A 129,548-nucleotide genomic window follows, 5' to 3' on the forward strand; every position below is an offset into this window, starting at 1 on the left:
CAGGTCATGATCCTGGAGTCACAGGATCGAGTCCCGCATCGGGCTCCCTGCTCAGCAGGGAGTCTGCTTCTCCCTCTGACCCTCCCCCCTCTCATGTGCTCTCTCTCTCATTCTCTCTCTGTCAAATAAATAAATAATAAAAAAAAAATCTTAAAAAAAAAAAAAAAAGAATAGTGAGGGCCTGGCATTTAATGAGGGTTTGGTAGCTGTCATTATTGGTATTGGTATTCTTAGAACTTTTAACAGTACAGCTCACAGCGCACCCCAGGTTAGCATTTGAACAACCCACAAATTTTTTAAAAAGATTTTTCTTTATTTGAGAGAGAATGAGAGCAAGAGAGATCACAGAAGAAGAGGGAGAAACAGACTCGCCACTGAGCAGGGAGCCCAATGTGGGGGCTCGATCCCAGGACCCTGAGATCATGACCTGAGCTGAAGGCAGACGCTTAACTGACTGAGCCACTCAGGCACCCTAAAACCATACTTTAAAGATTAAATTTGGGTGGCTCAGTTGGGTAAGCATCTGACTCTTGATTTTGGCTCCGGTCATGCTCTCAGGGTCATGAGATTGAGCCCTGTGTTGGGCTCCGTGCTGGGTGTGGATCTTGCTTGGGATTCTCTCCCTCTCCCTCTGCCCCTCCCCACCCATCACCACCCTCCCCCACTCATGTGCATATGCTCATGTGCGCTCTCTTTCTCTCAAAAATATAAAAACAAAAATAATTATAAAGATTAAATTTTTCAATGCTTGGAAAAGCTGAACACATAGTGGATACTTAATTATGGATTACTTCCTCTGGAGGGGAAGATGGTATCCTAGGAAAGGGCAGTCACAGAGGGCTTCCTGGAGAAGATAATTCACCCCTACAAGTAGTATGTTTGGATGGGAGAAAGGCTTCTGATTACACAGTCTAGGAACAGTCAAGATATTAGGTGGCCCTATTAGAAGAATGCTAAACTGCAAGGTAATTGATGGGAGTTCGTGGCTGGTTAGATATGGAGGAGAGGAAAGCTGGAAGGTGAGGCCTCGGTCTCCAGTTTGAGGGAGAGAGGGTCATTTTAAAAACAAGGTCAGGTATGGAAGCTGAGTTGGTGTAGCATGGTGGGGTAGAGGTTGTGGGGGAGGGGTCGTGAATCCAGTTTTAAAAACATTTCATTTTTAAGGTCACAAGGAGACATCCAAGGGAAACTAGACACTCTTGATTGGGACTTTGGGGAAAGGCTGGTGCTTCTGGAGTAAGAGGTTAGAAGTCAACAACAGCAAAAAATCGGAAAGTCAGATCAAGAGTCAAGAGTCAGATGCTTACCCAAGTGAGCCACCCAGGCGCCCCCCAAATTTAATCTTTAAAGTATGGTTTTAGGGTGCCTGGGTGGCTCAGTCAGTTAAGCGTCTGCCTTCAGCTCAGGTCATGATCTCAGGGTCCTGGGATCGAGCCCCCACATTGGGCTCCCTGCTCAGTGGCGAGTCTGTTTCTCCCTCTTCTTCTGTGATCTCTCTTGCTCTCATTCTCTCTCAAATAAAGAAAAATCTTTTTAAAAGATTTCACAATCGGGCAACAGATCGGAAACAATCATTGAGATTACGTCTTGAAGGACATTGTGTAAAGACAAAAGCAAAAGATTTGGAGGATGGAAGTGGGGTTCCAAACTAGCAGGCAATAAAGTAAGAGGGAGAAGAGAAGGAACACCAGAGGTAGGAAAAGAAATGGGTGAGCAGGCTGTTTATAGTTGTAGGAGTCTGAATAATGTCCACGTGCTAATCCCTGGGACCTGAGAACGTGTTACTTTATGAGGCAAAAGGGACCCTGCAGAGGTGAATAAATTAAAAATTTTTGAGATGGGGAGATTTTCCTGGATTATCTGGGTGGACCCAATGTAATCACAACAGTCTTTATAAGAGGGAGGCAGGAGGATGAGTCAGGGAAGGTGAATCGATGACAGCAGAGGCCAGAGTGATGGGCTGGGAGCCAAAGAATGTGGGCAGCCTCGAGAAGCTGCAAAAGGCAAGGAGCAGCTTTTCTCCTACAGCATCTAGAAGAAACACACGCTTCTTCCAGAACCATAAGAGGATAATTTGTGTTACTTTAAGGCACTGCTTACAGTAATTTGTTAGACCAGCAATAGGAAACGAATGCAAGAATAACAAATAGAAACAACCTAAATCTCTACCAATAATAGATGGGTTAAACAAGTCATGATACATTGGTACGGTGACTGTTATAATGGTAGTTAGCCATTAAAAATTAAGCTAGAAGATCATCTAATCACATAGAAAATGTTCCCAATAGATTGCCAAGTACAGACAGCAAGTTATAATATTATAGGTATTTATATTAAAAATTCATCAAGCTGTACACTTAAGATTCATGCATTTTATGCACTTGACTATAGGTATGACATACGTCAATAAAAGTTTTGCACGTTGAATATAGATAGATGTCCTGTTTTGTTCAAAGAAGGGAAACTTGTGTTATATCTGTATATTCCCTGAGTAGGAAAAAGATTGGGAATGTATAAACCAAATGTTAATAATCTGATCATGACCTGAACTGAAATCAAGAGTTGGATGCTTAACCGACTGAGCCACCCAGGCGCCCCAAGGGTAGGGAGAAAGTTTGAAGAAGTATGTGCAAGCCCACGGGAAAGGCCCCTGCGGCATCTGGGCCAACCAAGCTGCTATAAACAGTTTCTGAAAATAGGTGATTTTTTTTTTTAGAGAGAGAGAGCGAGAGCACAAGTTGGGGGAGGGGCAGAGGGAGAGAGAGAATCTCAAGCAGACTCTGCGCTGAGCACAGAGCCCAACTCGGGGCTCAATCTCAGGACTCTGAGATTGTGACCTGAGCTGAGATCAGGAGTCAGATGCTTAACTGACTGAGCCACCCAGATAAGCCTAGGTGATGATTTTTTTGTATTCTATGGCCCCTGCCCCAGAAGCAGAGAGGGACTAAGTACTGGGGACATGGGAGGAAGAAGGAGAAGGAGAAAGGCATGAATGTAGAGATAAAAGCTTTGTGAACCTTGAGTCAGGAGGGCCTCTGAGAGAATTGTGGAAAGTGCAGCAAATTCTTTAATCAGCCTTCCCCCGTCCCCTCCCATGTTTGTGGGCACACCAGGTACCCTCAGCCACTTTCTCCTTTCATTTCTTCAGTCCTCCTTTGTTCCCTTCCTTTGTTCTTTTTTTGATTACCAAAGTAACACATGGTCCTCACTGGGGAAATTTTAAAACGCATCAAAAGAAGCAAAAATCACCTGTAATCCCAAATTATATCCACAATGAAAATACTGGCATATTTTTCCATTCAATTGAGAACCAAAACATTACTATGTAACATTTTTTTTTTGTCACCACCTAAAAATGGGCTTCTAAGATTTTTAAATTGGTTCAACTCTTTATCGGATTGCATTAAAAAATAGTATAAACTAAGTGTATTTGAACTGGCTCTGAATGGGTTTTGACACGGGTAGTGTAATGCAGAAGTCAAGGAGGCCTTTTAACTCTGACTTAAGCTGTTAAAATGCCAAGAGAATAAGCGAAAAAAAATTGAAGATCACTGAAGTATGCCCACCAACCCCGGAGCTCACGGAGGCTTCTCTTCCTGGCCAGGTGCTACGGGGAATCCTGTATTCTGGGCCCAGACTCTTCTCATCTTTCTGTTCTTCTTTTCTTTTTTTGAGTACATCCTCAGTCTTGATGATCGGCTTTGTTGATGGGGGGAAAACCCAGCTCTTCTCTTCCTCTGTTGTCTCCTTTATTCTCACATGACTGCCACACACAGACTTCTGATTCCAGATGTGGGTCGTACCCCCCCAACCATGTGCGCCGTACTCCACCCCCACCCCCAGCAATGCTCTGACACCAGCTGGCTGTCCTACAATTTAACTCAATTCTGATACTGTCTACTTGCAGACGGCGTCAGATCCCACAGGGTAAGGGCTCAGTCCCATGACTGTCCCCACCCCACTTCAGATGTCAACTGCAAGTGGTGGGTCTCCAGGTCCTCCATAACTTCTGTTCTACTTGGCTACAAATCATAGGTACCCACAACCCCTCCTAGGGTTCAGTTACTTTGCTAGAGCAGCTCAAAGAACTCAGGGAAAGGCATACATTAGCCAGTTTCTCAAAGGATATGGCAAAGGATACAGATAAACAGCCAGATGAAGAAGTACACAGGGAGGGTCCTGAGTGCAGGAGCTTCTGTCCCCATGGTTCATGGATGTGTTTGCCGACCTGGAAGCTCCCCAAACCCCCTACTATTGGGACTTCTATAGAGGTTTCCTCATGTAGGCATATGAATTATTAGCTCCATATCCAGCGTCTCTCCCCTCTGGAGAAGGAGGGAGGAGGCCAGGGCTGAAAACTCTAAGCTTAAGATGGCTTGGTCTTTCTGATGACCAGCTTCCACCCATGAGCCCAGAGGTACCCCATTAGAACAAGAGATGCTCCTAGTGCTCCTATCACTTAGGAATTTACAAGGGTTTTAGGAGCTCTGCGCCAAGAACCAGGGGCAGAGACCAATATATATATATATATATATTTTTTTTTTCTATTATCCCACATTTGTGCATTTTGTATGCACACATCTATCTTTTCCCCCCAGGGTTTCTCACACTTGGCACTATTGATACTTTGAGGCGAAGACTTCTTTGTTGGGTAGGGGGAGCTGTCCTGTGCCTCGCAGGATTTTGTAGTAGCATCCCTGGCTTCTACCCACTAGATGCCAGGAGCACTCCCTTCTTGCGTCATGACAATCACAAATATCTCCAGACCTTGCTTGATGTCCGCTGATGGCAAAAATTGCCCCCCGACCCCCTGCAGTTCAGAACACTGCTAGAGCTCCCTGAGGTCAGAGTCCATGTCTTATAAATTCCTGTACTCCCTAAAATGCACAGCACATAGCATTTTTATTGTCCAGACAGTATCATTGCCTCATGAAAATGACAGCTAATATTTATAAAGCCCTTACTATTTTTCTTGTTCTAAGCTCTTCACCTACATTAACTAATCTAATCCTCATGACAACCCTATGAGATAAGTACTATTATTACAACCTTTCTACAGTCAAGAAACTAAGGCTCCAAGGGGCGTCTGGGTGGCTCAGTCAGTTAAGTGTTGGACTTTTGATTTCCGCTCAGATCATGATCTCAGAGTCCTGAGATTAAGCCCCGCATCAGGCTCCGCTCTGAGCATGGAGTCTGCTTAGGATTCTCTCTCTCCCTCTGCCCCTCCCCCTCCCCCCGACTTGTGTCTCTTTCTCTCCCTCTCTCTCTCTCTAAAATAAATAAAATCTTAAAAAAAAAAAAAAAAGAAAAAAGAAATTAAGGCTCTAAGAGGTCACCCAGGGATGTGACACCTGGAATTTGAACCCTAACCCAGGCAGTCCAGTGGGGATTCTAGGTTCTCAACCATTATTCTATCTAATGCTTTTAAATACACATAAAAATCAACTCATAAAAAAAAAAAAAAAAAACGCCGGACATTATCCATCTGCCTACAGAATTTGCATAGGCAAACACATGATAAAAATAACATTTCCTGTTCTGCCTTTTTCACAAAACATGATACAGCAAAGCATTTTGTCATGTTGCTAAAATCTTTTAAGTTGTTTGAAGGGCTGCATCCTAACCAGTCCCTTTTTGTGGGCATTTTGGTTGTTGTTAATATTTTATTTGAAACATTATAATCAATTTTTAAAGCATACTTTACATGCAATGAAGTGCACCCATTCTAAGGGTACAGTCTGATATGTTTTAACAAGTGGATAAACCCATGCTCCCACCAATACAATCATGATACAGAATATTTTTTTTTAAAGATTTTATTTATTTATTTGAGAGAGAGAGAATGAGATAAAGCATGAGAGGGGGGAGGGTCAGAGGGAGAAGCAGACTCCCCGCTGAGCAGGGAGCCCGATGCGGGGCTCTATCCCAGGACTCTGGGATCATGACCTGAGCTGAAAGCAGACGCCCAACGACTGAGTCACCCAGGCGCCCACATTTTTCTTTTCTTTTTAAAAAGATTTTTTTTTTAAAGATTTTATTTATTTATTTGAGACAGAGAGAATGAGAGAGAGAGAGCACATGAGAGGGGGGAGGGTCAGAGGGAGAAGAAGACTCCCTGCCGAGCAGGGAGCCCGATGCGGGACTCGATCCCGGGACTCCAGGATCATGACCTGAGCCGAAGGCAGTCGCTTAACCAACTGAGCCACCCAGGCGCCCTTAAAAAGATTTTAAGTAATCTCTACACCCAATGCGGGGCTTGACCCCAGGACCGTGGGATTGATCATGGAACACTACATCAAAAACTAATGATGTGGGGCGTCTGGGTGGCTCAGTCGGTTGACCGTCTGCCTTCGGCTCAGGTCGTGATCTCGGAGTCCTGGGATCAAGCCCCGCATCGGGCTCCCTGCTCGGCGGGAAGCCTGCTTCTCCCTCTCCGATTCCCCTTGCTTGTGTTCCCTCTCTCGCTATGTCTCTCTCTGTCAAATAAATAAAATCTTTAAAAAAACAGGGCGCCTGGGTGGCTCAGTTGGTTAAGCGACTGCCTTCGGCTCAGGTCATGATCCTGGAGTCCCTGGATCGAGTCCCGCATCGGGCTCCCTGCTCGGCAGGGAGTCTGCTTCTCCCTCTGACCCTCCCCCCTCTCATGTGCTCTCTCTCTCTCATTCTCTCTCAAATAAATAAATCTTTAAAAAAAAAAATCTTTAAAAAAACAAAACCAAAAACTAATGATGTAATGTATGGTGATTAACATAACAATAAAAGTTTTTTAAAAAAAAGAAGTCTTGCTGAGGACAAAGCGGAAGCTGGCACCCTACAACACCCACCCCACCCACCCCCCTGCATTTGGTATGTGTGACATTCCTCAGGCACTCCTGGCTGCCCTAAAGGAAAAACAAATGGTTAACTGATAGAGATCACAGTCTTGCAGGACAGGAGTCTGTCTCAGTTTACAAATGTCCTAGTGATTTACAAGGAAGAAGCTTTCTCATCAATAGCCTAACTTCCAAAAGCCCCATAACTCAGTTTCCTGAAGCCCTAACATCACCCTCCCCTCCATAAAATTGAGGGAGGCTGAGGCGGAAGGAAATGTAAATGAAATTGGATTTCTTTTGAACCTGAAGCCCATTGACAAGCACGTGTGATAGGAGGAATGTAACATTCCTCCAGGAAACTCCCAATTGTCTTCATGTTAGTGCCCCATTAGAGGGGGAAATAGCCTTGGCTTGACAATAACCAGGCCTCTAGTATTCTGAGAGTCTTTAGTATATGACAGTCCTTCTGGACACCCCCTTTTGTCCTCACCTCCCCAACTCCTGACTATATAATCACCACTCCCCAAGACCGCAGGGCAGCAGCTCTTTCTGCCCATGGGTTCTGTCCCCGTGCTTTAATAAACCACGGCTTTGCACCAAAGACGCCTCAAAAATTCTTTCTTGGTCGTCGGTCCAGACTCCACCCCTCCGAACCTCAGCTATATTCCAAAACTGCATCAGGATCACGACCTGAGCCGAAGGCAGACGCTTAAGTGACTGAGCCACCCAGGCGCCCCGATACAGAGCATTTTCATCACCTTTGTTCCTTCCTGTGCGGTGTGTCAAAGCCGGCTAATACCCGAGTATCTGCTTGGGAGAGCCACATTATGTACATCTCTTCTCAAAACTACAGGTTTAGGGCGCCTGGGTGGCTCAGTTGGTTAAGCAACTGCCTTTGGCTCAGGTCATGATCCTGGAGTCCCGGGATCGAGTCCCGCATCGGGCTCCCTGCTCGGCAGGGAGTCTGCTTTGCCCTCTGACCCTATCCCCTCTCGTGTGCTCTCTCTCATTCTCTCTCTCTCAAATAAATAAATAAAATCTTTAAAAAAAAAAAAAACAACTACAGGTTTAGTGACATCACATAAGTAGCCCAAAATTGGCGATGGTGGAAGTGCTTCCACCAAAGAAACCGGTAAAGTGCCACGAACCGGGTTTGCTTTTTTCTTTTTTTGAGAATCGGCTTGCCAGTGCCACCCCTCCCCTTGGTAGTCAACCTTCCATCCTGCAGCCACCGTCTTTCTGACATTTTTATCTTGTGGGTTTTTTTTAGAACGCTATATATACAGTCATGCAGCACGTACGCTCCTGTGGCTAGCTTCTTAGCTCAGCATATTTTTGAGAGTCATCCATGTTGTTGCGCGTATCAGTAGTTCGTTCCTTTTCATTGTATCCCATTCTATGGGTACACATCCCGGCAAGAGCCTGTATTGTGGTTAACCCAGGAAGGAACAGGTGAGGTAGGGTAAACAGGTTTAGGATTGGCTAGTTTAACAACTTCAGTGGACCAGGGGTCATAGGGACTGTCTCTAATCGTCTGCTACCTGGCTTTGGAGTGATGAGGGTAAAGGAATAGTGACCCTTGTGGGAGCAAGGTGAAGTAGGTATTCGAGGGAAGGGCTTTGGATTGTGGGTTTGTGGCTAAAAGGGGCACTGAAGGGAGAATAATTTACTATCTCTAAGAATTGGCTAGCCTGGGAGGGGCAGTCTCTCCAGAATCAGCGAGGTCCCAAGATGTCAAAGCATCAGGAAATACATAAAGTTGTTTTCTTTCTTTTAAAGATTTTATTTATTTGACAGAGAGAGAGACACAGCGAGAGAGGGAACACAAGCAGGGGGAGTGGGAGAGGGAGAAGCAGGCTTCCCGTGGAGCAGGGAGCCCGATGAGGGGCTGGATCCCAGGACCCTGGGATCATGACCGGAGCCGAAGGCAAACGCTTAACGACTGAGCCACCCAGGCGCCCCAGGAAATACATAAAGTTAAAAAAAAAACATGATTAATACACCTTCTTGAAAGGTTAATCTAGAAAAACTCTGAACTCTGGATGCTAAACATAGCTTAGACAAAGCCTTGTAGTGTACTGAAAAGCAAGGAATTAGGTAAAGACAACATAATACCAAACAGTGAGACCTCCTGGCCCCCTTTGCACCATGGCCCTAAGATTCTCCCAGATGAGCTAATAACCTACAACCAGTAGATTGGAGGATTTTTCTTTGGGAAAACTGACAAGCCCTGGAGAAAATACCCATGGATACTGTATTTATTTCCTACGGCTGCTGTAGCAAATTACAGCAAAACTTGGTGGCTTAAAAGAAATTTATTTTTTCACAGTTTTGGAGGTCAGAAGTTGGAAAGCAGGGACATCTGGATGGCTCAGTCAGTTAAGCATCTGCCTTCAGCTCAGGTCATGATCCCAGAGTCCTGGGATTGAGCCCCGCATCGGGCTCCCTGCTCTGCAGGAAGCCTGCTTCTCCCTCTCCCACTCCCCCTGCTTGTGTTCCCTCTCTCGCTGTGTCTCCCTCTATCAAATAAATAAATAAAATCTTTAAAAAAAATAAATATTCTCAGATAAGGAGATGTTGCATCCATGAAACAAGAACAGAAGGTTATTTAAAAAGAACATTAGAGGATTGCCTGCGTGGCTCAGTCATTAAGCGTCTGCCTTTGGCTCAAGTCATGATCCCAGGGTCCTGGGATCGAGCCCTGCATTGGGCTCCCTGCTCCGAGGGAAGCCTGCTTCTCCCTCTCCCACTCCCCCTGCTTGTGTTTCCTCTCTCGCTGTGTCTCTCTGTCAAATAAATAAAATCTTTAAAAAATAAAAATAAAAATAAATTTTTTTAAAAAGAACATTAGGGAGTAAAACATCTAAAGATATGAAAACCAGTAACTTCAATCAAAGTGTTGGAAGATAAAATTGAGGAAATAACCTAAAAAAAAAAAGTCAGAAAATAGGCATGAGGGGTGCCTGGGTGGCTCAGTCGGTTAAGCATCCCTCTCTTGATCTCAGCTCGGGTCTTGACCTCAGAGTCATGGGTTCAAGCCCCATGTTGGGCTCTATGCTGGGCTCGGAGCCTACTTAAAAGAAAAAAAGAAAAGAAAGAGAAAAGAAAATAGGCATGAGAGGATTTTTAAAAGCTAGAGGTAGCCCAGGAGGACTAATATGCAACTCAGAAGAGTTACGGAGAACAATGGAGGGAAAGCATGGAAGGAATAATTCAAGAAATCATTGCAGAACTGAATGGCCTAGATCTCCAGAATGAGAGGCCCACTGAGTGCCCAACATAATGGATGAAAAAGAAATCATGACATTTCAGATCAGTGAGTAAATAGAGGAAGGTTACCAAAACCTCCCAGAGATAAAAAGCAGGTCACGTTCAAAGGAACAACCATCAGAATGGCGCCATGCTTCTCCTCAGCATGCTGGAAGACAGTGGAAGAACACTTTCACATTATTTATGACCTGTAGTTTTACAAATTAGTCACATTCTGAATTCAGGAAAGTAAGCACATTTTCAGACATGTGAAATCTTAAAAACTTTACTTCTTACCCATGGATGCTTTCTCAGGAAACCTCTTGGAGGATGTGGTACACCAAAATGAGAGAAAAAAAACCCAAGAAACAGGAAGACATGTGATCCTGGAAACAGAATATTCAACATAGGTGAGACATGAAGAGAACCCCCAAGATGATGATGAAGGGACATCCCAGGGTGACAGATGGCTTGGCAGCAGCCCTAGTGAGTAATCAGTTAAGATTGGGACAGGAAGACAGAAGGACCTGGAAAGGATGTCTCCAAGAAATAAGATGAAATGAATAGAAGAGGGGCGCCTGGGTGGCTCAGTCATTAAGCGTCTGCCTTTGGCTCAGGTCATGATCTCAGGGTCCTGGTATCGAGCCCCGCATCAGGCTCCCTGCTCAACGGGAGGCCTGCTTCTCCCTCTCCCACTCCCCCTGCTTGTGTTCCTGCTCTCGTGCTCTCTCTCTCTCTGTCAAATAAATAAATAAAATCTTAAAAAAAAAAAGGGGGGGGCGCCTGGGTGGTTCAGTTGGTTGGGTGACTGCCTTCAGCTCAGGTCATGATCCTGGAGTCACAGGATCAAGTCCCGCATCGGGCTCCCTGCCCGGCAGGGAGTCTGCTTCTCCCTCTGACCCTCCCCCCTCTCATGCTCTCTCTCTCTCTCATTCTCTCTCAAATAAATAAATAAAATCTTTAAAAAAAAAAAAAGAAATGAATAGAAGAAAAATTTACTTTTAGTGATGGTGGAGGATGAATTCATTACAGCAATATGGAACACTGAGCAAATAAAAATGAATTTGTTTTTATTAATAATTAACTCCAACAAAGTTTTTAAAAAAAAAAAAAAGCCTGAAAAGGAAACAAAGCTTAATCACAGTAGACTAACGAGCTTGGCTGTGAATAATATTTGTGGTGACATAATTGTGTAAACAGAGTATATTGATCTCCACCAACCCCAGCATGCGTGGCTTTCGTCCTTGGGGACTTCCTGCCAGCCAGCAGGAACTCTCTCTGTCCCAGGTATCCCGGGGTTTCTTTTGGTTAAACAGGAATTGAGTTAGTTAAATCCAATTAGCAAATGAATACATTCACAAATTAAATTGTTGAATCAAAATGGCTATCAGAAAATTGGGTCTAGGGGCACCTGAGTGGCTCAGTCATTAAGCGTCTGCTTCCGGCTCAGGTCCTGGGATCCAGGCCCGCATCGGGCTCCCTGCTCCGCGGGAGGCCTGCTGAAAAGAAAATTGGGTCTAAGCAAAAGGCTGTGGACAAAAGTATACACACACATATTTTTTTTCTTTTTTAAAACTAAACACTTGGAAAAGATTGTCTGAAGCTTTATTTATTTATTTTTAAAGATTTTATTTATTTATTTGACAGAGAGAGAGAGATAGCGAGAGCAGGAACACAAGCAGGGGGAGTGGGAGAGCGAGAAGCAGGCTTCCCGCCGAGCAGGGAGCCCGATGTGGAGCTTGATCCCAGGACCCTGGGACCATGACCTGAGCCGAAGGCAGACGCTTAACGACTGAGCCACCCAGGCGCCCTGTCTGAAGCTTTAAATGTATGTTCTGCTAACTCATTTGAGAACTATTTTGGGGGTTTTCTTTAAAGTAAGCTCTATGCCCAGCATGGGGCTTGAACTCACCACCCCGAGACGGAGCATCTCCTGCTCTACCAGCAGAACCAGCCAGGTGCCCCCAACAACACATCACTGTTTATACCCAACGTTCATCCCATTATAGGGAAGCTAAATCATAGATACTTGCATTCAGCATATGTTAGACTGACCCTTAACACATTATATTGCAAATTTTTCTCTAGTTGCGTTTTTGTTTTTCCACTAGACTGTGAGCGACTTGAGGGCAGCCTCTTGTTCTTTCCTCTGCAAGGTTCTGGCACCTAATGCAGACCTTGGCTTGCTTGCTTGCTTGCTTGCTTGCTTGCTTGCTTGCTTTTCTTTTCTTTTTTTTCTTTTTTTCTTTCTTTCTTTTTTTTCTTTTCTTTTCTTTTCTTTTCTTTTCTTTCTTTCTTTTCTTTTCTTTTCTTTCTTTCTTTCTTTCTTTCTTTTCTTTTCTTTTCTTTCTTTCTTTCTTTTCTTTTCTTTTCTTTCTTTCTTTCTTTCTTTCTTTCTTTCTTTCTTTCTTTCTTTCTTTCTTTTCTTTCTTTTTTTTTTTAAACCTATCTAAGATTTATTGAGTCAAACTGAAAGCACAGTTTGAGGTGGTGACCATTTATATCCAGAACATTCTATTACTCGCATCAGCCTGCCCAGCACTGAGGTTGGTGTTTTTATTATCACCTCTTTCACCCTCCCGGTTTGCAAAAAAGGATCCGAGTTCCAGAGAGTGCCTTGCTCAAGGTCGTAGAAGTCAGCAGCCCTAGTGAGTAAGCCTCTAGTGGAACCTAGGTCTCCTGACACCCAGTGATGCACTTTAAATATTAATTAATTAATTAATTTAAATAGATTGATTTTTTTTATCGTTTTATGTAACTTAAAAAAAAAATGTAATTGGGCGCCTGGGTGGCTCAGATGGTTAAGTGACTGCCTTCGGCTCAGGTCATGATCCCAGCGTCCTGGGATCGAGCCCCGCATCGGGCTCCCTGCTCCGCGGGGAGCCTGCTTCTCCCTCTCCCACTCCCCCGGCCTGTGTTCCCTCTCTCGCTGTGTCGCTCTCTGTCAAATAAATAAAATCTTTAAAAAAAAAAAAAATTCACACTGGTGTGCGACAGCTCTTCAGAACTTTTTTCTTTTTCTTTTTTCCCCAGAACTTTTTAATCTTGCAAAACGGGAACTCTGTATCTGCTAAACAACAACCCCCCATATTCCCCTGGGCCCCCAGCCCCGGGCAACCACCGTTCCACTTTGTCTCTAGATTCCTGATGTGAATGGAATCATACAGTATACCTGCGGTTTGGTTTGCTTTTGTTTTTGTTTTGCGATTGGCTTATTTCACTTAGCATAATGTCCTCAAGGTTCATCTGTGTTGTAACCTGAGTCAGAATTTCCTTCATTTTTAAAGCTGAATAATATTCCATTGTGACGTAGACATCGCATTGTGTTTATCCATTCATCCCTCAATAGACACTTGGGTTGCTTTCCCCTTTTGGCCATAGTGAATAATGCTGCCATGAATGAACGTGGGTGTGCACCTATCTCTTTCAATTCTTTTGGGTATATACCCAAAAGTGGGATTCCAGTAACGGATTTTTAGTTATTTAATTAACTAATTAAGTAATTAAGTAACCCTTCCCAAGCTGAGTGATTTTTATTGGGGCAAGCGTGTATTCGCTGTGTATCTGATTTCCCTTGCCAGCGTGGCTGACTGCTGAGGTGTCCTCCCCTCTGTGCACATGGCCCGGGGCCCAGTGTGCCCCCCCGGGTGCGGCAAATCCCCTTCCCTCCGGGCGGGGGCGGGGCGGGGGGGGCGCACAGCCGCAGGGTTGGGGCACCGAGCGCCGTTTCCTCCAGAGGCCCTCCCAGCTTTCCCTCCGCAGCTTCTTCCACTGCCCTCTCTCGGCAGAATAGCCGGGACACCGCGCCTTCTCCGAGGGCTGCGGGTCGCCTAAGCACCGCTCAGCAACCTCGTAACACTCGCTCTCTCCGAGGAGGTCCCTCCTGGAGACTCGGGGAAGGTGTGTGGCTGAGGATGCCGACTGCGCCAGAATTCTTCCTCCGCCTCCTCAGCAGTTGGGTGGCCTTCACCGTATCCTTTTCATTCTTCTGTTCTTCACGCCGGGCTCTCCTCGAACAAGCCAAGTCCCGGTATTTGTCCCTGTGGACACAGTCCGACTCCAGGTGGCTCATACAGCGGCAGCACCTTCTGCTGGTGGGTCAGGTAGCGACCTGGGTGCAGAGGCCGTGACCGCCTGCCTCCTCCAGCGGCCGTGGGGGCTCCCAGTAATGCATTTTATTTTTAAAAAATTCTCCACCCGGGGCGCCTGGGTGGCTCAGTCGTTAAGCGTCTGCCTTCGGCTCAGGTCATGATCCCGGGGTCCTGGGATCGAGCCCCGCATCGGGCTCCCTGCTCGGCGGGAAGCCTGCTTCTCCCTCCCCCACTCCCTCTGCTTGTGTTCCCTCTGTCGTTGTGTCTCTCTCTGTCAAATAAATAAATAAAATCTTAAAAAAAAAAAATTCTCCACCCAAAAATGATTTGAGGACACTGCCCTACTACCTTCATAAGTATTACCAAAAAAAAAAAAAAAAAAAAAAGTTCTGAATCTTAAATGAATGAAGGAAGGAAGGAAGGAAGGAATGAATGGAGGAGCCAGAATGGAAAAGGGGAGCCAATAGATTAACCTAAGTCTTTGATGGAATAAATTAAAGCTTTTATCCTTACCCTCCGGAAGTAGCTGCAACTAACTAACCTAAGATCCATCAGAGATGGACTGGAGTGGCCAAAGGTTGTTTCATATGTAAAGAGTAAACTCTTTACATATGATAGGGTCACAAAGGAGGGATATGATACTCATAATACTTGGTCCATATGGGAGCGGGTGCACAAATTCAGATATTCTGGGCCTGTCACTCCCTCTTCATGAAGGATGGAGGCAGACTGGGGACTGTGGTAGAATAGGCTGGTCATAAGTCAGTATTCAGCCCCTGACAATTTGCCAGATCTTCTGATTATTCAAGATAAGATGGAGGGGCGACTGGGTGGAAATCTGGATTTTTATGTAAAATGTTGTGATATTTATTTATTTTTAAAGATTTTATTTATTTGAGAGAGAGAGAGCGAGAGCATGCGGGGTGGGGGGGTAGCAAAGAGAGAGGGACAAACAGACTCCCCGCCGAGCAGGGAGCCCGATGCGGGGCTCGATCCCAGGACCCTGAGATCATGATCTGAGCCGAAGGGAGACGCCCAACCAACTGAGCCACCCAGGCGCCCCAAATGTTGTGATTTTTAAAAACTGGCATTTACATTTTCAGAAATATTTAAAAAGCATTATGTCAGTCAAAGGGAAGAAACAAGTTTGCAACCTCTGGTGTGTAATACTGTGGAGCATTTATGGTAGTCAGTTACCTCCAGGGAAGAATTGTGTCTGGTTTGTTCAACCAGACGTGGGAAGCAGGTTGTGGTAATGGGGCCTCAGTCACCTGCGGAAGCTCTGTCCTTCTGCACTGGGGTAATAGTTAATATGTTGCCCTTCTGTACCTCGATAATAGTTAATACATTTCAGGCAGAGAGGAAATGGCCCCAAATGAACCATTAAGTCCTCCATGGTAGTATATCAGTGCTGGTCACATTGGAGAGGCGAACCCCAGGTTTTGCATCCGTCCCGAGGTTTTGTTGTACCTACTTCACAGAAGCATGGTAGGAATAAAATGTCACAGATTTGGAAAGGTGTTGAAATTTTCCTAAAATGTAATGCAGGTGCTAAGTGGGATGATTATTTTGCCATGAACAGCTCAGAGGAGTGTCATGTTTTTGAACGAGGGCAGTTTCTACAAAAGCTGACTTAAGGAGGTGCTGGGCACAGGATCTGACTGGAAGAAATCAAGAGGAAAGGGTGTCCGAGTGGTTCTGCTCTGGTAGGTTTGAGGAGGCAGCACGCTGATCTTTTCCGGAAGTGGTGTCGGGGAGTTGGGATGGAGTTGGGAAACACACATGGCCATAAATGGTGTGATCCTGCTCCAAACAACTGAGCTCATCCCTGGGCTTCAGGAACCCCATGCTGGAAATTTCGACTGAAATGAACTTCTGACCTTTCCATCAGTTCCCTTGAGTAAGTCAGGGTTTTATGGACTATTTCCTATTCCCACTTAGAAGGGGATTTGAACTATTACTTCTATTACTTAAGAAGGCAGCACAGCATAGTATTACCACTAATGATATTGTATCAGTAGTTTTCCTAAAGCGCTAAAGACCTTTCACTTGTATTCTTCTAATTTTGTTCCCTGGGGACTCTAGGAGTATTATTATTCTCATTGCACAGATGCAGAAACTCATGGTTTCCCGTTGTCCTTTACCTAAAGTATAGAATCTTTTTTCTTTCTTTTTTTTTTTTTAAAGATTTTATTTATTTATTTGACAGAGAGAGACACAGCGAGAGGGAACCCAAGTAGAGGGAGTAGGAGAGGGAGAAGCAGGCTTCCTGCGAGCAGGGAGCCCGATGAGGGGCTCGATCCCAGGACCCTGGGACCATGACCTGAGCCGAAGGTGGACGCTTAACGACTGAGCCACCCAGGCGCCTTCTTTCTTTCTTTCTTTCTTTTTTTTTTTAAAGTAATCTGTATGCCCAACTTGGGGCTCAAACTCACGACTCCGAGATCAAGAGCTGCACATTCTACCAACGGAGCCAGCCAGGTGCCCCAGTGTGGAATCTTTAATGTGGCCTGAGTCCCTCCCTAGTCTGGCCGTGGCCTGCCTCTCCAGATTTCTCTTCCACCACTTTTCCAAGAGTTCTCTTTGTTCCCTCTCTTCTGGATTTCCTCTGGTTCCTTAAATAGGTCAGGTTCTTTTCGGCCACAGGCCCATCGTACATGCTATTTCTTCTGCCTACAACACTTTTCTCTTTCCTCTTCGCCTGGCTAGCAACTACTCATCTTCCAGGCCTCTGTTTAACATCATTTCTTCATGGGAGCCTTTCCTGAACATCCAGGTGACATCGGATTCCCCAGTAATGGCCTCTTATACCACCCTGCCCTTCCTATTCCAAAGACTCATCACACTTAGAAGTACTCATTCACTATTTCTCCTTCTTTCTTTTTTTAAAGATTTTATTTATTTGACACAGAGAGACACAGTGAGAGAGGGAACACAAGCAGGGGGAGTGGGAGAGGGAGAAGCAGGTCTCCCACCGAGCAGGGAGCCTGATATGGGGCTCGATCCCAGGACCCCGGGATCGTGACCTGAGCCGAAGCAGATGCTTAACGACTGAGCCACCCAGGCGCCCCATCTTTTTTTTTTTTTCTAAGATTGTATTTATTCATTTGACAGAGCGAGAGGGCACAAGCAGGGGGAGCGACAGAGGGAGAGGGAGAAGCAGACTCCCTGCTGAGCAGGTGGGGCTCCCGCCGGCAGGTGAGCCGGGCCCTTGGGACGAACCTGTGGCCTCGTCTCAACAACTGCAGCGAGCTGAAGTCCCTGCCGGCTGCAGTCTGTGAGAAAGGGCACTTTTTTCTTCTTTTCCTCCCCGCCCCCCAAGCCAGCTGCGTGTCCTCACCAAAGTCTTTGTGACATCCATCACCGCAGCACTTCCGAAGTCCAGTTCATGGCGATATAACCACCACAATCTGTAACTAAACACGCAGGCGGCGGTGGAGAGGGTTGCAAATGTTAGTTCCAAATACAGGGCCCTTCGCATCTCCGGTGAGGAAAGAGCACTGAGTGAATTCATTACGTGAACCACTTGAACTAATGGAGCGCGGAGCTTAAAGCCGCATTCCTCCAATGTGCGCGCCCCACAGAACGGGCGTCTCACGGCAGGCGGTCAGGCTGGAAAACACGCGTGAATCCGCGCATCTGACCAAGGAGGAAAGGCTTCTCAAGGTGTGCGTTTGCCAACTGTTTATTTGTTCTCAAGTCAACTCCTCAGGACTGAGAGCATGACATCAGGGGTCACAGGTCAGAGCCTAGCACACTTAGCTTCCTGAGGCAAAGACTGAAAATGCGTGGCCTCTGCTACAAAGAGGAGCAAGCAAAAGGGGCATAACCCATCTTCATTACTAAAAAGAATTAAATGCATAAACTAGAGTGTGAAAACATAGCTGGAGGAATATTTCCCAAACTCATCTGTAATCAGGATTGTCTTTGGGAGGCAGGTTTATAAGAAGAGATAGTCACTTGTTTTTTCCCTTCAAAATTTAAAAAATGAGTATGTATTACATTTGTATTTTTTTTAAAGATTTTATTTATTTATTTGACACAGAGAGAGAGAGAGAGAGCACAAGCAGGAGGCAGAGGGAGAAGCAGACTCTCTGCTGAGTAGAGAGCCAGATGCGGGGCTCGATCCCAGGACCCTGGGATCATGACCTGAGCCGAAGGTAGACGCTTAACCGACTGACCCACCCAGGTGCCCCATGTATTTTTTAATTTTTTAATTTTTTTTTAAGACTTGATACTTTTTTTTTTTTTTAAAGATTTTATTTATTTGACAGAGAGAGACACAGCGAAAGGGAACACAAGCAGAGAGAGTGGGAGAGGGAGAAGCAGGCCTTCCGCCGAGCAGGGAGCCCAATGCAGGGTTCGATCCCAGGACCCTGGGATCATGACCTGAGCCGAAGGCAGACGCTTAACACTGAGTCACCCAGGCGCCCCTAATTCTTAATATTTTTAAAAGATTTTTATGTATTCATTTGAGAGCGAGAGGAAGGGAATGAGTGGGGGGAGGGGCAGAGGGAGAGGGAGGAGCAGGCTCCCCGCTGAGCAGGTAGGCCCAACACAGGGCTCAATCCCAGGACCCTGGAATCATGACCTGAGCCGAAGGCAGACTCTTGACCAGCTGAGCCACCCAGGCTCCCCTGTATTACATTTGTAAACAGAAATAAAATTTTAAGTCGATAGGGGTTAGTGATACAATGTTCTTAGACGAAGAGCAATGTTACAATGAGGCTGGTAAAGAAGAACGTACATTATGTAACTATTTTCTACCATAAACAAAAAATACACTTGCATACACTTGATGTAGAACCGGGTGGTCCAACAGAACTTTCTTCAGTGATGGAATATGATGTGTATCTGGTATTGTCCAATATAGTGGCCACTAACTGTATGTGGCTAATGGAACACTTGAAATGTGGAACTTAGTTTTTAATTTATTTGAATTTAAACTTAAATAGCTACATATGGTTAGAGGCTACTGTACTTGGACACGCAGCTCTAGAACCTTCCATCTTCTGGGAAGAGTGTCAGCAGGGGCAGGGAGAGCAGACCAGATTTGGTAGCCATGTTGTCTTATGTAAGTCATGTACTGTTTTGTTGTCTATACAGGGATCATCCGTATATTCTATTACTGTTCGGGGAATGAAGTGAGAAACCCTGAATGGCCAAAGCAATCTTGAGAAAGAAGAAAGCTGGAGGCATCATACTCCCTGATTTCAAACTATATTACAAAGCTATGATAATTAAAACAATATGGTATTGGCATAAAAACAGACACACAGATCAATGAAACAAGATAGAGAGCCCAGAAAAAAACACATTTATATATGGTCAACTAATTTATGACACAGGAGTTAAGAATATACAACAGGGAAAGGACAGTCTGTTCAAAAAACCGTGTTGGGAAAATGGTAAGCCACATGCAAAAGAATGAAACCTGACCACTATCTTTCACCATATACCAAGATTAACTCAAGGTGGATTAAAGACTTGAATATAACACCTGAAACCATAAAACTCCTAGAAGAAAACATAGTTGGCATAGGTCCTGGCAATGTTCTTTTAACCTGACACCAAAAGCAAAAGCAATAAAAGCAAAAATAAATAAGTGAGACTACATCATATTAAAAAGCTTCTATACAGCAAAGGAAACCAACAAAACAAAAAGGCAAACTTTACTGAATGGGAGAAAATATTTGCAAATCATGTATTTATAAGGGGCTAATATCCAAAATATATAAAGAACTCATACAACTCAATAGCAAAAAACACTTCACAAATAATCCAATTAAAAATTGACATAAGATCTGAATAGACATTTTTTCAAAGATATGCAGATGACCAACAGGCGCATGAAATGATGTTCAGCATCATTAATCATCAGTGAAATACATATCAAAACCACAATTAGCTTTCATTTTATACCTGTCAGGATGGCTAGTATCAAAAAGACAAGAAACAAGTGTTAGTGAGGATGTGGAGAAAATTGAACCCTTGTGCTCTACTGGTGGGAATGTAAATTGGCGCAGCCCCTATGGAAAACAGTATGGAGGTTCTTTAAAAAATTAGAAATAAAACTACCTTACGATCTAGCAATTCCCCTTCTGGGTATTTATCTGAAGAAAATGAAAATACTGGGGCGCCTGGGTGGCTCAGTTGGCTAAGCAACTGCCTTCGGCTCAGGTCATGATCCTGGAGTCCCGGGATCGAGTCCCACATCGGGCTCCCTGCTCAGCGGGGGGTCTGCTTCTCCCTCTGCCCTTGCTGTGTTCCCTCTCCCGCGTTCTCTCTCTCTGTGAAATAAGTAAATAAAATCTTTAAAAAATAATAAGATTTTGGGCCCCTGGGTGGCTCAGTTGGTTAAGCGACTGCCTTCGGCTCAGGTCATGATCCTGGAGTCCCGGGATCGAGTCCCCGCATCGGACTCCCTGCTCAGCGGGGAGTCTGCTTCTCCCTCTGATCCTCCCCCTCTCATGCTCTCTGTCTCTCATTCTCTCTGTCTCAAATAAATAAATAAAATCTTTAAAAAAAAAAATGAAAATGAAAATACTAACTCAAAAAGATATATGCACCCCATCCATGTTCACTGCAGCATTATTTACAATAACCAAGATATGGAAACAACCTGTGTCCATCAATGGATGGATGAATAAGGAAATTGTAGCATGCACACACACACACACAGACACAGACACACACACACAGACACACACACTAGAATCTTACTCAGCCATAAAAAAGAATGAAATCTTGCCATTTGCCAACATGGATGGACCTTAAGGGCCTTATGCTAAGTGAAATAAGCCAGACTGAGAAAGACAAATACCGAGTGATTTCTCTTAAATGTGAAATCTTAAAAAAAATAAAAACAAAAAAACCAAGCTCATTGATACAGAGAACAGATTGGTGGTTGCCAGAAGCCCCAAAGGGTGGTGGTGAAGGGGGTAGGAAAAAAGAAAAAGAACAAAGTAAGAGAAGGTACTTCTTTATACTCTTAAAGGCCACAGCATTAACTTCATCCTACCATACCCCTTTATATTCCCCTGACTTTCAAGTGCTCTATTCCTAGAGGACGGAACTGACCTATTAAGAAAGCAATAGTTGGGGCACTTGGGTGGCTCAGTCGGTTAAGCATCCAACTTTTTGTTTTGACTCAGGACCTCATCTCAGGGTCCTGAAATTCAAGGTGCAGCAGGCTCTGCCCTCAGCATGGAGTCTGCTTGAGAAACTCTCTCCTCCCTCTGCCCCTCCCACTCATGCTTTCTCTGTCTCTAAAATAAGTCTTACGGGGTGCCTGGTTGGCTCAGTTGGTTAAGCATCTGCCTTCGGCTCAGGTCATGATCCCAGGGTCCTGGGATCGTGCCCCAGGGAGCTTTTCCTTCTCCCTCTCTCTCAAATCAGTAAATGAAATCTTAAAAAAAAAAAAAAATCTTAAGAAAGCAACAATCATCTCATCCATCCTCATTCATGTCAACTATTTTAAATGTTTTGTACTTTTTCTGATAAACCTTCTTCATTATCTTGCATTCTGTGTTCTTGAGACTTCTGTTGAATCATTAGCCATTCAACATTAGTTTTCTTAACTTCCTTAGAAGTCTAAATAGTAGAGAGAACACTAAGAAGAGAATATCCATAAGATTAGCATATATAATACAAAGTAGATAATCAGCCCCCTAATAGAGTGGGCTGAAATTGCAGTATAATGTAATATACCTGCACAATTTGTCAAATAGGTGACAAAGGTTAAATTTGGTTGGGAGTGGAGGGGGAGGCAGGTGTCTCAGAGGACCAGACTGGTATGGTCAGTCAAACTATGACAAGATTTAATTCTTTTTTTTTTTTTAAGATTTTATTTATTGGGGCGCCTGGGTGGCTCAGTCGTTAAGCGTCTGCCTTCGGTTCAGGTCATGATCCCAGGGTCCTGGGATCAAGCCCCGCATCGGGCTCCCTGCTCAGCGGGAAGCCTGCTTCTCCCTCCTCCACTCCCCCTGCTTGTGTTCCCTCTCTCGCTGTGTCTCTCTCTGTCAAATAAATAAATAAATTAAAAAAAAAAGATTTTATTTATTTATTTGAGAGAGAGAGAGAATGAGAGACAGCACGAGAGGGGAGAGGGTCAGAGGGAGAAGCAGACTCCCTGCCGAGCAGGGAGCCCGATGCGGGACTCAATCCTGGGACTCCAGGATCATGACCTGAGCCGAAGGCAGTCGCTCAACCAACTGAGCCACCCAGGTGCCCGACAAAATTTAATTCTTTTTCTTCCCAGTAGTCATCTTAATTGGTGGGCAGCATGTCTGCTGTCCGCGGCTGGCAACTTCCCTGAGAAAGCGTAGATTAATAGTAAGCTATGTTTCTCCTCTGCTGCTAATTCTAGCCCAGTATTGGAACCAGAAGTTCAATGGTGAAAGCTACAGCCGCCGGACGCCAGCAACAGAACTGCAGGGGCAACCAGACCTTTATACAAGTGGCACTAACCACCGCACCCGCTCTCCTTCCTTTGGCCCTGCCACCGATCACGTTTTCCATCGCATGTGCTGACGGAACCGCCAATGCTCTGATGTGGTTTCTGAGGGAAAGCAGCTGTTTGGCCTGATGTTTATTAACACCGGGGTCTCCTATCACTTACACTTGTGTTTGAAACCAAACACCTTGGCCAGTCTGTGTCGACCGGGGGCGGTACAAGAAGGCACGGTCCATCTTGGATGAGTTTTTGTACTACCACAAAAGAGAAGACAGTCTTATAAAAAAATTGAACAACAATGCTGAGACCCTAAAACCAATGTGTAGTAAGAGGAGAGTCATTTCTCACCAAGTAATTGATTATTCAATCAAAACTGAGGCTGTCTGTAAATATAGATTCAATGCTATAAATAGATGATCAGAAGCTTTTTTTTTTTTCCTGCCCTGGTAAGAAAAAGAATCACTAACCCTACAGATGTGGCTCCGAGTCTTTCTGATAACATTCTAGGACCTGTTTGGGTAATAGAACTGAAAGAACTCTTTTAAAGCTACAGAACTCCTCTCATACCCTCTAAATTGCACACTACGGAGATACATTCTTTACAAATAATTTCAAGGGGTTCCTTGCATCCTGAAACCCATCCTTAGAAACTGGAAGTTTAAGAATTCACCCACCACCATGTAGTATTCCAAAAAGCTTTATTGTTTCCCATTAATAAAAAATAATATAAAATTCTCTATAGGAAGTATTAACCCATTCATCCCGTTTTTTTTAGAAAATAATTTTTTTTTTTTTTAAAGCAAGCTCTGAGGAGCTTGAACTCAAGACCCTGAGATCAAGAGTCACATGCTCTACTGACTGAACCAGCCAGGTGCCCCACATTTCTCTTCTTTTCCAACTTTCTGATCTCTACTAAAAGCTTTAACCAAGAAGTCTTAGGGTTAAAGGAAAATCATTCAATATATTTAAAACTGTTGCCTAGATCCAGTCTGACTGCATGATCTTCTAATTGTGGAGACATGACAATTAGCAAGACCACAGGATTTAGAGACCAGTGAGCTTGGGCTGACCATTGGTTCTAAGTTATTCATTGTATAACTACTTTACCTAATTTTTTTGAGCCTGCTTTCTCACCTGTAAAATGAATATATTACCTGATAGAGAGCTACTTGGAAGACAAACAATAAAGTAAAACATCTGACACCGAAAAGGCTGAATTAAGACCTTTAGAGACCCAAATCATCAGGACTCCAGTGCCAGAATCAGTCAGGATATTAGTAGAAAACAGAGAACACACTTGAACTGGGTAACTTGAAGAAGGTTTAATAAGGGGACTATTTACAAAGACATGGGCAAAGTTCAGGGGAACCAACAAGGAATAATGGAGTAATCCAGAGCTAGTAGGGGAACAGTTCTATTCCTAGGTTTGAAAGGGCAAAGTGAAGGAGCTAGAAGCTCGAGAGGGCTGCTTAATTAGGAGTCATGGTCTTTGGTAGAGCAACACAGACGATCCCTGTGACCTGGGGATGAGGAAGCCTGGGGAATAAATACCCTGACCATCCTTTCCTCATGCCTTTTGATCTTGAAGATATTACTAATTGGATCAACACAGCCTGAAGTCAGAGGGCAAAGGAGCCTGTTAATGCAGTCCATACGGGCCAGCCCCTCCGGGGGCACAGAACAGGATGGAGAGCAGCTCTGAAGGGGACACAGATTTCCTGCACCACTTCTGCCCCAGCAAAATTCAAACTACTAAACTATTAAACACAAAACTTGCATGTATGCTGAAACTGAAGTACCTTCTTTCTATAACTTTTAATTATAAACTTCTGGTTTTTTTAATTTTAAGTAGGCTACACACCCAACATGGGGCTTGAACTCACAACCCAGAGATCAAGTCACACAATCTACTGACTGAGCCAGCCAGGGGCCCCCTGAGCTCTTATTATTAAAAGAGGATTTCTTTTCTCAGACTTTCTAGTGTCCCTGCTTTGCTGATGCCTTAAGCACATGCCTAGATGGCCTCTAGCTCAGCCATGAGTGTGGCCCCTGGACAGGAAAGCCTCGATAAACGGGAACTGGTAAGTCTCAAGTTAACTCCCGAATGCTAACTCTAAGGATCTCTAAGAGATCTGAGCATCCAGAACGAATTTAGAAAGAATCTTAGGATTTTTCTGTTCAGGTATTACTCATTAAGGAATTCAGAAATTGGATTTTCTTAGACTCAAAAAATCCTCTGGTCGTAAAACTTCTTACAATCCTAGTGAATGATAGGAAAGTTTATAGTTTCTTATGAAAGAGAATAAAAGAAATCAGGACATCAATTTCACATTGACATTTTTATTAACGCCAACTGTTTTTTAATTATTATTTTTTTAAAACAATAGCACAAAAATGTTTCAAGGAAGCAGTCTCACAATCTGATGACCTTCTGAAATAGAGTTAAGCCACACCAAATATGAAATTCCTGTTAATAACACAAAACAAATATTTTTAAAAAGGAAAAATAAGAAAGGAAAAAAAAGGAAAAAAGGTAGGGGCAGAGGAAAGCAATGAGGTGTAGTTAAAATTCACTGGGTCAGGTAGGTGAGGCTTGTTAGTAGGATACACTGTTAAAGCAAAGAGTGGCACACACAGGCTTATGGTCTTTGCTGTTCTGTCCAGTCACCGCTAATACTCGGCCCCTGCAGCGGTGGCCACTGACTTCTTCTACGTCCACGGTGAACCGGGAGAAGCCAGTGTTGATACTGCCATGGAGAGGTTTAACTGTTGGCCTGTCGGACACCTACGACCATTTTGTTTGTTTTTTAGCAGAGGAACTCCTTCAGGACGGCCTGGCTGAAAACCCTTTCATTTCTATGTCTCACCTATATGCATCTCAGGGCTCTTAAAAGTTATCTTAAAAAAGAAAGAAAAAATAATGTATATCAGTTTCTCTTATTTAATGTGGCTATAAAAGATGTTTCCTTATTATTTCTTGATCTCTAAGAAGGACACCGGGGGTGGAGGTTGGGGGTGAACTAAGAGGAAGAATAAACCCAGACCAGGAGAGGTTTGGTTTTTGTTTTTTTTTTTTTTTTTTTTTCCCTTTTGGCCGGGTGGTCACACAGAAGGGAAGGCATGGAGGAAAATTATAATCCTTGGTTCAGATTGAGTTATGCGGAAAATATATCTTCCCGATCAGTCCCCATGCCAAAAAAACAAAAACAAAAACAAAAAAAACAAAAACAAAAAACCCAAAAAACCCCAAAAACCAAAAACCCAACAAACCCAACAAAACCAAAAAACACTTGGAATTATGCACAGACTCTATGTTATACCAGCTATCAGCCTTTCACGTTTAACCATTCCCAGCAATGGACACTACCCTTGGCTTGTAGGCTGCTTGCAGAACCTACTTCACAAAAAATGTTCTTCACCCAGAAGCCTCTAGTTTCCTTTTGGTAGGTTATAAAAACAGAACATCTGTCATTAACAGGAGAGTGTTAAATACTTTTAACCACTGACAAGGCTTCAGGAAGTTTCACAGTTTCGTTATGCTCTATTTTATTACTATCATATTTACATTTTTACTTTTTATTTTTTATTTTTATTTTTATTTTTTTGCTGAATTGCTGATTTTCCTTTTTCAATAGAATTTAATTCTGGAGTGTGAGCAGGAACCAGTTAACTACATTCATTGTCCAACCCCACTGGTTTGAAAGAAGACTCCAAATTCTTGGCATGTGAATCAGCTGTTCGGTAGCCCCACCTTATCCCCCCAGCAGCCAAGCAGCAGGACCGCAGCAGGGGTGTGCTCAGGGCTCACGCTGTAGGTGGTGAGGCTTTTCGCTGAAGGAGGTACTGGTGAATGCTCTCAGCATCTCGCTTTAGCCAAGCAGCATTCAGCAGGATATTTTCACAACACTGCTGGATGGTGCGCTCAGCTGAAGGAGCCGGATGACTCTCGAAGAAAGCCTGGTATAAAACAACCCAGAATGTAGGATCATTACTAGCAATAGTAAGAAGGTACTAGTACCACAGGTCATGAAAAAATACCCACTGTTCTGTGAAGGATTCAAAAGCTTCAATCATGAAAATTTTACCATTGCCACTCCCAGGCTAAAAGAAAACAAGCAGCTTCTCGGACTTGCATATAGGAATTCTTCTCCAAATATATGTTTAAAATTGAATCGAAAGTTAATAAAGAGATAGAACCTATGGCCTTTCTTTCAGATTCATCATCTAGTGGTTAGTGTAGGCTTCAGAATTAGGCTTGGGACTGAAATCTGGGCTTGGTCATGTATTAGCCTATGACTTTTAGTTAAATTAACTCTTCTGTTTTCTCATTCATGAGAAAATATTTACTCCAGAAGATTAAAGAGAAACCCATATAAACTGTTAACATAATAGTTGGCAGGCAGAGTCCTTAAGGACTCAAAACACATTCTGGCTGCTTCTAATAGCGATTAAATTGTGAAGGATGACAAAACCACAAAGCTTCGATTACTGCTCCACAGACTCACATTTTTCATACAAGACTATTTCTGAGTTTATTATAATTTATCACAAAGCTTACTGATTAAAGATGCAATAAACTATTTTCTAATGAAGTATGCCAAGTTTCATAGAAAACAAAGCAACTCTTGAGGCGCCTGGGTGGCTCAGTTAAGTGTCCGACTCTTGATTTCAGCTCAGGTCACGATTTCAGGGTCCTGGGACCAAGGCCCGAGTCAGGCTCCAGGCTCCAGGCTCAGTGGGGAGTCTGCTTGAGATTCTCTCTCTCTCCCTCTGCCCCTCCCCCCACTCTCTCTCTCTCTCTTAAATACCAACCAGCAAAAGGATGGGGGTCTTTGAACTAGTCATCACAGGCGTAAAAGAGAGAATGACTAATTCATCAGATTAAGTCTAGAACTTTTAGAAATCAATAACTTTATTTTGTTTACACAGATGACAATGGCCCTCGCTCCAAGGCTCCTTAGGGCCTGAGTAAGATACAGGACTTCCCCTCACTCCATCTCAACAAATAGCACTACCATTTACATATAAGAAACCTGGGAATCCTCCTCGACTCTTCCTTCTTCCACTGCCAGGTATGTTCACAACACAGAGAAGCCACTCAGTAAATATTTGTTGAACTAAAGATTAACAAAATCAAGCCCCCTGAATTTCATTACTCCCTCTCCCCCAAGCTACTTTATCATTCTTGCTTGGAGAGTTAGCATCCCAACATCTTCTCTTCCCTATTCCACACTATTCTCCACATTGCAGCCAGACTGAAATTTTTATCACAAAAATCACATCAACTCACTGTTTATAAGCAATTCAAGGGCTTTCCACTCTTAGGAAAATGTTCATATGGCCTACAAGGCCCTCCACGGTCTGGCCTCTACCTATCTTAACCAGCCTCAGCTCAGCCACTCACTGCTCTTCCCCTCCAAACCCAGTATATGTACTTCTTCTTCAGAATACTTATATCCTTTACAATAAAGGAACTGTTTGCACAATATACTCTGTAAACTAAATGAAGGCAGAGATCAAGTCTTTCACTGTTTTCTCAAGATCTCAATTCTTAAAATCCTATTCCTAAAATGGTATGCAGAGTGAATGAAACAACACTACAGCTTTCAGAACTTCCAAATTTACGCCTCATAACCCCATTGCCTTCAAGAAGATGAAGGTGAAAATGACATTTCAAAAGTACTTCACAATTAAATGCAATGGAAGGCTTAAAGTTAAGATTTTCTTTTTTTTAAAATATTCTCCAGAATCAAATATCTCTTTATTTATTTTATTTATTTTTAAGATTTTATTTATTTATTTGACAGAGAGAGACACAGTGAGAGAGGGAACACAAGCAGGGGGAGTGGGAGAGGGAGAAGCAGGCTTCCCGCCGAGCAGGGAGCCCGATGCGGGGCTCGATCCCAGGACCCTGAGATCACGACCTGAGCCGAAGGCAGACGCCCAACTACTGAGCCACCCAGGCGCCCCTGAAGTTAAGATCTTCCTAATCAGTGTAGATTTGTTCCTCAAATGCTGAACTTTACACTTAACTATTATCCTTTGTAAAGGCTAAGAGGAGAGCCCCTACATAGCCATCTTGTCTCCCTGTGCATATGGCAGATCTAGGAAGGTTATTAGAAAGGAAAAAATTATCAAGGACCTACTACTCCATTCCGTCCCACTATGTTAGTTACTCTAAATAACAATCTTATTATCATCCCATTTTATGGATGACGAGACAGAGAGAGCTCATAGGGGTTAAAAACTTGCTTGAAGTCACATAGCTAAATAGGGCAGGGCACGGATTTCTACTCAGATTGACTGACTCCAAGTTCCAGGTTCTTTCAGCCATATTTCAATGCCCTCAAAGATGATTCCAACCCCAAATTCTTCAAGCATTAAAGACACAACCCAAGTTGTCTTTTTCCAAGCAAAAACATGGATAAATACAGCATGACCCCAACACTGTATGATTACAATTTGGCTCATTAGTGTTTTTACTTACTACCTTGAAAAGTAAAAAGTAAATAGCACTTTGCTTACCTTAACCTCTCCAGCCATTTTATCAATTGCAAATCCCTCAACTGATAGCTGAAAAAAAAAATAATGGTTTAAACAGTAAATGCAACTAAAGGAGGCTAGGAACAAAATTCCATTTTTCCTAAAAACGAATCATTCCATTCTCTCCCAACTTCAGAATATTCTAGAGGGTGCAGGATGGGTGATGGACAAGCCCTTTAATAAAGCTAATAACTATTTAAAGAAACTCTTCCTCCCTCCCTCCCTCTCTCTGTCTTTAGAAACTCTGAGAGAGCAAAGACCATAGTCTATAGGCCTAGTGAACCATGGATGTCTCTAAATAACATCCATGATAAATGAGGTACTCAAAATAAAAATCTTCACATACCTTTATTAGTCTGGATATTAAGAATCCTCCCTGGTATCGATTATAAAGTTCTTCCCAGTTGTCTTTTATAAACTTCCAAGCAGCCTTCCTTCCATGCTTGCTGCCTCCAGCCACTCCACCAATTACTGATACAGTGTCCTGTGGACGTACCTCTTCCTAAAAATAGAAAGAGAACTAAAAATCTACTCTATTCAAAACATCTTCTGGGGCAGGAATGGCAAATGCTTTTGAGGTACCCAAGTAATCACACTGAAGACCCTCATCCCTTGTTTTAGGAATAACTGGCACCAGAAGCTTCCAGCAAAGAGGAGACTATTTAACCTAAAGATGAGCCAAATTGAGAATGAAGCATTGAGACAGGTACAAACAGGCTACTCAACAGATACTTGCTTGGGTTCCTACAGGGTAAAGAAAGGAAGAGACAGAAGATAGGTACAGGGATAAATAGGCTTTCCAGTTTATTTCTGCTTCCAACTATTCTGATTCTCACCATTAGAAGGAGATATATAGGTCAGTAGCAAAAGTCCACTCCATTTTCCCCAGACTAAGAGGAAGACTTAGTTTAGGGTTAAAGCAGATCAAGAGGACACTGAATCAAAGACACTTGCCCCAGATCAGTGGGTTACAATTCCCTCTATAAGCAGTTTTTGTTGTAACTTACTGAAAGTGCAAACGTGAGGACTTTTTGAATCAATTCAGGTGAAAGAGTAGCCCCAAGGACCCTTTCAATTCGGTTTTTCTCTTCCTGCATATCTGCTTGTTTGTGAAGCTACAGTGAAAAAGTAAAGATAGAGATTAGTTAACTCTCCTAGAAGTTATGCATATGCTTGTGTGAGCTTCTCCCCCAAACTTTTGTTCTATATTCTTGTTGGCTGAGATTGCAGGCTATGAAATTAACAAAAGAGAATACTTTTCAAGATGTTCAGGCACTACATTTATCATATGCCATTACAGTAAGTCATTAAATGTAAGTGTGTACTACGTGAATGGCTTTCATCAGTTCTGAGCAGTTTAACATCAAGATCTGACGGGTATGATGTCTAACTAATGTTCTATGTTAGATGAACAAACTAATCATCACGAATACCATTGAAGGTCATCAATTTAATTTCTTTTTTTTTTTTTTAATATTTTATTTATTTATTTGAAGAGAGAAAGAAGTGCAAGCACAAGCAGGGGGAGTGGCAGGACAGAGGGAGAGGAAGAAGCAGGCTCCCTGCTGACCAGGGATCACGATGCGGGACTCGATCCCCAGGACCCCGGGATCATGACCTGAGCCGAAGGCAGACGCTTAACCGACTGAGACACCCAGGCGCCCCAATCAATTTAATTTCTAATAGTAAAAAATAAATGTTAATATTAATTCATGAGTCTCTGATCAGTGGGATTCTGTACCATCACATTTTTCAACTGCAAAATCAGCACATGCCGAACGCAGCAAATTAGGAAAATAGAGAAGCATAAAGAAAAAATTAGGGGCGCCTGGGTGGCTCAGATGGTTAAGCGTCTGCCTTTTCAGCTCAGGTTATGATCCCAGGGTCCTGGGATTGAGCCCCGCATCAGGCTCCCTGCTCCGCGGGAAGCCTGCTTCTCCCTTTCCCACTCCCCTTGCCTGTGTTCCCTCTCTCACTGTGTCTCTCTCTGTCAAAAAATAAATAAAATCTTAAAAAAAAAAAAAAAGAAAAGAAAAAATTAAATTATTGGGGCGCCTGAGTGGCTTAGCCGGTTGAACGTCTGCCTTCAGCTCAGGTCATAATCTCAGGGTCCTGGGATCAAGCCCCGCGTCAGGCTGCCTGCTCTGTGGGAAGTCTGCTTCTCTCTTTCCCTCTGCCCCTCACCCCCACTCATGTTCTCTCTCTCAAATAAATGAATAAAATCTTTAGGGGAAAAAAAGAGAAAGAAAAAATTAAATTATTATGATATGTACACATTACCAAATTGGAAATAAGATCATCTTATACCTGCTATTTTGTGACCTTTAAAAAATTTTTAAATTACAGGTAAGTTTCATTTTCTTTATACTTTTATAGTCTCTAAATCTTCCATAGTAAATATACCAAGTCTTTTTTTAATCATCAGAAGCAAAACATTATTATACATGTAAAAAATTAGAATTACAAGGGCATATGAGATGCCTCTCCAAGACAACTTAATCTATAGACTGTTGATCTTCTCTCCCACTGAAGATTCTATACTGACCAGTGTCTGTAGACCCCATCACAGGTCCCAGTTTCCTCTTCCTCTCCTTTGGACTCTTTTGAGCAGCAGTGTGGTGAAATAAATAGGAAGTCAGGAAGACCTGGGTTCTAGTCTCAGTTTTGCCTCTAACTAGGTGTGTGATCTTGACTAAGTCCTTAACCTCTCTGGATCTCAGTTTCCCCATGTGGAACATGAGCGGGGTGGACAGATAATTTCTACGGTCCTTTTCAGCACCAATACTCAAGGCCTGACTGAACACTGGCTTTCAGGAAGCATTGTTTTCCCCAGGGAGAACCTGTTACACTAGACCACTAGATGGCACCATAACACCACATTCCAAATACACTTTGAAAAAAAAGATATATATGTATTTTTTTATCCTGTCTCATTATTCCTCAATTACCAACAGAAAACAATCCTCCTCATCTCCCATCAACTGGTTTCTTGAAGAAACCCAATTTGGCCTTCATTAGAGCTCTTCCTATAGTAAAGCAGAATTAAGTCAGCTCCCTTGCGTTAAAAGATGCAAACACTTATTAAATATACATACCAGTACTAGTGTAAGTTCTTTGAAGTATGACAGGACATGAAAATGTCTAAGTTATCTGTCACGAGAATTCTAGAACCCCTATTTTGTTCCATACTTTTATGGAAAAGACAAAATCCACAAATACCTGATTTCATCTGCAAAGAAATACATGATTTATAGTGCACAGATTCACAGAATACTAAGAATGAGAAGGGACCTCAATGTCATTTAATTGAAAGGTAAACCCAAAGTATAATTTTTATATTATTAGAAGGAAACTCTTGTACAAGATCAGTAGTTAAAGCGGCACATTTTGAGTTTCTTCAAGTTTGTATTTTTCAAACTATTCTAATCATTTAAACAGGATTTGTTTAAAACTAAATACTAGAAATTAGATTTGCAATTCTGATCCACTTGAGATCAGGAAAGTGTTCTTAATCCATTAAAGATGGAAGTAATAAAGTACATCCCATTCCTGTTTTGTTTGTTCCCCCCTAAGTGCAGGTCTTTAAATGAATGGGCTTTACAGATTTGATTTAGGCACATTTTGCGCATTTTATTTGATGGTAATAGATTCAGCTCCCTCCATCTGCAATGCAACCAGAATAGTCAAGTTATTTCTTAGATTGATAACTACATGGACAGGGACTGGAGACAGCGCTTGTCCCACAGTATTAGTATTAGAGTTTAATTACATGCCAACTACCCTGGGAAAACTATGGAGGCAATGCAGGCAGGTCACGTAATTTCCTGTCCATTCATAAAAGGCACTGGCATAGCTCAAACCCTTGAGACACCTGATCATCTATCCCCACCCAGGCGCCCCCATCTATCCTCTTTCTAAGCACAGACACAAACGTTTTCTTTAAAATGGGAAGTACCCTAGTAAGTCTACACTGAAGGGAAGAATTTTAAGAACTTGACATGCTAATCAAAATGAACATTTCAATTTTTAGATTTAAGATGCATAAACTTACGAATAAAAAAAAGAAGTGAAGAAATTAGATGACTTTTGGCATCGTATTGGTAGTATACATGAAGAAGACATTATATATTTCTCCCATAGTTTCTTTTCTTTTTGAGAGAGAGAAAGAGAGAATGGGGGGGGGGGGGTGGCGCTAAGGGAGAGAGAATCCTAAGCAGACTCCCTGCCGAGTGCAGAGCCCAACATGGAGCTCCATCTAATGACCCTGAGATCATGACCTGAGCTGAAATCAAGTCAGACGCTTAACTGACTGAGCCACCCAGGCGCCCCTCCCATAGTTTCTTAGTATTTGCCTGTCTGCGATATGCGTATCTGCATGTATTTCTTTTGCCCAGACTTTTAACCACCTAAAGTTCATAATCTCTGTGTCAATTCAACAGCTGAAAATGGGAGCCCTTTCCAAATTTACTCACTTTTAGCATAATGTCTAAGGTAGTGCCATCACCATGCTTCAAAACAGTCAGATAGACCTACAAGAGAATACAGGACCAAAAAAGAAGGCATATGAGTAAATCTATCTTGTTCCAAATAGTCCAATGTTAAGAAAAGACATAAAGCGAGTCAAAACACTTATGAACAGCTGTGTGTGGATGTTACATTACAAATTGTGGCAAAGAGCTTAGAGCCCACACTGAACACCAGTAAGGTAGATAGCATGTAGTAACAGCAGCTCACACCAGCTCTCTCAGGGAAAGGTGCACTGATGATCACCTTTCAGCACCAGAGTGTGGTCTGAGAAACTTTAAACAAAGGAGAAGTTGGCTACAAACCACCTAAATGGCACGTATTAAATCAGAGTCAGACATGATTTGTGGGTCAGTACTTAGGTCATTTTTGGTTACCATTAAATATATTCCATACTACACACATGATGCAGTCGCTTAGAAATCAAGGTTATTTATCATGAAAACCTACAGGACTCCTTAGATCAGCGGAGAGAATCTGCTTCCCTTCTACATGGTCCTTAAACCGACGACGGGCTTCTTCTAACGTTGCCTTATGTCCTGCTTTTCCTAGTTTGCCCAGAACCAAGCCCCTCAGGAGTGCATCTAGATGACCTGATTAAGAAATAAAAGAGACACGAAACTGCTTAAAAATCCTGTTTTCACAAATATGCCACCTGGCTATCTTATAAATTGTGTCATACTATGTCTACCATCTTGAACAAACACAATCAATTACCTTAGTACTTGAGAGAACACCTGATTTACATTATTCAAATCGTAAGAGTGAAATGAAGTGCTAAACAGACTAGATAGACAAATAAATTCGTGACTTGGTCTATAAATGCCATTGATCTGAATTTATTAAATGTTCACTCCATCTAGGTAATTACACTGCTAAGGATTATATGTGAAAGGAACAGGCTTAGATCTTGCAGTTTTGACCCAAGATCCAGGGAAAGGTCACATACAGAACCAGTACGCTGTGTATAATAAATTGAAATCTTAGATTTAAAAATCAACCTTTGCTGGATCTATTTACTCCAAAGATGTGTAAATGCGCAATAAGCACATCAACATTGGTCATTAGGGAAATGCAAATCAAAACCACAATGAGATGCCACTTTACACCCACTAGGACGACTGAAAAAGATAATAACAAGCATGGAGAAATTAGAACCCTCATACATTGCTGGTGGGAGTGTAAAATGTTGTGGCCACTTTGAAAAAACAACCTGGCAATTCCTAAAGAGGTTAAACACAGTTACCATATGATCCAGCAATTCTACTCTTAGGTATATACCCAAGGGAAATGAAAGCATTCTGTCCACACAAAAACTTGTACACACATGTTCATAGCAGTATTCACAACTGTCAAGTAGAAACTATCCAAACATCCATCAAGTGATGAATATACAAAATGTGGTATGCCCATACGATAGAGTATTACTCAGCTGTAAAAGGAATGCAGTATTGATATACAATGCAAAATGGATGTACCTTGGAAACATTCTGCTAAGTGAAAAATGCGAGACATGAAAGGCTACATGGGGCATGAGCCCACGGATATGAAATGCCCAGAGTAGGCAAATCCATAGAGACAGAAAGCAGATTAGTGGTTGCCAGCGATGGGGGTTGCCAGGGAATGGGGAGTGACTGCCAATGGGTATGCAGTTTCTTCTGAGGCTAAAGAAATTGTTCTGGGATTAGATAGTGGTGATAGTTGTGCAACCTTGTGAACAAACTAAAAAAGACTGAGTTGTATACTTTAAAAAGGTCCATTTTATGATATACTGATTATATCTCAAAAAAAAAAAAAAAAAAGTTAACACCAGCAACGATGGACTGCAATACCAAAATGGACAGATAAGTCATGGTATATTCATACAATGAATACCACTAAGCAATAAAAAGGAACGAACACACTGGATGTATCTTAAGCATTATACTGAGCGAGAGAAGCCAGATATAAGAAGAGAATATATATTAGGATTCCATTTACATAAAGTTCTAGAAGACGTAATATTAATCTAGGCTGAAAGAAGGCAGAACAGTGTTTGCCTGCATGGGACGGGTAGGGGGCACCTGAGTGGCAGGGACTGACCGGGACGGGGCCCCAAGGCAACCTCCTTAGGTGTATGCATTTGTCAATAGTCACTGAACTGGAACATTTAAATTTATGTGCACCTTGCTACATTTAAATCATAACTCGGTAAAAAGTAAGTTTAAGAAAACCACAGGAGATCAACAGATAACACAAGAGGACATTAGTGAAGAACCAATTTATAATTCTGGCTCTGGTACTGACTTGCTATGTGATGCAAGACAATGTTTTGTTATTTTGCTGTTTGACTCTTCCATCTATAAAACTAGAAAGCTAAAGACATTCTCCCTATTTCACAAAGCTGTGTTTGAGCCCAAAAAGTTTTACATATTTTCACCATGAAAAAGAAGGACAACATCCACTAATTTGCCTGTATCTGTCTTCATATACCCTCTCCTGTCTTGTTTCTGGGATCTGTGCTCCTGTCTAAAGCCAACTCCTCCCCTGGACCCCGACTCCTCTCCATCACTGGGCCATTGCTCAGCTACTACTCCCCTCTCTTTCACATCATGAATTTTTCTATTACTCATTCATCATTGTCATCAGCACAAAAACATGTTATAAAATCTCCCACTTGATTAAAAAAATGCCTCTACTCCAGTCTACCCCCCTTTCAGCAAAACTCCTTTAAAAAGTTGTCTAAGTGTGCTGTCTCCTTTTCCCCTACTCCTAGTCCGGAGAACCCAAAACTGGTCTCCAACACTCCACAAAATATGCCAATGTAATCCTCAATTCTCCTTTATCTTGCTTGACTCAGAGCTGCATTTGTCATGTGGATAACTCTCCTTCCCGGACATCTCCTCCCTCCTGACTCTCCCACCTCACTGGTCAGTCAGTCTCCCCAGCTGATTGCTCCTCTTCCACCCAATCTCCAAATCCTAGCCTTGCCTAGGACTTAGTCCTCAGACCTTTCTTCTCTGCACCTACATCAGGCCCTGCGTGATCTCATCCAGTCTCATGGCTATAAATACCACCTACACACTAAATGGATTTATTCCGCCTAGACCTCTAGGCATGATACTCTCCACCAGGATGTCTAAAAGGACCTCCCATTTCCCAAGTCCAAAACCCAACTCCTGATTGCCTCTGCGCCCAGCCTGCTTCTAAGGCAGCATTCCCCACTCCTGTAGATGGCAACTTCACTCCTTCAGGCCTGAATGTGGGGGCTCCTTTTACTCCACTGCAGCCAGTCCACCACCAAATAGGTTCAGTTCTACCTTCAAAACACCCACAGAATTTACCACCTACAAGTGTGAGCTGTAGCCAGTGCCTCAACTGGACTACTGAAACAGCTTTGTAACTTGTCTCCCTGCTCCTTTCTCTCGCCTCCCGACTCCAGTCTGGTTTTCACACAGCTGAATACATCCAGTCATGGTCTTCTGCTTCAACTCTCAAATTCGTTTCTCATACCACTAACAGTGAAAGTCCAAAATGTACTAGCTCCTGCCGCAGGCCTTCTGCACTGGTTGCTCCCTCTCTGGACCATTTCCCTCTAGACAGCCTCCCAGCTCTCTGCTCATGCTCACGTATCATCTCATCCCGAGGGACGGCTGCTCTGGCCACTCTCTATGAGCTACCAGCTTCCTCCTCTTTGTCTACCTCACCTAACTGTATTTTTCTTCATGATGCCCACTGCCACCTAAAATATCACACATTTAATGGTTTGCTGTGTCTCCCACTAGAATGCAAGTCACAAAGGTCAATGCTTTCTTCACTACTGTGAAAGCTCCCAGAATAAAACCTGGTATTTACTAGGTACATAAATATTTGTTGAATCAATGAAGGGAAAACACAGAACTCTAGGTAATTGTTACCGTTCTTATTGCAGAAGACCCCATCCCAGATCAAGACTGCTCGGGAGGAAATACCATCTTTAGTTATTTGCAGATGGTAGAAAATAATTATATATAAAGACTTAAGATCACCATCCCCAACATTTACAGGACAGCAAAAGAGTAAATATATGATTACAGAAATAATCAGAGGAGAGAACACATGGAGAAAGTAAATAACTTCCTTAATTCAGGTACTATCTCTCAGTATCTTTACAAGTTGTACATATAAGGTGCCTGGTGTTTAGGGTAATAATAAATAAAATAATCCAAAATTCCCTTCAGCTATTCCTCTTTTTTTTTAAGATTTTATTTATTTATTTGACAGAGAGAGACACAGCGAGAGAGGGAACACAAGCAGGGGGAGTGGGAGAGGGAGAAGCAGGCTTCCCGCGGAGCGAGGAGCCCGATGCGGGGCTCGATCCCAGGACCCTGGGATCATGACCTGAGCCGAAGGCAGACGCTTAACGACTGAGCCACCCAGGCGCCCCCCCCCCTTTAGCTATTCTTGATTATAGATGGGCCTTTGGAACTCTGTAAAAGATTTCTATTTCCACCATTTGCTTTGTTTACAAATCATATTTAGCAGTGAATACACATAACCACCACTGTTTTTATGTTGTGACCCATGTAATTTCACCAGTAAACTTAAAAGACCTAACATTTAATTTCTGGTGAGCTGAATACATAGCAACATCCAGCAGATACAAAGATGCTACTGATACTGTTAACCACAGCTGAGTAAAAAAGGATCAATTTCTCATCAGTTCCTTCCCCATTCAGTACATCCATTACCTTCTCCAGGTTTGGGGTCCCAGCCCAGTCTCTCCCCTATAGGTGAAAAGACATCTTTCACAAACTCCTGGATTTCCTCATAGAAGTCTGTGTGGGACAAGAGAGTTGAGAGAATCCCCAGGTTACAGCTCAGGTCGCTCCATACAGTATAATTGGGCTCATTCACAAAAGCCTCCATGACTTTTAGAACCTCTACAGTGCTAATGATTCCAGCTCGAGCCTGGGATAGGAAAAAACATAAATTAATCTAGTCTTCAAACAAAAACTAAAACAAAAAAACATAAGCATGCATTTTCAGCATTATCTACTGCTAGTTAGTCATGTCTCTGGTTTAAAGGAACTGAGACTATATAAATTCAGGAGATTATTAGAATAAAAATCTATCATGACAACATTCCTTATTAACTTTTTTGCTATTTATAAAAGAGCCAAGTAAAAAAGCAGTGTTTGGTGACAGAAGGTGGCTACACTTGTGGTGAGCACAGCATGATGTAGAGACGTGTGGAATCACTATGTTGTACACCTGAAACTAATGTAAAATCGTGTCAACTACAATGGAAAAGCAAGCAAGAAAGAAAAAGGCAAGAAAGAAAATAACTTCCTATTTCTACCCAGTGTCTGGGGCCGTGGCTTTGTTTTTATTTTAAAAATTCCCACACTTTCAGAAAAGATGCAAAAATAGTGAGGGCTTTGGTTTTTGACAGAGGCTGTTTCAAACCCGGACCTGCAAACGGTGTCAACTTCAGCCTGTCCTTCACTCATTTCTAAAAGAAGGCAAGCTGGAAGGCACTAGAAATTCAGAGTCCTTTCAGAATTAACTAACAGAGCTAGGAAAAAGAACTTCTGTTACAGCAGCCCACTGCACAACACACCACTCTCCTGGGACAGGTCTCTCTCAGCAATGAGATCAGCAGATGTGAGGTTTTGTGCATCAATGCTAATCTGTGTTTATACAAAGGAGGAATCCAAAACCAGTTACTGCAGAGGGGAGGGAAAATTCCAAGTCCAATTTAAAGGAACACCAGGAGGAATCTGATAATTTTATCACAGACATCTGGAAATTATCTAACCTATGTTGGAGTCATAAAGATAATACTACTAATTGCTGATTTAAATCCTTTCTGGAACAAAGCCAAATATAACATAATTCTAAAGCTAATGGGCTATTATTATTTGAGTACCAATGGAATGTTAAAAAATTCTAGATGTTTCCAGCAAAGTATAATCACTATTTTAGAAAAAGATAAATCACTCTGAATTATTTAAAAAAAAAATTTTTTTTAAAGATTTTTAAAAATTTATTTATTTGACAGAGAGATAGCACAAGTAGGCAGAGCGGCAGGCAGAGGGAAAGGGAGAAGCAGGCTCTCTGCTGAACAGGGAGTCCGATGCGGGGCTCGATCCCAGGACCCTGGGATTATGACCTGAGCCGAAGGCAGCCGTTTAACTGACTGAGCCACCCAGGTGCCCCTGAATTAATTATTTAAAAAAACACATCAGTAGGGAAATTTCTTCAAGGCTCATACCTATCCTATTTCTACTGAAAAGAATTTCTACCTTACAAAGGGCAGTTTTAGTTGCAAAACCTGGCTTAGGAGTAGTGGGATGGGATTTGTTTCTGATAAATTAAAAAGGTTCGATCTTGTCCTGTTAATTAATAATTATTCATTTGCTCTAGTCCCAAAAGGTGTTCAACCTTCAGGAAGAACCATATTCTTCTAATTATGTTTCAGACGGACACTCCAGGAAAAACAAAATCCTTTAATCAACAAAATCCATCATACTACTTGAGAGAGGCTCACCAAGGAGAAGAGGTCATTCTGTAATCCAAGTCGATCCACAGGGGGCAGAGAGAGGTCACGAATGCCTGGTAATAAACTTTCCAGCATGGCTGAGCTGTACTGTGTCCGATAAAATCCAACTGTTCCCAGGTTTAACTGAAAAGACACCCAAAGGGCATTATTAATTAAACAGCTGCCTTTGTTTTTTTAAAGCATCTTGAGCAGGTGTGAAAGTTGTTCTGGTTTTCGTTTATCTGAGCGAAAACAACAAAGCTCACATATACAGGCAGGGATGAAAATGAAACAATACACAAAGACAGAAATCGGTTGTCGGGGTGCCTGGGTGGCTCAGTCGGTTAACTGTCTGATTCCTGATTTCAGCTCAGGTTATGATCTCAGGGTTGGGACATTGAGCCCCACGTCAGGCTCCAAACTGAGCTTGATGGTAGGGAGGGAGAGAGTCACAGGGGCCAGTTTCTATCTACTCTCAGTGGACAGTTTTAAGTTTACAGAAAATACTTAGTATATGTAAGAGCGCATGGACAGTGGAATCTCTGAGGGAGATAAGCCTTGACACTCATCTATTCAGCCAGAGTCTCAACAGAACAATGCTCAGATCCTAGATTTTAAAGAATTATGTGGACTTAAAAGGTAATTTCATGTGATTTGTGGAGTGAGGTAATCACAGACTGTCATCATTCTCTACAGGCTATTTACCAACAGGCAAAAAAAATTTTTTTTTAAAAGATTTTATTTATTTATTTATTTGACAGAGAGAGAGATAGGCAGAGCAGCAGGCAGAGGGAGAGGGAGAAGCAGACTCCCCGCCGAGCAGCGAGCCTGAGGCGGGGCTCGAGACCAGGACCCTGGGATCCCGACCTGAGCCAAAGGCAGACACCCAACCAACCGAGCCACCCAGGCATCCCAAAAATATTTTTGATAATACTTATATATCAAATGCTTTAAAGGTAAAATAATAGCATAAGATATAAATATTTTACTATTTATATATAAGTATTTTTTTTTAAAAGATTTTATTTATTTATTTATTTGAGAGAGAGAGAGAGAGCACATGAGACGGGGGGGTCAGAGGGAGAAGCAGACTCCCTGCCGAGCAGGGAGCCCGATGCGGGACTCGATCCCGGGACTCCAGGATCATGACCTGAGCCGAAGGCAGTCGCTTAACCAACTGAGCCACCCAGGCACCCTATATATAAGTATTTTTTAAAATCACCTCACAATAATACAACTGCTGTTTTATTGGTCCCTTTAACTTTTACTGCAGTAATAATACCTTTATTTACTCAATTACAATCATTGCGTACATGTTTTTCTCATTTATAAGAAAAATTTCATATGGCTACATAATCTTCCCGATTAATTTCAAATGGTAATATAGTATTCCACTAAGTATATTTTAAAAATATGTATTAAAACAAAGGGAGAAATTTTTTTTTTTTTTTTTCCAGAAAAGCACAGAAGTCTGAGACAATGTATAATTCCTATTAGGAACCTATAGCTGGGAGAAAAGTGTAGTAGATACTTTCATTATGAATGGTACAGAATACAGGATAATGAAAAATCATCTTGACCAACTGTTATTTTTTGTGAAATGGTTTTCCAACACCAAGTTATAGGAATTTCACATTTCAGTGACACAGACTTATTATTATATGTCTGAGCTCACTTGATTATAGCTGTATATTTACAATGACAACACATCATCCAAGTTAACATCTCATTACAATGACAATGCAGTTTGAAGTTTCAAGACTACAAATCTAAAGTTAATGTGACTTTATACATAGTCTACTATTTTTTCCCCTTTGATCCTATCCTTTAAATATCTGCTTATCTACCACTTCCTTAATTGACATAAGGGAAGATATCTAGACCATATTAATTGAAAAACTGGCCCTCAATTTCACACAGGAAAGTTTAGTAATGCTTTTGTCTTTGCAAGTCCTAGTCTAAACTAAGGCAGAATTTAGAGCCAGCCATAAAGTGCATAAAGGGAGTGAGAGAAATCAATTAATTTCGGTCAGGTAAAAATGGCCAGGCCATTTCTAGACTTACCTTTACCCACTGGTCTGGTTTGACATTTTTCAAAACCACATTCATCTCTGGCTTGTCCATCAGAATTTTCAGTTTGGCATGGTTGGGATCTTCGCTAGTAGAGATTGTGATAGGAACCATCCACTGGGGACAGTCTTCTCCTTAAGCAAGAGAAGAAAGAATAGGAAACTTGAAAAATAATTTGTCACTGGAAGAAATAGAGGGTAAGGCGGAGAGAGAGGACAGGTGTCCTACACATGAGCTTGAGTCTAACTGTTAAGCCAACAGCTCATTTTCAATGGTACATAAATTCTTCCATAACCTGAATAATACTAGTACAAAGGAAGAGAGGATTTTTTTAACAAAATCACAATGGCTTAAAAAAGGAGAACAGTTTATTCAGTTGTAGTATCACAAATACAGTGATTTTAATTTGTCGTTTTCCCTTTACAGAGCCATAGAGACAGTAATGATTTTACTGTTAAAAGAAATTTCAAGTAGGTGAAAGCTCTCATATAGCATTTAAAAACATTCTAAGGTGCAGTCCTCAACAGGTATATATACTACTGCAACAATGAAGGGTTGATTTTTATTTCTGTGATAGACATGATACTCCCTGGAGCTGATGGATTCCATCACTAAAAAGTTATAGCTAAAAGTCCAAACTTTTGTAAGGCAGATAACATACTGTCTTTAGGTATCAGCAGAACAGACTTTGAATTAAGATACCAAACAGAAGAGAGTCACTGCCCAATGCATTAATCTAACTATTAATAAGTTATATAGCTTTATGCTATTAGCCTAAAGCACAAATCAGAATTTTCTCCTAATGCTGGGATAGTTCAGGTTTTAATACTGCCTATACTGGTCACGGAGTATTTGAAAAAACTGCAAAACCTGTCAGTCCTACCATGCAGACTGGTATGAGGCAGGAAACAGAAACTGTAATACTTTGGGATTTATTTTGGATAATAAACCTGTCATCTGACTTGTCAGCCATAGTTATCTAAAGAGTAATTCTAAATGCTAAGGAAGGTTAAGGATGGAAAGCTGCACCTCCTCACCCTAGTAGGGTGTACCATATTTTGGAGGGCGGAGCATGAAAAGGTATTGGTGATTCTGATATACACCTTCCCTGGGTGGCACAGTCGGTTAAGCGTCTGCCTTCCGCTCAGGTCATGATCCCAGGGTCCTGGGATCAAGCCCCGCATTGGGCTCCCTGTTCAGCAGGGAGCCTGCTTCTCCCTCTCCCTGCCTGCCTGTCTGCCTATTCATGAATGGTACAGAGTACAGGATAATCTTTACCAACTGTTATTTTTTGTGAAATGGTTTTCCAACACCAGTTATAGGAATTTCACATTTCAGTGACACACTTCTTATTATATGTCTGATCTCACTTGATTATAGCTGTATATTTATTTACAATGACAACACATCATCCAAGTTAACATCTCATTACAATGACAGTGCAGTTTAAAGTTGCAATTAATAAGAATCTCTCTCTCTGTCAAATAAATAAATAAAATCTTAAAAAAAAAATAAAGGAAGTGAGAAAGGTGCAGAGAAACACTTTTAATTTCCTGAGCAAAAGAATCAATGACCTGTAGAAATATTTGAAAAACCAGAGTTGAGTGGTGGTTAAAGGTATAAACTCATGTAATCCAACTATTTTGTTTGATTTCCTACTCTTTAACTCATTAGATAGGTGACCTTGGGCAACTTAACTAACCCAGCTATGCCTCAGCTCCCTCATTTGTAAAAAGGAAATACTATCTACCAAATGGGGCTGCTGAGACTATAAAATAAGGATCAGTTATACTGATTAGCATGGTAACTGGTACATAATAATGCTAAATAATTACTGGGCTTTATTTATTTACTTGTTTACTTACTTAGTATGCCCAATAATTAAAAAAAAAAAAAAATTAGCTACCCACACAAATGTGCACCAAGGCTTCTTTGAGGGATGAAGGCTAAAGCATTACTTCTTGGGTGTTCCTATCCTAATTCATTTCTTATAGCTTCCAATAACGACATGGAATTTCAAAAATCAAAGAATATCAAAACACTACAAATACCTCATGAATCTCCTTTTTTAATTTCCTAGATTTGTATTTTATTACCATTTCCTTGTTTTTATTTAATTCTATTAAAAGTATTACAATTACAAATAATTATTTCCTATTAATTGGAACACTTGACTCATATGGTATCCAAATTCATTTATCAGCTCCCACTTATAGCCACTTGCTTACCAACATATGGTCCACTGGCACAGAACTTCCTCTGGGACAACCTCAATAATCTGTCATCTTCTACCTAAAGAAGGAAAACAAAAGCTAAAATGGTAGTATTCACACTTTTTTTTTTTTTTTGGAGGGGGCAACACTTCTGTGACAAAGTAGAAGGTGAAACTAGTATGGCCAAGTGACCAAGTGACTCGTGAGAACCCGAAGTGCAACAGTGATGAAGATGATGATAGACAGAATGGGAGAAAAGGCATTGCTTCTCATTTAGGCCTCAAAATAACAATACTTTAAATAAAAGGCCATGTTCTATGTAATGAAGGGATATACATGCAGACAAGAACTTTAAAGTGTTACCATTTTCTCAAGGATACATAACGATAAATAATACTACAGCAAGCTGTTTTTATCTTTATAGAGGGAGGTTATATCTCCAGACTCTTCCACTTCTAGAAAGTGGCAACCTCAGATTAGCATGTTAGGAATTCAAATTTTTAGAATGACCAATAAACATGAAAAAGACCAATACACATGACAGAGGCACACACCTTGCTTCAAAGGCTGAGCTTTGCAATGAAACACAAAAAAAGTGGTGGGGGGAAAACTGCAAAACACTAAAAAGCCAGAAGCAACAAAGGCAAGTACATATTTAAAAAAAATACTTCAACAGTATGCGTTCATTTGTTTTACTTATCATTTGTTAATATGTCCTGGAACATTTTAAATAACGTTAAGATATAACAGATTTAGCATCACCCACATCAAATGTAAAATTAGGCCATGACCTTTATGGATAAACTGACTACACAAGACAGAATTGAAAAGCTGAAAGATCTGAGTAAAGCAGCAATGACCACTTTGATGCCACAAAGAACTTGCTAATGAACTTAAACACTGCATCCATCACTGATTAGTTATTTGTCAGAGATGTCGTCGAGAAAGTTGAAAGGTGACTTTTAAATTGATTCAGAAATAAAGCAAAAATGTTTACATTTAGGGAATATAAAGTGAGAAATAAATCATAATCAAGATATTATATGTTGGAGTGCTCTCCTTTTTTTAAAGGAATTAAGAGTCATAGATAGGCTTTTTATTTTTATTATAGTGTGAAATGGAGGATGAGTTTGGCTATGTGTGGACAAAAAACAACAAAACAAAGAAAGTAAGACTTTGAAAGTAGCTTGATGGAAAAGTTAATTTAGTCTCAGTAACACAGAGGAAGTCAGGTATTAGTATTCTGATACCTTAAAAATGTGTTCTGCTTGAAGAAAAAAATATGGCCTAATAGTCTGTTTTACATGTAATCACTAAAGTGTTGACAGTTTTTGAAGGAATGAAATCCCCAGGGGTGAAAAGAACAATCATCTTTGTAGCATGTCATTATTCTTAAAAACAGATAAAATGAAAACTCCTTGTTAGTCAATATAGAACGTCAATGTCAAGTTTGATCAGGCATCTCCTATTAACAGACCAGTTCAAAGTGGAGGAAGAAGAGTAGAAAGAAACAAAATGGTCATAATGGCCTAATAGAAGGTCACTAAGCTTCTAGATATCTTTTCCCACCAATAAGAAATGATTGATTGCATTCCCTAAACTACCTTTTCAAATGCTCAATCTAACTGAGAGGTCTTCAAATGTGTATACTTTATTATAAAATACAATCATGTTTAAGGGTAAGATGTGGCTCCAGAAGGTTAACCTGCAAGCACTGTAACAAATCAGTAAACTGGGGTGCATTTTGAGAGTACAAGGGCTAGGTTAAGTGTCACCTAGAATTCTTACCGTACAAAAACCCAAATTTACTAACTTAACTTAGAATGCCATATTGAGAAAATCTTTGCAAAACATACTTAGTTTTATGGACAGTGCAGAACCACAAGAGTGAACATACACCAAAAAAGAGCTATGAATCTTCCTCCCTAAAAATGAACAGTAATTAATTCTCTGTGCAGGTCAAAAAACCATGGCAAAGAAATAAAAGAACAATTCCATAATTTCATATAATTAAACTAAGTTAAGATAAACTTCTGGTATGCGTTGAAGGCTGATGTGTAACTCTCAGTGCTCTTGGGGGGACAACTCATTTTGAAGCATGCCTCTCTGAACGCAGCTAACAGTTCAACTAATAATAGTGCAATTCTAATCAAAATCACACTGCCACCCAACCAACATTAAAACTAATTTAAGGGACACCTGGCTGTCTCAGCTGGTAGAGCACACGACTCTCAGTCTCAGGGTTGTGGGTTCGAGACCCAAGTTGAGCACAGAGATTACTTAAAAATAAAATCTTTAAAAAAACCCCTAGTTTTAAAGAATACTGTAAATTGGTGTAGAATTTTAACAACTGCTATTTCTGCATCTATTGAAGTGATTATGTGGTTCTTCACCTGTATTCTGTTAATGTAGTGATTATGAATCAATATACTGTTGTTTGTTTGTTTGTTAAGATTTTATTTATTTGACAGAGAGACAGCCAGCCAGAGAGGAAACACAAACAGGGGGAGCGGGGGAGGGAGGAGCAGGCTTCCCAAAGAGCAGGGAGCCCGATGTGGGACTCGATCCCAGGACCCTGGGATCATGACCTGAGCCGAAGGCAGCCACCTCACCAACTGAGCCACCCAGGTGCCCCTGTTTTTTTAACTGTTAAACCAACTTTGCATTCCTGGAATAAACCCCACTTGTTCATTTTAGATTTATATCAAGGGGTGACTGGCTGGCTCAGTCAGAAGAGCAAGCAACTCTTGATCTCAGGGTCGTGAGTTCAAGCCCCACATGGGGTATGGAGATTACTTAAATAAGTAAATAAATAAATAAATAAACTTAAAAAAAAAAAGGAACATATCAAGTTTACAGTTTTCCTTGGGGACAGTAAAAGTAGACAACATTTTGTTTTCTGCTGTAAGTACGTATGATTTTAATGATGTGGGGGACAAACTATTCAGTATAGAGATAATAAATCACTGAGAAAACAATGCAAAGGCTGGCTTAAATGTTACCTAGAATACTTAAAGTACAGAAAAGCAAATTTGATAACACTGACTGAATTTCATTTAATACAGTAGCAGATGAACTGGAGGACTTTTTATAAGGTTACCTGTTCTGCTTCCACATAAATGAGGGGGAATCCCATTTGTTTGGTCCAGGTATTCATCACCGCTGCTATAGGTTTACCACTGGCATTTTCTAAACTTTCCCAGAGATCCTCTAGAAGATAAACACAAACAATGAAAATCTAAAATGTTGACATTTTTGTTTTCCTAAACAAACCAGAAATTTTACATAACTCCTGACACTACATTGCTAACCAATTTTTTGGTTCTTTCAGGTTCAGGAGACAAACAGGGGGTCAAATTAATGTCCCCTCGCCTCCCCATCAAATAAATTCTATTACAAAAACTGGTCTTTTAGTCTAAGATGTCCTTAATTGTTCCAATTTACTAAAAAAATCACAAATTATAGGGGTGCCTGGCTGGCTCAGTCGGTGGAGCATGCGACTCTTGATCTCGGAGTTGTGAGTTCGAGCCCCACGTTGGGCCTAGAGTTTACTTAAAAAGAAAATCACAAATTATAATAACCAAAAGATAAACAGGTGAGTTCAAACAAGAAGAAATAGAAACAAATAGAAACATATTCAAGATCACCCCTAAATAATCATCCACAAACTTATAACCATTATACCCATTTGATTAACAGAGGTTAAAAAATATTCAATGCTCTGAGGTTGAAGTAAAACTCACAGGGTCAAATAGCACTGGTGGTCAAGTAAACAAAAGAGCAATACAATGTGATACACACTAGAATTGGGACATGAACAGAGGAAAAGCCCTTCAAGAAAAATCCAAGAAAAGGGCGCCTGGGTGGCTCAGTTGGTTAAGCGACTGCCTTTGGCTCAGGTCATGATCCCGGGGTCCTGGGATCGAGTCCCACATCGGGCTCCCTGCTCGGCAGGGAGTCTGCTTCTCCCTCTGACCCTATCCCTTCTCATGCTGCTTCTCTCTCAAATAAATAAATAAAATATTAAAAAAAAAAAAAAGAAAAATCCAAGAAAAATAAAGGCTTCACAAGAGTTGGCTTTTGGTCTCCATCTTGAAGAGGAGTTGTTCATTAGGCTGACAAAGGGAAAAGGGCAATCCAGGTAGACAGAATAAATGGTCTATGTACAAAGAAGAAAGTGTAAGAAAAGACAGAAAATATCAGTAACAGCAAATTTTCAATAAGCTGAAGACAGAGGCCCAGGTGTGCGAGCACTGAGGCTGAGCTGCTAAGACTGTGGGGCTCTACTGTGGAGGGGAGTGAAGTATCTTGAGTGTTTTTAATTAGTAGGTGATGCAATCAGAGATTTGCTTTAGAAAGATAACCCTGGCAAGCCTCAGAGTGAGAGAGAAAACCAAAGAGAGTACTAAGCTGGTAGGCAACTGCAGAATTCAGGAGAGAGATCATAAAGGCACGAATTAAGGAAAGGGGAGTGAGGAGAGACAGAGGATCAAAACCATGGATGGTGACTGCACTGTGTCTGAACTACCAATTGTCTTTCATAACATAAGCAAACCAAGAAAAGGTCCATGGTAGGCCTCGCTGTGCAAAAGGTGGCCTATAAACCAGCCACTGGCTTCACCGGGAGCTTGTTAGGCAGATCCTCAGGTCTTAACCCAGACCTACTTAATTAGAAACATTTCCATAGACCCTGGGTCACTGTGTGTACATTATAGTTTAAGAACTATAAGGTTCTGGGGCACCTGGGCGGCTTAGTCGTTAAGTGTCTGCCTTGAGCTCGGGTCATGATCCCAGGGTTCTGGGATTGAGCCCCACATCGGGCTCCCTACTTGGCGGGAAGCCTGCTTCTCCCTCTCCCACTCCCCCTGCTTGTGTTCCCTCTCCCGCTGTGTCTGTCTCTGTCAAATAAATGAATAAAATCTTTAAAAAAAAGAAAAAAGAACTATAAGGTTCTTTCCTCATGTATTATATGTATGATGCTAAAGACTCAGAAAACTTACAGGAGCACATTCTCTGTAGTTCTGCTTTAAGGAACAGAATGCCTCTCTCTTTTATAAACTGAGGTGGAAATTTACAGCAGGGGGTGGGGGTAGGGTAGGAGGGGAGAGTGTCAGGGTTACATCATGTCCTGAACAGAGAGGCAGATATACTCTGTATTTTTAATTCACAGGTCACAAACCTCAGGAACAGCCCATGCCAGGCCTCTCTGAACTTTTGTCATTCTATTAGATACTAGTGACATTACATAAATCTTGCCTTTTTTTTTTAAGATTTTATTTATTTATTTATTTGACAGAGAGAGAGAGAGACAGTGAGAGAGGGAACACAAGCAGGGGGAGTGGGAGAGAGAGAAGCAGACTTCTTGCTGAGCAGGGAGCCCTATGTGGGGCTCGATCCCAGGACCCCAGGACCATGACCTGAGCCAAAGGTAGATGCCCAACCAACTGAGCTACCCAGGTGCCCCCACAAATCTTGCTTTTAAACTATTTTTGTTCACTGAAGAACTCAAAACTCCAACTCTGGCTCTTTTTCATCTTCAATCAACTCCTACCTTTATTCTTTCTTTTGACTCCCATACACAATAAATCATAGACCACTATACACTCTTAAACCACGAAAACTCTTAAACCTTCACTGAAACTCACTGCAGTAGTTCCACAAGTTCAGTAAAAGATGGTTAATTTGTAGCAATTTTAATGGCCATTGGTCAATTTAGGCCAATAAAACCAATGAGTCACCAAAAAGAGCAAGTTCTGGTAAGGTAAACCAAACTCTTCAGACTCTCTGAGGTGGCAGGACACTGAGCTACAGAGAGCAGAGTTCTGGAGGGGGACAAGAAGGATAACGGGTTCTGATTCATGTTGATCTATGACTTAACACATGGCACCAAACAGGTCAACTTTATTTCCTATCTATCACACGGAAGGTTAAGCATTTGGAAAAAAGTAAATGTCCCGCTCTGGATAGAGTGCCAACACCTTCTCTTCACTGCTATCTCAAGCTATTAAAGATTACCTGTGGCAGCATTCTTTTGTTGGAACTTGGTTAAATACATGTTCATTCCTTTCTTAAAGTCCTGAGAAAACACAATTTTTAAAATCCAGGAGATTAAGACCTTGGAATTTATAGTGTATTTGCATATTAGTACTCAAAAGCTAATTTACTCAAATTAGCTGAGTGTTGGACTTACTGAAAAACATCTATCCCTCTAATGTCTACTGTCTTTTATTTAAGAATGCATACTCTTTGCCTTCTGCATTTGCTTTTAAGTTTTATACCAGCCTCCCACACATCCCCCAAACACATTTACACATCATTCATCTAAGAGACCACAAGAGTCAATATAAAAAGAAAAGAAGATAAGCCGGATCAGGGTAATATCCTCCTAGAGTCTAGAAAAATTACTTAGGAACTTAATCTAGATAAAAGTAGACACTTTTTTTCCATGCAAAACACTATGATTTCATCATAAAAGGATGGAAGATTTTTTTTTTTAATTGCTTTTTTACCTTATCCCCAATGTAGTCATGGAGCATTCGGATGACAGATGCACCTTTGCTATATGATATAGCGTCAAATATCTCATCAACTTCAGCAGGATGGCCCACACTGACCTGGCAGACAGTGTGATTCAGGGTTATGACAGGAAGCAGACACCCTGTAATACTAAATTACATAAAAAGCTTTCTAGAAAAACCCTCCTAACTCATAAGATACTTTTCTGCCTTTAGTTCACTCATAAATGCATATTAATGATCCTTAAAAAGACTGTAGTAACTAACACTAATAAAGCGGAGTATATAACATGATCCCCACCATCTCTGTGGGTCTTGGCTCGGCTTTGCTGGGAGGCAAATCACCATGGATCATTTTATTGGGGAATTGGGAGACGGAGGAAGGGAGAGATGAGAAACATTGGATTTCTTGCAACTAACTGTAACAGCTTATAATTACATAGGACTTTGGATAAATATGTCAAGGTAGACTATAAGTTCTTTGGAGGCAAAATCTGTTCATATAAACTAGTCAAAATAAGGATAGGCTAAGTCAAGAGAAATAAAATTTTATATATATTTTAGACAATGACAACAATAAAAGAATACGTTCAGAATTTTCTTTGCAACAACGGAATCATAATGTTCCCTTGTGCATACTGCCCAACAGGCATGGTTCTCCCATACTGTTCAATAAAAATGTATTTAGTGAATGCTTATGGGTATATATAGCACTTGCCTCTACAAAGATAAAATTCTTATACTGTCTACCTTAAAAAGAAACATAATTAGTACTTACTCTTGTGAGATTTTCAAGACTGAAAATATGAGCTATAAAAACAAGTGAATTGCCCATGCAATTTTCTTTTCTTTTCAGGCTCCTAAGTATCTCTATAACAAATTACTTATTTCATTAGAAATGAGAGCAAAGGCCAATAGTTGAAAAGTATGGCTCACTTCAATAGGATGGCTGTTATCTAAAGCATCAAGTTCCTGGGCACGAGTGTAATCAGCAGATACAAACTGAGTCCAGATATCATACTCTGGGAAGCAGTGGTCTACACACAAATATTCAATCCATGATGCAAAGCCTTCATTTAACCAAAGATGAGTCCACCACTCCTAAAAACAAAAGAAAGAAATGTGTAAAGAAAACAAAGTATTTATCATTCCACTAATTTGAAAAACTCACATGTCCCTTCCATTATACTCTACAACTTACAACTTATTAAGCCAAAATTCAGTAAAAAACATTCAGTAAATAACTCACGTCTCTAAACAAAAAAGATGCTTAAAAGAGATGCTAAAAGAAGGCCAACTGGTGATTTTGGCATTAGGCCTGAGGGACATTTCAAAACATAGCTAAGTAACTTTTTATTACCAAAGCTAGATAAAAATGGAAGGAAAAAGGGAGGGAGGGAGGGGAGAAAGCCCTCATATGGAAAAGGGGAAGAGGGCAGATAAATGTAGGCAAGAGCCTATATTGTCAGGTAAAATTTAGTTTAATAAATCAGAAAGCTACCAGGACCAAATAAGGAAAACTGGGAAGGATTTCCATAATGACTGACTGACGAGTTAAACTTTCTAGATAAACAGAAAAGCAGTACCGCTCATATAAAATTAGGTAAAATTAACAGAAGTATCATGGCAGTAAGTAGTTCAGTAATGAACGGTGTTTAAGTATTTATGGAATATAAAATTCTCACCTGCTAATAAGAATTAACAGTAGAATGGACAAAGAATACAAATGAGTCACAGATAAAACCAACTTTTAAAAAAAGTCAACTTTTTAGAAAGAGATTTTAATCTAAGTTTCATTAAAGTTGATTAAATCTCTTACAAAAAGAAAGCAATATAAGAATCCAAGATAAATGCTAAAGGACTAATGCAATGGTGAAAAGCAAAAAGGCATTTATTTAAAATTCTGAAAAGATAAAATATTTTCAATATTAAGTGATGAAAGGCTATCTAAGTGCTTTGTGCACTTAACTAGTAGCTTCCACAAAGATAAGCTGGTACAGAGCTAGTTATTCACCAACCTATCATGAGCCCTTAAATTTCAGTTAAAGAAACAATTGACATCTAATAACTAGAACAGTTGCTCAAATCCAGTAAAAAGTTGCTTAAAAGCTATATGAGAATGTGCACATTACCCCTACTAAAATTTATTGCTGGTAGTTTAAAAATAAAATCATAAAAAATGAAGACTGCTCAAAGCTAACAAATATTGTTTGGTAGCAACAAACTTGCTACATTAGGAGAAGAAAATATTTCTGTACATATTTGAATACAGGTACCAGCATACTTAATTCCACATGAAATTATATTTCAAAACTTTTTCTCACCCCTAAGTAAAATTTTAAACACCCAAAGCAAAAGGAAATGGTTTAATTTCAAGGGCTGGCTTTCTTTAAAAGCTGTCTCAGACACGTAATAGTTGCTAAATGTCTTACTTTCTTGCTTATTCCTATGCCATATGGACTCAACTAACATCCAAGTCAGGTTCTGCTCTTTGGCAGCCTAAAATGCTATCAGGGAATTTGGCTGGCTCCAGAATCTCCAGTTCTTTCTTTGCAGAGGTACTTCTAGTTCATTCATTAAACTCTGTGCTCCCAAACTTGAACACAGCTAGCCGACATAGATAGTACTTATTTGGAGTAAGAGGGAAAGGTCAAGACTTAAGAACAGAGATCATTCACTGCAAACGCTGCAAAATTTACTGCAAACATAATAAATAATAATTTCAATGGGACAGCTGGAAATTTTAATATACTTTACAGTTACTCCCTAGTTTCATTTCTATCCAATTTCAACTTAACATTTTAGGCAATGAGAAAACTGACTCCTAAAAACATTTCAACCTAACTGATCATGTTGTTATTTATCAGGTTACTTTTCAGCTACTAAACTACATAATAAATATGCTCAAGAAACTATAGTTAGCCTGTAATCTCTGTACCTAAGAGGAATCTCTTTCTCTCACTCAAATTAGTATTATGACTTTGCCATTTGCAGGCAAATTCTACAACAGTTTAGGAAGTATTTTGTGTTGAATAAAGACTATCCACATACTCTTGATTGACACAGAGATTCTGATAAACACTGTTCAAAGTGGATGTTCTAAAATAAAGATTTTCGATCATTCATTTATTTTTTAGTACTATGTTCCAGTCAAACCTGAAATACTATGTAGCCAAAATAATATGCAGTAGGATGAAGATAAATATATTTGAGCACTTAAAAATATTAAATACCATAGTAACAAGATTTCCAAACCATTGATGGGCGAGTTCATGTCCCACAACCAGAGCAACCCACTGGCGTGATGAAGAACAGGAATTTTTTGGATCAATAAGCAATGCAGTCTCCCTGTGTTAAAAAAAAAATTTTTTTTAAACAATGTAAGTATTGCAATAAAAGGCATGCACAAATGGGGGAGGGAGATTCAAATGGTAAATAAGACGGTCAAGTTAGGCTTTAGAGATGTCAAGAAAACATTTCCCCAGAGGTACAGAACAGAAAAAGTTCTGGGAAGATTAAAGACTATTCCAACAGAATTCATACAACAGCAGATCAAAGGTGTGACACAAGTTTAAACATCAGTTTGTAACAGGACAGATGCCTTAAGTTTTAAAAAACTTTGTCTAAGGGATTAGGGATTATTGTGCTAGACAGAGAGAGTAAACAGTCCTCCCATTAAAAGAAGGGGAGTGGCAAGTGGGGGGAACATGCATTCCACAGTCCCAAAAAGAACACTGAGCAGGCTGTCCAAAACTTAACTCATCAAAGAAGGCGGGGCAAAAACCTGTTTACAGACCCTGCTTTAAAAACTATACAACCCACATGTCTGTATTGTGGTGACAGATATGTAAAAACTTGGCTAGAAAACATTAAAGCAGAGACAGTTCTTCAAGCTGGAAAAATAACTATGAAACTCCTGGGAGGAAGAGAAGGCACCAAAATGAGAAAGTCAGCCAAAAATAGATCTAAAAATGTTACTAATGCCAGATGCTCACTTTAAAATCTTACAATCTCAGATAGTAGCACCAGAGGGTGTTCATCTGCATTCTTAAAATGTGCGCAGAAGTTGGGGAGGTAGGAAAATTTACAGCAGATCATAAAGCAGAAGCTACTCAACTGGTGATTAGGAGTGAAGCTCTTATGAAATCAGTGATTGAAAAGATAAGGCAGGGTAATGCATCATTAACATACCTATAAGTAACAAGGCCCCAGTTCTCCATGGCACCTTCATAAAATAAACATAAACATTTATTGATATATGTACATACTTCTTCCTCAAAATCACAAAATTTAAAAAAGTTATTACAATTCAGCAATAAAATGAAATTTACTTTACCAGCTGCAAAGTCTGCAATAGCAATGAGATCAATTTTAGGTAGAGGATAAGGAACATTGAAGTAGTCCTTATAAAAAGGCAGGGTTTTAGCAGCAACCTACAAAAGTATAAACAAAAGAACCATCTGATAAATATTTTATTGTAATTCATATAGAAATCCACAAAGGAATCCTGTTGCAAGCCAAAGCTTCTCAAGTTACTAGAAACCAACCCCGGGGAACCCTACCTCCAAAAGTCTTTGGCTTTTGTTAATGTTGGCCAAACTTTAATCCATCTATAATATATTGGTATGAAAAATATACTACATCTTTTCCCACCCATTCTGTGGATAAATAAATTCCACTCTAATATTCTCTTAATCATTGTCTTGTAAAATGCTAAGGTAACACCAAGGTTGGTAGTTTCAAAATTCTATTAAAAATAAAACCAAAGTACACAAATTTCAGACTAAATTATAAATAATTGTACTAATAATTGATCAGAAATGTAAATTCCCCAACCTGGAGTTATGGACTGTTGGAACAATCCTCTTCAAGTACATTTACCTCTAACGCAAATTTTCCTTGCTCTGCTTTGCCAACAGGGGTGTAAACACGGACACACACACCATCTTTTGACCTTGTTTCTACAAAGTCATATTCACCCACAACAAATGCCACCAGATATGTAGACATGACAGGTGTGCGGGCAAACTTCACTTCCACTACATTTTCATCATCAGGGTATGGTTTCCGATCAATTACATTCTTAAAAAAAGAGAGAGAAAAAAATTTAAACAGATTTACATTAAATACCTTAAAGCAAATACTAGCCAAAAACTCTGCTGCTTCTCCTTCCCCCTTCCAGCACTGCTTACTTATCTATCCCAATTCATCCACCGCTTTTATGCTGTCAAAATCTTTCCTATTAAGAAGGAAACACTAAGAAGTTGGGGGCTAAAGTGTTAAAACTCCCAAGGATCTATGAGAGAAAAGAAGCAACTTTTCTTGAATACCTATTATATGCCAGGCACTGGGATGTTTTAAGTAAGACCTCAATACTTTTCAAGTGAAATAAAGATAAAAGGCAATAATTATTAATGAAGGGTAATTGTGAAATCTGCATTTCAAAGGGTACAGATATCTAAATTTAGAGCATTCTCTATACCAAGGCTGGCTCTAAGCAAATTTGTGGAGGAATTTCCACTTGACCTACAGAGTTCCTAATTTCTCTTTGTTGTCCACCCCCCCCCCCTTCTTCCTATTCAGGAGCTCTACTTTCACAAGATCTATTCTTTCTTCCAAGGAAGACTTATTCAAGAACAGACCTGATAAATTCATTCATACTAAACTGTAAAATAATATTTCGGTTTAATATATTAGCCTCCTTTTTAGGAATATTTGAGAAGAGAATGGCATTCTATGGAATTCTCTGCACCATAAGGAGGCAAAAGCCAGGTATTTTCAGGTACAGTAGGCTTTTCCAAATTCCCCAGATTCATATTACAGGCTATCGGGTACTTCTGTCTTAAATAGTATATTTCAAGTGGTAAATGCTTACTCTATTTATGAAAGAGATAATGACATCAGTGAAGAGAGCATATTCTAAGAAACCCAAATACACTTCATTACATGCCTATATCTTTTGGCATTTAATAAGAAAGTCAGATTTTTTTTCAGGCAGTATTTATTAAACTTATCACTTTTTCAGTTTTCCAAATTAAAGTTTATAAGAAATTTCTTCCATGAGGAAGGAAACTCCAAATAAGGAAATTTAAAAAAAGAGGGCTTACTGGAAATAAAGAAAATGAACATCTGTGCTCCTGTTATGTATCAAGCACCGTGCTAAGTGGTTTCATGCTACTGCATCTAACCAGAAAACTAAGTATTATAAACGCTTATTCAAATTTTAAATATAACTTACAAACACATACATACCATGTTTGATAAAGCTACTCTGTCTTTAGGAACAACCAATGAGATATCAAAAGTTGCTTTGATGGCAGGCTCATCCCAGCAAGGAAAAGCCCTCCGGGCATCAGTAGCCTTAAAAAAAGAATATGAAATATAAATATTACTGAATTAACCTAACCGACTATTTCATGAAGTAACCGTCATCATCTTCTTTCTATCATCCATTCCTTCACTTGTTTAAATATTTACTTTCTACTCCATGCCAGGCAACACACTAGGGAATGACTACAGAGAAAACATGGGGCTTATTATCCCTGCCACATCAACAACGCAAAAACAAACAAAAACAAGCAATCATCCAGGAATTAGGTCTGCTACAGATCTTAACAATATACAGTATTAGAATAATTTAGAATGATACATATTTTTAAAAATATTTTTATTTATTAGAGAAAGAGCGAGAGAGAGAGAGAGAGCATGAGCAGGAGGAGCAGAGGGAGAGGTAAAAGCAGTCTCTCCACTGGGCAGGGAGCCGGATGCGAGGTTCAATACCAGGACCCTGGGATCATGATCTGAGCTGAAGGCAGACGCTTAATCGACTGGGTCACCCAGGCGTCGCAGGTCATCCATTTAATGGCATTTCCATTTACTACACATAAAACTGTCACCACTTGACTTACTTAACAAGACCTCATTTTTTTCTTCAAAAATAAAGAGTAAACTTGTTTGTTTTTTAAGAAAGAGCAAACTTGTTAAAGCAAAATAAAGTTTAGCGGTTCAGTAGAATACCAGTTATAAAAGAAACTTTAATAAAACAGAATGAAGTAAAAAAAATAGAACCAATTACAAGATTCTGTATCATGAAAAGAAGGAATAAATTATAGAGAGGTAGAGGAAGCACATACTTCTGGAAAAGTTTCTCCAAGGAAAATGTCAGATGGCTAATTGCACTCTCAAAGAAGTTAAATAAATGATGAATTCATTCAAAGAATAAATAAGACATCTGAAAAGTAAGCAGAGTACAAGGAAAGAAAAGATAGCACAGAAAAATTGAAATTAGGAGCAGCAGCGGTAGAGAAATGAATTTATACTAGAAGAAATTAAATGAGTAACATGGATAATAAGGTTTAAAGTTTCTTTTTTTTTTTTTAAAGATTTTATTTATTTATTTGACAGAGAGAGACAGCGAGAGAGGGAACACAAGCAGGGGGTGTGGGAGAGGGAGAAGCAGGCTTCCCGCTGAGCAGAGAGCCCGATGTGGGGCTCGATCCCAGGACCCTGGGATCATGACCTGAGCCGAAGGCAGACGCTTAATGACTGAGCCACCCAGGCGCCCCAGGTTTAAAAGTTTCTTTAAAAAAGTTTCTAAAATATCAAAAGGACAGAGTGATGAAAGCCATCAAAACTTCATCTGAGGGATAGAGGTTAGACATAAACTTATTATGAGAGAGCAGAGCACAAACCACAGTGAAAATGTAGTATGTAATAGGAGAAAACTTGGCTACACTGAAGATCTGAATCTGAACATCAATAGGGTTCACCAATTACTATGTAAAAGTTAATAAAAAGTGAACACCTGGTAAAAATTTTTAATTTTTAAGTACAAAGAAATAATTTAACAAGCAATCAAGAAGAAAACAAAGCAAAACAAAACAATATGTTACTCTACAAGGGAAAAAACGATACTCCAGTCTGATTCTTCCCCTTGACAAAATGAGATATGAAAGACTGTGGAACAACATTTATATACCTTTGAAAGAGAAAAATTGTAAGCCAACTGTATATATCACTCTTATAGTTGAAAAGTTGGGTTTGTTATTCATTGTAGCAAGGGAAAACTCATAGTAAGGGGAACCTTGGGGTGTGTAAGAAAGAAGCTATTATATGTATATTCCGGATTTGGCAGGGTGAATTGGGGTAAGGATTTAGATTCACTCTCAATTGAGTGGGGTCAAAAAGTGGAGGCGATTCTGTGGGTGTGCATCTCAACAAATCTTACCTGTAGAGAGGGCAGCCTAGAGCAAGACTAAAACCGTAATTGATAAAGATGTCGCTCATTTTAACTAAGAGAGGGAGTTGTTCCTTATTTCATGGGTAGCACAGTGACCTTGCTTTTGTCTGTCCTTAGATGAAATTATGAAGCACCCTTGTTTTTTTTTCACTTTATCATGGTCTCAGAGGAACCTTGTCTGAGGTTGGTGCTCTATGATGCTGTTTACGTCAAAAAGAACAGCATGGACTAGCTGGGAGTGCTGGTGCAACTTCTGAATGTCAGGGGCTGCTCTTCTTCTTTCTCTTTTTCTTTTTTCCCCAACAAATCTATTATACACCCAGTAAAACTGGTCATGTATTAAGGCAAATGAAAGGCTTTCAGTTGTGCAAAGACTCTGGAAGTATACTACCCACATACCCTCCCTTAAAAAAATTTTATTTGGGGGCGACTGGGTGGCTCAGTCGTTAAGCGGCTGTCTTTGGCTCAGGTCGTGATCCCAGGCTCCTGGGATGGAGCCCTACATGGGGCTCCTTGCTCAGTGGGAAGCCTGCTTCTCCCTCTCTCACTCCCCCTGCTTGTGTTCCCTGTCTCGCTGTCTCTGTCAAAATAAATAAATAAAATCTTAAAAAAAATTTTTTTTTTATTTGGAGACATACTCCAGGCAACCATTCCAGGATGCAGAAGTGCACAAAGGGCTAAAGATAAGCATTGAAATAATGGAAACACAGAATTAAGCCTAAATAGCTATGGCAAATTTTTTTAAAGATTTTATTCATTTGTTTGAGAGAGAGAGAGAGAAAGCGAGGGGAGGAGCAGAGGGAGAGGAACAAGCAGACTCCATGCTCAGCATGGAGCCTGATGCAGGGCTCGATCCCACGACCCCGAGATTATGACCTGAGCCGAAATCAAGAGTCGGATGTCAAACTGACTGAGCCACCCAAGCGCCCCAATCCAAAACTTTAGGTATGCAAAACAAACAATACAGAGATACAGGCAGAAACATAAAAATAGATAGGATCAATTGTTTCATTATCCATACTGAAATGTACAGGAATAAATTTAATTAGATTTAATACTTAAAAGTACCACTAGCAAATTCAAAACAAGCTATGTAACTTGCATATACTTGATAAATAAAAATCAAAGTGCAGATAATATAGTAAGATAAACATATAGCAAGGACATGTCAAAGAATAAAAGGAATGCTATACAACAACATTACTATTAATTTGGTAGGAAAAGCCACAGGTGTCAAATACTAAGAGTATAATTTTAATTAAGAAAGGTACACAGTGAGGCACTTGCTTGGGTTCTCTCTCTCGCTGTGTCTCTCTCTGTCAAATAAATAAAAATCTTTAAAATTAAAAAAACAAGAAGAAAGGTACATAGTATAAAAGCAATTCAGGTATTGAAATTTTGTTACATATATGCATGTATACAGATGTATATGTATATACACATACATGCATATATTATTTTGTTACATATACACATACACATTTATATAAACATATGTAACAGAATTTCAATACCTGAATTGCTTTTATACTATGTACCTTTTTTTTTTTTTTTAAAGATTTTATTTATTTATTCATGAGAGACAGAGAGAGAGAGAGGCAGAGGGAAAAGCAGGCTCCCAAGGAGCAGGGAGCCCGATGTGGGACTCGATCCCAGGACCCTGGGATCATGACCTGAGCCGAAGGCAGACGCTTAACCATCTGAGCCACCCAGGTGCCCTATACTATGTACCTTTTTAAATTAAAATTGTCTTCTTAGTATTTGATTCCTGTGGCTTTTCCTATGAAATAGTAATGCTGGTGTGTGTGTTGTGTGTGTGTATCCATTTTCCAGCCCACATCTCTAATTCTCTCCCTCTATAATGGAGATAACTGGCTTAATATAAAATAAAGATTCCAAAATCATGAACATAATTATGGCCAAAGGGACCCAGCCTGAAATAATCATGCAAATAATGGAACACAACTTTGTCAGAATATCTACTTAAGATAACAACATTTTAGAGAAGAACACCATACCTCAAACTGTGTGACAGCAGCATAGCGCACCTCTCCAGAAGGGGTAGTATATTTACTTCTGTAGAAACCTTTCATTTTGTCATTTAGCTCTCCAACAAAATCTATTTTTAAGGTTCCTGTACCTGTGATTGAAGATGAATGAAAACCACTTTAATATAGACATTAAGTACAAGTTATCAAAAATATATCCTTAAGATGCTGAGTTGACTATTTACAATGTTCAGATCATTCTTTCCTTTCTCAAACACTTCTCCTGGCAATGGGGAGAATACAGTATTTACTAAAATAAATGGCAAACTAATCCTAAAGTAAACCTTAACATCATGTTTAGGGTGACTGTTTAGAAAGTTTTTTTAACTTTATTAACTTAATCTCTAATCACCAATACGTAAAGATAAAAACAGGAAAGGAAATGAACATTTATTACTAAATGTATGACATGCTACTGTGCATGGTGCTTTAAAAATATTTAGAAACTTGGGGGCGCCTGGGTGGCTCAGTCGTTAAGCATCTGCCTTGGGCTCAGGTCATGATCCTGGAGTCCTGGGACCGAGCCCCACATCGGGCTCCCTGCTCAGCGGGAAGCCTGCTTCTCCCTCTCCCACTCCCCCTGCTGTGTTCCCTCTCTAGCTGTGTCTCTGTCAAATAAATAAATAAAATTAAAAAAAAAAATTTAGAAACTTGGAAGTAGATATAGTCTCCATTTTTTCAGATGAGAAAACTGAGGCTGAAAAGTTAAATAATTTGCTTGAGGTCACACGATTAGTAAGTAGCAAGAATGAGATAAAAAATTTAGGCCTGTTTAATCCAAAATTCATCTTCTCTGCCAATGATGCCATATAAATTGGTCCATTTAGAGGACTTCATGCCAATTACTCCATCTTTAAGACAAAACCCTGTCTGTTCAATCCAAATGGAACACTGATTCTATACTTTTGAAAGGAACTATATAGGCAAGATCAATGATTTGGCTGGCAAAAGGGCATTAAAAACTCTTACAGTCACCTCAATCATTTGAAATGATAATATTAAAGAAATACATTTACTCAATAATTACTAAATGCAAATAAAAACGCAACATGAATATATATTCTATTGTTGTATGGGGGCAAAACCAAATTAGACAAAATGGGTACCTTCTTTCATAACAAAGATTATAATTAATACCTATTAGTCATCTACTAAATTCAGATGCATGACAAAACAATAATCCCATTCTACATTTTACAAATTAAATCCCCCCAAAAAACCAACCAGAAAAATGCTGACTTCTAATTGATCCTTTTAAAGTGCCTATTTATAACAAGATCTAGAACATGGGGATCTAACAAATCAAAGACATGGTATGACTATAAAATAATTAGGCAACCATTCTAAAACTTTTATATCCTGATGTTTTAAACTGTCATTTTGGAATGCCACAGAGCAATGACACTGACATTGTTCAGATGTTAACTCTCCCTCTTTTTTGACATATCCTTTTGGATGCTCTCAGTCAGATCTTCACCTTCCAAAATGGAACTGACTTTTTTGAAAAGGTCCAAAAGTCATTTAGAGTCCAAATCTACAGAAAAAGTGAATGACAAACTGCATACTGTTTCTAGACAAAACGCTGCTGTCTATTAAGTATGTCAATTATGTAATAATACTCATTTTCATATGTGCTTCAAACTCATTCTGAAAGTAATTTCAAGAGAAAATTTCAGACCTCTGCAGCGAAGTCATCATCATTAAAAAAAGTGCCACTTTTTTTTTTTTTAATGTGCCCAATGTAGGGCCTGAACTCACAACCCCGAGATCAAGAGTCCCATGCTCTACTGACTGAGCCAGCCAGACACCCGAAAGTGCCATATTCTTAATGTAATCATGCTGGGGGCAGGGGGGGGATTGAAGCTCATCTGAATAAGTGTTTGTGAATCTTATTTTTTTAAAAATCAGACATTCTGTCTGAAGGGGACAATGAATGCTTTCTTAAAGAGAATGATAGATTACTGGAACAGTAAATAAGAATACAATAAAAGAATGTGAAAGAATTCTAAATGACTGATACTAAAGAATTTAACTATAATATACAATTTCTCCCTATTTTCTTTAGGAATTCACTAATCTTTAAAAAAGCAGATATATTCACATTAATAAAGTTTACAAGGACTTATCTAGTAGATTGCAAAACCCCACGACCTTTAAAAAGAAGTGTTTGATGGAATTTTATGTTGTAATTCCTTTTTTTTTTTTTAAAGATTTTATTTATTTATTTGACAGAGAGAGACACAGCAAGAGCAGGAACACAAGCAGGGGGAGTGGGAGAGGGAGAAGCAGGTCTCCCGCAGAGCAGGGAGCCCGATGTGGGACTCGATCCCAGGATCCTGGGATCATGACCTGAGCCGAAGGCAGACTCTTTTTTTTCTTTTTTAAAGATTTTATTTATTTATTTGACAGAGAGATAGACAGAAGAGCACAAGCAGAGGGAGTGGCAGAGGGAGAGGGAGAAGCAGGCTCTGCACTGAGCAGGGAACCCGATGTGGGACTCGATCCCAGGACCCTGAGATCATGACCTGAGCCGAAGGCAGACGCTTAACCATCTGAGCCACCCAGGCGCCCCTGAAGGCAGACTCTTAACGACTGAGCCACCCAGGCGCCCCCTGTTGTAATTCCATAAATGGAATTGGCCAGTCTGTTTTCACTAGTCAACTAACATGTTAAGATTTCTTTTATATAACTCATATTCCATGGGAAATCTACTTCTGCCTTTTCCTATTTGGAATAAAATGATTTAAAACTCATAACTAAATAAGAAAGGCTGCTTACACTTTTACTCGGTTTTAAATCTCCAAGGCCATCAAACCATAATAAGATACTGATAGTGGCCACTTTCAAAAAAGTGGCATACTAAACAAAATACAAAGTATTGGAAAAGGTTATTACCTGAAATTCAAACAAAACACAAGTTAAAGTTTTTTACAAATCACTAATAAATTTAACTAGTGTTATTATTTACAGTACTAATTACAAAATATTTACTATTAATATAGTAGAATTATAGGGCAAAAACAGGAGGAAAAAAACTTAATAAATGTCAACTTATCAAATTTACATCATACTAAAGAACTGATTGCCAGATTGTCTAATTTTATACCTGTTTGCCCACATAATTTACATTGCTTCCTCACATTAGACACCTTATCCACTGTATGCAATATTTATCTGCTTGGGATGATAAACCTTTTAAAACATACAATAAGCCCATTTATAAATTAAACAACTGGAAAACTGCAACTTCCACCAAAAACCTTATTTCTTGGGGCGCCTGGGTGGCTCAGTCGGTTAAGCGTCTGCCTTCGGCTTACGTCATGATCCCAGGGTCCTGGGATCGAGCCCCGCATCGGGTTGAGCAGGGAGCCTGCTTCTCCTCCCTCTGCCTGCCTGTCTACTTGTGATCTGTCAAATAAATAAATAAAATCTTTAAAACAAACTAACAAAAAACACCTTATTTCTTTAAAGCTTAGGAGAGTATAATTGCTGTAAAACCTGAAGTAGATCTTGAAATAATTCAATAAAAATTTAATGAGCCTACTAAATGCCAAAAAATTAAAGACAGATTAATTTGTATAAAAAGGGAGTAAAGGTCTCTGCCTTTGTGTCACCATTTCCTGTGACCCTGTTTTTCACTCTTAGAAATGTCAATATCACCTAGTGTTTCTCTAAATAAACACCACTCTGCAAGATCCTTAACAAATGATTCTGAAGTTGTTGTCAGCTTACAATGATCATGGTAATTTAACCATTACTCTAGAATGTGCCAACTTCGGAAAAGAAAATGTGTTGCTTAGCTATGAAATAGTTGGCATGACTGTTAAGTCTGGTGAGGCTAAACACAAAGGTTACTAATGTCCTTTCAATATATGCTCCCTATTCCCTTACCAGAAGATAGAATGCTTGTACAGCCTACTAAAACTTGAAAAAATAAGGATGTCATTTTTAAAGCGAAGAATGACTGGGTTATTGTGTTCCAGAGAATCTTGGGAAAATGTGAAAGCCAATGATTTTCAGACATATTTACAGATGCTCAATAACCAATATTAGTCTCATCTCAAATAGGATAATTTCTTTTTTAAAAAAAGATTTTATTTATTTATTTGAGAGAGATCAAGTGAGTGGGTGAGCACAAGAAAAGGGAGGAGCAGAGGGAGAGGGACAAGACGACTCCATACTGAGCATGGAGCCCAACTGAGGGCTCCATTTCACGACCCCAAAATCATGACCTGAGCAGAAATCAAAAGCCCAACAGACTGCGCCACCCAGGTGCCCCTCAAATAATTTCTAATTCTAATATTTATATCAGTTACTTATTTATACTGTTGTATTAACTAAAAATCTCCCAAACTCTGTCAAATTATAGTATACGAAAGGTCATAACCTTCTCTGATCTTAGAAATGACTTCACAATTTACCATGTCTGCTGTAAATAGTTCTCATCAAGAATGACAAAGCTCTTATATACTGATAACTGACCCATTTTTTTAAAAGATTTATTTATTTATTTTAGAGAGATTGAGAGAGAGTGGAGGGAGGGACACAGGGAGAGAATCCCAAGCAGACTCCCCACTGAGCAGAGCCCAAGGTGGGGCTCCATCCCACCACCCTGAGATCACAACCTGAGCCAAAACCAAGAGTCAGAAGCTCAACCAACTGAGCCACTCAGGTGCCCCTGACCTCTTTTATTTACACACACACACAAACACGTAAGGGAAAAGAAGGGTGCAGAATATGATATAGCATGTTAGTTTCTGTGTTCTTAAACAGTATATGCAGAAATGCTTACAAACCACTGAATAGTTTTAAAAGGATACATAGGAAACTGGTTGCTTCTGAGAAGAGCTGAGAGAAGAAGAAAGGGCTAGGATGGCAAACACATTTCTACTATATATCATTTGAATTTTAAACAATGTATTATATTTTTATAATATTTAATTAAAAAATAAAAAGCATAATATGGTGGTTAGAAGTATAGACTTTTGGATTAAACTGCATGGTTAGGCTCTGCCACCTAACACCAATTAACCTTGGGCAAGTTATTTAATTAAACCATCTTTGTGCCTTAGTTTATCTATAAAGTGCAGATAACAGAAACTATCTCAAAAGGGATTAAATAAATTAGTATTTATGATGCACATAAAACAGTACCTGGCACAGATGAAGCATTCAATAGAATATGCGTGTATTATACCTGTATGTACACATATAACACACATGCTCCTTCTAGGAGTTTCTGCCTATTCTTACCTGCTCAATTCTAGCAAATACATTCTAGCTTCTTTTGATAATCTAGTATCTTGAAATTTTTGACTTAATAATGTCATATTTCCTAATGCTGAACAATTGAATCTACTATCTTTACACACACACACACACACACACACACACGTGCGTGCCAGATTTATTTATCTTCTGGAATGATTTTAAAAGCTTGTTTTAAAATATCTTTGCTCCCAGGACGCTTGGGTGACTCAGTCGGTTAAGTGTCTGCTTTCAGCTCAGGTCATGATCCCAGGTCCTGGGATGGGAGTCCGGCATTGGGCTCCTTGCTCAGCGGGGAGCCTGCTTCTCCCCCTGCTCGTGTTCTCTCTCTGACAAATAAATAAATAAAATCTTAAAATATTTTTGCTCCTCTCCATTTTTTAATTTCTGCTCTTAAATCTTTCTCTCTTCTGCTTTTTTTTTTCTTATTTATTTATTTATTTATTTTTAGAGATTTTATTTATTTATTTGACAGAGACAGAGACAGTGAGAGCAGGAACACAAGCAGGGGGAGTGGGAGAGGGAGAAGCAGGCTTCCTGCTGAGCCGGAAGCCCGATGCGGGACTCGATCCCAGGACCCTGGGATCATGACCTGAGCCGAAGGCAGTCGCTTAACCAACTGAGCCACCCAGGCGCCCTCTCTTCTGCTTTTTTAAAGTTACCCATTCTTATCTAACTTTGATCTTGATACTTAGCGATTAATTTTCAGTTTTAACTAAATATGCTGAGTAATGTTTTACTTGCATCCTACATATTATGTAGTAACTTCATTATTCAGTTCTAAATATTTTCTAATTTCCATAACAAATCTTCTTTGATATTAATTTTCAGAGGTACAATTTTTCCAAATATATGAGAAGGGATTTTTTTCTCTTTTGCAACTGATTTTAATCTTCTCACAGTGTGATCATAGAATGTAGTCTGTAATGATACAGATTTTAAATTTTTTTTTTAAGATTTTATTTATTTATTTGATAGAGAGAGACAGCAAGAGAGGGAACACAAGCAGGGGGAGTGGGAGAGGGAGAAGCAGGCTTCCCGCGGAGCAGGGAGCCCGATGCGGAGCTCAGCTTGATCCCAGGATCCCGGGATCATGACCTGAGCCGAAGATAAGGTTATGAGCCGAAGGCAGACGCTTAACCACAGAGCCACCCAGGCGCCCCACAGATTTTAAATTTTTTAAAAATTTTATCTCATTGGGGCAACTGGGTGGCTCCGTGGTTAAGCGTCTGCCTTCAGCTCAGATCATGATCCCGGGGTCCTGGGATCGAGCCCCGCGTCGGGCTCCCTGCTCCACCGGAAGCCTGCTTCTCCCTCCTCCGCTCCCCCTGCTTGTGTTCCTCTCTCTCTGTGTCTCTCTCTGTCAAATAAATAAATAAAATCTTAAAAAAAATTTTTATCTTATTTCTATCAAAGTAATAGTTCCTACTTTACAACTCATAAAGTAGTATAGGCTTATATATAAGCTGCAAGTCCCTGCCCAATGCTATCTTACTCCCTACACTGCCCCCAGTAGCAACTCTGTGATTTCTAAATACCTTGCTTCCTTAGCTATTTCTTCATTTTTCAATTTTATACATTATTTTCTTCTTACTACAGAAAGTGAAGTTTTAGCCAAACTACATCTCCCACTCCTACATCTTTTACAAAGAATTAAGTTTTCTCTGACCTTGCAAATCTGAAAATATCCTTATTTTACCCTCTTTAAATTCACAATTTGGCTAAGCATAGAATTAATTCTAGGCTGAAAATCAGATACACTCAGAATTTTGAGGAATGGCTTCATTAGAGTCTAGTTTCCATTGTTCCTGATGGTTAGTCTACTGCTATTCCTTTTTTAAAATTCATTCAAGCATTGTTGAGAGACAGTGTTACATTAGTTTCAGGTGTACAACATAGTCATTTGACAACTCTATACTCTTTGCTATGCTCACCATTAAGTGTAGCTACCACCTGTCACCATACAACACTATTACAATACCACTATGTTCCTTATGCTGTACCTCCAATCCCCGATTTACTCGTTCTGGAACTGGAAGCCTGTAACTCCCACTCACTTTCACCCAATTTTGCCCATCCCCCATCCCCCAGTCTACTACTACTATTTTGATCCCTGAATTTTGAAGGTAATCTGCTAGTCTTCCCTCCTTCCTCCCAACCCCCTGCCCTTGGGAAGAAACTCTTTGAGAGCCTCACTTTATTCATTCATTCGAGACCAAGTGTCAACAGGGGTGGGGCAGAGGGAGAAGGAGAGAGAGAATCCCAAGCGGACTCTACACTGAGTGTGGAGCCCGATGACAGGCTCGATCCCACGACCCTGAGATCATGTCCTGAAATGAAATTAAGAGTCAGATGCTTAACTGACTGAGCCACCCAGCCTTTCAAGAGCCTCACTTTTATCCCCCAAAGTTCTAAAATTTGCTTTGGTATGGGATTTTTTACATTTATTGAGTTAGCCCCTGTTAGTGGTGTACCTTTTCTTTCTTTTTTTTTTAGTGGTGTACCTTTTCAAATTGAAGGTTCCAATCACCTCCATTCAAAGAAATGTTCTTCTTTTGTATCTTTAATAATTTTCTCTTCTCATTTTCTCTGTCCTCTCTTTTACTAGATGAATGTTGGTTCTGCTAGATTGTTACTCAAATTTTCATGCCATGTGTAAGATTTCTCTATTTCATCTTCCAAAAGTCCTATTAGGTTTTTTACTTCTATTGTATTATAATTTCCAAAAGTTTTCTTGCTCTAATTCTTTCTGTTTGATAATGTTCTGTCCTGTTCTTGTTTTTAAGAGAGAGCGAGCATACAAGCGGTAGGGAGAGGGGCATAGGGCGAGGAAGAATCTTAAGTGTGGAGGCCAAGCTGGGCTCCATCTCATGATCCTGAGATCATGACCTGAGCAGAAATCAAGAGTCGGACACTTAACCAACTAAGCCACCTAGGCTCCCCTGTCCTGTTCTTGTTTAATGAATGTGATATTAACAGTATTTCTAAGGGTATTAATCTGTTTTGTGGGGTTTTTTTTTTTGAGACTTTCTTTTCATTTGTCTTTGCTTTTAACAAGTTCCTATATTTCTATTACTGTTTGGCTTTTTACTCTTTCATAGTAGAAGTTTAATCAAATCTCTGGTAATTGTTGCCCCAGTGACTTTGGGCTTGACCATGCTATTTGCTTTGGCCAATGAAATGTGAATGGACATCAAGTATACTACCATCCATGCAGAAACCTGAAATGTGTATTTGTAGTTTGTCTCTGTCCCCATCCCTGAGCTTCTGCCCTCTGCCATGGGAGAGAACAGCATGCTGCTGACAGTAGCTGCCCACTACAGGTCCTGGAATGAGAAGAGCTGTGAGCTGAGCAGAGCTCTTAAGCAAAGGTGGAGATATGGCTGCAGGAGTCCTCAGGGCCAGGTGTGAGCAGGAAATATTTGTTGTAAGCCACTGAGATTTGTGACCCCACTTGTGGATTAAAATGTATGCATATACTTATATATACACAAAATATTTCTGGAAGGATTCATAAGACAATGGAAGTGGAAGGGGTCAGAAAAACAGAAATCTCAATTTTTATGTTATATTCTTTGGTATCTTTTAATACATGTTCATGGCAAAACATTTATTTTTATAATAATTTCATATAAGACATTCTAGTTAGAAAAAGGCAAAATGAAAGAGCACTGAAATAAAAAATAAAACTCCAATTTAGAATTTTTCTAAAAATACTATTATATTAAGGCAATATACTATCAGTATAGAAATTATGGAAACTAAAAAAAGGTACAAATAAGAATAATCAATTATGTAAAAAACCAGACATATCATTTTATTTGTATCATTTTAGAGATATGATTCATCATCCTGTCTATGTAATTTTGTATTCTGCTTTTCAATTTTACATTATAATAAGCACTTCAGAGTGTTAAGAATTCATAAAGCTCACCTTTAATTGTTATATATATTCCACCATAGTGATGTCATAATTACTCCCCTAGCGTTGGACAAATACATTCATTCTAATTTTTTATTACCTTAAGTAATGTCTCAATAGACATTTCTAGGCATAAAATATTCCCTGCATTTATGATTTTTCTTTAGGATATATTCCTCTTACCAGAATTGCTGGGTCAAAGACATGAACATGTTTAGGCCTTTGATACATATTGCCGGACTGCCTTCCAAATACACCACATGCATTTACCATCCTACCAGTAATATCAAGGCAGTCGCTGAGAATTTTTTTAACTTTACCTCACAGAACAGGCAAAAACTGGTATATCAGTAATTGCTGTTTTCATATTTCTCATGGCTAGGAAGCCAAAAATCTTTTCACATGTTTTAGTCATTTGCATTTTCTTTCATACAAATTACCTGTTACTTTTTTTAACTTTTTATTTTAATTCCAGTTAGTTAACAGTGTTATATTAGTTTCAGGTGTACAATATATCGATTCGACACTTTCATACATCACCTGGTGCTCATCATGACAAGTGCCCTCCACTTGTTGCTTTTCAACTGATCATTAATCAAAGTCTTAGTGCTTTACCAATTGATTTGTATACAATTTCTTACACTACATTAAGCTCAGAAAGTCTTTTTTCTTTGTGCTTTTATACCTAATAATAGAATCTGGATTATTATCATCTTTTTTTTTTAAGATTTTTTATTTGACAGAGAGACAGCCAGAGAGGGAACACAAGCAGGGGGAGCAGGAGAGGGAGAAGTAGGCTTCCCGTGGAGCAGGGAGCCCAATGCAGGGCTCGATCCCAGGACTCTGGGATCATGACCTGAGCCAAAGGCAGACACTTAACGACTGAGCCACCCAGGCGCCCCATTATTATTATTTTTTAAGTAGGTGCCACACCCAGCATGGAGCCCAGGCCCGGGCTTGAAAACCCACAACCCTGAGATTAAGACCTGAGCTGAGATCAAGAGTGGACACTTAACCATTACTGAGCCAACTTAGGCACCCCTACCTAGTAATAGTATTATATCAACAAATCTTTCCTTCCATGCCCACACTATACTTTTTATACATCAAAATCAACTGTGGGACATTCATCTCAGAGATGTGGACTCAATTACTGGAAGATGGAGCTGGGTAACTGTATTTTTAAAAAGCTGAGACTGAAAAGGTGAAAAACAATGCATTATGTTCTAGGGTAGAATGATCATTAGTTTTGGTCTTCTTTTGTCCTGGTGGCCCAAAAGCTGCAATGAACCTCTTTCAAAAGTTCTGTCTTAATATTTAATCTGCTTAAAATTAGAAAAAAAAAATGGCATACAACAAATTTCTTTGGAAGAAATAAGATGTCACTATTCATCATGGGATTTTACAAAAGCCATGACTCTTACCTGTTTGGAGAGTACTAGGAAAAGACAAGGTGACTTTTTCATCTTCATTCTGATAGTTAAATCCTGTAGCATGTATTTCTGGAATGGAAATTAAAAACATTATTTCACAAATCTGACTGGACTAAGACAAAATCCAGACTGCAGCAATTAACATTTTTAAGAGCAAAATCTCTACTAAAACTAAATATTCTTTTTTTCCCTTAAGATTTTATTTATTTGACAGAGAGAGAGGGAGAGAACCCAAGCAGAAGGAGCAGCAGAGGGACAGAGAGAAGAGGCTCTCCACTGAGCAGGGAGCCTGATGCAGGGCTCGATCCCAGGACCCTGGGATCATGACCTGAGCCGAAGGCAGACGTTTAACGACTTAGCCACCCAGGTGCTGCCCCTCTTTTTTTAAGTAAGCTCCAAGCCCAACTTGGGGCTTGAACTCAAGACCCTGAGATCAAGAGTCACACACTCTATCAACTAAGCCAGCTAGGTGCCCCTAAAACTAAATATTCTTAATAAATTTTCTATTAACAAAAGTGTCATTTCAGACTAATCTATTTTAGTTCACATCCCAAATTAAATATGCTCCTGAAACACAATTATATAGCTCATATTAATTCACAAAACTTTTTTTCCCCCACAAAACTTTTTTAAAAAAAGATTTTATTTATTTATCTTACAGAGACACAGCGAGAGAAGGAACACAAAGCAGGGGGAGTGGGAGAGGGAGAAGCAGACTTCCTGCAGAGCAGGGAGCCCAATGTGGGGCTCGATTCCAGGACCCTGAGATCATGACCTGAGCCAAAGGCAGACACTTAAACAACGGAGCCACCCAGGCACCCCCTGAATTGTACACTTTAAATGAATGAATTGTATGGTATATGAATTGTATCTCAATGAAACTGTTATTAAGAGAGAAAGGTAGCTTTATTAGTCATGGACTTAAATTTGATATAGGTAACGGTGATTCAGATTTAACAACATTCTATGAGCCAGGCAAGATGCCCACAATTCATTTCTTTTTATGAATCACCCTAAGATCGAATTTTCAATGTTTCTAATATCATTATGGTTCAAACATCTTTATAAAGCTAGATCTTTACAGAACCAATAAGAAGCTATAATTTCAGATTTTAAAAGAACTTTAATCAACTATTCCTCATTTTACAGATGAAGAAAATGAGATATATAATGATTTGCCTAAGTTCACATAGCTGGACTAGAATTCAGTTCCCTTCCTATTCCAAAATTCTTTCTACTATCATAAACTAATTCCTATAAATTTGAAAAGAAACTTACAACTTGGCATATATACAATACGATGAAATCACTACTGAAACAATGACTTTTGCTGGTAATAACTCAAGATTTGCTCAAACTTGATTCCCACATATAGAATCATACTTAAGCCTACAGGGAAGCCAAGAATCACCTTAATGCTTAAGAATGTACTTTTCTGACAAAAATATAAAACAGCATTATGGTCTATGATCAAAGACCATCTCCATAAAGGATTATTAAAACTTGTTTTTATAAATGCACAAAAAAGCTTCAAATTGGTAATGAAGATAAAAAACAAAAGAATAGCAGGGTTTTTAAAACATTTTTTTTTTTTGGGGTGCCTGGGTGGCTCAGTTGGTTAAGCGACTGCCTTCGGCTCAGGTCATGATCCTGGAGTCCCGGGATCGAGTCCCACATCAGGCTCCCTGCTGAGCAGGGAGTCTGCTTCTCCCTCTGACCCTCCTCCCTCTCATGTTCTCTGTCTCTCATTCTCTCTCTCACAAATAAATAAAAATCTTAAAAAAAAAAAAAATTAAAAATTTTTTTTTTTTAAGATTTTTATTTATTTGAGAGAGAGTACAGAGGGAGAGTGAGGGGGAGAAGCAGACTCCCTGCCGAGCAGAGAGCCCAATGCGGGACTCAATCCCAGGACCCCAAGATCGTGACCTGAGCCAAAGGCAGATGCTTAACCAACTGAGCCATCCAGGTGCCCCTATTTTTATTTTATTGTTATTATTTTTTTAAGTAGGCTACATGCCCAATGTAGGGCTTGAACTCACGACCCTGAGATCAAGAGTCACATGTGGTGTGCCTGGGTGGCTCAGTCTGTTAAGCGTCTGACTCTTGATTTTGGCTCAGTCCATGATGTTGGGGTTGTGAGATCGAGCCCCGCCTCAAGCCCTGCATCAGGCTCCATGTTCAGCACAGACTCTACCTGGGATTCTCTCTCTCCCTCTCCCCCTGCTCACGCACACATGCATACTCTCTAAATAAATAAATAAAAATCTAAAAAAAAAAAAAAAAAGCTCCCCCGAGTGAGCCAGGTGCTCCAAGAACAGCAGTTTTTAAATTGAAACAATCAAGTATTGTACTGCTAGATTCCATTCTAGCACATGCTTCCAAATATGCATATCAACTCTATTACATGTATACGAAAAAACAGTAAAATTTCCTCTAAAATTCTTTCTTAGAAAAGAGGGTAGTAATCATACATTTGAATTTTTTTTTTTTTTAATTTATTTATTTGAGAGAGAGCGAGCATGTGTGCGCACCTGAGCAGGGAGAGGGACAGAGGTGGAGGAAGAGGATCAAGCAGATTCTGTGCTGAGCACAGAGCCCAACTTGGGGCTTGATCCCATGACCAGGAGATCATGACCTGAGCCAAAACCAAGAGTCAAACACTTAATTGACTGAGCCACTCAGGTGCCCCATAATCATATATTTGAATTTCTTAAAAAGTCTCTTGTATTATGGGACACTCTTCCAATTACTTTATATTGAACATACTACTTGACAAACATACATTAGACTTTAAAATAACGTTGGTCAATTGTAGCTTTGGATATTCTGTAAATGGCACCACTATTTATCCAGTGGCTCAAACCAGAAATACAGAATCATCCAAACTGCTTCCCTCCATGACTGCCTCTCACAACACATTCCAAATAAGCAAATTCAGTAGCCTGTATCTTTAACTCCAGATTTTTCAATGCCCCCATCACTACAACCCCAGTCCAATGTACAATTATTTCTCTCCTAGACCACCACAGTAGCCTCTTAACTAGTCTGTTTCCACTCTTGCTGCTTTATAATGTATTCTTCACAGCAGCCAGGGTAGTCAGTGAGATCAAAGCCTTTAATGGAGTCTCAAAATGTTCAGAATGAAATTCTGCTTGAGGTTGCTAAATATTTCTTAGAGAAGACCAAACAAGCACTAACCATAAAAGAAAAAAAGTTGATAGATCAGATTTAATATTTAAAACTTGTGATTATCAAAAGACATTGTGAAGAAAATGAATAGGCAAACCACAGACTAAGAGAAACTATTTTACAGAGAATATACCTAAAAACTATTAAAATATGGGCAGAATACTCAATGTCACAAAGGAAAATACATCAATGGCCAAAAACCAAACAAAAAATGCCCAACATCATTTGTCATCAGGGAAATGCAAATTAAAACCACAATGACATACTGCCACATACCCACAAGGATGGATAAATCTAAAAGGACTAAAAACAAAAATGTTATCGAGGATAATAGAATACCTACAACTCATTTTGCTGCCAGTGCCTTTGTTGTTCCTCAAACTCTGCAGGCATTCTCCAACTTCAGGGTTTCTACAGCTGCTTAGAAGTTTCTTTCCTCAAATACCTACATATTTTATGTCAATCACTTATTTAGAGATCTGTTTCATCACCTTAAAGAACAATCCTACCTCCACATCCTCTGTGATTTTTGAGCACCTGCCACAACTTTACATAGTTGCTATTGTCTGTCTTTCCAAATCAAATATATGTATCTGGAATGTTGATTCTTGGTTTTATCCTCTACCTCCAATGCTAGAATGGTTTCTGGCACATAATATGTTCGGTCAAATATTAGCAGAATAAAGGAATCACTTCAAAAAGCAATACACTAAGTGTGTCATAGAGAGCATCAATACTGCCCATATTAGATGTATTAACAAAATACCACCTTTACTAATGTTATATAAATAAGGACTTATGGCTAGGGATAAAATTTCCAGCTACAACAGAGTACATAGAGTCAAAAATGGATCTATCTCAAATACTTTAGAAGATACTATTTGGTGTTGGAACTATTAGATTGTTCAAAGAGTGGAAAGCCGTTTATATAGTAAAGATATGTATGAAAAGTCTAAATAAATATGCTTCACTGAAGTAGAAAAGAAAAAGCTATACTTCCAAATTAATGTTTATATTAGTCTAATACTAACATATCAATGTTTTATATAACATTATTTAAAATGCATATATGTAAATTAAGCATTATAAGTAGACACTTTACTATATCACTAAGAAATGATAAAATTAAACTTGACCAAACCCCCCCTTTTTTTTTAAGATTTTATTTATTTATTTGACAGAGAGAGAGCACAAGTAGGCAGAGCAGCAGGCAGAGGGAGAGGGAGAAGCAGGCTCTCCGCTGAGCAGAGAGCCGGACATGGGGCTCAATCCCAGGACCCAGGATCACGAGCTGAGCCGAAGGCAGCCGCCTAACCGACTAAGCCACCCAGGCACCCCCAAAAAACCCCCTTTAAAAAAAAAATAATGTCTACATGCAATGTGGTGCTCAAACCCACAACCCCAAGATCAAGAATCACATGCTTTACCAACTGAGCCAGCCAGGCAGCTTGACCAAGAAACTTTTAAAAATATTTTTTTATTTTTGGGGTGCCTGGGTGGCTGTCAGGGTCCTAGAATGGAGCCCTGTGTTGGGCTTTGCACTCAGCTGGGAGTCTGCTTGAGGATTCTCTCTCCCTCTCCCCTGCCTCCCCCTCTGTAAAATAAATACATTTTTAAAAAATATTTTTATTTTTTAAAAATTTATTTAAAAAAAATATTTAAAAATATTGGTGTGCCTGCATGACTCAGTCAGTTAAGCGTCTACCTTCAGCTCAGGTCATGGGATCCCAGGGTCCTGGGACCGAGCCCGCATTGGGCTCCCTGCTCAGCAGGAAACCTGCTTCTCCCTCTCCCACTCCCCCTGCTTGTGTTCCCTCTCTCACCATGTCTCTCTCTGTCAAATAAATAAAATCTTTAAAATAAATAAATAAATAAATAAATAAATAAATAAATAAATAAATAAATAAATAAATATATTTGAGGGAGGAGGACCTGGGTGGCTCAGTTGGTTAAGCGTCTGCCCTCAGCTCAGGTCATAATCCCGAAGTCCCAGGATGGAGCCCTGCATCAGGATCCCTGCTCAGTGGGGAGTCTGTTTCTCCCTCTGCCCCTCCCCCCACACATGCTCTCTCTTTCTCTCTCTCTCTCTCTCAAATAAATAAATAAAATCTTCAAAATACATATATTTAGGGGCGCCTGGGGGGCTCAGTTGGTTAAGCGACTGCCTTCGGCTCAGGTCATGATCCTGGAGTCCTGGGATCGAGTCCCGCATCGGGCTCCCTGCTCAGCAGGGAGTCTGCTTCTCCCTCTGACCCTCCTCCCTCTCATGCTCTCTGTCTCTCATTCTCTCTCTCTCAAATAAATAAATAAAAAATCTTAAAAAAAAAAAATACATATATTTAGGGAATGCCTGGGTAGCTCAGTTGGTTAAGCATCTGCCTTGGGCTCAGGTCATGATCCCAGGGTCCTGGGATCAAGTCCCACATAGGGCTTCTTGCTCAGCGAGGAGCCTGCTTCTCCCTCTGACTGCCGCTCCCCCTGCTTGTGCTCTCTCTCTCTCTCTGACAAATAAGTAAATAAAATCTTTTTAAAAAAATACTTTTTAAATGAGATAATAGGAGAGAATATATGGTTATTCAACAATCTGAGTCTCTGTTTTCACAGCTATAAAATTAAAATCATTACCTACTTCTTAAGTCATTTGAGGATTATACAACATTCTCTACGTAAAATGCTTAGCACAGTGTCTGGTCATGACTATTATAAAATAATACTCTTTTCTAGATAATGTATCTAACACAATTCTTTATTAATTCAACTGCAACTAATTCATTATAGATGTATAAATAAGGACTCTTGCTGAAATTATTTATGGAGTGCTACATTTCAGAAAAAATTCTTTTAAATATAATTCGCATTTTCAAATCTATGGATATAAATACACATATCTGGGTATAAGCATGAGTGTGTATGTTAGTAGGACACCAAACAGAAGCAAAATTTGAAAGTAACCAAAGTATGTATAAATTTGTGACAAGATGTGGCCTGCCAGGTTTCGCTTGTGGACCAGAGCACTCTAGAAGCCTCACCCAGAGAAACGGGCAGGCTTCAGTGAGCTTGTGCCAGGGATGCTTCTGGACAGGCCGGGTGGGGGAAAAAAAAAAAATTTGTGACAAGAAAAATCTTACACTCAAAACTACAGCAGATTCACTTTGATAATAAAAGTTTACTCATGACAATACAGACCTACAAATTTCATAACAAGATAGACCTATAAATTGAGTTTTAAATGTCTTGTTTTTAAAAAGTAATTAAGATATAATTTTGACTATAAGTAAATAAAACTATGTCCTATGTATACAGCATGCTATCATTTGTGAGCACACACACTATACATATGTACATGCATAAATATATACATGTCTGTGAATGCATATAACATCTGAGGAAGGATACATATGAAACTGGTAACTTTATCTCCTTTACGGAGGGGAGAAAGGAGGCTTATTTTGTACTGTATACCACTGATACCCTTTGAATTTGACCTTGCATATATATTAACTATGAAAACTTTTTAAATGTTAAAAAATCTTTTTAAAGATACTTCTTTTGAGATCCTGGCCAAATTGTTATAGTAAGCCTATTTATCAAGTAAATCGAATGAATATGTATTCCAATTCTGGGTTTTCCGAGTGTGGTTTATTGACAAGGAGGCACTCTTGCCTATGTCTCTAGGATTTGGACTAGCCATAATTAAAAAACATACTCTTCCTTAGAGAACACTGAGGGTGAGGTGGCTCATCTTATTTGTAAAATTGGCCAGTCTTTCCAGAAAGGTAATAGTCCTTGATGTGCAAAATGTTCTAACTATAACAAAAAGAAGGCAAGCACTCTTAATCATTGGACCATTTAGGCCCCGTCCAAATTTCAGAACCGCTCTCACATGCATTCTTCCAGACTATAGTTTGTTTTCTGTTCAACATTTGTGCAAGCATGCTATGTGGTCCAGTAGATTTCTTTTAAATTACCCTACTCCTTTCCACAAACAATGTCTGGGTCCTCAGGCAACAAATGCTTCAGCTTCCCTGGCCCCTTCAGGCATCTGCCTTACTTACTCACTGTCATTATGCCCATCTCTGCTGACCTTTGGTAGTTTGTCACTTTATATGTTAATTGTGGTTCTTCTCTTCTGCCAAAACAGGCCTCAAGAGGGATATAATACCTTTTTTTGTTGTTACAGCACAACTTGTATATTTCAAATGGAAAAAAAATTTGTATCATTTACAGTACTTTAACATAAATTGCCTTTGAATGGGAGCTTTCTTTCCAGTACTCTGAGGTCTACAAAATGTATCTAGAAAATTTACTACTGTGGAAAATGAAGTCTGCTTAAATCAAATTTTAAGGCTATGGTTCTTCTTTTTGATTAACTGCTATAACTGTCCTTCCAGCAGCTGAGGCAGTTTCTGGTTTTCTTTAGACGTGAGGTGCCGAAACTCTTGCAAGACAACTTTGATGCTATATGAACTCTGCCATTTTCCTAGTACTGATACAGCTCTTCCGTCCACCTCTCCATTAGAACTCTTAACTCCATTCATATTAATTTTTGTTACAAATCTTACAAATGGGGGTGCTTCTGGGTATTTGGATCCACATTTTATTTTAAGGCTGTATATTCAGTTTTCATAACTTGTTTGAGCCCATGGTGGCTGTCAACTTATGTAGCTAATACCTTTTCTTTAATAAGCACATACCTCTATAAAGTGCTTCTGTTATGAAAGCCAATCTGTATTATCAATGAATGACACAATTGGTAATTATAAGGTAACTCCTGCTTTCCTTAATAAAATCTAGCTCAGATTTTCCTAAATATATTTGTATATGCTAACAATCCTAACATCTCAATTTAATTTTTATTCAATTAGTACTATGCTACATACAGCAATAATTATAAAAAATAAAGAATAAATAAAACGTTATTTCCTTCCTGTGAACCACAAGTCTCCTGGTAGGTCTCACTGATTCTCTGATTAATCTCCTACATTCACAATGTGAGCATAAAACATTATTTACATACTGAAGAATCTCATATTTTTCTTCATTTTAAATAATATTAATAGTCATAAAAATCAAATCTATTTTAACTCAACACCCAAAAAACAATCTAATTCAATGGGCAGGAGACATGAATAGACATTTCTCCAAAGAAGACATACAGATGGCCAACAGACACATGAAAAGATGCTTAATATCACTCATCAGCAGGGAAATACAAATCAAAAGTACAATGAGACATCACCCAAAACCAGTCAGAATGGCTAAAATCAAAAACACAAGAAACAAGCGTTGATGAGGATGTAGAGAAAAAGGAACCCTCGTGTACTGTTGGTGGGAATGCAAAGTGGTACAGCCACTGCTGAAGACAGTATGGAGGTTCCTCAACAAGTTAAAAATAGAATTACCATATGATCTAGTAATTGCACTACTGAGTATTTATCCCCAAAATACAAAAACACAAATTTAAAGGGATACACCCCCCCCATATTTATTGCAGCATTATTACAGTAGCCAAATTATGGAAGTAGCTCAAGTATTCATCAATAGATGAATGAATAAAGAAGACATTATTCAGCCATAAAAAAAGAATGAAATCTTGCCATTTGCAACAACACAGATGGTGCTAAAGGGTATAATGTTAAGTGAAGAAACAAAACAAATGAGCAGAGGAAAAAAAAGAGAAAGAGAAAAACCAAGAAACTGACTCTTAACTACAGAGAACAAAGTGATGGCTACCAGAAGGGAAGTGGGTGGGGGGCTGGGTGAAATAGGTGATGGGGATTAAAGAATACACTTTATCATGATGAAATCTTGCTATCTGCAACGATGTAGGTGGAGCTACAGTATTATGCTAAGTGACATAAGTCAATCAGAGAAAGACAATACTCCTATGTGGAATTTAAAAAAGAAAACAGGGGCGCCTGGGTGGCTCAGTCGGTTAAGCGACTGCCTTCGGCTCAGGTCATGATCCTGGAGTCCCGGGATCGAGTCTCCCTCTGACCCTCCCCCTCTCGTGCTCTCTCTAATTCTCTCTCTCAAATAAATAAAATCATTTAAAAAAAAGACTATGAGAAAGCATATAAAATATAGATTTAAAGACAAATAACAGCAATTACATTAAATGTAACTGGATTAGATGCTTTATTTAGAAGACAAAGATTTTCAGACAAACTAAAAGTAAAAAGAGTACAATGAGCTGTTTATATGAGATACACCTAAAACATAATAATTCAGAGAAATTAAAGGTAAAGAATTTGAAAATACATGACATGCAAACATTAACCAATAATTCATAAAACAAGCAGGAAAAAATCAGTAAAAATGAAGATTTAAACAGAATTAACAAACTTGATTTAGTAAGACATATATAAAACATTACATCCAACAATTGTAAAAGCACACTCTTTTCAAGCACACAAACATTTTAAAAATGACCAAATCTTGGGCCATAAAGCAAAAGCAAGTCTTAAATTCCAAATGACTGAAATCATATACAGGTATAACTCATTTTATTGTGCTTCACAGATAATGTTTTTTCTTTATAAATTGAAGGTTTGTGGCAACCCTGTGTCAAACAAGTCTATTGGTGCTATTTTTCCAAGGCATTTGCTCAATTTATGTTTCTGTGTCACATTTTGATAGTTCCCAAAATAGTTTGAACTTTTTCATTATTATTATATTTGTTACAGTGATCTCTGATGTTACCATGGTAATTGTTTTGGGGTACCATGAACTATGCCCATATAAGACCACAAACTTAATAAAAGTTGTGTATATTCTGAATGCAGATGTGATGGAAAAAGCAAAAGAACTAGAAGTGGATCCTGAAGATATGACTGAACTACTATAATCTCATGATGAAATGTGAACAGTTGAGGAGCTGCTTCTTACGGGTAAGCAAAGAAAGTGGTTTCTTGAGATGGAATCTTACTCCTGGTGAAGATACTTTGAAGACTGTTGAAATAACAACAGAGATTTAGAATATTACATAAACTTCACTAATAAAGCAACAAAAGGATTTGAGAGGACTGACTCCAACTATGAAAGAAGTTCTACTGTGGGTAAAATGCTATCAAACAGTATCACAAGCTACAAAGAAAGTATTCATAAAAGGAAGAGTCAATCAATGCAAAAAACTTCACTGTTCTCTTATTTTAAGAAAATATAACAGCTGGGGTGCCTGGGTGGCTCAGTCGGTTAAGGGTCCGACTCTTATTTTGGCTCAGGTCATGATTTCAGGGTTGTAAGATTAGGCCCCACATCAGGCTTCGTGCTCAGTCTGCCTGAGATTCTCTCTCCCCTTCTCCCTATGCCCTACCCCCCTGCTCACGTTTGCTCTCTCTCCAAATAAAATAAATAAAATCTTTAAACTAGAATAGCTCCAGGTACATCTAAATATTCCCTGGATCAAAAATCAGAAAATACTTTGAACTGAATGATAAAGATATTATATATCAAAAAATGTGGAAGCAGATCAGTGGTTGCCTGGAAACGGGGGAGAACAGGAAGAGTGGATCCCAAAGGGGCACGAGGAAACACTGTGGGAATGATGGATATGTTCGTTATCTTGGTCGTATTTACAGATCAAAAAGTATCAAATCATACATTTTAATATATGCAGTTTATTACATGTCAAATATTATATAAACCCTCATAAAGCTATATAAAAAAAGAAAAGAAAAAAAAGAAGAGGTGGTAGAGGAGCTGTAGCACCAGCAGTCACAGTTGCTGCCTGGAGTTTTTTTCCCCAAAACAAACCAGAAAAAGTGTGGGATGAGCTAAAAGTGGTTTATTTTTTGGAGGAAAATTTATAGGTTTAAATGAATATACTAGGGGCGCCTGGGTGGCTCAGTTGGTTAAGCGTCTGCCTTCGGCTCAGGTCATGATCCTGGAGTCCCAGGATCGAGCCCCGCATCGGGCTCCCTGCTCAGTGGGGAGTCTGCTTCTCCCTCTCCCTCTGCTGCTCCCCCTTCTCATGTTCTCTCGCTCTCTCTCGTGCTCTCTCAAATAAATATTAAAAAAATTTTTTTAAATGAATATACTATAAAGGAATTAATAAGCCAATTATTCACCTCAAAAAGTTAAAAAATAACTACAAAACAAACTCAAAGAAAATAGAAGGAAATAGTAAAGAGCAGAAGTTAAGGAAACAGAAAATAAACATTCAACTGACGACTTAAAATCAAAAGTAGGTTCTTTGAAAAGACCAATAAAATTGACAAAGATTTGGGGATTGGGGGGGAAAAAGAGAAGGCACAAATAAATAAAATACAGTTGACCCTGAACAACACAGGTTTGAACTGTGCAGGTTGATTTCTACATGGATTTTTTTTTTTATATAAAGTACTCTAAATGTATTTTCTCTTTCTTATGGTTTTCTTTTTTAAATTTATTTTTAATTTATTTTTTTAAAAAGATTTTATTTATTTATTTGACAGAGAGACACAGCGAGAGAGGGAACACAAGCAGGGGGAGTGGGAGAGGCAGAGGGAGAAGCAGGCTTCCTGCGGAGCAAAGCCCAACGTGGGGCTTGATCCCACCTGGGATCATGACCTGAGCCGAAGGCAGACACTTAACCGTATGAGCCACCCAGGCGCCCCTCTTTTTTTAATGTATTTTTAACTTTTTCAATTTTATTTTAATTCCAGTATAGTTAACACAGAGTTCTATTAGTTTTAGGTGTACAATACAGTGATTCAACAATTCCATACATTTCTCAGTGCTCATCAAGATAAGTGTACTCTTGATCCCCTTTATCTATTTCACCCATCCCCCTACCCACCTCCCCTCTGGTAACCATCTGTTTGTTCTCTATAGTTAAGAGTCTGTTTCTTGGGCGCCTGGGTGGCTCAGTCGTTAAGCGTCTGCCTTCAGCTTGGGTCATGATCCCAGGGTCCTGGGATCGAGTCCCACATCGGGCTCCCTGCTCGGTGAGAAGCCTGCTTCTCCCTCTCCCACTCCCCCTGCTTGTGTTCCTGCTCTCGCTATCTCTCTCTCTGTCAAATAAATAAATAAAATCTTAAAAAAAAAAAAAATTAAAAAAAAAAAGAGTCTGTTTCTTGGTTGTCTTTTTTTCCCCTTTTTTTGTTCATTTCGTTTCTTTAGTTCTCCGTAAGAGTACAATCATGTTATTTGTCTTTCTCTGACTGACTTATTTTGCTTAGCATTATACTCTCTAGCTCCATCCATGTTGCAAATGGCAAGAATTCGTTCTTTTTTTATGGCTGAATAATTTTCCATTGTAGATATATACCAACACCTTCCTTATCTACTCATCTATCGATGGACACTTTTGCTGCTTCCACAATTTGGCTGTTGTAAATAATGCTGCAATAAACATAGGGGTGCATATATCCTTTTGAATTAGTGTTTTCATATTCTTTCGGTAAATACCCAGTAGTGGAATTACTGGATCACATGGTAATTCAATTTTTAATGTTTAAAAAAGATTTATTTATTTATTTTAGAGAGAGTACACAAAGGGGAAGGGCAGAGGGGGAGGGAGAGGAAGATAATTTCAAGCAGGCTCCCTGCTGAGCGCTCATGAGCTGAGCCAAAATCAAGAGTCCGATGCTGAACCAACTGAGCCACCCAGGTGCCCCTTTATTATTATTATTTTTTTAGATTTATTTCTATTTTTAATTTTTTAAAAAGATTTTATTTATTTATTTGACGGAGAGAGACACAGCGAGAGAGGGAACACAAGCAGGGGGAGTGGGAGAAGGAGAAGCAGGCTTCCCATTAAGCAGGGAGCTCAATGCGGGGCTCGATCCCAGGACCCCGGGATCATGACCTGAGCAGAAGGCAGACGCTTAACGACTGAGCCACCCAGGCGCCCCTCTACTTTTAACTTTTTGAGGAACCTCCATACTGTTTTTCACAGTGGCTGCACCACACTGCATTCCCATATTATGGTTTTCTTAACATTTTCTTTTCTCTAGATTACTTTACTGTAGGAATATAGTATATACATATAACATACAAAATGTGTGTTAACCAACGCTTTATGTTATCAGTAAGACTTCCAGTAAACAGTATGCTACTGGTAATTAAGTTTTGGGGGAGTCAAGTTATATGCAGACTTCCGACTGCACAGGAGGTCAGTGCCCCAACCCCTGCATTGTTCAAGGGTCAACTATATATAAATGTAATAAATTTATAAAATTATTATTTATGTAAAAAATATATAAAGTAAAAATAAATAAGTAAAATGAAATTTTGTTATAAGAGATGTGGTAGCTAAGATCCTTTGTAATGCGAATATGTTGAAACTATTCACAGCAGTTTTCCCAGTGTTCTCTGGCAGCTCCAAATATGAATTACAGGTCTACCAAGATGCTGATTTCCTTGGCCCTTGGGTCAGCCAGATACCACTTGAACAATGAGATATTTCTGCCACCTTCCTCATGTGAGCCTCTTCTTTCCAGTGTACCAAGAAAACATAATCATTTTCTATGAATGTCTTGGGAAGAAAATTAAGAAGCACTGATTTGGGGGCACCTGGGTGGCTCAGTTGGTTAGACGACTGCCTTCGGCTCAGGTCATGATCCTGGAGTTCCAGGATCGAGTCCCGCATTGGGTTCCCTGCTCAGTGGGGAGTCTGCTTCTCCCTCTGACTCTCCTCCGTCTCATGCTCTCTGTCTCTCATTCTCTCTCTCTCAAATAAATAAAAAAAATAAAATTTAAAAAAATAAATAAATAAAAAAGAAGCACTGATTTGGAGAATAACTACCGGCTTTGCATTTAAGAACAGCATATATGGGGCACCTGGGTGGCTCAGTCGTTACACATCTGCCTTCAGCTCAGATCACGATCCTGGCGAGGGTCCTGGGATCGAGCCCCGAATCAGGCTCTCTGCTCAGTGGGAAGCCTGCTTCTCCCTCTCCCACTCCCCCTGCTTGTGTTCCCTTTCTCGCTGTCTCTGTCAAATAAATAAATAAAATCTTTCTAAAAAAAAAAAAAGAATAGCATATGTATTATCAAAAAGACAAAAAAGATAATAAACAGGTGGTGGTGAGGATTTAGAGAAAAGAGAACTCTTGTATAAAGCTGGCAGGAATGTAACTGGTACAGCCATTATGGAAAACAGTTATGAAGGTTCTTCAAAAAATTAAAAATAGAGCTATCTTATGATCCAGAATCTCATTTCTAGATATATACACAAAGGAAATCAGTATCTCCCACGTTTCACTGCAGCATTATTCAAAATAGCCAAGATATGTAAACAACCATAAATATCTGCCGCTGGATGAGTAGATAAGAAAATGGGGCGGGAGATTGCATGGATGTGTATATATACACAATGGAATATTATTCAGCCTTAAAAAAAGGAAATCCTGCCATTTGTGACAACACAGATGAACCTGGCAGACATTATGCTAAGTGAAATAGGCCAGACACAGAAAGACAAGTACTGCACAATTATCACTTGCATGTGGAATCTAAAATAACAAAAGTACAATATCCACTCACAGAATGGTGGTTGCCAAGAGCTAGGGGGATGGGGAAATAGGGAGACATTAGTCAAAGGATACAAAGTTTCAGTTATGCAAGATGATTACTTTTGGAGATCTAATATATAGCAATGTGACTATCGTTAACAATACTATATTGTATATTTGAAATTTGCTAAGAAGTCTTAAGTGTTCTCACCACAAAAAAAAGCAAAAAAGAAATGAAGAAAATTAACTATGTGAGGTGATAGATATGCTAACTAGCCTGTTATGATTATTTCACAATGTATAGGTATAGTAAAAACATCAAATTGTTTATCTTAAATATATATATAATTTTTTTTTTAATATTTTATTATTTGACAGAGAGAGACACAGAGAGAGAGGGAACAGAAGCAGGGGGAGTTGGAGAGGGAGAAGCAGGCTTCCCACCAAGCAGGGATCCTGATGTGGGGCTCGATCCCTGTACCCTGGGATCATGACCTGAGCCGAAGGCAGACGCTTAACGACTGAGCCACCCAGGTGCCCCTATATATATAATTTTTATTTGTTAATTATACCTCACTAAAACTGGGGGGAAAAACCTGGCACAATACAATATTATAATACATTATGGAATCCGTTTTTCTTTTCCATTTAACCTAAAAATTACATAATTTACAATTTTTATGCTCTTCATTTTCTTAATATTTAAAACACTGCACAGAATCTTTACAATTAGTAAATACTTTGATTGTATTTCTCAAAGGGAATAAAATACAAATTAATGACAAAAGAATCCAAGTATAATGTAATTTTGTTTGCTACCCATAAAAGTCAATAGGATAGGCATAAGAAGAAATTCAGGCCTAAGAAATACAACAGACTTACTCCATCTCTTTAGATTTTACTTTATTTTACTAAATAAATATTTACTGAACACCTACTCTACATCAGATACCCTCAAACACCCCAGGTGAAAAAGAATGAATCATGGCTCTTGGTCCATAAGGAACTTAGATTCTAATAGGAAGAACTATAGGTACAAACAAATAATTACAATACGGTGTGGTTAAATTAATAACAAGGAATAGACTATGATGATTAGCAAATGGACCCTAGAAGTCAAACTATCTGGATTTGCATCAATTACCAGTCTTATGACCTATAATAAGTTACATAACCTCTCTGTACCTAAGGTTGTTGATTATACAAATATGTAATGCACTTAGTTCCTGGCAGTGAATTCTTCATTATTTTTCTCCTTACTACTAAACATTATTATTATTATGAAAAATGATACACAGGGTTGGGCCCCTAACCTGGTCTGAAGGTTAGGGAACCTAACTTAGGAAGACCAATGTATCTTCTATAATCAAATGATAAGTCATCTAAATTTGTAAAAACAGTCACTAAAGCAATCCATATCACCTTAAAGCTGTTTAATGTTTAAAAACTTACTAAATACAGGGGTGCCTGGTTGGCTCAGTCGGTTAAGCATCAGACTTTCGATTTCAGCTCAGGTCATGATCTCAGGGTCCTGGGACTGAGCCCCAAGTCAGGCTCCATGCTCAGTGAGGAGTGCAGTCTAGGATTCTCTCCCCCTCTCCCTCTGCCACGCCCCCAAGCACTCTCTCATTCTCTCTCAAATAAATCTTTTTAAAAAACTTACTAAATACAAATAAGATAAATTTTATTTATTTTTCTTTTTAAAGATTTTATTTATTTATTTGAGAGAGAGAGAATGAGAGAGAGCACATGAGAGGGGGGAGGGTCAGAGGGAGAAGCAGACTCCCTGCCGAGCAGGGAGCCCGATGCGGGACTCGATCCAGGGACCCCAGGATCACGACCTGAGCCGAAGGCAGTTGCTTAACCAACTGAGCCACCCAGGTGCCCAAATAAGATAAATTTTAAAACCATTATACACTCATATACTTTTATATTTGTACATAATCTTACGGAAACTTGACTATTCCTTATCAGCATCTTTCATTATTCAAATCCAACTAAAGTGAAAGAATGCAAGTATGTATAATTACAAACTTCATTTTTTTTAGAAGATTGTATTTATTTATTTGACACAGAGAGAGCATAAGTAGGGAGAGTGGCAGGCAGAGGCAGAGGGAGAAGCAGGCTCCCTGCAGAGCAGGGGGAGCCCAATGCGGGACTCAATCCCAGAACCCCGGGATCAGGACCCAAGCCGAAGGCAGTCACTTAACCAACTGAGCCACCCAGGCGCCCACAAACTTCATGTTTTTTTTTTATCTCTGACTTGTACTAAAAAGGAATAAAAGGGTTGACTAATAGTATCATTTGTTCCTTCTAATGCAAGGATATATTCAATCTGACGTCAGTTTGAATAACTGTATTTACAAATTACTTATTTTATCTTTTTTTAAGTTTTTTTTTTTTTATTAGAGAGAGAGTATAAGCAGGGGGAGCGGCAGGTAGAGGGAGAGGGAGAAGCAGGCTCCCGCTCAGCAGGGAGCCTGATGTGGGGCTCGATCCCAGGACCCTGGGATCATGATCTGGGCCGAAGGCAGCCGCTTAACCAACTGAGCCACCCAGGCACCCCACAAATTACTTATTTTAAAATGCATACATTTTGCATAGAAAGCAGCACAGTTTCATAAACTTAGAAATCCCAGTAAGATCAGGAATTAGAAATTTAAGATTTTAATCTTATGAACTGCATCAAAAGAGTACTGTTAAATTTTTAACACGTATCAAATTATGTTATAGATATGATTATCAAACATCCTTCCTAAAAAGTTGCATCATTTCACATGCCCAATAAAGAGTATGAGACTGTGTTTTGTTTTCCATGAACCTTTTATTAACAGGGTTGAATATCTTTTCATATACTTATTGGCCTTTTGCTTTTTTTGTAACAATTGTATATTTGCAGTATTTTTGTCCAACTTTATGTTGCTTTGAATATACATATTATATATTGTAGATATACAATGAAATATTCAAATAAAAACAATGTATTTTTCATTTCTTAAATTAGAATAGAAAGATTGATAATAACATTCAGTGTCATGGTAGTAGAGATTGATAACACCCAGTATAAATGGCAATATAAGGATATAAATAGTCTCATACTCTTTTTTTTTTTTTCTTTCGTGAGGGAGAGAACACGTAGCACATGTGGGGGAAAGGGCAGAAGGAGAGGGAGAGAATCTTAAGCAGGCTTCACACCCAGGGCAGAGCCCAACGCAGGGCTTGATCTGGCGACTCTGATCATGACCTGAGCCAAAATCAAGAGTTGAATGCTTGACAGACTGAACCACCCAGGTATCCAATGAACAGTCTCATACTCTTTATGCGCATGTAAAATGATGCAACTTTTTAGGAAGGGTATTTGATAATAATATCTACACCAGATAATTTAATATATGTTAAAAATTTAAAACAGTACTCTTATTTTTGGTGCAATTTATAACTACACGCTCAGTGGTGCACAAAAGATATCCTTTGAACTACTGTTCACAATAGTCAAAAAAAGGAAGGATAATGTGCTTTAAGAAATGGCTTTAAGAAATGACTGGGTGGCTCAGTTGGTTAAGCGACTGCCTTCGGCTCAGGTCATGATCCTGGAGTCCTGGGATCGAGTCCCGCATCAGGCTCCCTGCTCAGCGAGGAGCCTGCTTCTCCCTCTGACCCTCCCCCCTCTCATGTACTCTCTCTCATTCTCGTTCTCTCAAATAAATAAATAAATCTTTAAAAAACAAAAAAAAGAAATGGCTTTAGGGGAACGCCTGGCTAGCTCAGTGGAAGAGCATGCAACTCTTGGTCTCAGGGTCATGAGTTCGAGCCCCAACTTGGGGGTAGAGATTACTAAAAAAAACAAACTTAAATGTTTGAAAGAAAGGAAGAAGGGAGGGAGGGAGGGCTTTAGGCGTGCCTGGCTGGCTCAGTCAGGACAGCATGTGACTCCTGATCTTAGGGTCATGAATTCGAGACCTACCCTAGGTGTAGAACCTACTTAAAAAAAAAAAGAAAAAGAAAAAGAAAAAGAAAAAGAAATGGCTTCTAAAAATGACAGATTTATGCTAGGTCTTTATGAGACAGATCTGTGTATACTGTCTAAAAAAAGTGAATACCACATGAGGTTAAAGAAGCAAGTTGCAGGGCGCCTGGGTGGCTCAGTTGGTTAAGCAACTGCCTTTGGCTCAGGTCATGATCCTGGAGTCCCAGGATCGAGTCCCGCATCGGGCTCCCTGCTCGGCAGGGAGTCTGCTTCTCCCTCTGACCCTCCCCCCTCTCGTGCTCTCTCTCTCAAATAAATAAATAAAATCTTAAAAAAAAAAAAAAAAAAAGAAGCAAGTTGCAAAACATCGTATATCACAATCTCACTTCTGCAATTAAAGGGAAAAATTAGCATGTATGAAAGAATTCATATCAGATTATTAACAGAGGCTACTTCTGGGACTGGAGGGGTAGGTGGTACAATGAAGGGAGGGAAAAAGAGGATTTCTTATGTTCTATATTGTTTGATTTTATGACAACAAACATGTATTTCTTTTGTAATTTAAAAAAAATAAAACAGGCACCTGGGTGGCTCAGTCGTTTAGTGTCTGCCTTCGGCTCAGGTCATGATCCCAGGGTCCTGGGATCGAGCCCCGCATCGGGCTGCCCGCTCTGCGGGAAGCCTGCTTCTCCCTCTCCCACTCCCCCTGCTTGTGTTTCCTCTCTCGCTATGTCTCTTTCTGTCAAATAAATAAATAAAATCTTTAAAAATAAATAAATAATATATTAAATACCATGTAATGAAAACCTATAATTGTTTTATAATTCTTCACATTTTAAAGAGCATTCCTATGAAATGTTTACAAAAGCATTTTAAGCTTTATTAACAATCTTCAGATCATTAAACCATCACCTTAATACTTGCTAACGATAATGTGTATCTGGGTTAAGGCCAGTAACCTCCATACCTACAAATAGTTGAATGAAATATCATTTTCTACTACAGATCTCATAGTGAATTATGTTTCACCTTTTTGTTTTTTTTAAAGTAAGCTCTACGCCCAATGTGGGACTTGAACTCATGACCCCAAGATCAAGAGTTGCATGCTCAATGGACTGAGTCAGCCAGGCCCCAATTGTTTCACATTTTTAAATGATGCATCTAGACTTCTGCTTCTGGCTGGTGGTATCAGAACAATTATAAAAACCAGATTTAAAAAATTTTAAGTGTTTGAATGGTAATCACAAAAAGATCAGCTCTATATTCATGGGTTCTTTACTCCCTTGCTGCATTTTCTGACTTCTAAGCAGAACACAGAGGCCAATGAAGAAAGAAAAGTCATAAAGCTTGCAGTAGTCTCGTGGGGCTGAAGACACAAATATTGGAATTCAGGCTACCAAAGCCGCCAGGATTGAAATGGCCAACATCCCAGGAAAACTGAATAACAGATAAAGTCTAACATTCATTTAATTTTCCTTCAAGACATTTGCTGACTCCTAGATTTCAGCAGTTTTATGATGGGAGGGAACTAAATACTGGATTTCAGGGCCCAGAAGGGAAGGGAAAACCTTAGGAAACACCCTTGACCAAACTACAAACCAGGAAAAAGAACAACTTGGAAAAAACACAGATTCAACTGGATCAATATGATCTCACTTAGTGAAAGAATGAAAGCTTTCCCCTTCAGATCAGGAATAAAATAGGATGCCTGCTTTTGCCACTTCTAATCACATAGTACTAGAGGTTCTAGCCAGAGCAATTAGGCAAGAAAGAGTAATAAAAGCATTCAAATTGGAGAGAAAGAAATAAATTATCTCTGTTCACAGACAAAATGATCTTATATGCAGGAAAACCTCAAGGTTCCACAAAAAACTGTTAGAACTAATAAATGAGTTCCACAAAGTTGTAGGATACAAAATCAACATACAGAAATCAGTTGCATTTCTATACACTAACAATGAACAATTTAAAAAGGAAATTAACAAGACCATTCCATTTGCAATAATATCAAAAATAACATACTCAGGAACAAATTTAACCAAGAAAGTGACAGACTTGTACACTGAAAACTAAAAAATGTTGCTGCAAGAAGTTAAAGAAGATAGAAACAAATGGAAAGACATCCCTTGTTTATGGATTAGAAGTCAATATTAAGATGATCATAATATCCATGGGGCGCCTGGCTTAGTCGGTAGAACATGCAATTCCTGATCTCAGGGTTGTGGGTTTGAGTCCTATGTTGCATGTAGAGATTACTTAAAAAAATTTTTAAAACTTGGGGCTTTTGGGTGGCTCAGTCAGTTGAGCATCTGACTCTTGGTTTCAGCTCAAGTCATGATCTCACGGGTTCTGAGACTGAGCCCCGAGTCAGGCTTCATGCCCAGTGAGGAGTCTGCTTGACATTCTCTCCCTCTGCCCCTCACCCTACTCATGCTCTCTCTCTCTCAAATAAATAAATAAAATCTTTAAAAAAATTTAAAAACTTAAAAAAAGTGTTCATAATATCCAAGCAATCTATAGATTCGGTACAGTGCCTCTCAAAAGCCCAACAATGCTTTTTGCAGAAACTTAAAAGTCCACCAAAAGTTCATATAGAATCTCAAAAGTCCCTTAAGAGCCAAAACAATCTTGAAAAAAGAACAAAGTTAGAAGTTTCACATTTCCTGGTTACAAAGGTACAATAATCAAAAAAAGTGTGGTACTGGCATAAAGACAGACATACAGACCAATGGAATAAAACGGAGAGCCCAGAAATAAACTCCTGAATAAATGGTCAAATGATTTTCAACAAAGGTGCTAATAAGATCATTCCATAGAGAAAAGGCAATCTTTAAAAAAGAGACAGTGCTGGGAAAACTGGATATCCACATGCAAAAGAATAAAGCTGGACTTGTTGAATTACTGTATTGTACACCTGAAACTAATATAACACTGGAAGGTTCCCTCTTCCCTACTTTTTTTTTTTTTTGAATCTCTACACCCAACATGGGGTTCGAACTCACAACTCTGAGATCAAGAGTTGCATGCTCTTTGGACTGAGCCTGCCAGGCATCCCTATAACACTGTATGTTAACTATCCTGGAATTAAGAATAAAAACTTAATTAAAAAAATGAACTCAAAATGTATCAAAGACCTAAATATGAGAACTAACACTACAAAACTCTTAGAAGACAATGCAAAAGTTTTATGACATTGGATTTAGCAATGATTCCTTGAGTATTATATCAAAAGCACAGGGGGCACCTGGGTGGCTCAGTCGTTAAGCATCTGCCTTCGGCTCAGGTCATGATTCCAGGGTCCTGGGATCAAGCCCCGCATCGGGCTCCCTGCTCGGCCGGGAGCCTGCTTCTCCCTCTCCCACTCCCCCTGCTTGTGCTCCCCTCTCTTGCTGTGTCTCTGTCAAATAAATAAAATCTTAAAAAAAAAAAAAAGCACAGGCAACAAAAAAAATGGACAAAATGAACATCAAAATTAAAAACTTGTACACTAAGACACAATCAACAGAGTAAAAAGGCAACCTACAGAATGGAAGAAAATATCTGCAAAATATATCTGATAAGGGGTTAATATCCAGAATATATTGAGAACTCCTACACTCAACAATAAAAAAGTAAAAAACCCAATTAAAATATGGACAATGGGGCACTTAGGCGGCTCAGTCAGTTAAGTGTCTGACTCTTGATTTCAGCCAGGTCATGATGTCAGGGTCCTAGGATCAAGCCCCACATTAAGCTCCATGCTCAGCAGGGAGTCTGTTTCTCTCCTCTCTCTCCCTCTCCCCACCCCTGTGTGCACACGCACGTATGCTCTCTCTCTCTCTAAAATAATCTTTATAAAAAATGGACAAAGGACTTAGACATTTCTCCTAAGATATACAAATGGCCAATAAGCCCATGAAAAAAATCACTAATCATTAGAGAAATACAACTCAAAACCACAATGAGATACCAGTTCATACCTATTAGGTTAGCTACCATCAAAACAAGAAAGTAAGTTACAGCAAAGATGTGGAGAAACTGGAACCTTCTGTACAATTGGTGGGAATGTAAAATGGTGCAGCTGCCACAGAAAACAGTATGTTGATTCTTCAAAAAATTAAAAATAAAATTACCATATGATCCAGCCATTCCATTTTGGGAAATATCCAAATGAACTGAAAGAGTCTCAAGGAGGTATTTGTACACCCACGTTGATAGCAGCATTATGCACAACAGTTAAAAGGTGGAAGCAACCAGGAGTGCCTGGGTGGTGCAACTGGTTGTGTCCAACTCTTGCTTTCGTTTTGGTTGTGATCTCGGGGTCGTGAGATTGAGCCCTGTGTCGGGCTCCGTGCTCAGCAGAGTCTGCTTGAAATTCTCTCCTCTCCCTCTGCCCCTCCCCACTGTGCTGTCTCTCTTAAAAAAAAAAAAAAGGTGGAAGCAACCCAAGTGTTCACTGACATATAAATGGATAAACAAAATGTATATACATACAGTGGAATATTATCCAGCCTTAAAACAGAAAGAAATTCTGAAATATGCTATAACATGGATGGTCTTGAACATTATTTAAATGAAACAAGTCAATTATAAAATGGCAAATACTGTATATGATTCCACTTAAATGAGATACCTAGAATAGAAACAAAAAGTAGAATGGTGGTTACCAGGGGCAGAGGGATGGGGAGAATTATTTATTTTTAATGGGTACACAGTTTTGTTTTGCAAGATAAAGAGTTCTGGAGATGGATGGTAGTGACAGTTGCTCAATAATGTGAATGTCTACCAATGAACTGTACAATTATAAATGGTTAAGATGGTAAATTATATGTTACGTGCATTTTACCACAATTAAAAAAAAAATTGATCTGGCTGTATTCTGTCTGTCTTCTCCCCCTAAATTAAAAGCAGAGAATTAACTCTTCTCTAGAATGAGCTAAAGTAGAAACTCCTACAATCTGAGAGAAATTAAGAAAGATTTGAGTAAGTGGAAAAATATATATTCTTCATGAATGAAAAGGTTCAATAGTGCTCTCCCCAATGTAGTCAATGCAATACCTATAACAATACTCACAGGTTTTATTGTAGGACTTGACAAGGTGACTCTAAAATTCGTATGAAAATTAAAGGGACCTAGAACAGCCAAAATCATTTTTAAAAAGAACAGATAGAGGCCTCATATTACCTAATTTCAAGACTTAAATGGAACAGAACAGAGAGTGCAGAAATTCAATAGGGAAAGAGTAATCTTTTTAACACATGGTGCTAGAAAAAGTAAACAGCTGTATACCAGTAAATAAATTAAGAAACAACCTCTACCATTATATCTCATACCATATACAAAATTTAACCCATACCTAACTATAAAAATTTAAATTATAAAACTTCTAGAAGAAAACACAGAAAATAACCTAGTGTTCTTAAATTGTATAACAACTTAAACAGGTCACAAAAAAATATGACTAGGGACGCCTGGGTGGCTCGGTCAGTTAAGTGTCTGCCTTTGGCTCAGGTCATGATCCCAGAGTCCTGGGACTGAGTCCCTCATCTGCCTCCTTGCTAGCGGAGAGCCTACTTCTCCCTCTGCCTGCCCCTCCCCCTGCTTGTACTCTCTCTCTGACAAATAAATAAAATCTTTAAAAAATATATGACTATAAAAGAAAAATTCAATCAAATAGAATTCATCTAGATGCCTGGCTGGCTCAGTCAGTAGAACATGTGACTTTTGATCTCAGGGTTGTGCTTCAGCCCCACATTCAGAGTAGAGTTTACATACATATATACAGACGTGCATAAATTGGAATTCACTGAAATTATAAACTGATACTCATCAAAAAACACTGTAACAAAAATTAAAAGGCAAGCCACAAGACTGGGAGAGAGTATTTGCAAAACATTTGTCCAACAAAGGCTTGTATTTGGAATACATATAGAACTCTTAAAATTCAGTAAGAAGATAAACAAACCCCCCAGACAAAAGGCAAAGGTCTGATAATTCACCAAGGAAGATATAAGGATGGTAAATAAGGGCATGAAAAGATGTTTGACATCATTAGCTATTAGGGAAATGTAAATTAAAACCATAAGAAGATACCACTACATAATCACTTAAATAGTTAAAAAGTGTTAGCACTTAAAAATAACAAGAATATGAAGCACCTGGAACTCTCATGCACAGTTAATGAGAATATAAAATGGTACAACCACTTTGGAAAACTGGCAGTTTCTTTAAAAATTCTCCATTTACCATATGATGCAGCCATTGTATTCTCAGGAATCTACCCAAAGAAATGAAAGCATATGCCCACAAAAAGGCACAGATTGCTTGTATATTTTTAAAACACAACCTTTTATACTGGAAATAAAAAGAAAATCACTAGGAGAATTTCTGGTCTTGCATATTATAAGCTCAGAAGCTGCCACTCCATCCTAACAACAAGTAAAAAGCTAAACAAACTGAAAAATCAACAGCTCTCCTCAGATCTGCCAGAGAGATGAGGTCACGGGATAAACCACTGCCAAAAGGATTGGTGACTGGCAGATACAAAGAATCGCAACTTACTTAAGCAAAATCCCACAAGCAGAAACCACCTCTAGCAACCAGTGCTGGGGTAGGAAGACCTGTGCTGTAACTGGTGAAGTGCAGGAGGCTCAGTGTGGACAAGTCTGAGAGTTAAAAATTCCAGGAGTTGGGGCACCTGAGTGGCTCAGTCAGTTAAGCGTCTGCCTTCGGCTCAGGTCATGATCTAAGGGTTCTGGGATCGAGTCCCCACATCGGGCTCCCTGCTCAGCGGCGAGCCTGCTTCTCTTTCTCCCTCTGTCTTCCTCCTTCTCCCTCTGCCTGCCTTTCGCCCTGCTTGTGCGTGTGCACATGTGCTCTCTCTCTGTCAAATAAATAAAATCTTTGACAAAAATAAATAAAAATAAAAATTCCAGGAGAACCTGGTCACGGGGGAACCCCCCCAAGTGCCACACACACACACACTCTTGTGAATTTTACCTCTGAGAGTTACCAGGTCCTAAGAGTGAGTACCAGAGAAAAATCCCCTCATGCTTCTGGCAGGAGGAGAGGAAAAGGAGCTATTTTGAAATATGTTAGGGCATTCTGTTCTTAACAAAACCTGCCTTCAAGAGAAACTATTTTACCAGAGCTTAACCTGCTGGGTTTTATCAGAGCCTAACCTACTTGGGGTATAAGGGAAAGAACAAACTCTAGCTCCACCAGCCATCCTGTCCCACCAGTCGGGGAGAAAACCTGAAAGTGCTGGTGAAGTTCACAGACCAGAGACATTGAAAGATTGAGACTTCGTCAGAGAATTATACATACTTTCCCTACCCCTTCACCCTACCATAGCATTATTAAAGGCCTATTTTATTATAGTTCCTTTTACCCAGTACATCATGTCTGCCTCTCAAAAGAATACTGGAAAGCATACTAAAAGGCAGAAAATGCAATCTGAAGACACTAAACAAGCATCAAAACCAGAGTCAGTTAACGGGAGTAATGTTGGAATTCTCAGACTAGGTGTTTTTTTAAACTATGATTAATATGCTAAGAGCTTTTATTTATTTTTGTCAAAGAGTTTAAATGAAAAAAGTAAACACATCAAGAATGAATTGATAATGTAAGTAGAATGAGAGAGATTCTAAAAAAAATGTTTTTAAATGGTAGAAATTAAAAGCATAATAACAGAAATGAAGAATGCCTTTCATGGGCTGATAGACTGCTCAAGGCTGAGGAAACAATCTCTGAGCTTGCAGACATGACAAAAGAAATCTCCAAAACTGGAAAAAAAAAAAAACCCCACAACAAAATATCCAAAAACTGTGGGAAAACTATAAAAAGTGTAACATATACATGATGGGAATATCAGAAGGACAAGAAAAAGAATGGAACAGAAGCAATATTTGGAGCAATGATGGCTGAGAATTTCCCCAAGTTAATGTCAGAGACCAAACCACAGATCCAGGAAGCTCTGAGAAGACCAAGCAGGATAAATGCCAAAACCCCCTAAACCCAGACATATCATATTCAAACTTTAGAAATCAAACATAAAGAAAAACGTCCTGAAAGAAGCCAGAGGGAAAAAACACCTTATCTATCGAAGAGCAAGATAAGGACTACATTCAACTTCTCAGAAACCATGCTAGCAAGAAGACAATGGAATGAAATATTTAAAGGGCTGAGAAAGAAAAACTAACTAGAATTCTGTATCCTTCAAAATGATCCTTCAAAAGTGAAAGATATGCACAAACAATGAATCATGGAACACTACATCTAAAACTAATGATGTAATGTATGGGGATTAACAGAACAATAAAAAAATTTAAAAAAAAAAGTGAAAGAGAATGTTCCTCTCAATCTTGCTGTGAACCTAAACTGCTCTGAAAAAAATTAAGTCTTTAAAAAAATGTGGGGAGAGGGGCGTGTGGGTGGCTCAGCTATTAAGTGTCCAACTCTTCAGTTTCGGCTCAGGTCATGATCTCAGGTAAGATGGAGCCCAGCATGGGGCTCCGTGCTCAACTTGGAATCTGTTTAAGATTCTTTCCCCTCCCTCCCCCTCTGCTCCTCCCCCTGCTCAGGTTCTCTCTCTCTCTCTCTCAAATAAATAAATAAATAAAATCTTTTAAAAAGGGGGGGGGAGAAATAGACTTTTGTCAGACAAACATAAATTGAAGGAATTTGTTACAAGTAGATATGCTTTGCAAGATATGTTAAAAGAAGTTCTTTAGAGAAAAGTAAAATGATACAGGTCAGAAACTCAGATCTACATAAAGAAAGAGCATCTGAGAATGAATAAATGTAAGTAAAATTAAAAAAATGTTTTGTTATTTTTAATTGATCTAAAAGATAACTGTTCAAAATATTAATAGTAACAATGTATTTTAATTATGTTGGCTTCTGTGTATGTGTGGGTATGCTTATGCATAAGTGAAATGAATGACAGCAATGAAACAAGGGATGGCAGGAAGGAACTGGGAATATTTTGTTATTATAAGGTACTTGCACTACTTGTGAAGCACTATGGCATTATCTGAAAGTGACTGGATTAATTATAAATACATATTGCAAACTCTAGGGCAACCACTAAAACACGTTACAGATTAAAAGTAAAAGGATAGAAAAAGATATACTAAAACTCATCAAAAGAAAGTGGGAGGGGCGCCTGGGTGGCTCAGTCGGTGAGCGTCTGCCTTCGGCTCAGGTCATGATCCCAGAGTCCTGGGATCAAGCCCCATATCGGGCTCCCTGCTCCGCGGGAAGCTGCTTCTCCCTCTCCCACTCCCCCTGCTTGTGTTCCCTCTCTCGCTGTGTCTCTGTCAAATAAATAAAAAATCTTAAAAAAAAAAAAAAGTGGGAGTAGCTGTATTAATTTCAGATAGAGCAGACTTCAAAAGCAAGGAAAGTTAAAAGGAACATTACATAATGAGAAGGGGGGCAATACTCCAGCACAACATAACAATCCCCTCATGCTTCTGGCAGGAGGAGGGGGAAAGGAGCTATTTTGAAATATGTTAGGGCATTCTGTTCTTAATAATTGAAAGAGAGAACATGACTACAGACCCCACAGACATTAAAAAAATTATACATGAGGGGCTCCTGGGTGGCTCAGTCAGTTAAGTGACCGATTCTTTTTTTTAAGATTTTATTTATTTGACAGAGAGAGACACAGTGAGAGAGGGAACACAAGCAGAGGGAGTGGGAGAGGGAGAAGCAGGCCTCCTGCGGAGCAGGGAGCCCGATGAGGGGCTCGATCCCAGGACCCTGGGATCATGACCTGAGCCAAAGGCAGACGCTTAATGACTGAGCCACCCAGGCGCCCCACGACCGATTCTTGATTTTGGCTCAGGTCATGATCTCAGGGTCATGATATGAGCCTTGCATTGCGCTCTGCACTGGGCATGGAGCCTGCTTAAGATTCTCTCTCTCCCTCTCCCTCTGCCCCGCCCCCCCAATGAATAAATTAAATTTTAAAATAATACAGGACTATTATAAACAAATCTCTGCCCACAAATTTAAAAACCTCAATGAAATGGATCAATTCCTTGAAACACATAATCTACTAAAACGCACACAAGAAGAAACAGGTAATCTGAATAGCTATATATCTATTAAAGAAATTGAATCAGGGGCACCTGGGTGCCTCAGTTGGTTGAGTGTCCAACTTCTGGTTTTAGCTCAGGTCATGATTTCAGAGTCATGAGATCAAGCTCTGTGTTGGGCTCCACGCTCAGTACAGAGTCTGCTTTAGATTCTCTCTCTGCCCTTCCCCCACCGACTCACAAGCACTCTCTCTAAAATAAATAAATGAATCTTTAAAAATAATGGAAAAAAAAAAGGGGTGCCTCAGTGGCTCAGTCATTGGGCGTCTGCCTTCGGCTCAGGTGATGATCCCAGGGTCCTGGGATTGAGTCCCACGCTGGGCTCCCTGCTCAGCAGGAAGCCTGCTTCTCCCTCTCCCACTCCCCCTGCTTGTGTTCCCCTCTCGCTATGTATCTCTCTGTCAAATAAACAAAATCTTTAAAAATAAATAAATAAATAAATAGAAATTATAATCTTCCAAAACAGAAAGCACAGGCTCAGAGAGGTTCACTTGTGAATTCTACCAAACATTTAAGTAAGAAATTATATGCATTCTCTAAAATCTGTTCCAGAACATAGAAGCAGAAAAAAAGCACTTCCTAACTCATTTTATGAAGCCTGCATTACCCTAATATCAAAACAAAAGACATATAAAAAACTATAGACCAATATCTCTTATGAACATAAAGGCAAAAATCCTCAACAATATTAGCAATTCGAATCCAACAATATATAAAAAGAATTATATGCCATGACAAAGTGGGATTTATCCTAGTATGCAAGGTAGTTTCAACATACAACAAAAATCAATGTACTCCATCACATCAACAGTCTAACAAAGAAGTATCACACAATCATCAGAAGATGCAGAAAAAGCATTTGACAAAATCCAATACCCATTCATGATAAAATCTCTCAGCAAAGTAGGAATAAAGATGAATTTCTTCAACTTGATATAGAACATCTACAAAAACCCTACAGCTAACATCATACTTAATGGTGAGAAATTCCAAGCTTTCCAGCTAAGATGAGGACAAAGCAAAGATATTTCACCACTGCTTTTCAACATTGTACTGAAAAGTCCTAGCTAATGCAGTAAGACAAGAAAATGAAATACATATTGGGGGCGCCTGGGTGGCTCAGATGGTTAAGCGTCTGCCTTCGGCTCAGGTCATGATCCCAGGGTCCTGGGATCGAGTCCCACATCGGGCTCCCTGCTCCTTGGGAGCCTGCTTCTCTCTCTCTCTCATGAATAAATAAATAAAATCTTTAAAAAAAAAAAAAAGAAATACATATTGGGATGGTAGAAATAAAACTGTCCTTGTTCATGGATGACGTGCTCATGTAGAAAATTCAAAAGAATCAGCAAAAAACTCCTGGAACTAATAAGCAATTATAGTAAGGTTGCAGGATACGAGATTAATATACATAAGTCTATCACTTTTCTATATACCAGCAATGAATAAGTGGTATTTGAAATTAAAAATACGGGGTGCCTGGGTGGCTCAGTCATTAAGCATCTGCCTTCAGCTCAGGTCATGATCCCAGGGTCCTGGGATCAAACCCTACATCAGGTTCCCTGCTCAGTGGGAGACCTGCTTCTCCCTCTCCCTCTCCCCCTGCTTGTGTTCCCTCTCTCGCTGTCTCTGTCAAAAAATAAATCTTAAAAAAAGAAAAATTAAAAACACTTCATCATTTACATTATCATATTCAAAAACAAAATACTTAGGTATAAAAAAAACAAAATCTTGTATATACAAGATCCATATGAGAAAAACTACAAAACTCTCATAATAGATATTAAAGAACTAAGTAAATGGAGAGATAGTCCATGTTCATGGGTCAGACTCCATATTGTCAAGATGTCAGTTCCTCCCAACTTGATCTATAGATTCAATCCCAATCCCAATAAAAATCCCAGAAGGTGGGCGCCTGGGTGGCTCAGATGGTTAAGCGTCTGCCTTCGGCTCAGGTCATGATCCCAGGGTCCTGGGATCAAGTCCCGCATCGGGCTCTCTGCTCCTTGGGAGCCTGCTTCTCCCTCTGCCTCTCTCTCTGTCTCTCATGAATAAATAAATAAAATCTTAAAAAAAAAAAAAAAATCCCAGAAGGTTATTTTGTGGATACTGAAAAACTGATTCTAAAGTTTATATGCAGGGGCGCCTGGGTGGCTCAGTCGGTTAAGTGGCTACCTTTGGCTCAGGTCATGATCTCGGGGTCCTGAGATTGAGTTCCGCATCGGGCTCCCTACTCAGCGGGGAGTCTGCTTCTCCCTCTCCCTCTGCCTGCTGCTCTGCCTACTTGTGCTATCTGTCAAATAAATAAATAAAATCTTTAAAAAAATAAAGTTTATATGCAGAGGCAAACAACCCAGAATAGCCAACACAATAATGAAGAACAAAGTCAGAGGACTGACACTACCCAACTTCAAAACTTACCATAAAGTCTACAGTAATCAAGATAGTATGAAGGGGCACCTGGGTGGCTTAGTCGTTAAGCATCTGCCTTCGGCTCAGGTCCTGATTCCAGGGTCCTGGGATCGAGCCCCACATTGGGCTCCCTGCTCCGCAGGAAGCCTGCTTCTCCCTCTCCCACTCCCCCTGCTTGTGTTCCCTCTCTCACTGTGTCTCTCTCTGTCAAATAAATAAATAAATAAATAAATAATAAATAAAACCTTAAAAATCTTAAAAAAAAAAGATAGTGTGGTATTGGAGAAACAAGAGACAAGATGATCAATGGAACAGAATACAGAAAACAGAAACAGAAATAGACCCACATAAATATAGTCAACTGATTTTTGACATAGGAGAAAAAGCAATACAATGGAGCTATCTTTTCAACATATGCTGGAAAAACTGGACATCCATATGCAAAAACAACTAATGCAGACATAGACCTTACATCTTTTACAAAAATTAACTCAAAATGGATTATAGACCTAAATGTAAAATGAAACTCCTGGAAGATAACACAGGAGAAAATCTAGTTGACCTTGAGTATGGGTGATGACTTTTCAGATAAAACACTAAAGGTATAATCCAGGAAAGAAAGAAATGATAACCTGGACTTAATTAAAATTTAAAAATTCTGCTCTGAGACAGACAATGTCAAGAGGATGAGAAGACTAGTCACAGACTGGGAGAAAATATCTGCAAAAGACACATCTGGGGGCGCCTGGGTGGCTCAGTAGATTAAGCGTCTGACTCTTGGTTTCAGCTCAGGTCACGATCTCATGGGTGGTGAGACTGAGCCCATGTCAGGCTCTGCGCTCAGCAGGGAGTCTCCCTGAAGATTCCCTCTGCCTCTCCGCCTGCTTGTGCTCAAATAAATAAATAAGTCTTTTAAAAAAAGACACATCTGATTGATAAAGGACTGTTATCCAAAACATACAAAGAATTCTTAAAACTCAACAATAAGAAAAAGAACAATTAACATTGTGTCAAAGACCTGAACAGACATCTCACTGAAGATGATATGCAGATGACAAGAAAGCATATGAAAGGGTTTCAACATCATGTCATTAGAGACTTGCAAATTAAAACAATGACATACCCCTAGACACCTATTAAAATGGCCAAAATCCGAAACGCTAGCAAATGCTTAGGAGCATACAAAGCAACAAGAACTCTATTCACTGCTGGTGGGAATGCAAAATGATAGTTATTTTGGAAGACAACTTGGCAGTTTCTTACAAAACTAAACTTTTTTTTTTTTTTTTAAGTAATCTCTATACCCAACGTGGGGCTTGAACTCATGACCCCAAGATCAAGAGTTGGATGCTCTACTGACTGAGCCAGCCAGGCACCCTTAAACACACTCTTACCATAGCATCCAGCAACCATGCTCTTTGGTATGTACCAAAAGGAGCTGAAAACATGTCCTCACGAAAACCTGCACATGGATATTTACAGCACCTTTACTCATAACTGCCAAAACCTGGAAGTAACCAAGGAGTCCTTCAGTGGGTAAATGGATAAACTGGTATATACGGACAATGGAATATTATTCAGAGCTAAAAAGAAATGAGCTCTCAAGCAATGATGAAAAGACATGGAAGAAACTTAAATGCATTACTGCTAAGTGAAAGAAGCCAACCTGAAAAGGCAGCATACTGCAGTCTGACTCCAACTATAGGACATTCCAGAAAAGGCAACACTATGGAGACAGGAAAAAGATTAGTCGTTGCCAGGGGTTAGGAACGAGGATTGGATAAACACAGGATTTTTTTTTTTAAAGACTTTATTTATTTATTAGACAGAGAGAGTGAGAGAGCACAAGCAGAGGGAACAGTAGAGGGAGAGGGAGAAGCAGGCTCCCCGTTGAGCAGGGAGTCCGATGTGGGGCTTGATCCCAGGACCCTGGGATCATGACCTGCGCCGAAGGCAGACACTTAACCATCTGAGCCACCCAGGCGCTCCTAAACACAGGATTTTTAGAGCAGTGAAACAATTGTGTGTGATACTGTAATGGTGAATACATGTCATTTTACATTTATTAAAACCCATAGAATGTATAACACCAAGAATGAACCGTAATGTAAACTATGGACTTTGAGTGTTAATGAGGTGCTGAGGTAGGTTCATTGACTGTAACAAATGTACCACTCTGGTTCAGGATGTTGATAATGAGGGAAGAGGAGGGTGGGTGGGACAAGGAATACATGGGAAATCTTTGTACTCTTTACTCCAAACTGCTCTGAAAAATAAAGTTTATTAGTATGAAAAATAGAATCACCATTTTTTAAAAAGATTTTTACTTATTTATTTGACAGAGAGAGAGTGTGTGCAAACAAGCAGGGGGTGCAGGCAAAGGGAGAAGCAGGCTCCCCACTGAGCAAGCAGCCTGACGTGGGGCTCGATCCCAAGACCCTGGGATCATAACCTAAGCCAAAGGCAGACACTTAACTGACTGAGCCACCCTGGTGCCCCTAAAATCACCATTTAATTCAGAAAACAGGATGCCCTGAAAGTTACCAAACACCTGGGAAAATATTTGGTTCCTCAATATAGCCTGGAATAGTGGTTAGCTTATGCATTAATATGAAGAATAACAGCACATAATAGACTTTATGTTCAAAATCCCCAAAACTCAATATACTCAGGACTCGTAAATAGAGACAACATAAAAACAAGAACTCAGAAATAAGGCCATGTAGTGCTCAAAAAATTCTAAAAACTACCTAAAGAGAGGTATTCTGAATCTTTAAAAAGGATGTAACACTGGAACATGTATGGCAAGCTAAAACAATTTGCTAAATATATTTAATAGTAATATGGCATATTATACATCAGTTTCAATTAAGAATCTGGAAGAATCTCATAAGGGTTTTTGCTCTTTTTAATGAGACAGCTATACTCAAGTCTTATCTTCATGTCCAAGTGATAAAGAATATGCAAAACACACAGTTCCCTGGGAGGTTGCAAATTCAACAGAAGTCAATATAGCTCAATATAGCTCATTCTGGCCAATGTTCTGTTGGCCAGAAAAGTTGTTTAAAATTTGAATACATTTATGTGAGACATACATTCTTTGGCTTCTGCCCCAACATTTTTGTTTTCCTACATCCAGTCCAATTCACTCGTTTGTTATTTGCTTAATCCCAAAGTAACTTTGGTTTGAGGCCCCCTACCCTATATTGTTATTTGTATAATTAAACTTATACTTTGATTCCTTTCATTTAAAATTTCCTTATGAAATTCTGTATCATATTTCAATACATTTGTATTAGAAATGGATATTTTCTCTTCTCTTTCAATTTTCCAGATCTGAGAGCTAGCACTTAATTAGTCATGCATGTATTTTCAGAACAAAAACAATTCTTGCAAAGAGATGGTGGTTTAATAATGTTATTCCTAATCCACATTTAACTGCATGACAGAATATATATCACTGCTAGGCTTATAAAGGCTTACTGAAGCTTAAAATAAAGGCCTCTGATCAAGTGTGAGGAACGATTCCTTTTTCTCAAGTTAATAGTTTTGCTCAAAATTGTTAATATTTGGCAGTATTTCTGCCTAGCTGTGTCATCCTCATTAAACACACATGCGCTCATCTGCACATTCGGAAAAATGTAACTCTACTTCAAGAATAAACGTGTTAAGATTTACATGCCTTGAATGGATAAACCAAGGTTATGTGGTGGATCTGAAGCTATGTATCAGAACTCTGTATGGAATAGGGAAAACTTTTTCCTTAGATAGCTAATGCTACCAACATACCTGACAAAGTATACTAAGGGAAAAGTTGGTACAAAACTGTCAAGTGATCATTCTCCATGTGGTTATGCCCAAGCCATCTCTTAATGATAAATTAAAAGTCTCTTTACCTGGCATGACCTGAGTTCAGGCACTCTTGCGGAAGCTGGAGACAATACTAACCCCTGCACTGTGTAGGGAGGTGCACTCCTTGCACTGGGGCTTAAATGTTAGTGATTTCACCAACCCTTGAAGTGCAGAACAGTAAAAAAACAGTTTTCAGCCGTTTTTCTTACTGAGTTCTCATTTTTTAAATATTACAAAGATCTCAATTAGGTTTTAAAATAAGTTATTTCTGTTGAAAAGGCAGGGCCTTAGTTTAAAGAGACACATGCCAATAGGTCTTTCTGGGTCACTGCACAAACCACAAGATGGCTTTTTTTTTTTTCTATTAATTAAAAACTTACACAAAGATGCAAGAATTTCGTGCCTTCGAATGATTTTCTGATTTTACCTTAAAGTACCAAGATTTAGTGGCTACACATACGTGACTCGGTCTTGCAGAAGACAATCTTAAGTATTAATAGGTACTGTACTAGATGAGATTAGCTGAGTTAAAAATGGTACCTTTCCTATTAACTCAATTATTCCCCTGCCAAACCATACCGCCCTGGAAATTTCTAAAGAAACAACATGTTGTACTCTTCCATAAGGTAAAAATCAAGAAATGCTACTATGCTCAAGGATAGAATTACACTGTGTATGTGTCTGGAAGGCCAAATCTGTTTCTGACTGAAACCTTAAAATTCCAATTAATACAATTTCCCATTCTCTTATACTCTAAAATTAGATGAGCTTACATATGACTCTAGGTTTTTCCCATTGCTGCAGGAGAAATGAGTTGAAAAATATCCCTTAGCTAGTTTTGAAGAAAATATTTTATGTACCTAAAAAAGAGTAATGTTTTATCTGAATCTCTCTCCAAATCCCCTTCACTTCTTTAAGCTTTCATTTCTCTTCTGACCCTCTTAATCAGAACACAAACAATGCTATTCTGACTATTATGAGCTTGGCACCATTCAGTTATGCATACTCAAAGCATTTGAGTTCTCTGAATTCTTTCCTGCCATTTTAGTAGAAGAAGATAAGAACAAACCTGAGCTGAAACCGTGCCACCTGGAGGATGCACATGTATTTTACTATCTCTTCCTTTCTATACTCTGCCCCATTTTAAAACTCTGTATCAAATTTAAATGTTTTCTGCCTACAACAAAGCAAGCTTGTCTTGATATGCTTGGCGAAGGTGCTTATATTTTTCTTCACAGGTAAAGAAATTAAATAATCCCTCTTTCATTTACCAAACAATTTTTTTTAATGTTGGCACTCACTCAAAGTCCATTTGAAGGATCTGTTCCTCTAACTTAAAATCACAGCAATTTGATCTCATTTATAAACAATCGAACAAAAGTACTTCTTGGCAATAATCTGCTCAACTGCCACCTTTTTTTTTTGTCTTTCTATGGACAAGATAATATAAGAAAAATTCATGAAATAAAATATTGTCTGGCCTTAAAATGCTACTTTATGCTTCTTTCCAGTGTAAAGGAGAGGGGAAAGAGCAATACAAAATGTAAACTAAAAGGTCAAATTTCTAACTTATTTGATATCAAATGAAAAAATTTTCTTTTCTTTCCTTTTTTTTTTAAGTAAGCCCTACACGCAATGTGGGGCTTGAACTCACGACCCTGACATCAAGAGTTGCATGCTTTACTAACTAAGCCAGCCAGGTGCCCTGATAGCAAATGAAAAAATTTTCTAAGAGGAAGTCTCAGAGTAGTGGAGACTAATCAAAAAATCATTTTGTCAAAAGTAAAAAGCACCTCAGTTCCAATATTAATACATTTGTGAGTTCATGCCAAACATGACTTTTTAAAATTAACTTACGTGGGAATAAGATTTCAGGTCAAAACTGACTACTCAATTTAATCCCTGTTGTACTTACAAGGTCTAAAACAGTTCCTATTTTAAAGATGCTAATTGAGTTCCCACACACTTTTTTTTTTTTTTTTTAAGATTTTATTTATTTATTTGACAGAGAGAGACACAGGGAGAGAGGGAACACAAGCAGGGGGAGTGGGAGAGGGAGAAGCAAGCTTCCCGTGGAGCAGGGAGCCCAATGCGGGCCTTGATCCCAGGACCCTGGGATTATGACCTGAGCTGAAGGCAGACACTTAATGACTGAGTCACCCAGGCGCCCTGAGTTCCCATACATTCTATATAATGTTTCTTTTTAACATATTCTTACTCTGTAACTAACTTGGTCATCTAGATTCTAACCTCCACATTCCATCTCATAAGGCAAATATTTTTCTCTCAATTACAAGTAAGATTCATTATCCCAATTTTAATTTATTGTCCAAAAGGGAAAAAAAAAAAACTTTTAAGGAAACCACATATTAAGTAAGCCACCTTGATGAACCAATCTTTCGTGTTCAAAGCACTTATTTTAAAAATAACTCTTTAGCTTGGAGCGCCTGGGTGGCGCAGTCGATTGGGCGACTGGCTCTTGATTTCAGCTCGGGTTGTGATTTTGGGGTGGTGGGATCAAGCCCTACATCAGGCTCTGCGGTCAGCACAGAGTCTACTTGGGATTCTCTCTGCCCCTCCCACTCACGCTCTCTCTCTCTCAAATAAATAAATCAATCTTAAAAAAAAAAAACCTCTTCAGTTTTATATGCATGGTATTATATTCATTTTATATTTATGAAAATATAATCTGCCTAAGGTTACAAAATATGTTAATGTTTGAAGTAGAATTAGAATGTGGCATTTCCTTTATCTCATAGTACAGATTATTAAAATATTTCCCATGAAGGGCGCCTGGGTGGCTCAGTCGTTAAGCATCTGCCTTCGGCTCAGGTCATGATCCCAGAGTCCTGAGATTGAGCCCTGCATCGGGCTCTCTGCTCCGCAGGAAGCCTGCTTCTCCCTCTCCCACTCCCCCTGCTTGTGTTTCCTCTCTCGCTGTGTCTCTCTCTGTCAAATAAATAAATAAAATCTTTAAAAAAATTTTAAAAAAATTAAAATATTTCCCATGAACATCTAAAAATGTTTCCTATTTCTAAAGTAACAAACACTGATATCTTAATCTGAAAATGTATATATCACCACACACACATCATACACACAGGGAGACAGCAAAATCAGCTCTTACCTTCATCTCCCTCTGGTGCATATGAAGCTGTAATAATGTCAATATCAGCACAATTCATCACAATCTGATTGGTTGCCTGCCTCACCTAGGGGGAAAAGAAAAACCAGCAGTGTCAGAAATAGCCAAGATTAATAACATGTACATCTTCATCTTGGCCTAATGTGTGTCACCAGGAATTTTTTTAAACCCAGACATCACTAAAACCTAGACTGAGTATTTATACATCAATGGTAAAAATAAATTAGTTTTAAGTAATCTAAGGCAATTCACATTTTTCAAATTATGCTAAGAGCAACAATAAACACTTAAGTATTTTACAGAATTTAAATATCTGACCAATAAGCTAAATAAAAGCATTTTTTCCCACTTAAACTTTTATTTAAAACAATTAAAACTTTTCAAATTAAAAATTAATTAGGAGACACTTCTCGTATGCTACAATTAATTACGTATTTCAGCCCCATCATAAGATATGCTTTATCATCAAACCTATCATAAGACCTTCTTTAAGGATAGAGGAAGGAAAGTGATATCATAAACCATGTCAAAACTTTGTAAGACATTCTTTAAATTTTTTCTCTTACCAAAGTAACATTTTGGATATAAAAGACACTAATGACTCACCACCAAGATTAAATAAACTTTTTAAGATTTTGTCTTACTTGCCCAGATCCCCCCAAAATAAAATACAGATATAATGAAAGAAAGCCCATCCTCTCTTTCTCATTACATGGGGATAACCACTCTCCTAAGGCTAATGCAGCTCTTTCTCACATATGTATAGTTCTGCTACCTACATAAAGATCAGCAATGTTTTTAATTTTATACAAATAGTATCAAAGTGTATATAACCTTTGCATCTGCTTTTTTCATTTAACATTGTTTCTGAGATGGGTAAATGCAGACAGATGTAGATCTAATTTATTAATTTTAACTCCTACAGAATAGTATTCCATTCTATAAATAAACTAGTTATTTATCCATTTCCTTTCTAAAGGAAGTTAGATTATTTCCACTATTTTGTTATTTAAAATAGTACTATAATAAATATCTTGGTCCATGTCTTCCTATGCACATTTTTCTTTACCAAGAATGTCCCAATTATGCTCTAGAGTAGTTTCAATTAACACTCCCATGAGCAAAGAATAAAGAAATCCCATATTCATCATCCTCCAAAAAACTTAAAATTTTTTGACCATCTTATGGGTATTAAATGGTATTCTACCATTGCTTTAAATAGAATTTTCCTGATTACTAGTAACACTGATTAAGCATCTTCTCTTTTTACCTTCTTCTTTTTTTTTGCCATTGCTTTTTCTCTGTAAATTGTTCATTCATAACCCCTGCCCACTTTTCAATTTGGTTGTAGACTTGGTTTTATATACTTGTTGCATTTAAACAGAACCTCCCAAATTCATTTTCAGACCATTCATTTGAATGGTCTAAATTTAAAATAACAAAAATACTAGGGCTCCTGGGTGGCTCAGTCAGTTAGTGGTTTCAGCTCAGGTCTTATGGTTGTGAAATGGAGACCTGCTCCCTGCTCAAGGTGGAATGGGCTTCAGATATTTCTCTCTCTCCCTCCACTCTCCCTCCCTCTCGGCCCCTCCCTGTTGACACGCAAGAGCTCTCTCTTTCCCTCTCTCTCTCAAATAAATAAATAAATAAAATCTAAAAATGAAATGAAATAAAATAACAAAAGTACAGATGCCCTAAATCACAAATGTCTACAGAGGCCAGCCAAGCAGGTGAGGAGAGTAGGCCAGGTGAAGGCTATGCATAAAGGAAGGGGGAGGTAGCCATTTCTTGGAGCCAACCAATTATTGCTATACTGAAAAGCAGACTTAGTATTAACAGATCTTCCAATTACCAAAAAAAAAAAACAAGCCACAGGGCTCCTGGCTGACTCAGTTGGTAGTGCATGCAATTCTTGATCTCTGGGTCTGAGTTCGAGCCCCACACTGGACAGAGAGATTACTTAAAAAAAAAAAAAAAAAAAAAGCCACACATTTCAGATTTCATGTGTAATCTCCCAAATTGTAACTGATGGCAACTAATACAGAATCTGCAAAAACACTGTGCAGTCCAAACAAAACCCACACGTGGGTCAATAGGGCCTCAAGATCACTAACAGACCTCAGAACTAGGTAAGGACACAGGAGTAATATAATATCTGTACGAATAAGCTATACCAAAGAGTAATCATTTCATTAATAACCAATAAATAAACATGATTAATCTCAAACTAAAATTACCTGACCTAAATTACAGATAGTATGTTAGTAAGCCTGTAACAGACTGTCAAAATCACTAACACATGACATCAAACTATTTTGGCTCATTAAAAAAAAAAATCTTTTTCAGGGACTTGGCTAGGTCAGTTGGTAGAATGTGAGATTCTTGATCTTGGGGACATGAGTTCAAGCCCCACACTGGCTCAGTCAGTACAGCATGCAACTCTTGATCTTGGGATTGTGAGTTCCAGCCCCATGTTGGGTAAGAGATTACTTAAAAATAAAATCTTTAAATAAATAAATAAATAATTTTGTGAGTGGTAATATTCCTTCACACTGTTTATTTCATCAGGAACATTCCTAAGCAGCACTAAAACTTTTCTGTCCCAACTGGCCGTTTATAGCACTACATTTGAACGAACAAACAAACAAAAAATTTCCTTTGCCTATTTATAAATTCACTTTAAAAAAATTCAGCAACACAGAGAAATGAAGCACTTAATGAGGCGGGGGTGGACTGCAGGGAGGTGTTTCCAAAAAGTGAAATGAATAAAAACCTTCCAGAGTCTGAAGTTTGTGTCAACAGGATAGTAACAGTAGTTTAGTTACACATCTTCATCTTTAGCTAGGCAACCATATTTTCATCCATCAACATCTACAGTGAATTTAATGGTAGCCAAGCAGTTAATCTGCCAATGTCAAGATACCTGTACAACGCTACATATGCCAAATGACATTCACCTCACCACTATTGTAACATTCTGAGTGAAAGTGTTTGCATACTCTGGAAAGGCACAGTCTACAACATCCATTTACAAGTATATTCTAGCCTCCTGTGTTTAGGGAAAACCCACCTGTTTATACTACTGAATTAAGCTGCTTGTTGAATAGCTACTAATCTTTTTTTTTTCCCTCCAAGATGCTGCCATTTCTGGAAGGGTTCAAGGGAGGAACCAAAGGAAGAAAAATACTTATCTCAGTAATAGAATGCTACTCAAATTTTAAAAATCTGACACTATACTCTGCCTCATATTAGACATGCATTTTAAACAGGATATAAAGTGCTTGTTTTAGTCCTTAGTGTGTGATTCATTGTAATCAGTTAATAGATTTTGTTATTAAGACACACACAGAGGGGCATGTGGCTGCCTCAGCAACTCTTAGATTTCAGGGCTGTGAGTTGGCATAGAGTTTACTTAAAAAAAAAAAAAAAAAGACATACACAGAGACCAAGATTAAATGAGCTGTAATCATAAAGATGTTCCTCTGAATATCATCTAACAGCATTCACCTAACAGTTTATAAAGTGTCTATCAGAATGATAGAAAATGTAAAAACTATGTGCTATATTATTAGTACTCTGGATATCAGCATGGATTTAAGTGCTTCACTACCACACGGTAACATTGCTCTTTTTGATGTTTTTCCCACAATAGCACTGACCTGATGATTCAGTACACGATTTCTCACATATTAACATCATCATGTTAGTGATATGTTCCACCACCAAAAATACAGGTAATAATTCAAAGAAATGTCAGCATTAAGATCTTCACAGTATGCAAGCTTAAAATAGAAGCAAAATGTTAAAGTTGGCATAGATATTGTGTGGATAACAAGCTAATTTTCAACTTCTCCTTTTGATGCTATTAAAGAATGGAACAACAGTGTTTCCTTCCCTTGTTTCAAACCCAGGGTTAAGTCTTCTTGGAGCCCCATACAAACTGTACTTCAACTGAACCAAACACTAAGTAATGGCTCCACTGAAGAGGCAGCTTGACCACTTGTAACAATTTTACAATGGAAGTTTCCTATGAGTTAGGAAGGCAGAAAGGAGATTTTTTTTTTTCCCTGAATGAGTCTTTATTATGATCACTCAGGAATACATCTTACAGGTACTGTAAGACCCAAGAGGCTTTTCTCTGATTGCCAGAGCCCTCAGATTTTAGTAAAAGGAAATCTCCAGTGTGACAACTCCAAATGTCAGTCAATCTGAACCTGAGTCATTTTGCCTTACAAGCAATTTCATCGTTAAAATTTTGTAATAATCATTGCCTTTGTGGAATAGGGCTGTAATTTCTAGAGACAGTAAGGAGCAAATAATTAGTAAACACAAACTGAGCCAAGTTTTCTAACAAAAGAGACATTGAAAAGAGCAAGTTGCAGAAAGTCAAACGTAGTACCACTAATGTAAAAATTTTAAACATACAGAACATTGTTTGTGGCTACTTACATATGCAATAAAACTTTAAAACTATATATAGGAATAATACCTACCTAGAGAGAAGTTACCTCTGGGAGTGGGGGGTGGAAAGAGATGGAAATGGACTTTAGTGGTATCTGTGACATTTTATTTCCCAAAAAACATCAGGCACAGTCTGAAGGAAATGGGGGAAAACGTTAATATCCGCTAAATCTGTGTGGTGGGTTACTTGTCTGTATTTCTAAAATATTTCCTAATTTAAAGTAAAATTTTAAAGTGATTACAAGTGGCCAAACAAACTAAGAGCTACATACTTAAATGATGTTCAAAATTGAATCTCCAAGATCTGGAGAACTAATCTCAGTTAACAACAAAAGAGCTATCAGAAGACTCAGTCCTTTCCCACTGACCCACATACAGATTAGAATAAGATCTACCTTACAATAAGAACAGGCTCGTTTATGTAGCAAAGTTCAGAGAAGTTTCATAGATAATTTACTATTCAAAATCACATCTGTCCAGGTTGTATTGGACAATATCAATTATCCAGAACCAGGAAGTAAAAAAAAAAAGAGCCTGTACAAAAGCCAGAATAGATGATACAAAGTCCATACAATAAAGCTCATTCCCTTCACTCAGAAGAGTCCATCAAGCCCTCACTTAGAAACTTCTTTTTAAGGTCACACAAGCTTTTTTCTGGTACTCAGACTTCTACAGATCAAGTTCAATAAGATAGAAGACGGGATAAATTGCACAATAGACAGCAACAAGGCACAGTAAGCAGCAAGAAGTAGTAACCTAACAGTAAGAAAACAAACAAAAAACTTTAAAGAACAGATATGAAACTAATAAATTATAGTGCATAGTTTTCGGTAATCTGTGGTTATAAGTATCAACGACAGATGTCCAAACTGATGTCCAGTATTTTAAAAAAGAAGAAAAGAAACAAGCCTAGATTATAAGGAACAAGCCTAGATTATAAGGAACTAGAATTTAAAAAAATAAATACATTTTTGGAATATTTCCATCCAAATCAGTAAATATTTTTTGAAGTCTAAGTGCCTCAAAGGGTAAGCTTCATTTATCTGGAAATTTCACTGCAAAATTCATTGCCAGATGACAGCAGATAAAGCTTAACATATGAAGGTTTCTCATATTGAGGTGTTTCTTCATACATACATTTCAAGAAACAATAGAAGATCTGAACAAGTTCAATTTCTTATCACCAATCTCTCAAATTTAATTTCTTAAGACCATTTAGTGATCTAGTACAATACTGCACAAATTATTAATTTTATCACTTCTTTAAGTAATAAAAAACCAACCAAAATGACTGCATAGAAAACATGAAAGGGGCACCTGGGTGGCTCATTCAGTTAAGTACCAACTCTTGCTTTCGGCTCAGGTTGTGATCTTGGGGTCATGGGATTGACCCCATGTGGGGCTACATGCTCAGTGTAGATGATCTGCTCAAGTTTCTCTCTCCCTCTCCCTCTAACCCCCCCCCCTGCACACTTACACTCCCCCCCCTCCAATAAACAAATAAATCTTTAAAAAAAAAAAAAAAAAGAAGAAGAAAATATGCAAGCTTTGGGCAGAAAATACCATAACACAGGGTTGACAATAACATCCATTTAAGTGCCAAGTTTTAGCCTGCCAAACTACTATATCTGTAACTCTCCTCTAAGTGCCAATTTAGTCATCACCAACATGAATATTTTGCTGGCAAAGGCCAGGGATTGTCTACTATATCCTGACTTCTGGCCTTGAAGGATGAAGTTAATTTCTTTGGCACAGGTTAAATATTTCCATAAGAGAAAGCCCGATTACTGTATAAACCACAATACCTTCATAACAAGGAACTGTAGCCACTCCCAAAAACATCTTACCTAACTTTTAATTAATTAGCCACAAAGCAAGAGAGTCAGAATTCAAAACAGCTACAAAATCCACTGCTCTCAAATATCCTGATGTAAAGGGGGTATAGGGGAGGGGTGACAATGTCTTATTTCTCTAGGCCCATGGTAACACTTTTGCAAAACCTGCTGACCCAGACCACACACTTATGTAAAAGACAACTACTTATAAAGTGCACACTGACTAATTTCTTCACCTTCCCCAGGAGTCCACACCCCAGACCAGGTTAAAAATCCACTAAGTTTCTAATATGTAACCTGTACAAATACTCTGGGCTTATCATAAAATTTTGCAACTAAAGCAACCAAGCAACTTGTATACTTTGTGTAATATGATTCCAACTCTTAGGAAACGGACCAATACCAGTTATAAATCTAGATTTCTAGAGATACAATCCTGTCCACATTTTTAGATTTCCACAATAAGATACCATCTGATGCCACAATTTAGACTTAACTGCTCCAATCCATGAATCTCAAAAACACGAATATATGCTTTTTACTATTAATGTTAACTTTTCACCCAACATGAACTCCTTTACTCTTCCAAAGATGGCAGTGGATACAATTAAAAAGTCCAATCATTCTTTAATAAAACCTGTTAGAGAGGCGCCTCGGTGGCTCAGTCGTTAAGCGTCTGCCTTCGGCTCAGGTCATGATCCCAGGGTGCTGGGATCGAGCCCCGCATCAGGCTCCCTGCTCGGCGGGAAGCCTGCTTCTCCCTCTCCCACTCCCCCTGCTTGTTTTCCCTCTCTAGCTGTGTCTCTCTCTGTCCAGTAAATAAATAAAATCTTTAAATAAATAAATAAATAAATAAAACCTGTTAGAATTTACTATCCTACCATCTTTCATTTGTGTTGCCACCTAGCCTAAAGAGAATTTCTGAAAACAACTGCTTTGAAAAGTTCCTGTTACTAAAAAAGATTTATTTCCTTATATCAAATTAACAATTCCTTGTTAATATCTAGTACGTTACCATGTGCTCCCTCAATGGCCCAAAGTAGCCTTCCATATATTTCTCATCACTTTGGAAAAACAAGGAGAAAAGGGGTAAGGAGAAGCACGTCACTGCATCTTGTTCTGTCCTAACACTTAAATAAAATCATCACTTCCTAATAATCACTTAAAAATCTTTATTGACAATTTTTTTTCTGAAAATTTTCCCTAAATAGATCTCTCTCAAAATTATGAACCGGTGACACCAACTAATGAGGTAAAGAAATAAATGATTTTTTTACATCTTAGTCTTTTCACTTAATGCGAACTCATTCATCATAGGTCCTTCTTCCCGAACGTTTGCCAAGTCACAAGACACACTACTGTTTACAGTCCCTCCCATCTGCCCTCTGCCAATATATATCAAACACTCTAGTCACTTGGCTTAAACAAACAGTCTCCCAAATAACCCTCTCAAATCCTAATTTAGATCGAAGATACACTCATTCTGATTCATATTCTTAATGGAAATTTTTTAAATCACTTGACTTTCCAAGGGGTAAATTTTGCCTTTTGATGCAGCCAGACCCTAGGGCCCTCCTGTTTTCACACAAGCACTCCATATATGACAGTATACTTTTTAATTCTACACTTTCAGACATATTTTCAATCTGAGTACTCAGCTTTCAAAGACAACTTCAAACTTTCAATTCATTCCAACACTATACATTTCTTTCATTTCACTGCTATATACACCCTGTTCTTTAAGGTTGAGGCCTACTGGTTTTTCCTGACTGCAGCAGAAAAAGAAATGAAACAGAATATACTTGCCATCATTCTCTTTAAAAATAACTACTAAATAGTTCCCATTTTTCATCACAGACTCCACATAATACATCATATACATGGTATGACACAAATGTCTATTGTTCGGGACCTTTGTAGGGCATCAGTACTACTACTCTCCAAAATCAAACAATACTTCAGATAATGTTGGGGGGGGAGCATGATTCACCAAAAACTGCAATGAAGAGTAATGGAATATTTTCAACAGTGGTACGCTAAAACTAGCAGCTTCTGGAGAGTACTGCTAAGTAACCATTGTTACTGCTAAGTAACAATAAATCCACCTGCCTCACAGGCTGCAAACCTAGGAAGATGGGAGGAAAAGCGGAGATGGGGTCCTCCTTCAGCTTCTCTAGAGGTTAGGAGAGAACAAAGTCACTGCTGCACTGTCACTTGAGGGGAAGGGGAAGGGGAAGGGGGAGGGGGCGGATCATCTTGGAAACCCAGCCCCTGGGCCGGAGCAGGCGGGGAGAACTCAGCAAGGCTGCCTGGGATTAGCATTCTCCTTCTCACTCTCTCCCCCCTTCTAGAATCTCCCCTCCTCGCTAACGCGCGGCGGCCGGAGTCCCAGATGACCGCCCCCTTCCAATGTGTCCTCCGTGGGGGCGTAGGGAGAACCAGAGAAAAGAACTGAGTCAGGAGGTTGAGACAGAGTGTGGACTCCGATGACCCCTCTGGCCTCCCCCAACAGCCTCCAGCCTCGCCCAGATCACTACCAAGCCCGGAAGGGCCGGAGGTCGGGGGGGGGGGGGGGGCCCCGGGCGGGGGGGCGCGCCCGGGGGGGGGGGGGGGGGGGGGGCGCTCGGGCAGGGCCCGCCAGCTCCCTCGGCGCTCCCCACAGCGCGGCCCGGGGCCCCAGCCCAGCAGGGCAGAGCACATCGGCCCGGGCGCCCCGCGGCCGCCCCAGAGGGGCGCGCCGGTCCCCGAGCCGGCCTCGCCAACCCCAGGCCCGCAGCGCCCAGGCCCGCCGGCCCGCCCGTCCTCCCGGCCGGGCCCCCAGCCCGGCCCGCGGCCTAACTGCTAGCCCCGCAGCTCGCCCCCGGCGCCCGAGGGTCGCCGTACCTGGGCGGCGGCCTCCAGCTTGCCCTCGAAGGTGAAGTCCAGCAAGTCGGGCTTGAGGCAAAGGCTGTAGTTGATGGGGGAGACATCGGCAGGCAGCCGCTCGAAGGGCCTCTTCTCCGGCATCGCGGCGAGGCCCAGGCTGTGGAGGCGGCGGCGGCGGCGAGAGGAGCGGCTGAGGAGGCGAAGGAGGAGGGGAGGAGGCGGAGGGCCGAGGAAGAGCAGGCGGCGAGCGAGGGAGGGGGCGGCGGCTGCCAGCCACATCCACCGAGCGCGGGCGACCGCCTGAGGAGAACGACCGGGGAGCCTTGGGGGGGGGGGGGGGGGGGGGGGGCCCCGGCGGGCGGGCTGGGGGGGGGGAGGGGGGCGGGGGGGGGGGCAGGAGAGGAGGGCCTGCGGGGAGGGAAGGAGGCGGTGGCGGCGGCAGCTGCGTGCGCGGCCCCGCCGGCCGTGCGCGCCCCCGCCGGAGCGCGCCCGCGCGCGCCGGGGCAGGGGGCGGAGCGGCGAGGGCGCGGCCGTCCGGCCGAAAGGGTGCGGGGTCGCGGGCGCGTGCTGGGGGTGGGAGGCGGCTCCCTGCGCTGCACCTGTCGGCGCCACTGGGGAGAGCCGACTCCTGGAGAGCCGGAAGGAGCCCAGAAGGGTTTGAGAAGCGCAGGGAAGGCGTGTGAGGAACCCCTCCCACCCCCAGCTGTATTTGGAAGTTGAAGCCTGTGCAATTGGCCGGTACAAGTCAGGGTAAAATGTTAAAACATCAATTCAGAGCAAAATCCCAAACTGGATTTTTAGCTCCAGATCAGCCGAGAGCCCTGACTGGAGGCTCTTTGGCAGTAATTATTCCTATTTTAAGTAGCAACTTCGAGAGATGGTTATGAAAAAATTTGTCAGAAAACCTTTAATAATCCAGGTTCCTTAAACCAATGCGATCTGGACTTTTGAGAGAGTGATTTCAGAAGTTAGGAAGATTTTTTCCATAATGTTTAAAATAAGGTATGTTTCACCTTTTCCCCGTTTCCTCTTTATTTCTGCTTTTTTTAAACTAAAAGACCCTTTACCAATTATGGCCTCTTTAAACTAGCTATGGTTCTGTCAGTTCGGCAGATATGTCACAAGTTGGGGTATATATATTTTAACATAAATGTATACGAATTATATATAAATATGTGTTACATATTTATATTTTTTAAAGTGTCAAGGGCAAGAGATTTATCCATAATCCCCATATTCCTTTATAGAACCTTTTCATGTAGAACCCCTGAATTTCCAAAACTCAATGCTGAATGATACACTGGACCAGCACTGTACAATAGAAATATAATCGAGCCAACTAAGTAACTTTAAATTTTCTAGTAAAGCGTCAAAAAAAAAGGAAACAAGTGAAATTGATACATCTCATTTAATACAACATATCCAAACTATCATTTTAACATGCAGTCAAATAAAAAATGAGGTTTTTTTCCGTACTGAGGCTCTGAAATCCAGTGTGTATTTTACATTCATAGCACATCTCAATTCTTTTTTTTTTTTTAAAGATTTTATTTATTTATTCATGAGAGACAGAGAGAGAGAGAGAGGCAGAGGGAGAAGCAGGCTCCCAAGGAGCAGAGAGCCCGATGCGGGACTCGATCCCAGGACCCTGGGATCATGACCTGAGCCGTAGGCAGACGCTTAACCATCTGAGCCACTCAGGCACCCAGCACATCTCAATTCTGACTAGCCACATTTCTGGTGCTCAGTTGCCCTGTGAGAGACCAGTGGCCATTGTCTTGGACACTGAGTCTCCCCTCTAGTCCTCTGAATCCTGCATACCTTTTAGGACACACTGAACAACTGCAATCCTTTCAAACTAAGGTGTGAGATGGGACTTTTGTTACATGCAGGCATCTCTATGACCACTTCTAGGTCATAGAAATAATAATTAATAATTTTAATAATATGTTAATCGAATTAATTAATAATTGAATAATAAGATTGAGGGCTTACTAAATACTTTTCATATTTTAATTCATCTAATCCTTTCAACAGCTCTTTTAGGCAGACACCATTATTCCCATTTTACAGATGAGAAAACAGGCACACATAGATTAAGTGACTTGCCCAAGGCCATACAGCTAATAAATGGCAGAGCTGGCCTCAGGACCCAGCGTTGTTGTTTTTTTTTTCTCTCCTGAAAAATTCTGCAGCATCTTCCCTATTTTTCTAACTTTCTAGTTTTGTTTTATTCCAGTCCATCTGTATCTCAGTTTCTTACAAAGTTATTCTCATTATGCAAGCACCCATAAGGCTCCCTCTTGTCTGTTAAAGCATATTTGATTTATAACCACTTAAGGCTTGTTTTTCTTACCCCTTTAACATAGATGCTCCAGTCTTAGCAGGCTAACCTGTTTACCATTTGGCCCTTACAGTTTGCTCATTCTCTCTTCTCTACCATTGTCATGCATTATTGCTGGAAAGACCTTATCCTCTTGGCCAAACCCATGCCCCTTCCTTCAAAACTCACCTTTTCCAGAAAGCCCTCATTGACTAAATCCACTCAACTCTAACCCCTTTCCTGTCAGCTCTCAAGTCCTGGCTTTTGCTGATTATTTGTACTTGTTCTGTAATTATACTTTTTAAAAACTTGTATTTATTTATTTGACATAGAGAGAGAGAGCACGCGAGGACAAGCAGGGGAAGTGGAAGGCAGAGGGAGAGGGAGAAGCAGGCTCCCTGCTGAGCAGGGAGCCCGATGTGGGGCTCAATCCCAGGATCCTGGGATCATGATCTGAGCCAAAGGTAGACACTTAACCAACTGAGCCACCCAGGCGCCCCACTGTAATTATACTTTTAATTTGTTTTATATGGATATATTTTCAAGATGTACTTCTAATTCCTTCATAACTGTCAGAACTGAGTCCTGAACAAAGTACATCTCAATTGTTATTGACCCAGCCAACCAACTGATCAAGAGAATATTTTACCCAGTCTGTAGCCTTTCCTTTATGTACAGGACGTGTGTTTCCCACAGAGAAATTATGTGAACCTAAGACTAGAGGTAACCTTTTTTTTTTTTTTAAATAAAATCACAGAAACGATTTAAAAAACAAAAAGAAAACCTAGGGGCCCTGCCTGACTCAGTCAGTAGAGCACGCGACTCTCAATCTGGGGGTTGTGAGTTCAAGCCCTGCATTGGTCATGGAGCCTACTTAAAAAAAACAAAAACAATCACCAAGGCCATAGGCTTCATAACAGCAGTAGATGTCACCCTGCCGAGGAAAAAAGGGAGAACCTTACTTGGCCCTATCCCTAGTCCCGTGGCTCAGGACGTTCCAAGGCAGCAAGTCAGGAATGAACCCAGACCTACTACCTACAACTTGGGATTGGGGAATGGAAGGTTGTACATACAGTTCTCATAAAGAAGACTGGTTAACAATCAAGTATGCTCCAGGCAGTCTTCTCTGGAATAACCGAAATGAAGAACCCAAGGGCTCTTGGAAATTCATTTCCCTCCATGATGTTTCAAAAGGAGTTGAGAGGGGGTGGGCGCTGCGTGCCTGGGTGGCTCAGTTGTTTAAGAACTGGCTCAGGTCATTATCTCAGGGTCAGGAGATTGAGCCCCAACTTGGCTTGAAGTTTACTTGAGCATCTCTCCCTCTGCCCCTCCCCCGCATGCTCAAGCACGCACTCTCTCAAATAAGTCTTTAAAATAAAAAAGGAGTGGGGGGGATTGAGTAATACTTCAAGGTCATTAGCCTTATTTCTTTTTTTTTTTTTTTAAGATTTTATTTATTTATTTGACAGAGAAACAGAGAGGAAACACAAGCAGGGGGAGTGGGAGAAGGAGAAGCAGGCTCCCCGCTCAGCCCAATGCTGGGCTCGATCCCAGGACCCTGGGATCATGACCTGAGCCCAAGGCAGACACCTAACGACTGAGCCACCCAGGGCCCCTAGCCTTATTTCTAACAGATTTCTAGGTTTCTTTGTTTAACGAAGCCCTTGAAAATCTAAATTAAAAATCCCATGCAAATTAAATACTTCAATAAAAAGTTAAGAAAGAAAAAACTAAAGTCATTCTAGGGGCACCTACCTGCCTGGCTCAGTCGGTAGAGCATGTGATTCTTGATCTCAGGGTCATGAGTTGGAGCCCCACATTGGGTGTAGAGATTCCTTAAATGAATAAATCTTTAAAAAATAAATAAAATCGTTCTAATCTTAGGCACTTTTGTCTTTAATTTTTAGGCACTAACTAGTCTGAGAGTCTGAGGACGCAGCCCCAGCCTTACCACTGACTTTATCTATGGCCTAGAGCAAGTCTTATAATTTCCCTGCTGCACTTTCCCCATTTGTAAAGCAGTTAAATGCATAATGCATGCTTTCCTCAAAGAAAAAAATTATGTGACTTGTGGTTTAGGAATTTCTAAAAGAAGTTTATCATGTTCTTAGTGTCAGAATGGGCTTCATAGCAGGAGTTCTAGATAAAGAGTTGGAGTAAAGGGTATGTAGAACAAATGTAAATCGTTGAAAGAGATGTTTTGAAGCAAAGAGAATATAAAGGAATTGGGACAGGAAGCCAAAATATTCAGGGAGGAGGGAAACACATCCTGGCTGTGGAACATTGAAAGGGGAAGAGAAAGATGTGGAAGAATTTGGGAGACCATTACAAAACCCACCATATTAGATCAAAACTAAGCATAACTATTAATATATAGCCTCCCTAACTTAGAAAATACGGCCTTCAGTGTCAATTTCCAGCATGGAAATTATAACTGTAATTTCATTAATGTGAGCCTTACCTGCAGATGATAGTGAGGGGGTTCCAAAAACCAGGGACACAAAAAGCTAGAAAGCAATCCATAGGAGGCTGATGCCATGAGATCCCAGCTTTGGCTCTTTGTAACTTAAAATGGCTGTTGGAATGACTGTTGGAAAAGTGGGGAGTAGATGGAATGTTGCCTACCCATCCTGTGTTTTTCATGAAAGGAAAGCAGATTAATTCCATATGCTTTAAAATGTATACTATATTAGGGATGCCTGGGTGGCTCAGTCGTTAAGCGTCTGTCTTCGGCTCAGGTCATGATCCCAGGGTCCTGGGATGGAGCCCTGCATCGGGCTCCCTGCTCCACGGGAGGTCTGCTTCTCCCTCTCCCACTCCCCCTGCTTGTATTCCCTCTTTCACTGTGTCTCTCTCTGTCCAATAAATAAATAAAATCTTTAAAAAAAAGAAAATCAGGGGCGCCTGGGTGGCTCAGATGGTTAAGCGTCTGCCTTCGGCTCAGGTCATGATCCCAGGGTCCTGGGATTGAGCCCCGCATCGAGCTCCCTGCTTGGCGGGGAGCCTGCTTCTCCCTCTCCCTCTACTGTTCTCCCTGCTTGTGCTCTCTCACTCTCTCTATCAAATAAATAAATAAAATCTTTGAAAAAATAATAAAAAAAAGAAAAAAAGAAAATCATAAGGAAGAGAAAATACACTTACAGTATTGTGTTTATCGAAAAAAAATCCATGTATAAGTGGACCCATACAGTTCAAACCTGTGTTGTTCAAGGGTCAACTGTATATATATTTGCAGGTGGCAATATGACATTATGTCCATCCAAATATGGCCAAAAAAAAAAAGGTCCTCAGAGTCTGAAAGAGTTTTATTTCTCTTGGTATCTTTCCATCAGGAAGTTGAAAAAGTCATACATTTCCACCTACCTTACTTCTTTCCTAGCTCCTCTCAGCTTTTTTTCGGTACTTCTACTTCCTTTTCCCCAAGCACAACTCCAGGATTAATTACCAATCCGAGTGACTGACAACTACATGACTAAAACCCAAGCCCTTTGTTGGCGGTCTTCATATTGAGATGAGCTTCTTTGGCTGTGTCCTCTTAGGAAGGCTTAGCCACCAGTCCCTCAGGAATATGAGTTAGGAAATAAAATCAACACCCTCTGCTGCAGGCAAGAATGCATATGTCTGTGTCTGATGCGTGGGTCTCTGGAATGCTGCAACAACATTTCTCATGGAATCCCAAGACTTTAAAGGCTACAGTGTTCTGGAGCTGGCATGCCAGAATTGACTTAGCAATGTTGTTGTCTTGACCTCACATCTAGAAAAATAAATGAGGTCTCAGGTTGAACGAGACCGGTGGAGCAGCCAAGAGGATTAGAAGTCTCAGCAGGTTGGCATCAGTCAACCTCAGTTTCTCCACTCTTGGCTCTATTTCTGTTTGCTTTTCAAATCCCTGACAAAAAGAATGTACATCAAGATTGGTCCTTACTCAATACCTGATGCCATGCCTACCAAAGAGATTAATAATCTCAACCTCTGTCCAACCCTAAATTAAGGGTGGGGTGAAAAAAAGAGACCCAAGACACTAAGGCCTGCCAATCTGGTGGAATCACATCTTGTGGAGTGAGATTTTATGAGAGCGATTTGCCTTGGAGTTTTAGCCACATATCTTAAATGAGTAAGGATGAGAAAAAATCTTCTGGTAACAGCCTCCCTACAGAATTTCATAGGAACCAAGATTAATAAACTCTTAAAAAGTATAGGGAGAGTTAGAAGTTGGCTTGTGGTCTGCTTATGCACAGGACTGAACTGAAAGTCATCTTGTCCCCAGTAAACAAGTAATGCCAGAGAGACTGTAAGGCATGCATCTAAGCCCCTTTCATTTTCAGATATTCTATATTTTCTGGGAAAATAGTCTCCGTGTGGTGACTAGCCTATGGTGCTTTTTTTTTTTTTTCCCCAAATAAAATCTATATGGTGACATCTCTGCATTGTGAATTGACTCAGGAAGAAGCCAAAGAGACAAAAAGCAATTCAAACTGCTCATATTCTTTCATCCTGGGAAGCCATACCAGCAGATTTCTAGATATGATCTATTTTAGCTCAAAGTGCGATCACACTGTATAAAATATACGTTCACTGAGAATGAGACATAGCACAGATACCCTAGGGACCTGACATCAGGAATTAGGGCAGGCCAAAAAAAAAAAAAAAAAGACAAAACTCTTTAGGCAACAAGGCACAATTCCAACATTCAAGAAAATTTATATTTTTCCTGCCCCAAACATACATTAACTATGAAGCAGAGACCACAATTTTAGGAACTCTGCATCAGGAAACCCTGAACTCTTGCTGTGCCTTCTCCCAGTGTGTCTTAGTGACAAGAGATGCCAAAATATGACATCTTTGTTTAGCCCTGTGTACTTTTGCTAAAGTGATTCATGACTGTTGTATGTCAATTTAAGAGGACATCACTATATGGAGGGGCGGTAACAGGATCAAAGGAAATGAGAATGTGCAGGGCAAAAAACAAGTCACTATCTCACAAAAAGTACTATTCCTACTGTCTGAGGAGGTAAATCACTTTATTTAATTTATAAGCCCCTTTTAATTTTTTCCAGGAATTAGAATACTGTGGGTTCTAGACAGGTTAGCTTCAGACTTGAAGTTTACAAATTACTTTCCTGAAAGCAGGCACAAGTTTCATTCTCCTAAACAAGGAAATAAAATGGTAAAATCTTTAAGACCTTTGTTTTCCATAACTTCTCCCCCTTCATGGTAAAGGGACAGACAAACCCAGTAAACAAGGTTACGAACACTAAGATTCAAACCTAAATTTTAAGGATAGGCAAAGTAAGTTGGAGATGAGTTCCTTTTTGTTCTGTTCTTTTTTATTATTATTCGTAGAGGGGGCTTCACATAAAAGGGGATCAGGAACTGGCACAGGATGGAGATAAGTGCAGTAATATTTGCCCAAGGTTAACTGCAAAGCAGTGATTTTAAAGCCACGATGAGAAGCATTTCTGTCAGTCCTGTCTCCTTGCCAAATATCCTCACCGTCGTGGGTAACTGTCAGAGGACAAGTGTTGAAATATTAGGGAGATCACATGTCCTAGATTTTACAGGACAGTCCTGATTTCACGTATTCTCTGCTGCTGTTATAGTCATGTAACTGTCCTAGAAATTCCAATATTCTGGCATTTGAGTTTAAAGAAAATGAAAGAATTCTGTGTCTGGGAGTCAAAGAGAAGAGGGCACATGATAGCTGGTGTCAAGCCCGGGGTAACAGGAAGGAGACGGAAAGATCTGATTGCTAGAAGAACCAGGCAGCTCAAATGAGGGTAACACAATCCTGTGCTGCAGAGCATCAGCTGATGCTGAAAAGAATACTCTCTCCATGAGCGTTTAAAACAGACTCAGCAATGTTGCTGTTTTCAACCCACCTCTGGAGTACTAGTACTCTAGCCTCCATCGGAAGCAGGTTTCTACCTTGGAAACAATATATGAGACCTCTCTGACATAGTGTAAGTCTTATAAAGCAAAACAGTGTGGGCAATCCTTTAGTGAAAGGGGTGCGGGCATAACTTCCTTATTTTCATGCAGCAATTTTGAAGTCCTCAAATTGCTTTACAGTCAGGTCCGTTCGTTCCTCACTAGGAAAAGCAAACCTAGCAAGGAAAATGAGTTCTCTGGGTTTACACATCCATATGGTTAATCCTAGGCTCTTAGCCCCTACACAAACAAACCTTAGAGACCCAATATCAAGTATACGCTGTATTTGGTACAACTAATTCATTACCACTTTCAATAATTGGAAATACATTTAAAGTCTTTTCACAGTATTTTTCAGTGTGACAGAGAGAATAGAAATCCAGGAGCACAAGAAAGGTTCAGTTTTTCTCCTTTTCCCGTAACTACTGTTAAACTTGTAATTCCGTGTAGTAACCCCAAAGGCACATTTGCCTCAGCCAGGTTGGGCCTCTTTTTTTTTTTTTTTAAGATTTTATTTATTTATTTGAGAGAGAGCGAGCATGAGGAGGGGCAGAGGGAGAGAGACAAGCAGACTCCTCACTGAGCAGGGAGCCCGACATGGGGCTCAATCCCGGAATCTTGGGATCATGACCTGAGCAGAAGTCAGATGCTCAACCAAGGGAGCCACCCAGACGGCCCTAGGTTGGGTCTCTTTTTCTGCAGAACAGTAGCGCTGCCCAGGGCTAGGGTTGCCAGATAAATTGTAGGATGCCTAGTTAAATTTGATTTTCAGATAATGCATAGTTTTTTTAGTATAAATCTGTCTCGGATATTTCATGAGACATGCTCATACTAAAAATATGCAATATTTGAAGGGAGTGCTTATACTAAAAACTATTCATTGTTTCATCTGAAAGTCAAATTTAATGGAACATCCTGTATTTTTATTTGCTAAATCTGGCAACCCCACCAAGCAGTCTACTTTCCGATTTTGAAGATGGCAGCCCGTGGCTTTTGAACTGTTTGATTTTATAAAAGGGAATTTTAAAATAGCTTTGTGTGTTTGCAAAAATCTTTTTTCTTGAGAGTCGACTGGCATTCTGTCATGTTTAGTTTTTTAGGCTATGAAACCCCCAAAAGGATTCTGTCTCTCTTCTAATTTCCGTGTACCCTAAGGTATTGACCTTCGTGGAAAACAGCATAGTTCATACCAATTGGCTCTATTAAAATCAACTTGTCTCTTCAAACATTTCAAATACTTTAAATACTTCTTCTGAGATTAAATACCCATGTTCAAAATAGGGTGGGAATTGTGCCATATTTTATAAGAGAAATTGCTTTGCGAGTGATGTTGGCAGGATTGTGTGGATTAGCAGCCAAACGCTGATCTACTGCACTGGGAAACCGGTGATGGTTTTTGACTTCTTTCTCTCACTGCTGTTACTATCTTGATATACTTTTAGTGTTTCCACTCACCTGCAAATGATGCAGACAGACATTATAGACCTGGTTCTGCCACTCCTGTAGCTATCAAAGCTTAACCATTTTAATGGGAGTGAAGAATAAATATTCACAAGATCTTCATCAAGGAGTATCCCAAGAGACTCTCACATTTTACCATAACCCAGGAAAAGGAAATCTTTTCTATAATTATTAATAATTTAGTTCCTTAGAAAAATCATCTCCACTTGTTTATTAAACATTTATTGAGTGAGTGTGTGCTGCTCTTGGTGCATATAAGCTTTTACTGAAGTATAATTTACATACACGAAAATGGGCAAATCTTTTTTTTTTATTCTTATGTTAATCCCCATACATTACATCATTAGTTCTAGATGAAGTGTTCCATGATTCATTGTTTGTGCATAACACCCAGTGCTCCATGCAGAACGTGCCCTCCTCAATACCCACCACCAGGCCAACCCATCCTCCCACCCCCCTCCCCTCTAGAACCCTCAGTTTGTTTTTCAGAGTCCATCGTCTCTCATGGTTCATCCACCCCTCCGATTTCCCACGCTTCATTCTTCCCCTCCCGCTACCTTCTTCTTCTTTTTTTTCTTAACATATATTGCATTATTTGTTTCAGAGGTACAGATCTGAGATTCAACAGTCTTGCACAATTCACAGCGCTTACCAGAGCACATACCCTCCCCAGTGTCTATCACCCAGTCACCCCATCCCTCCCACCCC

General features: G+C 39.7%; 1 protein-coding gene across 2 annotated transcripts; it reads right to left on the minus strand.

Moving 5' to 3' along the window:
- Positions 1 to 24,931: 24,931 nt before the first annotated feature.
- On the minus strand, positions 24,932 to 119,530 carry NPEPPS (aminopeptidase puromycin sensitive). Of its 2 annotated transcripts, XM_035026976.1 has the most exons (23): positions 119,147 to 119,530; positions 109,950 to 110,034; positions 71,876 to 71,953; positions 61,232 to 61,353; positions 57,227 to 57,334; positions 55,856 to 56,056; positions 55,311 to 55,407; positions 55,166 to 55,199; positions 54,208 to 54,322; positions 51,911 to 52,075; positions 50,969 to 51,073; positions 50,475 to 50,535; positions 47,560 to 47,669; positions 44,475 to 44,538; positions 42,241 to 42,380; positions 40,186 to 40,320; positions 38,384 to 38,603; positions 34,125 to 34,267; positions 33,623 to 33,679; positions 30,158 to 30,265; positions 29,497 to 29,652; positions 29,133 to 29,180; positions 24,932 to 26,564 (listed from the first exon to the last, which is right to left on the minus strand). In XM_035026976.1, the coding sequence occupies exons 1-23, from the start codon at positions 119,405 to 119,407 to the stop codon at positions 26,412 to 26,414; spliced, it is 2,766 nt and encodes a 921-aa protein (XP_034882867.1). In that variant the 5' UTR covers positions 119,408 to 119,530; the 3' UTR covers positions 24,932 to 26,411. The 2 variants fall into 2 exon arrangements, with proteins under 2 accessions (XP_034882867.1, XP_034882868.1); XM_035026977.1 differs by lacking the exons at positions 71,876 to 71,953; positions 109,950 to 110,034; positions 119,147 to 119,530 and adding an exon at positions 64,040 to 64,245.
- Positions 119,531 to 129,548: the final 10,018 nt, after the last annotated feature.

Source organism: Mirounga leonina, unplaced genomic scaffold (genome assembly GCF_011800145.1).
Source record: "Mirounga leonina isolate KUSES-001 unplaced genomic scaffold, KU_Mleo_1.0 Mir_200, whole genome shotgun sequence".
Lineage (NCBI taxonomy): Eukaryota > Metazoa > Chordata > Mammalia > Carnivora > Phocidae > Mirounga > Mirounga leonina.

Bases quoted from the DNA above. Each gene is read 5' to 3' on its own strand.
- NPEPPS (XM_035026976.1), bottom strand. From the start codon at position 119,407: ATGTGGCTGGCAGCCGCCGCCCCCTCCCTCGCTCGCCGCCTGCTCTTC. The intron at 56,057-57,226 runs GTATGTATGTGT...TCTTTTTTTAAG, and splicing joins GAGTAGCTTTATCAAACATG to AATGTAATTGATCGGAAACC. The intron at 52,076-54,207 runs GTATTTAATATT...TTTTGTTTTTAG, and splicing joins TTGGAAATCTTGTTACTATG to GAGTGGTGGACTCATCTTTG.